The following is a 138,948-nucleotide window of genomic DNA, read 5'->3' on the forward strand; positions in this document are numbered from 1 at the left end:
CACAAATAAGGGCCTTGGATGACAACAGCAGGATCCACGTTGGTCCCTGTGGGAAGAGGCAGCTAAGCTGAGATGTATATTTTTTGACCAGCTGTTCAGCATGCACACATGACACCCCACTGAATTGGAGAACTTGGGGGCGATGCGTTGCAAGGAAACAAATCAGGTATTGCACAACGGTTGAAGACATCCCCACCCGCTTTTGACTTGAGATGCAGTGGTCCGGGTGAGGGACAAGCCGCTAATTTGTACCTAGCTCAAATCTAGGAAATGAGAGCGAGAGAGTGCTGAATTGATTTCTAAAAGGATAGGGTGGTGCTGACTGTCTCTCTGAAAATCTGATGGGGGTGCCGAGAACTATTAGACATCTGTCGGAGTGCTTAATGCTAAATTTTCACCTGTCTTCTACTTGTATATTTCTAAGTAAGCACAACTATTTCAAAATGCCATCAAGCATCCCTCTAATCACATTCCAAAGGAACCCGAACCTCTGAAACTTCTCACTGCTTAGAGACTTTGTATGTTCTTAACAGAATATTTCTAAATAAATTAGCTATTGCAAAATCACTGTAAGTTCCTAGTGGTGGTTGTTTTTTGGGGATGAGGGTTGTTTTTGTTTTGTTTTGTTTTGTTTTTGGCTTTCTATCCAAACAAAGTTCAATCCTTGGGGCTGTTAGAGTAAGGAAAGTAGAAAACACACAATAAATACTATACCTCATTGTCGTGCAGAATGTATCAATATGTCAGTTATTTCAAATAAATTCTTTTTAAATGTAGATTTAGGATACCAGAAATAGCAAAGGAAGATTGTTTGTTTTTTTAAAGATAAATGTTTTACTCAAGTGAAAATAAATCCCTGGCCAAGTTGTGTGCATATGTGTGCACTGCCCCAGAAGCTAACACATTATCCATCTAGAAAACTTGGGGTGGAATTCAGCCAAAAAATGAATTTTAAAAAATTCAAAAAAAATCCCCTGATGCTTTATTTTCTTACTGTACTTCCCAGTTCAGAGAATTGGCTGGCCCAGAAAATATGTTCTAGAGGTTGAAAAGCTAATTAGCCAAGAAACCTTTGAATAAAGCTTAACAATAATATTATAATAATTTATTATTTAAACCCCGCCCATCTGGCTGTGTTTCCCCAGCCACTCTGGGTGGCTTCCAACAAAATATTTAAAATACAATAAAACACCAGACATTTAAAACTTCCCCAAACAGGGCTGCCTTCAGATGTCTTTTAAGAGTCATTTAACATTTTGTGGCAGCAATAAGAACTACAGAAGCAACGACTCTGTTAGAGGGTTTTGTGGGCCCATTTAAAGTGAGCCACAGAAGAGATGGGAAAGGTGATGATGAGACAAAAAACTGACACCACAACAGATATTTGGAATTGAAAATGGCCGCAATTTTATTGATTACAGATCACGGTAAGTTTAGGCGCAGGCATTGGGTGTGTATCCTAAATCAGCCTCCTGCCAGAAGGAAGGTGTTGAACAGGGTCATTGTGGGAATGTTAACGATAGTAGGAGATTGATTAAATATTGTCCTTCGTTCACTCACCCTAGTGAGTCATGTAGCAGATTCCCCTCAATAAAGTAGGAAGCTAGTTTGCAGATTTGTTTGAATCTCTATAGTTAAGCAATCCAATTAGATTATTCCTGGTGTCCCCTTTTATCCCTCTTAAAAGAATAAAGACACAAGAGTCCTTCCTTAAAAGTAACAAGAGGTTTACTGACATTCAGTTCACAGTATGATCCCTTAAGGCAGACTTTAGCTGGTAGTTACAGAACATAGTGTGAGTTAATCCCATGGGGATTGAGCCCATGTGCTGCTGGCTGAGAGCCAGCAGGCAGCAAAATTACATTAAGAGAACAGCATCAAGAGAATAAAATGGCTGCAGGAGAGCAGAATGGCATCAAGAGAAAGATGGCGACATGACTCTGCACTTTTATGGAGTCAGCCAGGGTCATGCCCATCTGCCTGGTCACATGCAGGGGGAGGACGCTTCAGACCAGTGGAACAGGAAGTTATACTGGAGTAACATCCCCCTGCCTGTGTCCACTCTAGGAAAAGAAGAAACATTGTATTTCACTGCTCCAATGGATTACTTCCCACAGTCATGCCTGGGTTAAAGGTCACCTCAAGATGCAGGTCCACAGATGTGACAACCCCCATCCCCAGGTGAACACTGGGAAGATCTGTGGTCTATCTGCTCTGGGCAGATTCTTCTACCCAGACCCCTTTACTGAGGTACCTTGAATATCGTCCTGCTTGTAATGGGAGGAGGGAGATACACCATCTCACCCACCCAGGAATAGACTAAGAGTTCCACCCAAAGCCTTAAACCGCCAAAGTTGTGACTATTGCTATGAGAAAGACAAAACCTCCAACTTCCGGTCTGCCGCACTGGAATGGAGGTGCAGAAACCTCGTACTCCATGGTTTCTGGCATCGCAGAGGGGGGGGGATTCGTGGGGGCACGCGGATCCCCGTAAATACCCCTGGTTGTGCATCCAGGGGGCAAATTTTGCCTGGCAGAGCTCCAGAAGCGATTCCTCAGTTGCCCGGGAAGCCCGCAAGAGCCCCCGAGAGCCAGCTGAGTGGCAGTCGCAGGAGCCATTTTGGGCACCATCATTACCTCCAAGAAAAGAAGCCCCGAGCCTTCAGCCTGCAAGCGGTGGATTCTTCCTGAAAAAGTTATGATCTGGATGAAATAAGTTGAAATTAATTAATTTGGAACAAGAATTTGGTAGTGGGAGGCGGAGATTAAAAAAAGGAAGTCATCGCCCCCAACTGAGTAATCAAATAACACAGTAAGCTTGGAAAACCCAGAAATACCGCAAAAGGACTTTTTCCTGATGCAGAGTAAAGGGAAAAGTAAGCTGTGCATTCATCTCTGCAAAAGACTGAGATTTAGCATGAGAAAAGCCCCCTGCGAGCCTGGAGTCGGGTCAAAGGAAGGATCAGTCAGTCTGCTGAGTGACGTCACAATACAATGGAATGCGTCTGGTTGAGTGTGAGAGACTAAGAGCTGTAAACAGATAAAGAGGATTTGTTTTGCTTCAAGGCTGCTCAGTATTGACTTTGAGGGGGGGAGAAGGAGTAAAAGGAGAGACTCTGACCAAGTGGGACTAGATTTTTGACTTTTCATTTATATTGGACAAAAATAACAACTTCACTGCCTGTCTGCACAAAGATGGAGGAGTCTTTGGCAAAGGACTGGGAGAGAAGGTTCCAGAGAGCAGACAGGAAGACACACAGTGGGATTTAATATTGGCAACCAGGGGCGTAGCCAGGATGAAAATCAGGGGGGCAAGGGGCAGGGCCAAGGGGCGTGGCCAAGGGGAGGGGGAGGGGCCACAGCGGGGCAAGGAAAGCTCCCTTCTCCCTTGCCAGCTTTCCCTCCTCCCGCCCCGGCGATCGCGGAGGGGGAGGAGGGGATCGGAGCAGCCCGATTTCAGGCTGCTCCGACTCCCTCCTCCCCCTCCGCAATCGGCAGGGGCGAGGGGGAGCCAGGATCAGCCCGAAATCGGGCTGCTCCGACTCCCTCCTCCCCCTCCGCGATCGGCAGGGGCGAGGGGGAGCCAGGATCAGCAAAATCGGGCTGCTCCGACTCCCTTCTCCCCCTCCGCGATCGGCAGGGGCGAGGGGGAGCCAGGATCAGCCCGAAATCGGGCTGCTCCGATCCCCTCCTCCCCGTCTGCAATCGCCGGGGCAGGTAGAGGGAAAGCCCCAGAGCCGCGCAAAGCGGTTGCCTGGCTTTCCCTCCACCCGCCCCACAGCCAGCCGGCTAGAAGGGACGTCTCCCTTCTCCCTTGCTGGCTGTGGGGCGGGCGGAGGGAAAGCCAGCCAAACGCTTTGCGCGGCTCTGGGGCTTTCCCTCCGCCCGCCCCACAGCCAGCCAGGGAGAAGGGAGACGGCACTGGGCGGGCAGCGGGGCAGGCTGGCCAGCGGCCCTGCTTCTAGGGGGGGCAATTGCCCCCTCCTGCCCCCCTGCCTACGCCCATGTTGGCAACAATCCTGGAACTTACAAAGGAAGTAAGTATCTCCAAACTTGATGTAAGCCTCTTGAGAGAGGAGACTGTGAAAGTATTTGTTTCTGATTTTAAAACAGAGGAACTAATTGAAATTGAAAAACAAGAGAAGGGAGAAGAAAAAAGATTGGAGGAGCAGGACTGTGTTGGTGTGACGTATGCAAAAAATCCAGAAGAGGAGAAAGACAATATTGAAGGACAATATGCTGAACCAATGGACTTAACTTGTGAGAATAACACTGTTCCACTGGTGGGAGGGGTGGAACAGGGAGGAAAACTAGGAGAAAACACTGTTTCACTGGTGAGAGAGGTGAAAAAGGAAAGGGTGAGAATAAAAAAGCACCCCAAAAAAGAGATCAGAAAAATCAGCAGCCCGGTGGGAGAGGGGATGATGCAAACAGTTGGGGTGCAGAAAGAGGATGATAATGAGCAAAGACATAAAGTGATGGGATTACAGAAGAGGGGGGCAAGAGTTCGGCAAAAGCTGGAATGGGACAGACTAGAGGTGGGTTGAGGGGTTTTGGATTATTTGGTATTGTTTGATATAATATGGTCTGACCTTGGAATGTATTAAGGATTGTATTAAGAACCTGGCTGATACATCTGGAGACATCGACTTCAGGGAAAGGGGGGTGGGAACTTTGTTGTGAGGGTAGAAATAAATGGGTAAAAGATTTGGATGTTAATTTTATATATTTTTGGATAAGGGGAAGAGATTAGTGGTTAAATAATAGTAATTTTGGAGAGAGGATGTTAGTAAAAAAGAAGTTAAAGTATAAAAAGAATGGATAATAGCAATGAAGAAGTTGAAATTTAGAAAAAAGAATGTGAAGTTAGATCTGGAAACTGCAAGAATTATTTTAACAACAAGAACTCTAGAAAGGGAAATGAGGAAGTCTGAAGGGATTAGTTCAGAAGTTTTAGAATGATGTTAATGGTTTTTTTTTCATTTTTCCTTTTTTTCTTTTAACTGTTGTATTTTCTTTTTTATGCTGTTTTTCTTTCTTTTCTGTATTTCTTGTTAAAATCTAATAAAAAATATTTTTAAAAAAAGAGAAAGACAAAACCTCCAAACAGGCCCAATTTGTTTGTGGGCACAATTACCTTACAGCCCCGAATATGGTGGCCAATGATCTCCACAGCCAAGTCTTTAAGACAAGCCACCCACAGAGCCAGAAGGCACAGGGCAGGTGGGTAGGTTGACCTGCTGCTGACTGCACTGGGAGTGTCCAGCTTAAATACCCCATTAGTGGACCAGAGTGAAAACTTGCTCCCTCCAGCCTGCCTCTGAAGCCCTGCCTCTCATGTTGCCCCTCATTGCACAGTTTAAATATTATGTTTTGGCAGCGTATCCTGTCGTCCTCCACAGCAGGCTGGTGCTTGAAGAAACAGCCAGCCATGAAGAAGGAGGGGCCACCTTCCCCACACACACACACGCACACACACAAACCCAAGAAGCCATGCCAGGTCACAACCATCAACCTCCCCAAGAAGGGTGTAAGTAATTTTTCTCCCCTATCCTGTCTCTCATGGTGCTGTCTCTCATGGTTACTGCCTGTGCTGTCATAGGTAGCATGAAACTTCACGTCCCTAGATGATGCTACAGGGCAAGGAACTCCAAGGCCACCTTCTGGAATCCATACACCACCACCCACAACAAAAATGAAACAAAACACAGTGCTCCCAAAGATGATATTTAGCCCCTATGTGGAACTTGCAACTATGACATCGGAACACATGATATTGATTTAGTATAGAATCTTTCCAGGTGTTGTCTTGGTTGTCTTCACTCCTGCCCTGGTTATATTCTTATGGGGTTGAGGTTGCACTAGATGATCTCCTTTGATTTTTAAGAGAGGGATCTGCTAAACCAGTTGAAGCAGTCGGAATGCTGGATGTTACTTTCATAGAAGTACTAGCTGTCCCGGCCACGCATTGCTGTGGCTCATCCCTGTGACTGCCCCCACCCTGTTCTGACCCATGACCTATTCTGCCCCCTCCTCCCCACACCCCCGGCTCATCCCTGTGACTCCCCACACCCTGTCCTGACCCATGACCTATTCTGTTCCCTCCCCCCCGGCTCATCCCTGTGATTACCCCCACTCTGTCCCGACCCATGACCTGTTCTGTCACCACCCCCCGCTCATGCCTGTGACTGGCCACACCCTGTCCCAACCCGTGTCTTATCCCGCCCCCTCCCCCCACCCCCTGGCTCATCCCTGTGATTGGCCCCACCCTGACCCCCTCGCAAACCCCTGCGGCCTGGCCGGTTCCCCCGCATTGGTGTTGTTTTCTGTTAAAGGCCCATATTCAGTTGGTTGGAATGTTCTGTTGTGATGCCACTGATAGTATGCAGCCAATGGCAGCAGGTGAGGTGTATGTTCCTTTGACGTCCACTGGAGGGCACTATTTTTTATTTTATTTTTAGAAAATTTCGTTTTTACCTGCCAAAGGTTTGGCACGTGTGGAATCTAGGGTTATGTTGGCACTCGCATATTGGTTCTGGACGCTGTGTCCAAATTTGAACACAACCGATCAAGCGGTTTCCGAGGAAAAGTGGAAAGTCCCAAACATGGACCCTTTACATTTTTATATATATAGATCTATTTTGTACACAGTTTGCAGGTAGGTAGCAGAGAATGACAAAGGATTGTGTAAATATTGTTCTGAAAAGAGGATGCTGCAGGCAAGGGATTTGTATAAAGAACAATAGACTGACAGCATCAAATCTGGCTGTCCACATGTTAGTATTCTCTCTGCTTAACGTGGTTTGAATCCCACGACGAAAGTTAGAGGCTGAGACATCTCCCCCAGTCTTTGGGCGTCCAAGGATGGTAGCAGTGCTGTGCCACACTGCAATAGACGCATCACAATTCAGTTACAGGTAGGTAGCCGTGTTGGTCTGAGTCGAAGCAAAATAAAAAAATTCCTTCAGTAGCACCTTAAAGACCAACTAAGTTTTTATTTTGGTATGAGCTTTCGTGTGCATGCACACTTCTTCAGATATACTTGAAACAGAAGAGTCAGACCCTTATGTATATGCTCTGAGGACATCATCCCTGACCACTGGTCCTGTTAGCTAGGGATCATGGGAGTTGTAGGCCAAAACATCTGGAGGGCCACAGTTTGGGGATGCCTGATCTTAAAGGTCATCAAGACATTACAGTATGGAAGTGTCATCCTCTTTTGCAGATACAAAACTTTCTGCTGAGAACCGCCTAGAAGAAGTTCTCCTGCACAAGACTGCCCATCCACTGCAGAGTGGTTTGCACAGGAGTATATTGTACAGTATTGTCTGTCTGTGGGTTTGCAGGTGCCCACATGCTCTGAGGACATAGCTTAGGAGAAGTTCTCCTGAACAACAGTGCATAGCTGTCACAAGGAGGGTTGCACGGGAGAACTTTCTGTTGGGTATGCTCTCTAATTCTGTAGTAGTGTATTATACAAACCTCCCAAAACTCATGCATGGCTATGAAGAGGGCATTTGTCTTTCTGCTAACAGATTCTCCTTTTGCCTGCATCAGACATGTTTACTACTGTATTCTTCCCTAACCAATTAGTCATTTTTGTTGTTGATGCTGCTGCTGCTTTTGATCTCATTTCATTCTGATGTAGATTGGCAATTGTAGTTGCAACATAAATACATCAGCCAAGGGAAAGAGTTAACTGGCACCCGCCAAAGTCCTGGCAGGTCTCCAATTTCTCTTCCTTTGTCCGTCCAGCCTTGCCAAAGCCTTACCATGTCTCCAAACTCCTATCTTGTCACTGTCCAAGATAACAACCCCTTTTTCTTCTCACAAAGTAATAATTGACTCAGACCAGCTTATTAATTCCACACCCATTTAACATTATTCTCTTTGTTTTATATTCCATACACACAGTGTGGAGTCTCAGAAATGTGAGTGTCCCAGAAAAGATGCAGAAACCTTTTTTGATTCTGTTTGTATATGGTATAACTAACGCCGTATTTGCTTCTGTACAATTGCTTGCTAAATTAATAGGTTTGCTTTACAGAGAACGCTTGCTAAGGAATTTAATGGGGAGTCTTAGTAGAAATAATGCTGCCATTGATGCTTGTCTCTGTCTTGTCTCCTGCAAAAGAGTCTGTCAGAAGTTTATGGCTCAGTCAGTGTGCTATCTGCTCTGTCTTTGAAGTCTGTTCTCTGCTGCTTTGTTTCCTGTGAAAGCCTGCTGGCGATGGATAGTCTTAATTACTGTTACAGTGGTACCTCGAGTTACAAACACCTCAGGTTACAAACACTTCAGGTTACAAACTCCGCTAACCTGGAAGAGTTACCTCGAGTTGAGAACTTTGCCCCAGGATGGGAATGGAAATAAGCTGTGTCAGCGGCACAGTGGCAGCAAGAGGCCCCATTAGCGAAAGCACGCGTCTAGTTAAGAACAGTTTCAGGTTAAGAACGGACCTCCGGAATGAATTAAGTTCATACCTAGAGGTACCACTGTATCAGCTTTCGTACTTGCTGAAGAATGTAACAGAGGAGGTGCCTATGTTAGGATAGAATAATAGTATTGAAACAGGCGTTATTTCCTGTCTGGTCAGCTTGCTCAAGTTCTCTAGTTAGGCTGGTCCAATTACAGCCAGGAGGCCCCAAAAGGGAGGGTGAAAGAGGGAAGGGGAAAAAGAAGGGGCTTATAAAGAAATAAGAATCATCTCCTCGGTGCGGCACTTCCATTTGTTTTGGATATGTTCTGCCCTCTCTTTTGCTCAGCTGAACAAATGAGTGTTTGTTGGATCTCCTCTGTCTCTGGCTATTATTGATTCTCTGTGCCAAAGACGGCTGAGATTCGAATAGCAGAGCCAACAACGGTTTCTTTTTTTTTATTTGTAAACCATATCTATAATCTAGTTTGCTCCCACTCTGCTTGCTGCTTTAAAATATTAATTTGGCTTCTAGGGGGTTTGCTGAGTCAGTTATGCAAATGTTGTTGTTTAGTCGTGTCCGACTCTTCGTGACCCCATGGACCAGAGCACGCCAGGCACTCCTGTCTTCCACTGCCTCCCGCAGTTTGGTCAAACTCATGTTTGTAGCTTCAAGAACACTGTCCCACCATCTCATCCTCTGTCCTCCCCTTCTTCTAGTGCCCTCAATCTTTCCCAACATCAGGGTCTTTTCCAGGGAGTCTTCTCTTCTCATGAGGTGGCCAAAGTATTGGAGCCTCAGCTTCACGATCTGTCCTTCCAATGAGCACTCAGGGCTGATTTCCTTCAGAATGGATAGGTTTGATCTTCTTGCAGTCCATGGGACTCTCAAGAGTCTCCTCCAGCACCATAATTCAAAAGCATCAATTCTTCGGCGATCAGTCTTCTTTATGGTCCAGCAGCTCTCACTTCCATACATCACTACTGGGGAAACCATAGCTTTAACTATACGGACCTTTGTCGGCAAGGTGATGTCTCTGCTTTTTATGATGCTGTCTAGGTTTGTCATTGCTTTTCTCCCAAGAAACAGGCGTCTTTTAATTTCGTTACTGCTGTCACCATCTGCAGTGATCAAGGAGCCCAAGAAATAAAATCTCTCACTGCCTCCATTTCTTCCCCTTCTATTAGTTATGCAAATAAAAATATATAAAGAATCCATTTTTAGGCTTGCTCTCCCCACACACACACACACATACCGTCTTTTGCACTGAACGAAGTCTTCTTTCTAATTCACATCTTAACAACCTTGCAGCTGTTTCAATTCAGCAGTTTGTAAGCTTGTCCCGACTCTTCGAGCATGCATCTATACAGGGCCGGCTCTAGGTAGACCCCCGGTGGCGCAGGGCACCACTGCGCCGGCCCGCCAGGAGGGTGCCGCGAGCTGCGCCCGCCCGCTGGCCGGCCGGTCCGCCAGTTCGACGCACAGCTGCGCCCACGGCAGCCGCGCTGTGCCTGCCCGCCCCGCCCGCCGCGCAGCAGCGCCTGTAGCAGCCACGCAGCCGCGCCTGTGGCAGCCGCACCTGTGGCAGCTGCACGGCGCTGCGCCACCCACCTGCCCACCGCGCTGGGAAACGGGGCGGGGGGCGCTGGAGGGATCCGTCGCTCCGCGGTGCCAGGGGCGCTTGAGACGTCTATACATTAATCCTAACTAAACTTTTAATGAGCGGAATAACCTCTGCTTCCTAATGGGGGCGTAGGAGGGTTACGACCAGGCAAAGTGCTTTTGAACTGAGCGCCTCCCTGCCTCCCGCATTCCATATCGGAGCAAAAGCTAGGTACCGAGATGATCTGTAAGTGAAGCCCGTTCCCCCCTGGCCCTGGGGGCAACTTGCAAGGATAATTACCCTCAATCATCCTTGTTTTTTCCTTCGCCAACGATCTCCCATTGTAATGGGAGCTGTCTCCATTAAGGCAGCTGGAAGTGGAAGCCGTGTCAGCAGTGAGGTTAATACCTAACTACAAGTACTTCAACCCTCCATGCACTATGGCAAATGGAGAGTTAGCTAGTCGCCAGCCTCTTATAGTGTTTCTAAATTGATAGGAAGGAACACAGATTTAGAGTAGTTGATTTGCAATTCTGCTATCCTGTGGTACATTTTTCGCTGCCACTTAAGTGGTTAAAGGGCTGTTAATGGATTTTGCAAAGATAAGAGGGTGTCATCTGCAAACACACTTTGTGTACCTCATCCTGCACAATGACACCCTCTGTAGAAGTATCTTTGCATAGTTGGATGCCTAGTGGACATCCATGACCAATGCAAACAGCAATGGCGACAGAGGGCAGCCCCACTGAGTGTCCCATAAGAGGATGATAACCTGAGCATCAAATCCAATGATTGCTTAAAGAGGTGCAAGAACTTAGAAAACAATGAATAAAGTCTTTTTAAAAAAAATTCTATTGGCCTGCACAATTAAACACCCTGCTTTATTTTTTTGAGCAATTAGAACCACGTCCCCCACAAACACAATAAATTTATGAAGTGATTTGATAGACATCTCTGTTTTCAGATGGATAAAAAGAATCATACTGGTGAACAAACATTAATCAAGATAAACAAATCCTAAAAGAATCATGTATCACTGTTTGTTAAGCCAGATGCAAAGATGATATTTAGCACCACTATCGAATTTGCAAATATGACATCATAACAGATTATTTGATTTAGTAATAGAATCTTTCCAGATGTGATTTGCATCTGAACAGAATCAACAAATGAAAATAGCTCACTCCCCTCCCTGCAAGTTTCTCTATTCTGGAAAGAAGGCAGGAGTATTCTATTCCCCACTGGTCATATAAAGGGCAGCATCAACATCAGCCGGTGCTAATATTACCCATTACACTGGAAGAAACACTTCTATTTCATGCTCAGAAAGATGCCTGCCTTATTTGAATTGTTCGGCTTCGTTCTTCTGGTGATTGAGACCCTCACAGGAATGGTGGGAAATGGATTCATTGCTATTGTTAACAGCATTGACTGGTTTAGAAGCCGAAAACTATCCCCAGCTGACATGATCCTGAGTTTGCTTGGCGTGTTCAGATTTGCATCTCATGCCGTTTTGATACAGATTGCAATCATAAACATCTTTTTCTGGGACACTTTTCAGATAACGAACATATATGTTGCATCCAGTGCCTCGTGGCTATTTCTTAATACGGCTAGCCTTTGGTTTGCCACTTGGCTCAGTGTTTTGTACTGTGTAAAAATCGCTAACTTCTCCCACTCTCTCTTCCTCCAAATGAAGCGGAGATTCCCTGGGCTGGTTCCTTGGCTGCTTCTGGGGACAGTGGTCTTCTCTGCAATCACCACCACTGTGGCAATAACAGGCAGTATCATTGTGTCTAAATGTAATCTATTTGAATCACATCTAAACAATAACAATGACTCAGCAATTAACACGACAAATTCCTGTGAGTTTCTTACCCTACTATATATTTTTCCAAATATCCTTCCTTTCATGATATTTTCGTTCTCATCCATTTTATTACTAACTTCTCTGTGGAGGCACAAAAATCTTCTACGAAACAGCGCAAGGGATGTCAGCACAGAAGTTCACCTGAATGCCATCAAAGCTCTGGCTTCTTTCTCCGTTCTCTACGTAGCTAACATTTTTGTGGAAATCTTGTCGATAGTTTTGTTTTGGATGGGCATTAATGACGAAGGGGTGCATTTAATCTTTTTTAATGTGATTGCTGCATATTTCTCTGGCCATGCCATTATCCTGATCTTCATGAGTCCCAAACTGAAACAGGAATCAATCAAGATGCTACATCAACTAAAATGCTGAATGAAGTATTGAATGAATGAATGAATGAATGAATGAATGAATGCACTTTCATGTCAAAACTGAAAAGCAAGTGTTCTACCAATGTAGGTTCCTTCTTAGTTCTGTGCTTTACTTTCAGATATCCATATTAATTTCCTCCACATTATTTACACAACATTGTGAGGTGGGTGGTATATGGTTAATCAGAGTTCTGAAGGTGCTGTTTTTTTCTTAATGGCTGCAGTTCTTTTCTTGAATGCGCAATTCACCTGTATGTTATGTGCCTCAGAGTGAGCAAGCAGCATTGAAATGGGAATGGAAAGAGACAAAGAGATGAAATGAGCTTAAAGTAGGGGGTGCAGCCTTTGTGGGGGGAATCTTCTGCCTGAAGTAGGAGATAATCTTCTGGGGCGCTTTCCAAACCTGTAATTTTAAATGTGGGATCTGCTAACTAGAAGTAACTATTACTAGAAGTAATAACATTACTAGAAGTAATGTTGAAGATCATTTTCATAGATGTATTGTTAGTTACAATGTTTTCAGGTAGGTAGTAGACCAGCGTTTCTCAACCTTTTTTGGGCCAAGGCACACTTGTTCCATGAAAAAAATCACGAGGCACACCACCATTTAAAAAGTTAAAAAAATTAACTCTGTGCCTATATTGACTATATATAAAGTAAAACCACCCTCCAGTCGTTTGCACTGAGCTTTGGGAAAGAGGAGGAGAAATATTGCCATAAAGATGTGTCCTGTAAAAATATCCATTGGAACCCGCGCGACCCCCCGGGAGCAATGGGCCTGCCCCTCCTCAGTCCAGGCCAGGCGCCTCACCTTCTGGAGGGTGCGCACGTGCTCCTCGCCGAAGAGGCCGCTCACTCCCTCATAGACGCTGCTGGCTGCCCTCCGGAGGCTGTTCTGCTTGTCGGCCCGCGGCCTCGCGCCGACCAAGCCCCGGGCGCCGCCAGCAAGAGCAGCGAGAGCGACACAAACAGCAGCAGCAGCACCCGCCGGCCGCCTCTCACGTCCGAGGCCGTGGTGGTGGCTGTTGAGAGCTGCGCTCGCCCCGCGTCGTGATCCGGCCGGCTTCCTTTCCGGCGGGTCAGCGCTTGCTGACAATGCAAATCGCCCTTCTCGTCGCCGCACGTCGCCGCACACCAGCCAGCGTCTCACGGCACACTACGCTGTAGTAGACAATGAATATACAGATATTGTTCCTGAAAACCAGGGACATGGGGGAACAGGCTTCACTCACAGCTCATCTCAGTACCTGTCTCTCGCTCCGGCATGGGTTGTGAAAGACAGGGAGGCGCTGAGTGCAAAAGCACTTCGCCTGCAAATAACCCTCCTACGCCGCCATTAAGAAATAGAGGTTCTCCTGTTAATCAGAGCTTAATTTGGACTAATATATATGATCATTCTAGAAGAGATGAGATCATAAACTGCGGAACTCAACCAGTTGCAAGGTTGTTAAGGTCTGAACTCGAGAGAAGACATCATTCGGTACAAAAGGCGGTGGGGGGAGGGGAGCCTACGGCTTCTTTATATGAATTTTTCTTCTCTACATTTATGTTTCGGCAACCCTCTCTTGAATGCTAATTCAGATTGTATATGTGCAAGTGAGGAGGGATGCAATTGGATTGTAGATATGGGATATAACATTAAATGGAACTGTGTGTGTAAAAAAAAAAAAGGAAAAGGGGAGGAAGCTCTATGTTGCAAGAGGTTTACGATGGAAACTTAGAGCTGACTCTTTCCTATCCTTTATTATTTACGGACTGAACTGAATAATGTTAAAAGGACTTGGAATTCAATTTAGTTTGAAGTACAACTGCTCAGTTATCTCCAGCCGGGCAGAAGGATGAAAGGAATCTGCGAACTTGCCAAGGAACTGATGAGGTTCATTACCGAGACAGTGTGATTTTTGCAACTGTTGTCAAAGTTGCAAAACAACGAAGCACAGGACAGAGCAATGGAGAAATTTCTGAAACAACAATAGGATATTAGCTCCACCCAAGGCATGATGGAGAACAGCAACAACCTGGAGAGGATAGACATAACATTTTACAAGGACAGGAAGAAACATCACGGACAGAATTATCGTCACACACAGGAAGAGAAAGGATATAGTTTTAGTGCTTCACTTGTAGTTTCATAAATCATTTAACGTGTCAACACAAATAGAAGTTATTAATATTGCAGTTGTTGTATATGGGATTATTATTTTGATTGGAATGTAATTGAAATTAAAAATATTTTAGAACGGAGAAATAAAGAAAACCATGGGGGACACCTAAATTATATAATTTGGTATTTGAATGATTGGTATTAGTAATTGTATTATAATTTGGCATTGTTATAATGAGGCTATTATTGGACTGTAATTGAAAACTAATAAAAATATTATTAAAAAATAGAAAGAAAAGAAAAGCAGGTGCTGGAAGCAAGGGAAGCAAGCCAAACAGTTTTGAGCCAGGCTGTGTACACATTACCATTTTCCTCAGCTCTAATTCTAGTGCACTCCCACCACTGGTGTTTGAATCTTTTATAGGAATTTTAAGGTCTTTATATATATATATATATATATATATATATATATATATATATATATATATATAATAAATGTTCATAAATGCTACAAGGCAAACACATACATAAGTACATAAACCACATTTAGGAAATAGTACAGGAGAACACACCTGAAGCCATTTTGACTCTCCCAAATTGACCTCAAATATTTCTCTGCAAGGAGGAAGGAAATGGGGAAAGCTTTCCAATTGTCTTTGGATCACCTCTTTCTGTGATGTATGTATGTTTGGGGGGTGGTATTGAGCTACAGGGTAGGCAATTTCAAAAGTCTATATAAGAGCTTGCACACCAATGTTCTAGGTTCCTCCTCCCTCCTGCGTGTGTGGGGGGGTGAGCACCCTGTTGCAACAGTTTAATAAAGATCAGGCTTACTAGCTGCTTTGCTTTAATATTAGTGGTTTGGTCTCTGTTCGTTACTCCCAACGGGTAAGAGCCTCAAACGCACTCTACACGGTGTTCCATTCCTCTAATTGGACTATATTCAGGGCCGGCGCGCTAATATAGGCAAACTAGGCCGCTGCCTAGGGCGCCGAAATTGAGGGGCGCTGTGCTGGCCAGCCAGCCAGCCTGCCCGCCACCCGCCGCTGCCTGCAGGGCCGTCTCTAGGCTCAGGCTGGGGGGCGCCAGGACACCTGGTGAACAGGGGCACTGTGGGGAGGAGGACGCGGGAGGTGATCCTCCTCTGAGGCCGCTGCTGCTGTGCGTGCCTTCTGGAGGCTGGCCTGGGCGGCGGACGCTGTCTCTGTGCCGCTGCCGGCGCCTCTTCTTTCCTGCTCTCGGCCGCTTCTGGCAGCTTCCTCCCGCTCAGCCCAGAGGCGCCCACAGCTTCTGATTGGCTGCTGGAGCATCCCTAGCTAACAGGACCAGTGGTCAAGGATGATGGGAATTGTAGTCCAGCTGGAGGGCCAAGTTTGGGGGTGCCTGGACTAAGAGTTCTACCCAAAGCCTTAACTGCTAAAGTTGTGACTATTGCTATGAGAGGAAGATAAAAACCTCCACACAGGGCCTATTTGGTTGCAGGCACAATTCCTTTCCGGACCCTAATATGATGACCAATGATCTCCACAGCAATGTCTTTAAGACAAGCCACCCATGGAGCCAGAAGGCACACCCCACATACAAGGTGGCTGGGTGGGTTGACCTGCCACTGACTGCACTGGGGGTGTCCAGCTTAAATGCCCCATTAGTGGACCAGAGTGAAGACTTGCTCCCTCCGGCCTGCCTCTGAAGCCCTGCCTCTCATGTTGCCCCTCATCGGACAGTTTACATATTATGTTTTGCCAGCGTATCCTGTCATCCTCTGCAGCAGGCTGGAGCTTTAAGAAACAGCCAGCCACTCACGAAGAAGGAGAGGCCACCTTCTCCCCCCCCCAACCCAAGAAGTCATGCCAAGTCACAAGCATCAACCTCCCCAACAAGGGCATAAGTGAGAGACAGGATAGGTGAGAAAAATCATAGGTAATATGAAACTTCAAATCCCTAGATGATGCCATAGGGCAGGCATGTCCAACAGGTAGATCGTGATCTACCGGTAGATCACTGGATGTCTGCAGTAGATCACTGGTAGATCATTGGCTCCCCCAAAAGAAGCTGAACAACTGTGGCTCCCGTAAGAAAAGCTCAACATTTTACCTCCTCCCTGAAAAAACTCAACAACTTTGACCTTAATTTCCCCCCCCATTGGTCTTCCTCCTTCCTAAAAAAAAGTTCAACAACTTTGACCTGAACCCCAGTAGATCACTGCCAGTTTTTAACTCTGGGAGTAGATCGCAGTCTCTTGGGAGTTGGCCACCCCTGCCATAGGGCAAGGACCTCCAAGGCCACCTTCTGGAATCCACCCCACCCCCCAATAAAAATGGAACAAAACACAGTGCTCCCAAGATGATATTTATCACCTATGTGGAATTTGCAACTATGACATCGGAACACATAATATTGGTTTAGTAATAGAATCTTTCCAGGTGTGATTTGCATCCAAACAGAATCAACTGGAAAGAGCTCCTCCCTCCCTCCATATACAGGTTTTTTCTGTTCTAGACACAAGGCAGAAGTATTGCGCTCTCCACTGCTCATAGAAAACAGTGTGGTGACAGCAGCCATTGGTGTAATTTTTACACATTACAACAGAGTTGACATTCTCCTTCACGTTCAGAAAGATGCTTACTTTATTTGAATTGTTCGGCTTCGTTCTCCTGGTGATTGAAACCCTCATAGGGATGGTGGGAAATGGATTCATTGCTACCGTTAACTGCAGAGACTGGATTAGAAGCCGAAAACTATCCCGAGCCGACATGATCCTGAGTTGTCTTAGCTTGTTCAGATTGGCATTGCATGCAGTTGTGATGCAGAATACAAGCTATAACCTGTTTCAAGAGGATGCTTTTCTACAGATGCAAATATCCATTCCTTCCTACAGCACATGGACATTTGTCAATATTGCTGAACTTTGGTTTGCCACTTGGCTCAGTGTTTTGTACTGTGTAAAAATTGCTAACTTCTCCCACCCTCTCTTCCTGCAAATGAAGTGGAGATTCCCTGGGCTGGTGCCTTGGCTGCTTCTGGGGACAGTGGTCTTCTCTGCGATCACCACCATTGTGGCATTAACAGGCAGTAGCATTATGTCGAAATGTAATATATTTGCACCAATTCTAAGCAATGGCAGTGACTCAGGAATGAAAACATCCCATTCCTGTAGGTATGTTTTCCTTTTTTTCCTTCTTCCAAATTTATTTCCCTTTGTGATATTTTTCTCCTCTTCCATCCTTTTGCTAACTTCTCTGTGGAGGCACAAAAATCTTCTACGAAACAGTGCAAGGGATGTCAGCACAGAAGCTCACCTGAACGCAATCAAAGCTCTGGCTTCTTTCTGCATTCTCTACATAGCTCATTTGTGTGTTGAGATTTTAGATACATTCATGTTCTGGGGGGACATTAAATGCATTTGGATATACTTAATTGTTTTTAATGTGATAGCTGCATATTCCTCTGGCCATACCGTTATCCTGATCTTCATCAATCCCAAACTGAAACAGGAATCCATGAGGTTGCTACATCGGCTAAAATGCTGAAAGAAGCCACCATCTTAAAGGCTACCAAGATCTTATGGAAGTGCCTTCCTCTTTTGCAAGAACAAAACTTTCTGTCTGAGAACCGCCTAGAAGAAGTTCTCCTGCACAGGACTGCACAACCTCTGCAGAGTGGTTTGCATAGGAGAATATTGCACAATGTTGTCTGTCTGTGAGTTTGCAAGTGCCCACATGCTCTGAGGACACAGCTTAGGAGAAGTTCTCCTGAACAAGAGTGCCCAGCTATCGCATGGAGGGTTCATGGGAGAACTTTCTGCTGGGTATGCCCTCTAAATTGTAGCAGTGTATTATACAAACCTCCAAAAACTCATGCATGGCTATAAAGAAGGCATTTTCTTCCCGCTGACAGATTCTCCTTTTGCCTGCATTCGACATGTTTAATACTGTTCTCTTCCCTAACCATAGAATCATAGAATCGTAGAATCATAGAGTTGGAAGAGACCACAAGGGCCATCCAGTCCAACCCCCTGCCAAGCAGGAAACACCATCAAAGCATTCCTGACATATGCCTGTCAAGCCTCTGCTTAAAGACCTCCAAAGAAGGAGACTCCACCTCACTCCTTGGCAGCAAATTCCACTGGCGAACAGCTCTTACTGTCAGGAAGTTCTTCCTAATGTTTAGGTGGAATTTTCTTTCTTATAGCTTGAATCCATTTCTCCGTGTCTGCTTCTCTGGACCAGCAGAAAGCAACCTTTCACCCTCTTCTATATGACATCCTTTTATATATTTGAACATGGCTATCATATCACCCCTTAACCTTCTCTACTCCAGGCTAAACATACCCAGCTCCCTAAGCCATTCCTCATAAGGCATCATTTCCAGGCCTTTCACCATTTTGGCTGCCCTCCTCTGGGCACGTTCCAGCTTGTCAGTATCCTTCTTGAACTGTGGTGCCCAGAACTGGACACAGTATTCCAGGTGAGGTCTGACCAGAGCGGAATACAGTGGTACTATTACTTCCCTTGATCTAGATGCTATACTCCTATTGATGCAGCCCAGAATTGCATTGGCTTTTTTAGCTGCTGCATCACACTGTTGACTCATGTCAAGTTTGTGGTTTACCAAGACTCCTAAATCCTTTTCACATGTACTGCTCTCAAGCCAGGTGTCACCCATCCTTTATTTGTGCCTTTCAATTTTGTTGCCCAAGTGTAGTACTTTACATTTCTCCTTGTTAAAATTCATCTTGTTTGCTTTGGCCCAGTTGTCTAATCTGTTCAGGTCATTTTGAAGTGTGATCCTGTCCTCTGGGGTATTAGCCACCCCACCCCCCAATTTGGAGTCATCGGCAAACTTACTCATAATGCCTTCACGCCCATCTTCCAAGTCATTGATAAAGATGTTGAATAAGACTGGGCCCAAGACAGAACCCTGTGGCACCCCACTAGTCACTTCTCTCCAGGATGAAGAGGAGCCATTGATGAGCACCCTTTGGGTTCGGTCAGTCAGCCAGTTACAAATCCACTGAATGGTAGCATTGTCTAGCCTGCATTTTACCAGCTTCTTTACAAGAATATCATGGGGCACCTTGTCAAAGGCCTTGCTGAAATCAAGATAGGCTATATCCACAGCATTCCCTTTATCTACCAGGCTTGTAATTCTGTAAAAAAATGAGATCAGATTAGTCTGACATGACTTATTTTTCAGAACCCCATGCTGACTTTTAGTGATCACAGCGTTTCTTTCTAGGTGCTCACAGACTGTTTGCTTAATGATCTGCTCTAGAATCTTTCCTGATACTGATGTCAGGCTGACTGGGTGGTTATTGTTTGATTATTTTTGCTGTTGATTATTTTTGCTGTTGTTGTTAATGACGCTTTTGATCTCATTTCATTCCGACCCATTGCTCCATATTTATTTCTTAATATTGAAGCTGAAGGTGATGTAAACAATCTCTGTACTTTACTTAGTCACAGTCATGTTTAGTTATGCTTCTTTGTTCTCCTTTATTGAATTGTGCAACTTGTTGACTTTTTGCAGCTTTATTCTCAAAACTTAATAAACATGTTTTTAAAAGGAATTTTTCATTTGATTTGATTTGATTTGATACTAAGATCATGGCCACTGGTCCCATCACCTCTTGTCAAACAGAAGGGGAAGAAATGGAGGCAGTGAGAGATTTTACTTTCTTGGGTTCCATGATCACTGCAGATGCTGACAGCAGTCACGAAATTAAAAGACCCCTGCTTCTTGGGAGAAAAGCAATGGCAAACCTAGACAGCATCTTAAAAAGCAGAGACATCACCTTGGCAACAAAGGTCTGTATAGATAAAGCTATGTTTTTCCTAGTTGTGATGTATGGAAGTGAGAGCTGGACCGTGAAGAAGGCTGATCGCCGAAGAATTGATGCTTTTGAATTATGGTGCTGGAGGAGAGAGTCCCATGGACTGCAAAAAGATCAAACCTATCCACTCTTAAGGAAATCAGTCCTGGAAGAAAATCCATTCTTAAGGAAATCAGCACTGGAAGGACAGATCCTGAAGCTGAGGCTCCAATGCTTTGGCCACCTCATGAGAAGAGAAGACTCCCTGGAAAAGACCCTGATGTTGGGAAAGATGGAGGGCACTAGGAGAGGGGGACGACAGAGGACGAGATGGTTGGACAGTGTTCTCGAAGCCACCAACATGAGTTTGACCAAACTGCAGGAGGCAGTGGAAGACAGGAGAGCCTTGCGTGCTCTGGTCCATGGGGTCACGAAGAGTCGGACACGACTAAACGACTAAACAACAACAACAAGAATAACCTAAAGAAATTTGCTGCAGGTATGTTCACAATCTTTGGCATCACATGCCTCAGCAAACAAGCTTTTTCAAACAACAATAAAAGCACCTCATTGAACAGCATGAAATATTCTCAAAGTTGCTTGTAAGTAATGAAAAAATGCAAGGACTGCATTAAATTCCATTGTTAATTTCACTCATTCTCAGCAGGTGGCAGTGTTGCCATTCTGAGCTCTCTTTTTTTAAAAAAAAGTACTGTAAGGTTTTCTGTGACCTCAAGTCTGCTTTCTGATAAAATGTTCCCTTAACGAACATTTTAATTTCATACCCTCCAAATGTTCTGATGTTCCAGGGACAGTCCCGGAATTACATCCCTATCTTCATTGGAAAGACATCCCTATCTTCATTGGAAAAATGCTGGAGGGCATGTAATTTAGCTAGTTATTAGAAAAGAGGTGCAAATAAATAAAAATGTGCCTGCTTATATCTCTAATGCAAGTACAGTGGTACCTTGGAAGTTGAACGGAATCCATTCCAGAAGTCCGTTCAACTTCCAAAACATTCGAAAACCAAGGCACAGCTTTCGATTGGCTGCAGGAAGCTCCTGCAGCCAATTGGAAGCTGCAGAAGACACTTCAGACGTTTGGGTTCCAAAGAACGTTTGCAAACCAGAGCACTCACTTCCGGGTTTGCAGCGTTCGGGAGCCAAAACGTTCGCCTCTCAAGGTGTTTGGGATCCAAGGTACGACTGTATATCCTCCATCCTGTATACCAGGCAGGCAAGCTGTGGCCCTTAAGACACTATTGGACTCCAACTCCCGTTGACCCCAGCTAACATGGCTGCTGGTTGGGGTGATGGGAGCTAGTGTTGTTGCCATCTGTTTGCCTCGAGAGACAACGGAGTGTGCACCCAAGGGTAAAGCCAAACCGCTTCACTAGCAACACAGGGGCAACCTTCCTGGAGCGCAACACTCGGCACATGTTGTTTGGGATGCTCGGTGCACGGCAAGCATTGCTTACGTGATGTCGCGCACATGTGCGACACCAGCTCCCACCCAATTTCCTTTTTAAGTTAGTGTGTGTGAGCAGGCTGCTCTCCTGCACAAATCTCATGCAGTGAATTGAAGCTGCACAGGAGCGTGACAATGCACAGGCATATGTGCAGGGAGCGTTCCTATAGGCCACTGTGCAAGAAGCTGGAAATGGGATTAAATATGAACCTCTCCAGATTGCCTCCAGGTTTTGTTTTGTTTTTCATTAAAAGAAATCTAGGACCTAGACTTGTTCGACGAGCACAATTCAAAGTGCCCGGACACTGAGATCCAGCACCGAGGGCCTTCTGGCGATTTCCTCACTGTGAGAAATGAGGATACAGGGAACCAGGGAGAGGGCCTTCTCGGTGGTGGCGCCCGCCCTGTGGAACACCCTCTCATCAGATGTCAAGGAAATAAACAACTACCTGACTTTTAGGAGACATCTGAAGGCAACCCTGTTTAGGGGAGTTTTTAATGTTAGATGTTTTATTGTGTTTTTAATATTCCGGGAGCCACCCAGAGTGGCTGGGGAAACCCAGCCAGATGGGTAATGTATAAATAAGTAGTAGTAGTAGTAGTAGTTGTTGTTGTTGTTGTTGTTGTTGTTGTTGTTGTTGTTGTTGTTATGCTGCATGGTACTGGGGTCATATGACATCCAATAATTGCCAGCATGACTGAATTTGGGCAAATGAAGGTTATCCTTTGTTGGTATCGATATGAGAAAAGTTGCAACTGCTGAAATTCTCCCTTCATGTCAACTATGGAAGGCAAAGGAACCTCGCTCAAGAGATGATCGACTGGGGCTGTCAGGGGATTGTTGCGGCTACTCTCGAGTAAAGACGCTCCAGTCCGCTCTGTCTTTCAGAGTTTTATTGTGCATATTATTTACAGTGCAGAGATATCGGGAAACATGACTGCCTAGTCCGATTCAGAACCCGGCAATGGCTCCTGTCGCGTCTTGGACCAGCATAAAAGCCTGGGCACCCCAAAGCGCCTCCCTCTAGCCCTGCGTGTGGGCGTGTGCCTCAATTTGGGTGCCGGAAGGGGCTGCATTCCTTCTCCCGCCCTTTGGCTGGAGCTTTGCCAACCTCCGACACCTCGCTGAGCTGTCCTTCCTCCTCTGACCAGCTGGGTCGGTGCCTAGGCCCTGACACGTCTGAGAGCCCTCTCTCCACCCCGCTCCATTCCTCATTCCTTCCTCCTGACCTGCTGCTCGTGCTGGTCAGGATGACTGGGGGAGGGTCCCTGTAAGGAGTCCCCCTGACAGGGGCAAATATCACAAGAGGTTTGTGCGCCCCTTGTACTTTGCACTCATCAAGAGCCCAGCTCATTGCCAGCTCTTTTGAGTTTTGGTCAGGTTTTCAAGCCCTGTTATGATGACCTCTGTTGGGTGAACCATTACAGCACTTTTATAGTTATGACAGCAGCATGCATATCAGGCACTCACAGACAAATATTGCCCTCTGTGTCATTTGCCAAAGGACTGTTTGTGAGCCATTTGGTGGAAATCTGTGCTGCTTCTTTTTTAATGTTTGTGTACGCTTCTCAAATGGTTAGGATCATGAGAAAGAGAGCTGAGAGGGTTGTGTGCTGCTGGGGAGTTCCCGTGCCCTAGATATCTGAAACCCTAAATGGGAACTCTGCAAACAGTAAGTAGGGGAAGAAGCTTCTCACTTCCTGTCCTTCATTCGGGTTTCCGAGCAACCAGGTGGGTTAGCCCTATTGCCAGGCAAAAGATGAGGCTGAGATTCCCAGCTCCTCACTTCCTCTTCCATTGAGAGTTCAAGAGCAAGTTGAACAAGCAGCTTCAATAAGAAGCTGGAGTGAACATGCACCCCAAAAATAAATTAGAAGAGACATATAGAGAATAGAGTATTACTGATGGAACAAAAAATGCTTTTTGAAATTAATAATATAAATATACAGATTGAGCAATGCCCTCAAATTTGTTATTGCTAACAAACTGGGGAGGTCAAAATGGCAGGGAAGGGATAAAGTTTGGTAGGCCATTCTGCTGATTGAATTAAGTGAAATCAGACTGACAGGGGTAAGATAGCAGGAAATGGAATTTATGATGGATTGGCAACCTTTTAGGGAACGTTGGGAGACTAGATATTAACATTATAGCTAAATTATTGCTTTGCCAGAATGTAATATTAATTGCTTGTCATCATAAGCTAATCCATTTGATTAAATGGATTAAATGGATTAGATATTTATATTATCCATATGATTTATTCTAATCGTTTTCTCATGCGATTGCCATTAACAGTACATTGCGTTTTTTATATGTCTGTGTTGGTATTTTTCCTTTAAATAAAAAAAAAGATTAAGCAATGGCTGTGTCACCTTCTTTCCAAGAACACTGTTGGAAAAATACAATGTGAGTTTTGTGTTTTAAGAGCTTGAACATGAGCCCATAGTCTTGCAAAATCCTGCGCACAACTTCTGAGCAATGATTCTTGGCTCTGGCTTCGCTCTTGAAAAACCATGAGCTCAGTGGTCCAGGGTCCCTTGCATGCATCCAAAGTAGGTGGTGTCTCAGCACGGGGCCTACAAAGGCCTGCCTAGGAATGCTGCAACTGTGAAGTGTGTGGTCATGTGCCGTTGCCTTTTCAAGTAGGGAAGTCTGAACCATAGCTGCCAAGTTTTTCCTTTTCTCGCGAGGAAGCCTATTCAGCATAAGGGAAAATCCCTGTAAAAAAGGGATAACTTGGCAGCTATGGTCTGAACTCAAGTCTCACAAAACGCAGAGTTAATATGTTTCTCACCAGGCTCTCTCTCCCCCGCCCCATGCACAGATTGACACTGTTATTTCAGGTGGTACAAAATCTTACAGAAGTATACTTTTTAAAAAGTTATTAAGTATTTTGTCTCTATGCCACTCTTCCTCTCAAAGGACATTATGTTATTCTGCCCCATTCATTTCAGTGCAAGGAAACTCGATACAAAAGCCATCTCTGCAACATGTCTTTGTTGCAATAATACTACATTAAAGGTAAAGGTAAAGGGACCCCTGACCATTAGGTTCAGTCGTGACCGACTCTGGGGTTGCGGCGCTCATCTCGCATTATTGGCCGAGGGAGCCGGCATATAGCTTCCAGCTCATGTGGCCAGCATGACAAAGCCGCTTCTGGCGAACCAGAGCAGCACACGGAAACACCGTTTACCTTCCCGCTGTATTTATCTATTTATTTATCTATCTATTTATCTACTTGCATTGCATGTCACGGTGTGTGACATCATGTGACGTTGCTTCATCTGGAGAAGGCTAAGCCCTCTGTGGGAGCCTGCCACTGAAGCTGCAATGCGCCAGGCCGCCTCAACATTGAGGGGGCTTGGCCCGTTTCCAACAAAGATTGAGGGGGCTGGAGACACGTCAGCCCCCTATAGTTGGTGCACCTGGGAATGAGGCATGATGTCTGCCCCAAAACGTTTGCAGTTTCAAACTGTATTGAAAATAGGATTGCATCAAGAGCACAAGTTATTGCCTCTCTGAACATATACACACTTCCTCTTCCTCTTCTTCTGTTTTCCCCTGAGGGAAAACTGCTCTTTAGAGCTCTATCAGAGGAAATGGCTATTCAGGTTTTCTCCACTCTGATGTTTGCTCCAATTTAGCAAACTAAAGAGCAGGCTTTTCCTGCAAAAGGAGCGGGGCAAGTAGAAAACCACTCGGAGCCATGCTTAACTAGCGCAGGTAAAGCGGAGAACCACTCAGACCAGTGCTTGCTAGGCACAGAACATGCAGAAGTGTGGACAAGGCCTTATAATGTATCCACAATGAAAAGGATGTCCGGAGAGGCCTTTACTGAGAACAGCAGGCCAGGAGCTGTTGCAGCTTCTAATGGACCCTGTTCGTGCCCCCTAACATAAGAGAAAACTAGTTACAGGTAGGTAGCCATGTTGGTCTGACGTAGTCGAAACAAAATAAAAATAAAATCCTTCTCTAAGGTGCTACTGGAAGGAATTTTTTAATAAGAGAAAACGATAACCATGTGATGTTGGAGAGCAGCTGGTGTTTCACACAGCAGATTCCAAACAGGAGCAAAACTCCTGGAGAAGTTAAAGCACTGAATTTCAGGAACAGAACCCTGGAAGGCCCATGAGGTTCCTTAGCTTGCTACAGTGCCAGTTCTCAGGGACTGGCCCAGAACTGATATCCTGCCCCAGGCATAGAAATGACCAGTTGCCACAGAGAGCAACAAAAGCACTGGATCTGCTCCCTATGGACCTTCTTTGTGATGTTGTTGCTGCTCAAATATTGGGTCAGTCAAGGGCAATCAGAAAGTCCTGTTGTCCTTTTGTTTGCCAAGAAAACTGATTCCACCGGGGCAGGACTTTCTCATGGAGCACTGAGCTGGCAACATCTGCCTACTGGAAGCTGCTTCCTGGTCCCTGACTGTGTGACTGGGACTGAATAATTCATCAATCACAGACCCACACCCAGAGACTGCGGCCAGCAAAATCAGGCATGTGCTAAGGTAAGGCCTAGAATGATTTAGGGGCCCAACAAGCCAACAGCATATTCAGCGTCCCCTGCAAGAACCAGCCTCTACAGAAGAGGACATGATGATGGCTGTAAGCAGTGGCCTTTTCTGCCAGTGTCAACCTTGGCTTGCATTGATGCCTCTTGTTACAGTATATGCTCCAGACTTATCATCGTGCATCAACAGCTGTCATGGACTGGTTGGACGCAGAGGAATGGTGGGAGGATCCAGCTGGGAAACCCCTAGTGGACAAAGGCTCAGTGTCCAAGGACAGGTGGTGGGACAATGATGAGTGGTCAGAGGGAAAAGACTGGGAAGAGTTAACGGGGCTTAGTGAGCTGTGAGAGTTGGTGGCAGAGACAAGTCCAGAATCAGAGGCAGAAGCTGAATTAGGAGAGGAGGGAGGCCAAGAGGCAGAGATGAGTCATGCTGGTGAAGAGCCAAGGGTGCCTGTGCCCCCCCTCCCCCGCTGTGACAAGCTCCCCTCCCACCTGACATCCCAGAACCAGGAGGAGCATGAAACGGGAGGAGCAAAGTCAGGCATGCAGGCGCAGTCTCCGATTGCCTGGGAAGCAAGAGACATAGATGGCTGTGGGGAGGTAGGGACCTTTAGTCTTGGCAACTGATCCATGGGGGCAAGACGTATCGGGGATGAGTTGCTGTGCTCGTTAGACCTGCCACTCATGAGACCTGCCACTCCACCAAGTCAGTGCAGATCCTGTTCTTTCTAATAAAGAGTTAAGTCCGACATGCACGGTGTGATTTACTGCTGGCTAGCTCCTGTCAATAGCCAAGTAGTACAGCTAGGTAATTTTGGGGAGCGTCCGGCAGGGAAGAGTAGCAGTGCTTATCAGCTTCCTAGCACTGGTTTCACTGTGCCTTACCAGGAAGAAGAGGAGGAAGGACAAGGCTGGAGTTTGTCATAGTGCAGGTTTTCAGGCAGAGCCAGTTCAGCACTTCCGGCAATGCATTCACACCATGTCAACCTCCCCACCGCCTTGCACTCCCCCCTCTCCTTCCCTATGAGACACAGTGACGTGGGTGCCGGGAGGCCTAGTAAATATCATTCTCCATTCTTGACCCATACCTTTAAAAGAAGCCTTGCAGCAGTTTCCTCATCTTCACAGTGCTTCAGAAAAAAGGCACTTCTCAGCAAGTTGACAACTCATGGATGCTCTCCTCCTTTTTTACATTTTAAAATTTTGTTTAAAGGACACCTCCAAGTGCATCTAATTTAGTTTTTTATATGAAATCGTTAGTGTGAGGCAGCAGTAACACGGTTTGAAGGCACATGAGGTGACATGGGGCTACCACCCTGCTAAAGCTAAGCAGTTTTGATTCTGTTCCATGTCTGGGTGGGTGGCTGCTGGGAACCACATCAACACAGCCTTGCATTCCATGGTGGAAGAAAATAATCAAACAAATAAATTGCTGTACAGGAGTTTGTTTAAGTGTGCCTGAAATTGTAGCTCTGTGAGGGGAAACTCGACTTCCCAGGATTCTTTGAGGGAAGTCATGTGTTTTACATATGTGCTGTGGATCTGCCCATACCCTTTTAAAAGAATTGAAAAACGGCTTCCAGGGAGAGGGAAGGGAAGTCTATTATGTCGCCGCAGACTCCGGCCCATCAATGCACAGTGCATAAACACAGTGGTGTAGCATGGGTTGCCAGTGCCTGGGGCAGAGCAACTGTTGCACCTTCCTAGTGAACTGGGCAGCAGGGATGGGAACCTGAGGGTGGGTGCAGAGCTTGCATGGAGGGATGGGCAATTTGGCCCAACCTCATTGGCCAGCCCAGGGTAAGGCACACACAGATGTCCCTTTGCTAGCCACACAAAGAAGGAGGCACCACCCTGGCCCCAAAGGACTGAGCCAGGTGTGGCTTGCCTCCCTGCAGCTCCAGAAGGTGGTATGAGCTCAGCCACACTGAGGGAGCCCGTCGTGGGGGCACCTGGTTGTACCTCTCAGAATTTTGTGCCCGGGACCCCCATATGCTACACCACTGCATAAATACAGAGAATCAGTTTTTTTCACAAACTCAGTCCGTGTGTGTGTGTGTGTGTGTGTGTGTGTGTGTGTGTGTGTGTGTGTGAGAGAGAGAGAGAGAGAGAGAGAGAGAGAGAGAGAGAGAGAGAGAGAGAGAGAGAACACTGTGGTAAGATCACTTCCAGCAAACAACCAGCAGTGATTTATGTCTTAATCCATAGAATACATCTATAGGGACTCTCTTGCTGGATCAGACCATGTAGCCCACCATCCATTTCTGATACCAACAGTGGTCAGTCAAAGTTCCCTGGAAAGTTACACACAGATCATCAAGACAACAAGTCCCCTTCTCCACCCTGTTTGCTAGCTTCCAGTCAATTTCCGGCAGCACATTTAGACAAGGGTGCCCAGAGACCCTTGAGGCAAACATTAAAATAGTGCCCCATCTCCTCTCCTCCAAGGGGCAGTGCCAGGCTCCTTGCCCATCCCGCCCAGCTTGACCTACTTGTTGCGTGCTGCTTACACCTGCCTGCTAAACAAACTTGTTCATCACAGGTTCAGGCCGAACAGAGGTATTTGCAAAAGTGTTCCTGCAAATATTTGCAGAACTTAGAAAAGGAGTACATGGGAACAGTAGCCCTTGGAGCTTAAGATCAATTCCTAGAGCAAGGGTCACAGATCTTGGCCCAGATGGTGCCACCTGTTCCATTCAAGTTCTGATCTGGATGGAGGGGGAGATATTTCTGGGGACAAGTAGCTCTTTGCCAAAGTCAAGGCAACCCTTGTTGAAACAATAATCAGAATCAGAATCATATATACTCCACCCATCTGGCTGGGTTTCCCATACAAATGCTTGAAAGTTTCAGGAGTAGTTTCATCAGTGTGGCCACTTAGGCAATGTCAAAGAAGAGGAAATGGATCACATCCCCTCCCAAAAAAAGAGAGCACAAATTTGCATTAAAAATGTGTGTCCACTTTATCAAAACACTGTCTTTTCAAGCTTCAAACAGTGACCATACAGCCTTCAAGTCTGCAGTCCGCTTAAAAGCCATGGGTAGGCAAACTAAGGCCCGGGGGCTGGATCCGGCCCAATCGCCTTCTAAATCTGGCCCGCGGATGGCCTGGGAGTCAGTGTGTTTTTACGTGAGTAGACTGTGTGCTTGTATTCAAAATGCATCTCTGGGTTATTTGTGGGGCATAGGAATTCATTCATTTCCCCCAAAAAAATATAGTCCAGCCCCCCAAAAGGTCTGAGGGACAGTGGACCGGCCCCCTGCTGAAAAAGTTTGCTGACCCCTGGAAGCAGTAACATATTGTGGGGGGAGGGGTGCCAGAGGGGCTGTTGACCTGGGCACAAAGTTGGGGTGTGTGTGCACAAATTCAAAAGAAAAATAAACTGCTTTGAGGGGGGGTAACAATCAAGTGGTGTAAATTTTTCATGAAATAAATAGTAATAATAAAATAAACTGCTGCCACTCCTGCCCACCCCCCCCCCAATTTTCCCTCTCCCTGCTCGGAAGACCCTTCCCCACCACCATCACTACCACTGCACAGCCCAGACAGGAACCGAAGGTTAGGGGCCGGAATGCCGGGCACTGGCAACCAACACTACACCACTGTGCTTAAGAACTGTTCTGGGCAACTCTCATTTATCTTTCAACTGGACCACCCTTCAAATAAAGGACTGGCTCTGTAAATCAGGGCACCTACCCTTTCAGGATCTGGCAATACACTCAGATATATGCCCTGTGCCTTCCTTTTTGTGGCTGCCTGTAGTATAAGCAAATTCAGGGCAGCAGTTGTTCCTCAGCTTCTGTTGTGTGTTCGGAACATATAGAGCTCCACATCTGCTTCTCTATAAAAACCCAGAAGCTGAAACTCCACATGTTTTTTCTTCCCAACTAGACCAGGTTACAGTCTGGCTGAAACAAAGGATATAGACACACGAGGAAAAGCTCAGCGGCATAGCGAGGTGTGTTGACTTGAGGAGCAATGACCAAGAAAGAGAGCTTCAATTCTGAAGTTGGAATATTACAGGTGTTGTAGTTTTTTTCCTCAAAGAGCAGCACTCTGTGGTTTTCCGTTCTCCCAGGCCAAGACCTCCTGCTTCCTTATTCTAGTTCTAGTTCTTACCAAAAGCACCCAGCTATCGAGAAACCTGTTCTTACCCACTCTCCTTATTATCTTTGTTCTCCTGGTAGCAGGGTCTTCAAAGCCACCCGGGGACAGATCCCTGATGGCTGTTCCCTATTAATTGTTTGCCATAGGGCAGGGGCATGTGTGTTGGACACGGGACTCTTGGACATTTAACAGGTTTAGCCCATCCTGTTAAGTGTAGCGATTTAATTTACTGAAATTGGGAATGCTTAAATCAGGCTTCCTCAATCTCGGCCCTCCAGATGTTCTTGGCCTACAACTCCCATGAGACCTAGCTAGCAGGACCAGTGGTCAGGCATTATGGGAATTATAATCTCAAAACATCTGGAGGGCTGAGTTTGAGGAAGCCTGGCTTAAATGCATTACTGTGTGTTTAGTTCTGGAATGTTCCCCCGTTAACTCTTGTGTGATTGGTTAACTCTGGTCACATAGAAGGTATCTTATTAGATTCTCCATTTTTTGTTTTGTGTGTGTGACTTGAATGTAATGCCTGCATCTCCATAAACACTGAAGAAGAGAACAGTGTTCGATAACTCTCTCTCTCTAAACGCAATAGACGAGAAGAGTACTAATGTTTCTGTGTGTGTGTATGTGTCAGAAAGAAGTACAAAAGTTTTGTGGTTTTTTTTATTAAGGGTTTTCTTGGTTTACAAAGATATGTGCAATGTCTCTCTTAGCATTTTTACAAATCAGTTTCATTTGTTGAGACATTGGTGAGGAGAGGGGAAGGAAAGTAGATGGAGGGAGGGTGGGGTGGGGTGACAATGTTTCTATTTTGCTTAATAAGTGGGGGGGTTGTCAGCGTTGCTTGTGTAGGTCAGGCATCCCCAAACTGCGGCCCTCCAGATGTTTTGGCCTACAACTCCCATGATCACTAGCTAACAGGACCAGTGGTAAGGGAAGATGGGAATTGTAGTCCAAAACATCTGGACTGGAGGGCCAAAGTTTGGGGATGCCTGTTGTTCACTTGTTTTCCTTTGATGGTGAGAGATGTTGGGGTTGGCCTAGGATATAGTTGTTCCTTTGTGGTTGGCTGTGGTGGTCTTTGTCTTGTGTGTGAGTGGGGTGGGTGAGTGTTTTGAGTCAGGTTAACCATATTGATTTGTATGCTTTTGGTGGATTTTTGTTGTTGTCTTGTTGGGCTGTGTATGTGATAAAGGTGAAGCCATCTTCTTCTATTTGTCCCCGTGTCAGTTTCAACTTATTGGTTAATTTTTCTAGTAGGGCTGTTTCCGATACTGTTTGGTACCATTGGTCCATGCTTACTCCTGACAGGTCTTTCCAGTGTCTGGTTATGGTGCTTCTGGTTGCTGATAGTAAGTGGGTTATGAGTTCTTTGTGATGCAGGTGGGCATTATTGTCCTGGAAGATGTTTAGCAAGGCCAATTCTGGGGTAAATTCTAATGTTTCTTGGGTTATTTTACCTATTTCTCTTATGGTTGTTGTCCAGAATAGTTGGATTTTGGGGCACTCCCACCACATGTGGAAATATGTGCCTGTTGAGGTGCATCCTCTCCAGCATTTTGATGAGGTTCCTGGGCATATTATCACTAGTTGATGTTCTCCCAAAGATAGGGTTGCCATATTTCAAAACCCAGACAAAAAAAATTTGAGCTTTTTTGCCAAAGTTGTTGAATGGGTGTGTTTGTTGAGCTTTCCTTCCCGGACATTTTCCTGATTTCTGCCTGGACATATGGCAACCCTGCCAAAGAAGGAGAAGTCTGCTGAAAGGAGAAAGTAGAAGCATCTCAGAAGGAACTACATGGCCTTGCTGGGTAATGTACAGAAGGCTGAGTGAAAATACAGAAAAAGAGAAAGACACAGTTTGCTTGGATGTTAAAGGAAGAAGCTGCGATCTTCAACTAAGTTAAACTACTTGGATAAGCATGTGGATGTAAATACTTTGCATATTCTTTTCCTCTAGCTGTATGTTCTGCAAGTAAAAGCTTTTGAATACTTTATCAAGTGTTTTAATTTCAAGAAAAGAGTCAGTATTGCCTATGATTTGGCTTCCTAGATGTACAGTATTGGTGAAAATGTTTGAAGATAAGGAGGGGGAAACTGTGGCTCTGCAGATGTGGCTGAACTCCATCAACTTGAGCCAGCACAGCCAATAGTTAGGAATTATGGGAGTTGGAGTCCAGCCACATTTGAAGAACCACGGGTCCTTCGTCTCTGTGATAAAAGCACTTGAGCAATGCTCTTTTTCCTTTTGCTCCATGCCCCTTGATAAAAGAAGGCAGTTCCATGCTCCTTAGTCCTGGGTTTGGGGTTTGCAACACACATAAAATCAGGGGAGGGAGAAATCTGCCCTGAACAAACGTGTGTGTGTTTTTAGAAATATATATATAGTCAATAGAAGTTTGCAGCTAATCTCTGTTCCTGGAAGGGCTTGGGTTAAGACAGTTAAGCTAATGTTTGTCAAGCTCCTTTTACTTAGTTGAAGGTTGAGTTTCCAATTCTACTTGGTCCTTCCCTGTGAGGCGATTCTGACGCAATGAGCCCAGGCAAAAGCTGAGCCTTCAATCCTTCAATATTCTCCACTTGCAAGACCAACTGATTTTCCAAAGGGTAGGCCCACAGAATCAGGCTGCTGCTTCCAGCAGCATTTCTTTTTTAAAAAATCAAATTTTGTGTGTGTGTGAGTGTGTGTGTGAGTGTGTGTGTGTGTTTTATGGCCCTATAGTCTGTATAATATGGGAAAAGACTATTTGGCCATTGCTATAATGCAGAAAGTACGTATGGGCAACTTGTTGATACAACCTATTCCATGCTACTCATTTCAATGCAAAGGACATTCATTTCAATATTAAGGAAATACTATTCAAAGTGGGGGGGGGAGGTAACCAATTATGTATTGTTTATGGATTAAAAACAACAATTGCGAATATCATATGTATTCACTGGATTAATTTCCATTCTGGACACGTCAAATAATTGAACACCGCCAATTTCTGCTCCCATGTCCTTTTCTGTTGGAATTCTCTGACATTCCTAGTCGCAAGACACTTTAAAGGTTAGCATGAGGGATGCCCAAACCATTTTATCAAATATGTATTTCATACAAACTGGTGCAAATGTGGTGGGAAGGGGGCTATTGTTCTGTTCTGTTTTTGTTTTCATTATGTAGTCTGTGTTTTTTATCTTGTATTTTTATGATGTGAACCGCCCTGAGGTCTGCGGATGAAGGGCGGTATACAAATGTAATAAATAAATAAATGCAATGAATAAATAAAGCTGCCCCCCCCAAAAAAAATGTTTCCCAAGTACTGTGGATTGTAGCATGGATATAGGAGCAATGACAATGGTAGCCAGTGACGGATTTACGTATAAGCTAAACAAGCTATAGGTTAGGGCCTCACACTCTTGGGGGACCCCCCAAAAATACACTTCTTCTCAATTGTATTTCACTATTAATATACTCCGTCTTAATTGTACAGTGGTACCTCTGGTTGCGGACGGAATCCGTTCCAGAGCTCTGGCCAGATCCTGAGGTTTCCGCAACCAGAGGTGCCTGTTCTGTGCATGTGCGCAGTGCGATAAATGCCTTTCTGCAGGGCAGGGCCATCTTTACCCAGGGTGTAAGGGGTAAAGTGCACTCGGGTGCTGAATTCTGGGTGGCGCCAAATGCATACCAGTCCCTCTCGATTGGCGGCAGTGAAAAGCAATGGAGCACAAGTCCGCCCACCCACCCCGGTCACACTATTACTCCGTAGCGTCAAACAAAAGCGTTTTTTCCCCACTGCGTCGTCGTTACAGGTGAGCGATTCCCCCCCCCAAAAAAAATGTCAACAACTTTGAGCTCGTCCCCCTAAAAAAAGAGGCGCTGGGCAGATCTTTGCACCCCGGCGGCGCATTGCTAAAGACAGCCCCGCTGCAATGGAACTCATGAGAAGAATTCTGCCCTGTGTCCTTATTTCTTTTACCAATCATCATCATCTAATAAACGAATAATAATAATAATAATTTGTTTATATGCCACCCTTCTGACTGAGTTTCCCCAACCACTCTGGGGGGGCTTCCAGAATATTAACACATCAAACATCTGATTTACAAGGCGCAAAACAGTTTACAACATTTTGGAATAAACTACAGTACAATGCATGCAAAGCAAGAGAACGGATGACACCGAAAGCCATTCAGCAAGCAACAAATCCACAGCTGAGGGATAATTCCTCAATATTTATCAGTAAATAGGAGGCCTTGCGGAACAAAAAAATGTTTTTAGCTGCCTGCAGCAGGAGGGAGGTGTCAAGGCCAACCATCAAAGTTGTGTGTGACAACTCCTTGCAACGGGGAAAGGCCTTGCGCAGGAAGGAGGCAGCAAAGGCATTTTCAGCCAGGAAGTTTGCACACATCTAGGCTAATTTCCAAGCGAAAACTTGTGTTTTCTCCCTGTTTGGTTCCATGAACAGTGCCGTGGGATGTGTCCATACACTGTGCATGTAAAATCCATGGGTTCTGTCTCGTAATTCATAGGTACAACCAGTGCTAGTTTTATTGAAAAGAAAGGCACCGGAACTCACCACAGGCACCTCCCTCGTTCTCTTAGATTGGCTCTGGTGCCCACCTGAGGTGCTGGAACTGAGTTCTGGTGAGTTCCAGGTAAAAAGGCCCTAGGTGAGGATAAAATTGATACTATTACACTAGGTGTAGCAAAATTCCTCCCGGATGCAGTAAAAATCAGAAATCAGTATGTACAGGCTAAAGCTCCTCCGTTGGCTAGCATGGGCGATCTTACACCTTAATCACTGTTGATAGATGCCAAGGTGTGAAGGTAAAGAGAAGTATGAAAGGTAAATGGTTAAAAAGAAGTTGTAAATTGGAAGAAAGAAGGTAATCTTAGATTTGGAAACTGCAATAATTAGTGATTAATAAGGAACTCAAGAAGGGGAAATGAGGAAGTCCAAAATGTTTTCATTAGAAATTGGAAAATATGATTATGTCTTATGTCTTTTTATTTTTATTTTGGGTTTTTTCTTTCTATTTTTCCTTCACTCTTCTATACAAAATGAATAAGAATCATTTAAGAATAAGGTTATGAAATGGGAGACAAGACGTAATTTTATGATGTCTAGCTAAGATTTGGAAATGGTAAGAGTTAATTATTAATAAGGACTGTAAGAAGGGGAAGTGAAGAAGTTTTAAGAAATAAGATGTGATAATATTGTCATTTTTGTTTTTTGTATTTTTGTATTTCTTTTTTAAATTTTTCTTCTTTTCTTTTTCTTTTTTTTTCTCTCTATGTAAAATTCAAAAAAAATTATTCAAAAAAAAAGATATATGCAAGGTGTGACCGGAAAGTTCAGTGAATAGAAACTGGACAGCGAGAAATATTCGAACATCTAATCGCCATCGGAAACCCACAAAATGCTCACAACTGTGCACAGGGATGAAGCCGTAACTCGAAAGACAGTGTACGAGTGGTTTAAGCATTTCCGTGAAGGGCGGCAAAACCATCAAATATGACCCTCGGTCCGGCAGACCATCGACGAGCAGAATGGCAAACGTTGACAGAGTTCACGAGTTATTGATGCGGGATCCATGTTTGTCCGTCGAAATGCTGGCAGAAGAATTGCATATTCCGCATGAAATCGTTACTGAGTTGTCCCACCCTCCATAGTCTCCCGATCTGGCCCCACCAGATTTCTTTCTTTTTCCAAAACTGAAATCTGCACTGAAAGGGCACAGATTTCCCAACATTTCACACATCCAAGATGCTGTGCCGAGGAAACTGAAAGCAGTATGAAAAGAGGACTTATCCAGAAGTTTCCAACAGTTCTACCAACATTGTCAAGGGTGCATTGTGTCAGAGGGGGCCTTCTTTGAAGGACTGTACGGTATGTATGTTTGGATCTTTCTCGCTGTCCACACTTTCCGGTCACACCTTGTACTATGTTGTACTGTGTATTTGGGGTCTATGGACCACAATAAAGCTGTGCGTGGGGAGAGAGAGAGAGAGAGAGAGAGAGAGAGAGAGAGAGAGAGAGAGAGAGAGAGCGAGAGAGAGCATGTATATCTCCTATTTTATTTATACCATCGGCAGCTCAGATGCCTGGCAAATGGGCAAACCCTCTTTGGCAGTGCCAGTAACCCTGGCATAGGCCTGAGGTGTGTGAAAACCATGAGAAACAAAAAGTGGGACAGACAAGGTGCAGGTAAACGAAGGCAAATGTATTGTGAAGCCATGACAAACCACACCATCCCAAAAGGACAGGATGTAAACTGGCACACAGGCATTAACAATGGATAGTAATTTATTTTAAACTGTTTTTACTATTCTACTTTTTATTTGCTTTGGCCTGCCCTGGAAGCTTATGGTGAAGGACGAGCAATAAATCAAATGCTTTTACAATAGACCTGGAGCCTGGAAAAGAGGAACCACTAATCCTGGACACTTCCTGATGATCATCACCTGAAGTCTCTGAGAAGCTGCTGCCAACTCTTTTTCTTTTTTCTTCCTTGCTACCTTAGCTAATTGTTTACCTGCTGGTCCCCTCCCGCCACCATTCCAGGAACACAATGTTCTTTAAGCAGTGTGCAGTTATAGCCTGGAGCAGAAAGTGTCATTCCTCCCCCTCACCTGTTTCAGGTGACAGGGAGATCGTAATCACATCAAGTAAGACTTGAGGCGGAATGCTACGTCCGCCAAGTTTTTTTTTTTACTGGCCTGAGGAAATTGAGCGTGTGAAGCTTTTGATAGCATGGAGCTAAGTGGCGGGGAAAGCCTTCTCTGTGTGTCAGCAGCTGTTAAAAAAGCGCAGGAGCAGAGACGCCCCCCAAAAGGTGGCAACTCTGCCGTTGCCACCAGCAACCCCCCCTCATTCTGGTTGTCTCCACCCTGTGCAATATGATCATCTTCTAAGAAGGGACTCCTCAGCAGAAAGCAAACTCCATAGAAACATGTGCTTTACTCGCTGGAGTGTCCTTTTATGAGCCACAAGTAGCTGTGGAGTCAGTTTCATTTTCATTTAAATGCATGTTCAGCAACTAATTTCTAAAGGTCCGCTTTTTGAACTGAATGGTAGCGGCAGGGGCGCCAACTCCTATGGCAGGGGTCGTCAAACTAAGACCCATGGGCCACAAGCGTCCCACAGGGGTCATTTAACCAGCCCACGAGCCACCCCCGAACCGAGCCACCTGCTTGCTGAGTCCCCACACGCTGCACTAAACCGGCACAGTGTGGTGCAGAGACTCGCTTTCACATCACCAAAAATCGTGTCTGCGCAGACGCTGGAAATCGGGCGGCGGCGAGCACACACACTCACGCCCGATCCGGCCCATGGAGGGATCTCTGCTGGAGTGAACTGACCCAGGCCAGGTAAACCTTGCTGACCCCTGTCCTAGGGACTGAGGCGACTTCAGCCCCCCCCCCTTAAATGTAGTTGATGGAGCTGAGTCCTCCCCCCCCCCAAGCTGTGTGGGTTAACTGTTCCACTTAGCCAGACTTCAGTTTATATGACGTTCTCAAGACAACTGCTTTGGATCAGATTGTTCCACCGAACATCGTTAGGAGCAAAATCCCTGGCCTTTCCTTCCAGCAGTTTCCAGAACGGAATCGGCTTTCAGCTTAGAAGACAGAATTCGGGTCACGACTGGTTCTGTGCCTCATCTTAGTGTCATGAGCTGGCAGGACACCAATGGGGGTGGGGAGGATCCTGACGAGGCCACAATTGGTTCATACCAGGGCAAGATGAAGATGGCAAAGGGGAGGTTGGGGACTTAGGACATACTCCTGGGACATCAGGGAATGTCAAGGGAGTAGCGAACAGTTCACAGAAGCCAGAGGAAGGAGAGCCATCACCAGAACCCGAGGTACCCTGATCTCAGCAGGCACAGTGGGCTCTGAGGCACTGGGAACAGCAGGAAGGCAGGCAAGGGCACACAGCCCAGTTCACTAGTGGACCAGGTGGAGATCATGGGGTTCCTTAGGTCTGGGAGGAGGTTTGTAGTTGCTGAGCTGGATTAGGCTCAGAGCAGGTGAGGATAACATATGTTTTGTCAAGTGGAGGAGGACAGCTGCTCAGCTGGAGCAAACTCAGGTGCATCAGTCTGTGGGATGTAACATCACTATAGCAGTCAAGTACAACATTTCCTGTTTGCCTAGAGTGGACACACAGGGGGGGGGGTTAGTTCAGCCAGGAGGACTTCCTGTTACACCTCTCTGGAGCATCCTCCCCCTGCTTGTGACCAGGTAGATGGACGTGACCCTGGGAGACCCCATAAAAGGGGTTAGTCACGCAGCCATCTTCCCTTTCCCTTCTTCTTGATTCTCCATCTTCCTGGTGTTATTTTGCTGTGTGCTAGCTCTCAGCCAACAGCACATGGGCACAATCCCCAAATGGGAAGAATCCACACTTTTCTCGGTAACTGTAACTACAAGCTAAAGCATGCCTTCAGGATCATACTGTGAACTGAATGTAAGTAAACTTCTTACATTCAGTAAACTGAATGTAAGTAAACCTTTAAAAGAAGACTGTTGTGTCATTATTGTTTTTAAGAGGGAATTAAAGGGGAATTTACCAGGAACGAATCCGATCTGGACAAGCCAGACTGGACTGCTTAACTCAAGAGATTCTAACGAATCTACCAACTAGTTTCCTGTGATATACAGGGAATGTGCTCTGCTGCTAGCTCACTAACGTTGAGAGAGGAAGGATAATATTTTTTATCAAAAGATCCTCTCCTACTATCCACAACATTTCAACACAATCAAGACTGGGAAGGATAAAAGGGAAGCAAGGCTGAGATTCTGCATCTGCTCAACTTTCTTCATTGACAGAATATGACTTGGCTGGTTCAGGAATGCCCCTGGACTGTGACTTTTGGACTGATCCCAGGTGGTCCAACCCTGGTTCTTTGGCGGAGGTGGGAACCTGACCTCACAGACTGACTTCGGACCTTGCTCATTGTATTGGACCCGGACCAGTATTTTACTATTTGGACTGACTTACCGCCAGGTACACTGGGAGTCGGGACATCTAGGTGGCCCTTTTTTGTGGGATTCTGCATCCCTTCCTCCAAGCTATACAGATCCCAAGCACAAGTCTAGGACCTCCTTGGGCTGAACCTGTTTTGAAAACAGATGCTATGGTTAAGCTGAGGTGTGTACATTTGAGAACGCTGTTGTGCTTGCACAGACGACCACTTTACTGAATTGTTGTTTAGGGCGGGGGGGATTGTAGGCGCAGTGAAACTAACCAGGCAATGCACATCTAGTGAACACATCCCCTCCCCCTCTCTGGTGTGTCCAGCAACAGAAACATGCCACTTGAAACACAGTCAGTGGGACCAGCGATGACCTCACTGCATTTTAAGCTGCTAATTATTTGTGGCTAATGCATACATGGTCATCACCTCTATAGCCCTGGGGGATATTGCTTCCTTGTAAGGCAAGATCTTCTTGCTTCTTTTCTAGTTTCACTAAAAACTGAGGTACAGTGGTACCTCGGTTTACAAACACAATTGGTTCCGGAAGTCCGTACTTAACCTGAAGCGTACTTAACCTGAAGCGAACTTTCCCGTTGAAAGTAATGGAAAGTGGATTAATCCGTTCCAGACGGGTCCGCGGAGCACTCAACCTGAAGCGTACTTAACCCGAGGTATGAGTGTAATTGGTTCTGGAAGTCCGTACTTAACCTGAAGCGAACTTTCCCATTGAAAGTAATGGAAAGTGGATTAATCCGTTCCAGACGGGTCCGCGGAGCACTCAACCTGAAGCGTACTTAACCCGAGGTATGAGTGTAATTGGTTCCAGAAGTCCGTACTTAACCTGAAGTGTACTTAACCTGAAGCGTACTTCCAGACGGGTCCACGGAGTACTTAAACAGAAAATACTCAAACCGAGGTGTACTTAAACCGAGGTATGACTGTACGAACAAGAAACATGAGGGGAGCTGAGTTTGCAGCCTGCAGGGGGACAATATATTACCTGGCGGCCATTTTAAATTTGAGAAAGATATTGGGCAGGCACTAATGATGCTTAGTGAATTGGTTGTGGATTCATTGGGTGGATTTTGGGCTGCCAAAATTATAAAGACTGGATGAAGTGAAGCACTACATTTCTGAAGGTGGGCCAATCAGAAGTTGCGCTTTGGTTTCCGAACATTTTGGAAGTCGAGCTGACTTCCAGAACGGATTCCGTTTGACTTCCAAGGTACAACTGTACTAGAATAAAGACCTTCCCCCATGAATGGTACACTCCCTGAGACCCACCCCCAGCTTTATTCAGTGGCATCCAGTTAATAAATCAGATTGGGGGACATTTACTGTGCAACAAATTTGTGTGTGAATTTAAGTATACTATTGTGGCCGGTATACATGAGCAGAGTCCTTGTATACCATCCTCAACCCCAACAACTTATTTCTTCCCCCTTCCCCCATAGTTTTGCATGCTTATGATGAACATGTACACAACAGCCAAATTTTATTAGACTTCTTCAAAAAGCTGACTCTGGGGGGGGGGGTAACAGAGACACTTCTAGGCTGTTGGTATTTTCAGGTGGGATTCAACCACATACAGGCAAATTTCAAGTTGTGCAGCAAATCCGCTTCTCCAAAAGACTGGGCTTTTTGCAATAAGGAAAGTGAGGGTAAGACTTGCTTTGACACAATGGCTGCATACACATTGCACCTTTGAAGCACGTTCAAATGACAGCTTTCTCCTCAAAGAATTCCAGGCACTGTAGTTTTCTTCAGGGTTGCTGCGAGCATATAACTCTATAAATGGTAATCTACAGTGCCCAGAATTCTTTGAGGGGGAAAATGTGCTTCGAATGTGCTTTGAAGGTATAGTGTGTATGCATCTCATCTGACCTCTCCGCAAATAAAACGAATGCTCATGAAACAACCAATGCTGTCTAACCTCCCTGCAAACAAATCAGGATGAATGCACAATAAACCAGTCATCTGGAAGTGCGCCGAATCTCTTCCACTCACTTCAAAGGCCAGTTACACAGTCACAAGCCAGTGCAGCCCAAACACAGGGAAAACTGAGGTATGTTAGACCAGTGAAACCATGAGATGGAAGAAGTGATGCAACAAATGGGCTGCACAAGGAGAAATCAAATTAGAAAGCTAGCCGCTATAATTCAATATAACGTAGAATAAATAACATCCCTCTCTTAATGTAAAGCAAGATGTCCTGCAGTGGAGTCATAGCCTCATCTTTCCCTTCTACTGATATCACCTCCTCCTTTCCACCTTTCTCAGCCTCTATTATGCAGTAAATTGAGACGCCTGCTGCTGCTGCTGCTGCTGCTGCCGCAGTCTAAACTTTTCTTTCATCCCAGCCCCTTCACATGGGCGGGGAGAGGCAGGGAGGGCCAAAGGAGCAGGACAAGTCGCCAGATAGATCTGGAAAGGAACCAGTTTAATCCCAACCATCAGGAACAAGGACCTGCCAGCGAAGCAGGGGCCAGCCTCCTGAGATCAGGCAAGGAGATCTCTCTCTCTCTCCCTCTTCTGTAGCAGAGACAGCAGCTGCTGGGTGGAGCAGCCCTCCAGGGAAAATGCAGGACAGAAGCATCATCACCAAAGGCAACATGCAAGAGGCTGGTCTCCCTGCCACCTCTGATTCTGATTCTAATCAACAGGTAAAGCCTGGGGACTGTGCAGTTGTGGGCAGAGGAGACAAGGGATACAAGTAGATAAGGGGGGGGTAGGACAAAGTCAGCTGTCTCCTACTGGAATTAACCAATTCTACCGTTATTCGAAATCTGTAACTTTAGCAATACATACATTTAGCAGGTGGGGTTTAATTTTTCCCATCACTTTTATCTCCACGGGGGGGGGGGGCTTGAGTTTTGGCATGTTGGGCAGCTCTTTAAAGGCACAGCAGGGTGTTGGGGAGAGAGAGATAACTGCATGTGGATCTCTGTTGGGGGACAGCCCTGTACTTTTATCGCAGGGTGAGAAAACAGGCACTTCCGCAAGCCACTTTATGGCGGGCTCTGTGTTGTTCGCGCAGGCAAGCTTTTCACAGCACCCACACAATACCGTCCACATTAAATTGCCGTCCCATATCTAACCCCACCATCAGTTTAATCCAGATTTGCCATTTCCATGGTCTGGGGGTTTCTGGTTTTTTACTTACGGGTCTTCTGTGTAAGTGAAATGGAGAAATAATATGGGGTGGCATTTTAATGGGGGAGGCATTGTGCGGGCGCAGCATAAAAATTGAATGTATGAGCAGCACCGAGGCCACAATAACCTGCTTGGAGGAAGAGTTCTCCTGAGCCCACTTTTGGAGTTTGGTTTCCTTCGTCTTGTTTCCACTGTGATGCTGAAGCAGCAGACAGACAGCCGCCAAACCCTTGTCTTGCCTCTCTGCCATGAAATGATGGAATGTTAGCACACTAAAGTATATAATGTTTCTCTCAATCTCTCTCACACACAAAACTCGGTGTCACCTTTGTTTGCCCAGGCACTCCTGTTGGGCTTGTTGCCTTGGGTCTTCTCAGTTTTTTTTTTACCAATAATAATAATAATAATAATAATAATAATAATAATAATATGTTTTGCAGCACTCACCTCTCTGTGGTGAAGCTGCCATCCATCCATTCCAACCATTTTGCATGGGGGAAAACACGAGTGGCCTCGATTTGTTGTTGGGGTCTGACTGCCCGGTTACGTGCTTATTAAAACTCTAGCAGCAGGTTCTTCAAGAGAAAAGCAGCATTGGGAGGGGGAGATCTGGAGCAGAGACACTGTCAGAGAATGGTGCTTAAGCCCCATTGCTTTCCTCCTCGCAATTCTCCTCACCGCCGAGCACTTTCGCTCCTGCAGGTAATGGTCTCTTTGCAAAGACCCAATGAAATGTGGTGGCTTCAGCCCTAGCATTACACAGTCACAGCTCTGGCCTGTTCATGTACCTACGGTACCCCTCTCCACACATCATTGTTACAAGCAGTCTTCTCCCAGACGGTCCCTTTTGAACCAAGAAGGGGCGAGTGGCTGAGGGGAGCTGAGCCCTCCCCCCCATCTCTCTGCACTCCATCGTTGCAGACATTTTTATTCCAGCCCGTCTCATTTAATACCAAATGGGGTGAGTGGCCATCGTTGCGGGCACTTTTCTGCCAGCATGTCTCTTTTACAGGAAGTGAGCCCCGCTGGCAGGAAAGGTGTGTGAAGTGCAGAGCACTGCAAGGTAAGGAAGAACTGGGAGGTCAGGGCCCTCCAAGTGTCCCTATTTCCCAGGGACAGTCCAGGATTTACAGAAGCCGTCCTGGTTTCTAATTTGATCCCGGAATGCCCCACTTTTCCTTAGGACGTCCCCATTTTCATGGGAGAAATGTTGGAGGGTATGGAGTCATGTGACCCCCCCCCCTGGGCCAAGGAGATAAGTAACTATACAACCTTTAGAAGACATCTGAAGGCACCCCTGTTTAGGGATATATATATATATTTAGTGTTTAATGTTTTATTATGGTTTTTAGATGTGTTGGAAGCTGCCCAGAGTAGCTGGGGAAACCCAGTCAGATAGGTAGGGTAAAGGTAAAGGACGCCTGACCATTAGGTCCAGCCGTGAGCGACTGGGGTTGCAACGCTCATCTCGTGTTATTGGCCGAGGGAGCCAGCGTACAGCTTCCAGGTCATGTGGCCAGCATGACAAAGCCGCTTCTGGCGAACCAGAGCAGCGCACGGAAACGGCGTTTACCTTCCCGCAGGAGCGGTACCTATTTATCTACGTACTTGCATTTTGACGTGCTTTCGAACTGCTAGGTTGGCAGGAGCTGGGACCGAGCAATGGAAGCTCACCTCGTCACAGGGATTAACCCACAGCGCCACCCTGATAGGCAGGGTATAAACAATAATAGGGACTCAGCTACATTAGTCAAGAAGCAGTGTTTTGAATGTGTTATAAACATGCAACACCAGATGGCGCCAGAGAGCACAGAAAAAATTCTATGTGATTCTCCATAGCGGGTTTTTTTCTTTTGTTATAACAATTTAATTTCTGGTGTGTTTATAGCAGGGGGGAGTTTCCTGTGTGTAGATCCACCCAAGAATATCCCTATTTTCATCGGCTAAATGTTGGAGGGTATGGGCTATGTTCACACCCACTTTTTCATGTTTAAATAGGGCAGACAACACTTTTTTACATTATAGCCACATGACTAAACATCATTTTGCTTAGCCCTTTAGAGGTGTCTTTGACAACCTGCTGCTCTGCAGATGTTCTGTACTATAACCCCTATCAGACCAGCCAGAAGGGCACCAGTTTAGCAAAGGCTATTTCAGAGCATGCTATTTTATTAGATGTCACATATAATAGATATTGTTCTGCAAAATTTGCTGGCTTTCGCATCTTTGTCATTCTGTAGTTTTGATGACCTTTTGATTCCACCTCCACCCCTGTAAGGAAGCTGGAATTACTTACTTTAGGAGCAACTACCTTTCAAAATCACTTCCATTTTTATTTGGGTTCAATTCCCCCATCCCCCGAGTGTTGTCAGCTGCACAGGTGCCATGCCATGCATTTCCAGCATGTCCCCCTCTCCACAGAATCCTGGGAACTCTAGTTTACTGCTCAAAGAGCTGCAATTCCTAGCAGCCTCAACAAAAGAGTCCTTTGGTAGGGGAATGTGCTTTAAATGTATGCATGCAGCCTAATGATTTGGGTAAGGAAACTAAGACATCTTGTTGGGAATAGGCCTGTACATTTGAAGAGCTTCTGTGCTGGGCAGGAATCTGTGAGGAAGAAGCAGAGGGATAGTAAAAAAAAAAATAAAGAACTACCTTGGGCCTTTATAAGTCCCATGGGAGTGCTGTTTATATCCCCCCCCCTTAAATTCTGGCTGGATCATGCTCTCTGTGTTTTACCTACGTAAGCTACGCAACCATTAAGAACAAATTTTGACTATTAATTATATTTCAGAGTTCTATATTCCAGCTTTTCAGATAGAAGCAGTTTACAGGAATGCACCAGCCAAACATCAGCTTTCAAACAATTTGGCCAAGCAGAAGCTAAACTATGAGGTTAGACTAAAGAATTACAAATAAATGAATAAATACATGTCAATGTGAAGAAGGTGATAAAGCCAGCTCAGTTTCTGCTTCGGACCCTTAGGCTTTATTAGGCAACCATAAGCACTTCCTTGAGTAATCTGAAGTGACACTCATTTTATCACGGCACAGGAAAAGATTGTCATATATAATAGAACTTCATTTTTCACTTTGTTATGTATGGGTGCTGTCACGGTGGCCGGAGTGGACTACTTCAGAGTAACGACGCCACGCAGCTCTGCATTTTATTCTTTTATTGGTGCTGCGTATTTACAGTGCTCAAGTCATTGCTATTTACACGGAGTGATGTGGTCAGTCAGTTTCAGAACCTCCTAATGGCTTTTGGCGCGTCTTTCTCCAACACAAAAGCTTTGGCAGACCCATCCTCTTGCCCCTCCTCTTCCTGCGTAATTCTGGAGTTGGGGGGATGGGTCTTCCCCCCTTGCTTGCCCCTTCCTGTCCCACCTGGGACCCTGGCTCCACTACCTTGCCTGAGCCTCGGACACGACTTCCTGCTTCCCCACTGGAATCGGAACTCTCCCTGCTTTCCCCTTTGCTCGGGGACGGGCTTGAACTCAGGAGGGGAGGGACTTCGCGATATCCCCTGTCCCTCACATCCACCCCCTCCCAAGCTCTCCTTCACCCCTCCCCAGGCCCCCCCCATGTGTCGGTGACGACTGGAAGCCTAAGAACTCAGTGCTCTCCGAGCCCGTTGGTGTGAATACCTCCCCCCAGTCCTGCGAGCCCCCCCCTTCCGCCTGGGAGGACGGGAATCCCAAAAAGTCCGTGGCGTCAGAGCTGGTGGGGGTAAAAACGTTCTGCCAATCTGCTCCTTCCTCTGACTGGGTGGATCTCGGTGACACCCATACCTCATCCTCTGGTTCCTCAAACTCCGCTTCCCAGCGCCATGGTGAGCTGCTCTCCCGTGCCTCCTCCTCCTCCCCCTCCCTTTCCATGTGCCAGGGCTTGGGTCTGTGGGGAAAGAGGGCGTGAAATTCTTCCACCAAGAATTCCTCCTGTATCTGAGTGGCTGGGACCCATTCATTCTGGGACGGTGGAGCATCCTCCCATGCCATGAGGTACTCCAGTCCCCCCACCCCCCACCTTGAATCCAGGATGGCCGTGGCCTCATTGAGTTGCTCCCTGCCTTCCCTCTCCCCCCCTCCCTCGGGGGTTTGTTCGCTGTCTCGGAGCCTGCTGCTTTCCCTGTACGGCGACAGCAGCGATCTATGAAACACTGGATGCACCCTCATGTCCTCTGGCAGTGCCAGCCTGTATGCCACCGGGTTGACCTGTTGCGTGACCGTGAAGGGGCCCAGCCTTTTGGGTGACAGCTGTTTGCACCTCCCTCTGGTGGGAAGGCCCTCCGAGGACAACCACACCTTGTCCCCCACCCTGATGACCTCCCCTAGTCGCCTGTGGCGATCTGCCCCCTTTTTGTACGCTTCCTTGGCCCTCTCCAAGTGTTCTCTGAGCTGCTGGTGCACCGTCTCCAGTTCCTCTGCCCAATCCTCAGCCTGTGGGCCCTCCTCCTCCTCCTCCCCCTCCCTCTCTGGGAAAGATCTGAGGTCGCGCCCGTAATTGGCCTTAAAGGGCGACACCCCTGTGGAGACGTGCACTGCATTGTTGTAGGCAAATTCTGCTAGTGGCAGGCGATCCACCCAGTCCGTTTGCCTCTGGCTGACGTAGCATCTCAGGTACTGCTGCAGAATGGCGTTGACCCTCTCCGCTTGTCCGTTGGTCTGCGGGTGTCTAGCCGTCGACAAGCTGACCTCCACCTGCAGGAGGTTCATGAGCCGCCGCCAGAACCTGGAAACAAATTGGCGGCCACGATCCGAAATAACCCTTAAAGGTAATCCATGCAGTCTGAAAACGTGATCAACAAACAGTTTGGCTGTCTCTTCTGCAGAGACTGCCCTGGCACACGGTATAAAGTGGCACATTTTGGACATGAGGTCCACCACCACCAACACTGCGGTCTTACCCCGGGAAGAAGGCAGATCTGTGATGAAGTCCATGGACACCACTTCCCACGGCCTGTGTGGCGTGGCTAAGGGCTCCAGCAACCCTGGTGGCGCTGCTCTGACCACCTTTGCCCGCTGGCAGGTGTCACAGCCCCGTACATAGTCTCGAACATCTTCCCTCACCCCTGGCCACCAGAAGTGTCTCATGACTAGGTGAGTGGTCTTGTCCCTTCCAAAATGCCCCGCCGTTGGGTTGTCGTGCATCTGTTTGAGGACCGTACGTCTGAGCTGGGTGGTGGGCAGGTACAGTGCACCCTTGTAGAAAAGCAGCCCTCTGCGTTCTGCAAAGTCTTTTGCCTGCTCCCTCCCCCCTCTCAGTTCTCTGAAGATGCGGTTGGCAAATTCATCCGCTGCCGTCAGTGCTGTGAGTTCTGCCTCGCTCACCACTGCTGCTCCGCAGGACCATGCCGACGGGGGGAAAATGTGCCTTGGGGCTGGTGGCTCCTCCTCCTCCATGTACTCTGGCTTGCGGGAGAGGGCATCCGCCCTGACGTTCTGCTCTCCCGGGATGTAGTGTATGGAGAAGTTGAAGTTCGAGAAGAACTCTGCCCACCGTATCTGCCGCTGGTTGAGCACCCTGGCAGTTCTCCAGAACTCCAGGTTCTTGTGGTCTGTGCACACCTGGATGGGGTGCTTGGCGCCCACCAGGAAGTGTCTCCAGTGCTGGAACGCCGCGTGGATCGCCAGAAGTTCCCGATCAAAAACTGTGTAGTTCCGCTCTGGCTGGGTCAGCTTCCTGGAGAAGAAGGCACAGGGTCTCCACTCTCTGTTGGCGTCCAGTTGCAACAAAATGGCGCCCACAGCTTTATCAGAGGCATCTGTCTCAATGCGTAGGGGCGCGTCCTGAACCACGTGGAACAGGTTCTGGTCTGAGGCGAACACCCTCTTGAGGCTTTCGAACGCTGCTTGCGCCTCTGGTGTCCACCGGAACTTCTGCTTGCCTCTCAGGCAGTCAGTGATGGGAGCCGTAACTCGAGAGAAGTTCTTGATGAACTTCCTGTAGAAGTTGGCGAAGCCTAGTAGGCGTTGGGCATCTTTGCGCGTCCTGGGGCTGTGCCAGTCCAGGATGGCCTGCACCTTGTCCTTGTCCATCGCTAGCCCCTTGTCTGACAGCTTGTAGCCCAGGAAGTCCACCTCCTTGGTGTGAAACTTGCACTTCTCCAGCTTCACATACAGGTGGTTCTCCTTCAGGCGCTGTAACACCTCCCTGACGTCCTTCACGTGCTGCACTGGGTCGTTGGAATAAATAAGGATGTCATCCAGAAAGACCAAGCATTTCCTGAAGAGGAGGGACCCCAGGACGTGGTGCATGAAGGCCTGGAAGCATGCTGAGCCCCCTTGCAAACCGAAGGGCATCACCAGATATTCAAAAGAGCCCAGAGGCGTGAACATCGTGGTTTTCCATTCATCGCCTTCCCGGATCCTGATCAAGTTGTACGCCCCCCTCAGGTCCAGCTTGGTGAAAATCTTACCCCTGCGTGCCGCTGTCAGGAGATCATCCACTCTGGGCATGGGGAAAGCCACTGGCTCTGTCACCGAATTCAGCCGTCTAAAATCCACCACAAGACGGCGCTGTTGCGTGTCTTTCTTGTCCACCCAGAAGACTGGGCTGCCCCCTGCTGCCTTGCTTTCTCTGATGAACCCCCGCTTGAGGTTCTTGTCGATGAAAGCGCGCAGATCCTCCAGTTCCTGGTCTGACATGGCGTACAGCTTGGCTGGGGGTATAGTTGCCCCTGGCACCAGGTTGATCTGGCAGTCAAAAGGCCTGTGCGGGGGTAGGTGGTCGGACTCCGCTTCGCTGAAGACCTCCTGCAGGTCCCAGTACGGCTTGGGTATCGCCTCACCCCCTTTGACGTGCATGGTGGCCACCGTGGCTATCGGAGGCCCCTCCCCTGGTTGGTGCTGCATGCAATGTTCCAGGCAAAAGTCCGATCCAAAAGTGATGCATCTCTGGTGCCAACTGATGGAGGGGTCGTGGCGCGCCAGCCAGCTCATGCCCAAGACGATGGGGGGGTCTGAGATGGTGGTGACGTTGAATGCCAGTGTCTCTGAGTGCCTCCCCACCGTCATTCTCATGGGGGGGGTTTGATGAGTGATGGCCCCTCCCAGCAGCTCTCTGCCGTCAATGGTTGCCACGTGCAGAGGAAAATCCAGCTGCAGAAGCTGGATCTGGTGCTCTTCTGCAAAGTGTCTCGAGAAGAAGTTCGCTGACGCCCCACTGTCAATTAGGGCGAGGACTGTCAGGGGATAGCCATTTGGAAGCGTGAGCGTCACTTCTAGAACCACTCCTGCTCTGGGAGGGGTGGGCTGGCTCTGCTCCTCTCTGTGCGGGTGGGTGGGCTGGGGCTGTTGTCTGCTGACTGTGCCTGGCTGCCGCCCCTTGTCTCCTGCAGCCAGGCTTTCCCGTTTCCCTGCTGTGGTGCTGCTTCAGTGGGGGAGGGCACAACCGTTCCCGCCTTTCCTTGCCACTCCCTGCGATGTGGGCAGTCTCTGACGAGATGCTGGGGGGAGTTGCAGAGAAAGCAATTCCCACCCCTTCCCTCCTTGCGTCTTGGCGCCGCTGGGGTTTGAAAAGCCCGCGCGCGCGCGCTATCAATCTGCATGGGTTCCTGGTCCTGACTGGCCCCAGGCGTGGCTTGAAAGGGCTGTTGGGGGAGTGGCTTCTCCTGCGACCGTGGGAACCAAGCCCGCTTTGCGCGCGTTGCTTGCTTGTCGCTCCACCGGGATTCCTGTCTCACCCCCACCGCCAGAGCCGCTTTGCTCAGCTGATCCATATTACTGGGCTTTGGACCTCTCGAGAGCTCATCCTTCACCTCCTCATGCAACCCCAAGTAGAACGCCGCTTGCATTGGGGGGGACCCCAGTTCCCACCCCAATCTGTGCACCAGCATGGTGAATTTCGCCCAATACGCGCGAACTGTCATATTTCCTTGGCGTAAATTATGAAGTTCCTCCTTAGTCTGGTCCATATGACTATCGGACGAATACATCGTTTTCAAACCTTCTAGAAATAGTTTGACATTCTTCATGCAAGGATTCCTTGTTGCAATTAACGGTCTTAGCCACTCCCTGGCTGCCCCGGTAAGGTGCTCCACAATAAACGCTACTCTGTGCTCATCATCAGGGAACTCATCGTGGTGCAGCTCAAGAGCATACACAATCTCAGTCTCAAAGCCCTGAAATTCCTTCGGGTCTCCATTGAACTTGCTAACTAGGGTCCCAGCTCTCCTTCCTGGCAGCACTTGGACTTGGGGTGCCCCTCCCGCCTTGTTTTTCTCTGCATCCAGCTTGTTTTGGAGGTCTACCGCCACCGCCCTTAATTGCTGCTCTTTTTCCTGAAGCTCTCTCACCTGTTCCGCAAGTTGTAGCCGGTCGTCCTGGACCTTCTTAGTCTCCTCTTTAGCTGCCTTCAATTCTCCCTGCGCCTGCAGCGACAGCTGCTGCAGTTCTAGCTGGGCTTGCTCAGCGATCTGCCGCCACTTCTCCGCCTCTGACACGCTCATCCCGGCAACTCCAAAGTAGCCCAAAAATGATTAGGAGGTTGCTGTCACGGTGGCCGGAGTGGACTACTTCAGAGTAACGACGCCACGCAGCTCTGCATTTTATTCTTTTATTGGTGCTGCGTATTTACAGTGCTCAAGTCATTGCTATTTACACGGAGTGATGTGGTCAGTCGGTTTCAGAACCTCCTAATGGCTTTTGGCGCGTCTTTCTCCAACACAAAAGCTTTGGCAGACCCATCCTCTTGCCCCTCCTCTTCCTGCGTAATTCTGGAGTTGGGGGGATGGGTCTTCCCCCCTTGCTTGCCCCTTCCTGTCCCACCTGGGACCCTGGCTCCACTACCTTGCCTGAGCCTCGGACACGACTTCCTGCTTCCCCACTGGAATCGGAACTCTCCCTGCTTTCCCCTTTGCTCGGGGACGGGCTTGAACTCAGGAGGGGAGGGACTTCGCGATATCCCCTGTCCCTCACAGGTGCTGTGTTTTTTTCTTGTGGTAGACTTTAAAAAAAAAATCCTTATTGAAATATTAGCCAGTGTGGACATTTTCTGTTTAGTCTGCTGTTGCAAGGATCTGTCAATGAGTCGATTGATTGCACATTACATTATGAGGGAAGAAGAAGCCAAACTAGATGTTACTTGGCAATATGTAGTTCTCATTGTCGTCACACACACCCCGCCCTGCCATGCCAGCTACGGTACTTATGAAATCAAAAACAGCTATGACACATGAAACTATTATTTATTGCATTTATATCCCACCTTCCCCCCCCCAGGAGCTCAAGGCGACGTCCATTATTTTCTCCCCCTCCTCATTTAATCCCCACAACAACCCTGTGAGGTAGGTTAGGTTGAGAGGCAGTGACTAGCCCAAGGTCACCCCCCAAGGAGCTTTGTGGCTGAGCAAGGATTCGAAGTCTGGTCTCCCAGGTCCTGGCTTGACACTCTAACCACTACACCACACTGCGGTAGGAATTACGTCCTGCTCAGCTCAAACAGGAATGTACTCAAAAAGACAGGTCTGTGTCCCCAAGCAGGTGACAGTCTACATTTCAGCAGCGGGTGAGACAAAAAGGGGGGGGTGAGGGAACGGGAGAGGTTCAGCTGGTCAAGGGATGCATATGAGCGGATACAGTTACATTCACTTATGTTTTGTTTTAGTTGGATATGATGACCAAGGGCCTGAGTCAAAGACTTCGTGGAAAAGGTAGGCTTCTTGTCACCAAACATAAGGCACAAGGCACACTTCTGTGTGGTTTTAAGAATGTAAGCAGATCCCTGTTGGATCAGATCAAAGGGCCATCTAATCCCACAGTGCCCAATCAGATGCCTCTGGCAAACTGGCAGTCCAGACATGAGTGCAATAGGAGTCTCCCCATTTGTGTTTCCCAGAAACTGGCAAACAGTTGCTTCTAACATTGGAGATATTTGTTGGTGCAAAAGGCACATCACACCGAAACCAAACAATATTACATTCCTGAGCCTAATCTGTAAAGAGGCTCCGGGAATTGATATCCTGGGCTATGGCTGAGACAGGGGAGATGGAAAGGAATAGGCTTGCAGAGCCAAGATCCTTTCTCAACCTAACAGGGAGCATTCAAGATGTCACATCCTACATTTGAAGCACCTCCAGAGCACCTTTGAAGCCCACAACTTCTACCCCGGAATTCTGGGAACTGCAGCTTCCCCCTCGCATAATCACAATTCCCAGTTTCCTTAACAAGCTACAGTTCCCATGATTCTTTGCGGGAAAGTCATTTATGTTGGATGTGATTTAAATCTGTGGTGTGGATCTGTATTAGTAAGGAGGCTAGGTGAGAACCTAGGAATAAGTGAGCACAGACAGAAATAATGTGTGTAGGGTATCACCAGTGCCGGTGCATCCATTTAGGCGGACTAGGCAGTCACCTAGGGCGCGTAAATGGAGGGGGCGCTGGCCAACCTGCCCCACAAAACCCCCACGCCACTAGCGCCCTCCCACGGCGCGCACACACGCTCCTCCCACTTATGGAGGGGATGCTGTGAGCTCCTCAGCGGCTGCAGAGAGCAAGCAAGTGGTGGTGGCGGCGGCGGCGGCGGCAGCACCCGTAGCTGAAGCCTTCAGCTATGGGCGCTGCTGCTGCCTCCGCCGCTCGCTCGCTGCAGCCGCTGAGGAGCTCACAGCGTCCCCTCCATAGGCGGGAGGACTCTGGGCTCTCCTTATGGCTTGCAGCGTTGTGCGTGGGACATGACGCATGCGGCATGACGCATGTGCCGGGGGGCGCCAGAAGGCGATTTTGCCTAGGGCGCAAAAAGCCCTAGCACCGGCCCTGGGTATCACTGACTACCGTATCACCAAGGCAAGCCTGGCTGCTTGAGTTAGACCCTGAGGCAGTTTAGTGAACCAGCAGTCAACTCAAGGGCTGTGCTCCATATAAATGAAATGTCCTATTTCATATTTGTCAACATCAAAGCTACCAAGAGATAGGGGTGCATTTCTACGTACATTTTATTCAAAGCCTCTCCCATTGGTTTATGTTACCTCTGGGTAAGCAAGCACTAAACGGGCTGCATGGTGGTCTAATTTCAAACATTTAAGTTAAACATTCGCATTCAACGTGTGAATTTACATTTCAATTTCGAAATTTCCCTTTGAGAAGTTGATTGGAGAAGTTGGAAGTGTTTGATTTTGATATTTTTGTATATTTGTGACTGTTCTTTTCAGCTCAAATTGCAACCGTGAAGGCTGAAAACCAGCCTAGAAGCAAGAAGGCCGAACAGCTCAAAATGGAGACAAAGCAAGAGAAGGAGGAGGAGGAGGAGGAGGAGGAGAAAAAAGAAGAGCGTTCTGGTCTCATTGAATTCTTTAGCTCCTATCAGGAGCTTTTCCAGTTCTTTTGTAACAACACAACCATCCATGGGGCCATCCGACTGGTCTGTTCTAAGAAGAACAAGATGAAGACTGCCTTCTGGTCGGTTCTCTTCTTCCTCACCTTTGGCCTCATGTACTGGCAGTTTGGAATTATCTACAGAGAGTACTTCAGCTTTCCTGTCAACCTGAACTTGAACCTCAACTCTGATAGGCTTACCTTCCCTGCTGTCACGCTGTGTACTCTCAATCCCTACAGGTAAGCCTGATGATGTGCAATATTGCCAGTTGGGGCTGACTTGAGCCTTGCGTGGTCTACTTCCCCCGCCCAGTGTTTTAAATTGATAAAGGGTGAGTTAGCACTCAGTATCCACGAACAGTTAAGGCACAACTAACCTGTGTAATGTGATCCTGAGTATCTGGTCTTGCATTGAAATATGTTCCATGCCCGATCAGATCAAGGGGGCGGTTCACCTGCACCAGGCATCCGTTTGTCTCAAGAGGCAACGAAGTGCACCACCGAGAACGAAGGCACACTGCTGGGGAATCACAGCGCCTGCTGCGGCTGCAGAAACTGGCAGTTCGTAACTACTGCCTCCTGTGCTGTTTTTGCTGCATTAGCGGTGCCAAAGTGACCTCGCTGGAGCACAAGCTTGGGTAGCGTGTATGGAGGTCCTGGGCTGCCCAGACAACAAGACCCTGCTCTCAGCCTTGCTGATGTGGGCCAAATGAAAGCAGAACAATATGTTTGGCAGATTTTTCCTCAGGGTTTACTCCCAAAGCCTTTCTCACAAATGAGTATAGCCACAACACAGCAGAGGTTTAGGACCAGACTTTTCCTTCTCCTAGATGGGCTACCTTCCCAGGTTTATGTGCCCCATTTGACCCTCACTTCCCTCTGCAGCTCATGCAGAAACTGCCTTCTTGACCATTGGACCAACTATTGACCTAGTCCATTCATTCCACCAGAGCTTGTCTTTGCATGTAGAGGAAGTCTTCAACTCACTGAGGGTTTGAGACCCATCGGTTGCGCTTGCCTGGTTTAGTCGGTCCGTCGAGGCCATTCCCAGGGTGTGGCCGCTGTCGCTTGTTGACAGCTTCTAGGAGCCACAGGTTAGAGCCGAGTACAGGGTGAGGACCAAAGGTGGACAAAACAACCCCAGAAGGGGCATGGTGTGTCCCTCCCCTAACACCCCATCAACTGACCATCAAGTAGACCGTATTACCTTCTGCCCACCTTTCATGTACTGGATCCCTTGAGGTAAGTGTAGAGAAACGGACCCCTTGAAGCCCATTCTTCCATCTTTTAGGTACAGTGCAATTCAGGAGCAGCTGCAAGAGCTGGATCAAATCACACAGCGGACACTGATAGAGCTCTACAAATATAACATGTCCATGGAGCAGAAGAACTGGCAGGCCCAATCCTTGCGGAAACGCAGCTCCAGGAGCCTGTACCGCCACATCCAACGCCACCCGCTCTATAGACACAAGCGTGAGACCAGCATGGAGGAGAACAATCCCCAAGTGGACAAGAGTGACTGGAAGATTGGTTTCATTCTGGTAAGGATGACTTCCTATTCATTTGGTGCCACCTCTCTGCTTCTTCCTGCTCACCTCCAACCGGTCTGCCATGCATGATTTTCACACACACACACCAATATTGTTTCTAAGTCCAGTATCTGTGCTGTGCTGGACTTCAAAAGCTGGAAAGGAAAGAAAATGATTCATAGATGGTATTTAACTCCAAGTAGACTTGTTAAAATGTATAAATCCAAATCAGATAAGTGCTGGATATGTAATGAGGTGGAGGGTACGTTTTATCATATACGGTGGACTTGTAAAGGGGTATAAAAGAGTATTGGGAAATAATATAGAAGGAATTTTAAAAAATGTTTTAAAAGTACCTTTCCAAAAAAGGGGGGAGGAGCCAGAGTCCTTTTTGTTGGAGATAATTCAGATGGAAATTGCCAAGTGTCAAAAGAGGTTATTTATGTGTGCCACTACTGCGGCCCATGTTTTGCTAGCCCCAAAATGGAAAACGGGCGAGGTCCCAACTAAAGAAGAATGGCAACTTAAATTGATAGAATAAGTGCGGCTTGCAGATTTAACATATACAATATGAGAACAAGAAGAACATAGATTTAAAGAAAACTGGGAAATGTTTACTGAATATATGGGGGGGAAACTGTGTACATTTAATAACACTGGTAGCATTAAGGTAAATTCAACAGTGTAAATAAGTTTTGATAGATGTAAAAATGGAATACCGAATGGTTTAGTTTACGCAAAACATGCAGGGGTGTATGGTATGCAAATTGAGCCACGGAAAGAGAAGAAGGGAAGTCATTGATTTAAAGTTGTTTGAATATTTTGAAATGTAAATTAGAAAAATAATAATTAAAAATTACACACACACACACGCACAAGCTGGAAAGGACAATGACTGAATCTAACTCGGTGTCACTCATCTTCTCAAATGGTGCAGGTTCAGATTATCTGCAAATCCCCAGTTCATCAGAGAAACAAAACAATGCTTTCCATCAATAAAGATAATCTGTTTTTACTTTGGACGAGGGAATAGATGTACCATGGGCGTACCCAGGATCAAAACTAGGGGGGGGGCAAGGGGAGGGGCCAAGGCACGGAAGGGGAGGGGCCACAAAGTGGGCGGGAACAGCGAACTCGCGCTCCGCCGGGCTGTGCCCCTCCCTAGAAGCAGGGCTGGTGGGCAGAGGCGGAGCCCAGCCCAGCGGAGCGCGAGTTCAGCGTTCCCGCCCGCCGCGCCGCGCTCTCTGGTTCCCCGCCGCGCTTGGCCTTGCCAGAGGGCGCGACGGGGAGCTGGAGGGAGGGTGCGGCGCGGCGCGGCGGGAATGGCGAACTCGCGCTCCGCCGGGCTGTGCTCCGCCTCTGCCCACCAGCCCTGCTTCTAGAGTAGGGCAGCTGCCCTAACTTGCCGCATGGTGGGTACGCCCTTGAGATGTACAATTGATGTATCTGCATCACAGCTATCCTGAACAACCATATGTCTTATGACATTATTGCTTGTGTGACAACCAAGATTTGAGCCTCTCTCCTGCTTCCCCAACATTTCATCCTTGTCAGGCATTTGGAACGACCCTCTTCCTCCATGTCCATGTGATCTTCCCATCCCCTTGTTTCTCTTTTAACCAGGGCCCACATTTCATCCTCTATGCCCTGGGGAAGTGGCCTAACGGGGTTGTTAACTTCCTTTTGCAGTGGAATGAAAACAAGACAGACTGCTTCCACCAAATGTACTCCTCAGGTGTGGATGCCGTCCGAGAGTGGTACAGCTTCCATTACATCAACATCCTGGCGAGCATCCCTGATATCAAAGACCTCGACGAGTCCAACTTCACAAGCTTCATCTATTCCTGCCGTTTCAACGAGGAGACATGCAACAAAGCGTGAGTCCCCAAATAACTCCTGCTTTATAAACCCACCTTCCCCACCTCGGTACCTGTTGCTGGCTGGGACTGATGGGAGTTATAGTCCAAAACATCTCGAGGCCAACAGGCTAGGAAAGGCTCTCAGTGATTGACATGGGTCACTCACTGTTCCTGGGTATTTTAATTTTGGCCTAGTTCTGAAAAAATACATGTTTGGTTTTTTAAAAATAAAAATAAAAATTACAGCATCTACATGCCACCTTCCCATCACAGATTCAAAGTGGCTCAAAAATTCAAAAACAACAACAACAAAATAGCTGATGAAGTAGTGGATTTCCATGTTAAAGAATTCACAACATGATCTGTGACCCTCTTTCCAAGAGCAGGGGTGGAAAATTGTCTGAGGGGCATTTTTCTGAAGAGAATTGGCGGGCATTAGCAAAGGGGGGGGGGTTCAGTACCTCTCACATTTAAAGCTGAATCTTTGCACTTTCTGAAACTATACAAGAAGCTAAACACAACCTCCCCGTCGAAGTGCACATTTATTCAAATTTTGCAATGCAGTTCTCTAGGCAAACAATATGTACGTACATTTGTGAAAATAACATATGAAAGAGCATTCAATTACAGTGGAACCTCGGTTTATGAACACCTCGGTTTACGAATTTTCGGTTTACGAACGCCGCGGACCCATCTGGAACGGATTAATTCACTTTCCATTACTTTCAATGGGAAAGTTCGCTTCAGTTTATGAACGCTTCAGTTTATGAACAGACTTCCGGAACCAATTGTGTTCATAAACAGAGGTATCACTGTAATAAAAATGGCTTGCAAAAATGTGTACATTGATCAGAACTGTCTACAAAAATGTGTTTTCATTAGGAGCAGGGCCGGGGCGGGGGAGTGCTAGAGTCCTGTCTAGTCCAGTTGCGTGGGATCAATTCCAATCTGTTACCTCTGAGGATGTTGACAGGCTGCCTTGACCCTTGCCCATCCTGGCTTATAAAAGCTAGCCGGGAACGGTTAGGCGATGGGCTTCGCGGGTTGATGAATGCTTCTCTCTGTGAGGTAGCCTTCCCAGACCCGCTGAAAGAGGCGGTTATTAAACCACTTCTTAAAAAACCATCTTTAGATGCGGCCAATATGGCCAACTATCGCCCAGTCTCAAATCTTCCATTCTTGGGCAAGATGATTGAGCGAGTGGTTGCTGAACAACTCCAGACACGCCTGGAAGAAGCGGACCATTTGGATCCTTTCCAGTCGGGATTCAGGCCTCATCATGGGACTGAAACTGCCTTGGTCACACTGGTTGATGATCTTTGGTGGGCTAGGGACAAAGGTGAGAGTTGTTCTGCTGGATCTCTCAGCGGCTTTTGACACCATCGACCATAACATCCTTCTGGACCGTCTAGAGGGGTTGGGAGCTGGGGGCACTGTCATACAGTGGTTCCGCTCCTTCCTCCTGTTCCGCATTCAGAAAGTGGTGGTGGGGGATGAGTGTTCGGACCCCAGGGGTCTCACTTGTGGGGTGCCTCAGGGTTCTGTCCTCTCCCCCATGCTTTTTAACATCTATATGCAGCCGCTGGGAGAGATCATCAGGGGGTTTGGGCTGGGTGTTCAACAGTATGCGGATGATACCCAGCTCTACCTCTCTTTCAAATCAGAGCCAGTGAAGGCGGTGAAGGTCCTGTGTGAGTGCCTGGAGGCGGTTGGAGGATGGATGGCGGCTAACAGATTGAGGTTGAATCCTGACAAGACAGAAGTACTGTTTGTGGGGGACAGGAGGCGGGCAGGTGTGGAGGACTCCCTGGTCCTGAATAGGGTAACTGTGCCCCTGAAGGACCAGGTGCGCAGCCTGGGAGTCATTCTGGACTCACAGCTGTCCATGGAGGCGCAGGTCAATTCTGTGTCCAGGGCAGCTGTCTAGTAGCTCCATCTGGTACGCAGGCTGAGACCCTACCTGCCTGCAGACTGTGTCGCCAGAGTGGTGCAGAGTGGTTATCTCCCGCTTGGACTACTGCAATGCGCTCTACGTGGGGCTACCTTTGAAGGTGACCCGGAAACTACAACTAATCCAGAATGCGGCAGCTAGACTGGTGACTGGGAGCGGCCACCAAGACCACATAACACCGGTCTTGAAAGATCAACATTGGCTCCCAGTATGTTTCCGAGCACAGTTCAAAGTGTTGGTGCTGACCTTTAAAGCCCTAAATGGCCTCGGTCCAGTATACCTGAAGGAGCGTCTCCACCCCAATCATTCTGCCCGGACACTGAGGTCCAGTGCCGAGGGCCTTCTGGCGGTTCCCTCGTTGCGAGAAGCCAAGTTGCAGGGAACCAGGCAGAGGGCCTTCTCGGTGGTGGCGCCCGCCCTGTGGAACGCCCTCCCATCAGATGTCAAAGAAAAAAACAGCTACCAGATTTTTAGAAGACACCTGAAGGCAGCCCTGTTTAGGGAGGCTTTTAATGTTTAATAGATTATTTTATTTCATTTTTCTGTTGTAAGCCGCCCAGAGTGGCTGGGAAAACCAGCCAGATGGGCGGGATATAAATATTATTATTATTATTATTATTATTATTATTATTATTATTGGAACATTTGAGGGCTTGTTCACACTTCCATGCATGGGTTTGAGAGATTTTTCATTTGCCCCACCGCTTTCCCTAGGAAACCCCGAGGATGACCACTGAGTCATAACAAACAATGATCGGGTTTTCTGCGGATGAACATTTGTTCCAATTAAACAGTAACAGTGTGTTTCCTCAGCGAAAACAGTGGGACAAAAGAAAAACTTTGACTCATGTCTAGAAAGTACAGGACAAGCAGAAGTTTGGACGAGCCCTGAGTGCCCTCCCAACCCTATTTTTCCCAGTATCTCTGTGTATTTGGAAACATGTTTTTGCTGTGAAACCTTCTCGTTCCACTCAAATGTGACATTTGAATGAAAAGCAGTCCCACCTTTGCAAAATCCTGCCTGGCAGCTTGGCAACCCCAGTTAAGGACTATTACAAGTTATGTCCAGGCAGCATACCTGCCAAGTTGCTGTCAGAGAAATAAGGGACCGGGCGGAAATAGCAGACTGGAAGTAGCGCTGCCGCCATTTTGGAACTGGGTGGAGCATGCTCAGAAGTGACTTTTGATGCTGCTTTGCCCAGTTCCAAAATGGCCGCCGTGCCAGAAGTCGCACTGCAGCCATTTTGGAACTGGGCAAAGCAGCATCAAAAGTCGCTTCTGAGCATGCTCCGCCCAGTTCCAAAATGGCCGCCACGCCACAATAAACCGGGAAAAAACAAAAAAGATCAATTTTTTCAGCTAGGAACAGCTGGAAAAACGGGGATTTCCCGGGGAAAACGGGAGACTTGGCAGCTATGCCAGGCAGGGTGCCAACTTGAATAAAATATTGGGGGGTCCAAATGGTCATTTGACTGGATTACCTGGGGAGCCTGGCCAGTCTTTTGTAATGATAAATACTTAGTTCCAGAGCCAGGACAGAGGCTCACACCGTATCTTAAATGTGCCCTTAAGACAGGATTTGTGAGAAAAGAGACAATGGGGAGGTTTCCCACTTTGACCTTGCAGAGAAATATCTGAGGTCAATTTGTTTAGGACTTTTTTTTTCTGTGGGGTTTCAGACATGTGGTTTATATATACAGTTATGAACATTTATCTTTTATACCTAAGACCTTAAAATTCTTATAACACAGCCATGTCAACAAATATCCCCACTCCCTGCCAAGAAGGAGGTTAACGGCACCCAAATGTTGTGGGGAGTTCACTTCTTCCATTGGAAGGTGTCCACATGATTCATTTGACACCCCTTTCCATGTGATGCTGAGGGAGCCCTGCTCTGCCTGTTACCCACCAAGCCAAATACAGCCCGCTGGCCATGTGTATACCCCCCCTCTCTGCTGCCAGATTCTTGGCCACCAGCCCCCTTGCCCCTGTTTTCCCCCCCAGTGCACCACAAGCAGCAAAACAAGGAAGTGTATCAATTTCCCAGTGGGCTGCATTTGGCTTGGTGATAAGGGAGTACATGAATCAGGCCTTCCGTGACCACAGGGGTTAGTTACACTGGTTAGATTCCCATCTCTAGAACAAAAATACCATTTTTCCAGTGCAGCCAAGCCTCAGTTGTTTGGGTCTAGCTGGCAGGCTGACAAACCACCATTAGTTCCAGCAATTGTTTGCAGTACTTTGTCAACTCACCTTACTCTGACCTTCCTTTCTCAACTTGCCCCCCCCCTCCAAACCCACCTGCCGCTGACAGCAGGCTTCTTCACAAGTGCGCTGAATGCCGTTTATTCTTGTTTAAATTTGCAATATGTTTAAGCCTTGCTGGTTTGCTTCTGGGGCCGCAGACACTATTTATGGTGTAGACACAGCTTGTGCGTGGGTCATGCCCACAACTTTCACACATCCGTTGAATTAGAAAGTGCTTGATCTTCTCTGAGAAGGCTGATAAGTGCACCAAAGCTCCCCAGAGAAATTTTCAAACCCTGAAATTTGGGGTCCCCTCCAAACTGGTGCCAAAGTTTTGTAGGATTTTGTAGCACGAACCATGTTTGATTTTTTTGATGTTAACTACGAACCCCCGTTTGGTGTCTCAATTAATCAGTGGGGTGCCCTCTGCAAAACAAGGGGTTCACGCTACAAAACCCTACAAAACGGGGCTAATACCCCGGAGGACAGGATCACACTTCAAAATGACCTTAACAGATTAGACAACTGGGCCAAAGCAAACAAGATGAATTTTAACAAGGAGAAATGAGGGCACCAAGACAATGCCAAGGTGGCATCTCCGTGGTTGGCAGCAGCCGTGCACTGCATGGAACCAGTCCGCCAACCCAACTTGTTCCGTAGTGAAATACGTTGACTGTGCCCAGGCTGCTCAAGTGGTGTGTTAAAATTGCAAGGCCCATTAGAGTTGTTGCCGCTCTAATCATTCACAACTAATTATCTCTACACTGTTCCGCTTGTGTGACTTTTATACTTAACTTTAGATATATGTTAATGGCACAATAATTCGATTTATGTTATTCTCCATGCACTGTCCCTGTGCATTTATATACTAGACTTTACATTGAGCTCTAAATACTAATGTGCCACCGTACTGTTTTACTGGCAAATTAAAGTTATCAACAAAGGCATGTTGGTTTGGCTTCATTGGCATATAGTGGTATGCTTAATACCAACCGCTAGGTAGGTAGGTAGGTAGGTAGGTAGGTAGGTAGTTTGTATGGCATTCTTGGGGGGTATTGGTCCAATCTTGACCCCAGGATTGGACCAATAGTTTTTGTTTTTTTTCCCTATTGGCAGAATGTCAAACCAGCACAAAACCTTCCATCTTAAGACAGGCAAGCTGCAAAACTTGGGACTTCCACCATGACAGAAACTTCTTTTCCTCTCTTCCATTTTTAAAACAGGGGATTGATACCTAGGGCTGAGTTCTCATGCTGGCTTTTTTGCTATTGTGTTTATTTGGCCCCCCAGTGCAGAAATTGTGCTACTGTTGATGTTTGTTCATTTCTAATGGGCCAACGGAGTGGCCTGCCTTTTTCACTTTTGTTGAACTGAATTGTCTTTCTGGACAACTCAGTTGGTTAGAGCGTGGTGCTGATAACGCCAAGGTTGCAGGTTCCATCCCTGTGTGGGACAGCTGCATATTCCTGCATTGCAGGGGGTTGGACTTGATGATCCTCGGGATCCCTTCCAACTCTTCAGTTCTACAATTCTTCCATTGTTGACCTGGACACTTTGTGTTTCTTCTTCTCAGGAACTACACTCATTTCCATCACCCAATTTATGGAAACTGCTACACGTTCAATGACAACAGCAGCACACTCTGGATGTCCTCCCTGCCTGGGATCAATAATGGTGAGCAGGTGCTTGGAAGGTGGTGATGGATGTCGGAAGAGGCAACTTGAGCTATATCCTCATTCCCCTTTCTAAGCTGGCACCACATTCATCTCTTTCCTGAAATAATTGATTTTTCTTCCCATCTCCTGCAGCCACCACTTTCTGCCTTTCTTTTGCCCTGTTTTCTTTCCTTTCTTTCTTTCTTTTGCACTTTTGTGTGCTTCTTTTCTTTCTTTCTTTTTGGATAATACTTTTTATTCGGTTTTACAAGTTAAAGTTTACATTCAAAGTCATAAGTAATAAAAAGGTAAATAGACAAAGATTCACACAAATCTCTGGACTTCCCCCCTCACCCTTCCCTGGGTTCCATCCCTAGTCCTTTTCCGCTGCATATTTTAAGTTACTCCAACTTTTTAAGTGTCCCATTTATTCCTAGTTATTTTTACACTACAAGTGTTATCCAAATTTTGCTTAAGAGTTCAATTGTTTCCAAGGTAAATTATGAATTTCCTCTAGTCTTTGTTGAAATTCTGGTGTTCCTGGCTTCTGATTTTTCCCAGTCGTTTTCGCCATCTCCACATAGTCGATCAGTTTGGTCTACCGTTCCTCTCTTGTGGGAACTTAATAATAATAATAATAATAATAATAATAATAATTTATTTATACCCCGTCCTCCCCAGTCAAGACTCAGGGCAGTTGACATCAATAAAATTATAATAAAACGTAAAAGAAAGAAAAACAATTAATTAAGATTCGAGTTAAAATACAGTTTAAAATTTTAAATGCAGCCTCGTTTTAAAGTAGCCCATAAATCGAAACTATAAGGGGAGAAGACATAGGGGTCAGACAGAGTCCAACCCAAAGGCCAGGCAAAACAGCTCCGTCTTGCAGGCCCTGCGGAAAGATGTCAAATCCCGCAGGGCCCTGGTCTCCTGTGATAGAGCATTACACCAAGTCGGGGCTGGTACTGAAAAGGCCCTGGCCCTAATTGAGACCAACCTAAGCATCTTATGGCTCGGGATCTCCAAAGTGTTATTATTTGTGTTATTATCTTCTTTCCATCTCTCTTTTGCCCTGTTTTCACCTCTGTGCTTGACTGCCGTTGGCCTTCCCTGCCCTCTGTCTCCACAGGTCTCTCTCTAGTTGTCCGCACAGAGCAGAATGACTTTATCCCACTTCTATCCACTGTGACGGGAGCCCGAGTGATGGTGCACGGTCAGAAGGAACCGGCCTTCATGGATGACGGGGGCTTTAATGTGCGCCCCGGCGTTGAAACCTCCATCAGTATGAGAAAGGTGAGGTCAGAAGTAAGATATGAGACCTGGTTTCAGTGTGCAGAATTGTGAGGGAATGAGGGGGAAGCACGTGACTCCTGTCATTGGATTCAGTCACAGGTTACAAAAAGAAAATATAAACAAATGTGGGTTAAAGGTAAAGGTAAGGGGACCCCTGACCATTAGGTCCAGTCGCGGACGACTCTGGGGTTGCAGCGCTCATCTCGCTTTATTGGCCAAGGGAGCCGGCATACAGCTTCCACGTCATGTGGCCAGCATGACTAAGCTGCTTCTGGCAAACCAGAGCAGCACATGGAAACGCCACTTACCTTCCCACCGGAGCAGTACCTATCTACTTGCACTTCGTGCTTTTGAACTGCTAGGTTGGCAGGAGCTGGGACCGAACAATGGGAGCTCACCATACCTGCCAAGTTCCTGCCAGAAAAATAAGGGATCGGACCGGAAGTAGCAGACCGGAAGTAGCGCTGTCGCCATTTTGGAACTGGGCGGAGCATGCTCAGAAGTGACTTTTGATGCTGCTCTGCCCAGTTCCAAAATGGCTGCCGCGCTGGAAGTTGCACGGCAGCCATTTTGGAAATGGGCAGAGCAGCATCAAAAGCCGCTTCTGAGCATGCTCCGCCCAGTTCCAAAATGGCCGCCGCACCAGAATAAACCGGGAAAAACAAAGAAATCCGTTTTTTCAGCTGGGAACAGCTGGAAAAACGGGGGTTTCCTGGGGAATACAGGAGACTTGGCAGCTATGGAGCTCACCCCATTGCGGGGATTCGAACCGCCGACCTTCTGATCAGCAAGCCCTAGGCTCTGTGGTTTAACCCACAGCGCCACCCGCGTCCCAAAGTAAATGTGGGTTACTTTCCCATAAAACTAGAAATAGAGAGAGGAGCTGATTTGGCCAGAGAAACAGCTGCAAATCAAAGAGAAGGAATGCAACTGTGTTGATCTGACATATTGTGAATTAACTGTCAGGAAACAACAAACCGTCTTGGAGGCACCTACAGCGATTGCACAGAAAACGGCAGCGATGTGCCCGTGAAGATCCTCTACCAATCCCGTTATACTGAGCAGGTATCTACATTTGACTCACCCGCTAATCCTTGCCCTGTAATTGGCACCAGGCCAACCCTGTTATGATTACGATCCTTATTTTGATTTGCATTACATGCCTATCCCCGTAGGTTTCCCAGGGTCTTGCTAACGCTGCCCTGGGTGGTGACAATTCTCCTTTTACTTCGCCTAGGTCTGCATTCGTTCCTGTTTTCAGAATAGCATGGTGGACCGGTGTGGTTGTGGCCATTTCTTCTACCCCTTGCCCACCGGAGCAGTTTACTGTGACTACAACAAGCATCCCGCCTGGGGTAAGTGGAGACAAAAGGTGGGGGGGGAGAAACCCACAATCTCACCTGTTTCATATCCAAGGTGCAAGGTGCTCCTGTCCTATGCACGCAGCTCACACAATTACTTTATCGACTGTCCCTCTGTCTCTGGACTAGGTTATTGTTATTACAAACTCCAGGCTGAATTCAAAACAGGCACCCTGGGATGTTTCGCCAAATGCCGGAAACCTTGCAAGTAAGTCAGCTTCAAAACCTGTGCAGTTGCATTCCTGGGCCTGGTCAAATTCCACAGAGCTTGCTGGGCAATAAAAAAAATATTCAGTAAAATGGAGCGGAACAGGATTTTTGTTTTTTGTGGGTTTTTTGTACCCAACTTATCATTCCATGCTGGTTTCCCAAACTCGGGCCTCTCAGCCCCAGGCTTTCTTCAGAAACCCGGTAATGCTGGGTTCTTCCATTGCCTCTTTCCTCCAGCTGATGTCCCGCCTGATGTCAGTGGAGTAGCATAGCGGGGGGGGGGACAGGACAGGGGACACCCGGTGCTGCCGCAATACAGCTGCACACTTCCGTCGCTGGGCTCCCTTGAAAACGGCTTCTCCATACAAACCAGAAAGTGACCCAATGGAACAACTCTTCTTTTCTTATCTCTGTGGCTCCAAACTCCTGGGTGACATGGATGCCACTAGACCACTGAATCTGCATGCATACTCTATCCATTTCCCTCCCTTCCAATGTGGCCCCAGGCACTGGCAACCCACGCTATGCCACTGCCTGATGTGCCACAGGTGGCCTAGCTCGGCGTATGACATAGCTGAGCCATGCAGGCTGGGCCTGGTTCAGAATGGTACCAACAGAAGAGCAGCATTATAAAAAACTTGCACCCTTATGGCATACCCCTCAAGTACCTTGATTTTTCCAGAATTGGGGAAGCCATCACGCTTTCTGACTTTGAATCAGGACATCCCAATTCCAAGGCTTTGTTCCACCAGCAGCAGCAGCCATCACAGTGTTGCCCCAGTAGCGAATTCTGCCTCTCTGCCCCTTGCAACATGGCAGCTGCCTCCGGGCTTGGTGGCGTGCCTTGATGATGTCATTTGCCAGGGTGCTGCAGAGTGCCAGAGGCAGAGAGACAGGCTGGGGTGTGTGGAGAGAGGCATGGGCTTAAAAGAGCTGCAGTGCAGATTGGAGCCAGCAGTGGCAGTTGGTGAGTCTTGAGTGACCAGCAGGATGGGGACAAGGGTAGGGGGAAAGGGGAAGAAGACTGGAGCCCAGCGCTAGGGTCCTACCCGGAAATGTGTGAAGTAATGAAGAGGGGGCACAAGCGCTTCTGAGCATGCATCAAGTATTTCCGCACATGCCCCAACAGCCAGAAACACCTTGCATTCCTCAGATGAAAATGTCCCGATTTTCATCTGAGGAATTTTGGGAGGTTATGTTACAATCCTTGATACCCACGAACATGGGATGCATACCTGCCAAGTTCGGGACGTAAAGATCCGGGATCGGCAGCGCGCGCATGACCGGAAGTTGCGTGACGCAACTTCCGGTGGCGCTTCGCCCTTCTATGGGCACCAGAAAATGGCGGCGCCAGCGCTGGAAGACGCTTCCGCGCATGACCGGAAACACGTAAAAGCGACTTCCGGCGCCGCCATTTTCTGATGCCCATAGAAGGGCAAATCGCCACCGGAAGTCGCGTCACGCAACTTCCGGTCATGCGCGGAAGCATTTTCTGGTGCCCATAGAAGGGCAAAGCGGCACCAGAAAAATGGCCGCCGGGCAGAAGCCGATTTAAGGGACAATACCGGGATTTTTCACTAAACGGGAGACCGCCGGGAAACGGTAAGAAAAAAGGGGTTTTCCCGGCGGAAACGGGATACTTGGCAGCTATGGGGATGTGAATAAGGTCCCCTGGCAATGTGCCTCTAAACTTCTCGTATGCTTTTCTCTTTAGGGTGACAGAATACCAGTTGGCAGCTGGATATTCACGATGGCCTTCTGCTGTCTCTGAGGTAAGCAGATGATTTCCTGCTTCCATGCATACGCGCATGCACACCTAAGAACTGCCATGGGGCAGCTACATGTTTTGCAGAAATGCCATAGCTGCCAAGTCTCCCGTATTCCCCTGGAAACCCCCGTTTTTCTAGCTGTCCCCAGCTGAAAAAACGATTTTTTTTTTGTTTTTTCCTGGTTTATTCTGGCGCGGCGGCCATTTTGGAACTGGGCGGAGCATGCTCAGAAGCGACTTTTGATGCAGCTCTGCCCAGTTCCAAAATGGCTGCAGTGCGACTTCTGGTGCAGCGGCCATTTTGGAACTGGGCAAAGCAGCATCAAACGTTGCTTCTGAGCATGCTCTGCCCAGTTCCAAAATGGCGGCAGCACTACTTCCGGTCTGCTACTTCCGGTCAGGTCCCTTATTTCTCCCACAGGAACTTGGCAGGTATGAGAAATGCATGTACGAAGCGTGCTTTTTTTAAAGAAAAGAAAAGAAGAACCAATTCAGAAGGAACAAAATAAAACAATTCCTTCCAGTAGCACCTTAGAGACCAACTAAGTTTGTCATTGGTATGAGCCAGCCCAACACGGCTACCTACCTATAACATTTCAGAAGGCTTCAGCCTTTCCCTGCAGCAGGGAGTCCAAAAGTATGTTTCTATCAAACTCACTTTTTGAGGATACTGGGGTGGGGGGTTGGCAGCCCCGTGGGGCAGGCTACCAGAAACAGTGGAAACAGAAAATCAGAAAGAGAAGAACTTTAAGGAGGAATGGGGGGAAATTACTACGTATTTAAGAGAACACTGTAAACAACTAAAAACTTTGGCAGGATTTGAGTAACGCTTGTAATGTATTAAAAAACTAAGGTGCAAATGGATGATTAAGAAACATAGAGAAAATAAGTGAAGCAGTTGAAAAAAGTTTGATAGTGGTAACCATGGAAGGGCGGAAGGAAGTCAAAGGATTCAGGGAATCCTAAATGTTGATGTTGATGTTTAATGTTTGAATTTGAATTTAAATTTGCAATGTAAAACTCAATTAAAAGAAAGAGGAAACAGTGTCGGGGAGGGGGAGACTAAGTCGTCGTCGTCCCCCCACTGCTTTGCTATAAATTCCCCACCCCCAGGTGGATTCTTTTCTTGTTGGGGTTCAGTTACATGTATTTGTGTGTTTCTGGGCTGCCTATAATGATTTCGTTTCTATTTTATTTATTTATTTATTTATTTATTTATTTATTTATTTATTTATTTATTTTGCAAATGGTTTCAGGCCTGGGTGTTCCACATGCTGTCACGGCAAAACAAGTACAACATCACATCCAAGAGGTAAGAGCGCCACCTGCAGTCAGAATAGAAAATCAGCACCGGAGATGCAAAGGTCGATGAAAAATGGGGGAGAAACAATGAGGGTCACAGGATGCTAAGCTATATTGAGAGGGGAGAGTGTGGTGAATTCTAGGATCAAGGAAGAAATTGCTTAGGGACAGGGCTTAGACTAGATTGCAGAAATTAAATGTATGCTTTCTGAAACTATGGAGATTAATTGGACGGGGGACCATGTGTTGAGATTCCTGAACAGCAGAGGCGAGCTCCAGGGTCCCTTCGAACTCTACAATTATATGATTCTGATTTCTGGTACAAGAAGCAATTTAGTAATCCATTCCTCTACATAATGTTAGAGACTCAAGGAGGCTTACAGATACAGGTGAAACTCGGAAAATGAGAATATTGTCGAAAAGTGCATTTATTTCAGTAATGCTACTTTTTGTTTGTTTGTTTGTTTGTTTGTTTGTTTGTTTTACAAATGTTTTATTTTGGAAATTCCACAGTAATAAAACAAATAGTTACAATAATACAAAAATAAACAAAAATAAAGATCTCTATTACATTTCATTAATTACATTCCATTTATAATTGAGCCGCCTAACGACAAATAATTACAATTACAACAAATAAAGGCTTGACATATCTTGCTTTGCATGTCATGCATCTATCTCATATATTGGTTTCACCTTTTAAATTGCGTTACTGATATAAATGCACTTTTCGACAATATTCTCATTTTCCGAGTTTCTTTCAATAAGAACAGCTGAAAACACAAACACACACTATTTTAAAAATATACACTCCAACAAGTCCTGTTTATCAGCAACCACAAGTTGCTGACTGCCCTAGACAGACAGTTTGCGGGTTTCAGGAGGTGAAGTAGGAAATTATAGTTTCTGAACAGATGCTCACACTGTTTTTAAACATTTGGCATGTTATGGGGCAGCTTAATTCGAGTTTCTGAGATAAAGTTCAGAGAAATGCTGTGGATGGGGGTTTGTGAATTGGGAAGGAGTGGGCGTTTTGCGAGAGATGTAGGTTATAATCCTATCGCCACTTACCTGGCAATAAGCCCCACTGCACTGAATAGGATGAATACTCATTTATAGGACTGTGCTGCAGGATATTGATTGAGCCAGAACTTTCCCTTTTTTATTGCCAGGAATGGAATTGCCAAAGTGAATATATTTTTTGAGGAGTGGAATTATAAAAGCAACGGGGAGTCTCCTGCTTTCACGGTATGTACGGTATTCCCTTTGTTGTCACATACAGTATTGCCAACTGCTCCCCCTACCACCGTACCACCATTCGTGACACCAAAAAGCCATCATCCTTTAAACGTACAAGCTTGTCCAGGTGGTCAGTTCCTGGAAATAAAAAATATGCCAGTTGTTGTTCATTGCCTGGGACTCTAGCTACCTTCTTCCAAATAAGTGCTTCTGTTTCAGGTACATTGCACTTCCCTAGTTCTTTAAAAAAAAACACCAATGTCATTATTGTTGGTGGGGAAATGTGGCTCTCTGCCCCAAGGAGCAACATGACTGCATTCTGCACCACTTTTTGGAATGTACTATAGTTAGAATGTCATGGGCAAATGCTAGAATAATGCCCATCCCTTGGCATCGATGAATTACTTTATTTGTTTGCCACCTTCCCTACCGTGCTCAAGGCAGCTTACAGCATATGAAAAATTGTGTAACAACAAACATGCCCAAAGTAGTCATAATAAATAAAGCATCAAAAAGAGCACAACCAAACTGAGCAATTTCGACATAAATCCTAAAATCCAATATAAATATACAAACATTTAGAGCAGGCATGTCCAACAGGTAGATCGTGATCTACCGGTAGATCACTGGACGTCTGTGGTATACTGGTAGATCATTGGCTCCCCCCCAAAGAAGCTGAACAACTGTGGCTCCCTTTGAAAAAGCTTAACATTTTACCTCCTCCCTGAAAAAACTCAAAAAATGGGCCTTCCTGCTAAAAAAAAAGCTCAACAACTTTGACCTGAACCCCCAAAAAGGGGGTAGATCACTGCCAGTTTTTAACTGTGAGTAGATCGCAGTCTCTTGGGAGTTGGCCACCACTGATTTAGAGCAACAACCTCCCCTAAACAATACCCCAGCCCAAGGTTCTGTTCAACGGGCTCAGTTTTTTGTAGTTGGAGTCAGTCAGAGCCCCACCCTCTCAGGCCAGGTGGGGAAAGGCCTGCAAGGCAGGGAGCAGGTCTTTCAGGACTCACAGCCAATATGCTGAGCGGCACAACTTCCCTGCCCCCATGCCTGCTAACAGCAGCCCCTGCAAAGATGTCTTCCTAAAGAAGCTTAAGCTAGCTAGTCTCAAGAGAAGTATCCTATTCCCCACATCCACATACCCCATTCCCCACATACCCAGCAAGAAGTCTTGAGATTGGTCACTTTCAGCATCTGAGAGTGTTCAAGCCAAGCACGGGCACAGGAGCTAGAGTAAAAATGCACACACGATCCCCAATCCTTTGTGAACGTTTTGACAGTGAGCGTTCTCTAGAACCTCAGCAAGTACTTGACAGTCGCTGCCGGATTTTGCTGTAGCAGTCAATATTTGACAGCATGTAGTAGATGATGTCAAAATTTCACACCAACATGACCTGCATCATAATTTAGAAAAAAAAATTATATGGACCTCATTCAGTGAATCGAAAGAGGTGACTGTAAAAGTATCACAGCAATTTCGATTTTGAAGCGCAAGTGTCAACATTTGGATCCTATGTAGACATTAAAATTTAAATGTTCTGGAGTACATCTCCAGCTCCCAGGAGGCAAGAGCAACATAGTTAAAGGTAAAGGGACCCCTGACCATTAGGTCCAGTCGCGGACAACTCTGGGGTTGCAGTGCTCATCTCGCTTTATTGGCGGAGGGAGCCGGCGTACAGCTTCCAAGTCAGGTGGCCAGCATGACTAAGCCGCTTCTGGCGAACCAGAGCAGCGCACGGAAACGCCGTTGACCTTCCCACCGGAGCGGTACCTATTTATCTACTTGTACTGCGTGCTTTCGAACTGCTAGGTGGGCAGGAGCTGGGACCGAGCAACGGGAGCTCACCCCGTTGCAGGGATTCGAACCGCCCACCTTCTGATCGGCAAGCCCTAGGCTCTGTTGTCGGGAGCAACATAGACACTCCTCATTGCAGTTACACTGGATATTGTGATCTCTTCTGAAATGGAGTTCACAGAAAAGGTGATCTAGGAGAGTCCCAAGGGAAAAGATGTCAGCCTTTCCAATCTCTATCACTGGCTAAGATGTTTGAGGAGCCAAATTTCTTTCTTGAGCATTGTTTTTTTAAAAAAATAAAATATCCCCTTGTTCTGATCTTCATTCTGCAGGTGGTGACGCTGCTTTCACAGCTGGGAAGCCAGTGGAGTCTCTGGTTTGGGTCCTCTGTCCTCTCGGTGGTAGAGCTGGCTGAGTTGATTCTGGATTTCGTCGCCATCACCTGCATCCTGACTTTCCACCGGCTGTACTTGCACAAATCCTCTGACCTCCACACACCCAACAGCCATGACCCCACCTCCCATGCTGCATCTCCTGCCACCGACGCCCCACAACGCGCCTCGTCGCTCGAGTCTGAAGTTGCTGCGCTACCATCCTACAACAGCTTGGAATCGCTGTCCCTGCACAGAGTTGCCTTCAGGAGAACAGAGTGAGGGGCGCCGGGCCAGAATGGCTTGCACGAGCCCTTCTTCTTGAAGCATTGAGATGGACATGACTGCCGGCAGCTCACTGTACTTTTCATACTTCCATGAGGCAGATTGGACCGAAAGGTCTTCTGGGAGGTTATTGGCAGAAGGAAGTCATAGTACATATATAGGGCCCAAGTGGCTTGGAATGACCTCTCTGGCTGCTTTGCAACTTTGCTGTATGCAGCTACTGTAATCTGTATTTCAGATTGGGGTCCCCAATGTGGCACCCTCAGACACAGAGAGAGAGAGAGTTGCCATCTGCCCATCCCTCCCAATTGTTTTGTTTTGACCATGAGTGACATTGGGCCGGGGAGAAAACAAAACTCAATTATCCACCCACCCCTCCTTTCCCCCAGAATGTCCCTGGGCCCATGCATAAATTGTTGGGGGGTTCCCCCCTTCCCTTTGGTGTATATTTTGTTTTGCTTTTTACTTTGCTTGGTTTTGGGGTGTTTGGATTGGCTCTTGTTGCTGTTTGGTTGTGGAGTGTGTTCTGGCCACTGGGGGGAACTTTTTTTTTTGGTCTGTGTTGTGTTTTTTTGGGGGGGTTGCTGTTGATGGAAAGCATCACCGTGTTTTTTTTTCCTTCTGTGAAATGGGTTGTTCCCAGGCCCCAAAAGGTGGCAGACCCCTGATCTAAAAGAACAAACCCGAAACAGGCGGTGTATCTGCTAGGTCTTTGTATGCACAATGAGCAAGAGTCTGGCAGGAAAGAGAGCATGAAGAACGAGGAACCAACCCCCTTCAGCCCACACAGATTAGCACGGTCTTCAAGGGAAAACTCTCTACCCATTTTGCCTTCATTGCGGCCATTCCCAGCAGATTCCTTTGCATCTGGAGAGATGCAGGAAAGTCAGTTTAGCTGGAGTCTTGCCGCCCTATGCAATGCATACATTTTTTTCTGCCTAAAGACAGGAAATGGGCCTTGCTTCTGCAAGCTTGCTAGACAAAGGCTTGGCGGCATCTTCCTCCATCCCACTAGGAGCCCGGGGAGTCCTTTTATCGTGCAGCAGTGTTGGGATATGTAATATGAACGGAGAACAGAAATGCGGTAGACCCGAGAGCTCCTGCTATTAGAACTGAGGCAGTACTGTGAGGCCCGGCATGGGCGTCAAGGAAAGGACTAAAATGAGAGCCTGTAAAGACCAAGTTCACCATGTTGGAGGCATCCATCTATGTCCCTCAGAGCTGGGATGCCTCATGCAGCACTGACAGACAGGGAGGCAGGCAAAGGTGACAACTGTAGCATCAGGGGGGAAACTGAGAGGGAGAAGGTAAGGAGAAGGTAAGGAAGCTCAGGAGAATCCAAGGAACATCACAGCCCTTCCCAGCCCTGATTAGGCACACGGCACTATTGAATGGTGTTATACCACAGCAGGAACACCACGGAAAAACACCACGCTGGTAAAAAAAAAAGAAGTGTGAATTAAATATTTGAGTGTGAACAATGAAGTGTGCCTCCTCATTAAAGGGAAACAACCTACATTGTGGGATCAAACTTTTTTTGGGGGGGGGGGACTAGCTTCTTTCAGTTTCTCTCATCTCACACAAGGGATTTTGTTCTGCTCCATTCAAAGGTAAATCTTCTAGACCGGGCTTCCTCAACCTCGGCTCTCCAGGTGTTTTTGGCCTACAACTCCCATGATCCCTAGCTAGCAGGACCAGTGGTCAGGGATGATGGGAATTGTAGTCTCAAAACATCTGGAGGGCCGAGGGTGAGGAAGCCTGTTCTAGAACTGTTCACAATGGTCTGCGTTAATTATTTCCCATATCAGCAAGCAGGTGTCCTGCTCTTCCACCAGTGCTCCCTCTGGCGTTGCAAAGTATTTACTGCTTCAAGGTATTTACTGCTTGCTTGCTGTTGTACTGACACAGCACCACAACAGATTGCAGGTAGACAACTTGGGACCCTGGCACACATACATTTGTTGCACACTACCCACCCCCGGAGTTTAAAAGGATGTTTTAGAGCAGGCATAGGCAAACTCTGGCCCTCCAGATGTTTGGGACTACTATTCCCATCATCCCTAGCTAACAGGACCAGTGTTGAGGGATGATGGGAATTGTAGTCCCAAACATCTGCAGCCAATCGGAAGCCACGCCAGATGTTCAGATTCCAAAGAACATTTGCAAACCGGAACACTAATTTCCGGGGTTGCGGCGTCGGGAGCCAAAACGTTTGACTCGCAAGGGGTTCGTCAACCAAGGTAACAACTGCATTGACCAGATTTTTGTACCCTCAAATGTATACATTTGTGTTGCATGCCTGCTATGTAGGACCTTCATGTAAGATTTCCATCTCATCAGCAGCACCAGCACTGATGAAGCCTCTAAGTGTCATTTGACAACTCCTTTCAACCCCTACGCAGGAAGGCCCAATGGCCAAGGATGATGGAAGCTAGATGTCTGCCAGACGTGGTCAACATACTACAAGGGTAGCAATGGCATGAGTTGTGGCATAACATCCCTGGAGTGCTTTTCTCATTTCCTTCTGCAACAGCCCGGATACACGTTTTCTTCTTTGAACAGAAATGGTACAAAAATTAAAGTTACCAATTATGTAGTGCAAATGGAGCTTCTCCCACTACTTCGAGTTACACTTGCACCCATGAAGTGGGTGTGTAAGGAACCCAGGACTCTGGGTTCCTGAGAGCATAAACGTTGTGTTTAGGTCTCCTCTCGTCTTATGGAGGAGATGCAGATTGGCCTCCTACTACATGTCACTTCATTTTTCATAGAGTGAGGGACCACCGCTGATTCTGCCCCCCCCCCCCAATGCAGCATCTAGATAGGTCTGAATAGCAAAGCCCAGACTAGACTCTCAACTGCAGCATCTCAGGCGGTCGTTCTACAAGACTTGACTTCCAGAAAGAGAACCAGACTAGGAAAATGACACGGCAGGTTATTTGGTTTATCTTGACACACTTTATTCTGCTCATATCGATGGTTTCAGTGAATTTAGCTCGTTTATGCAAAGGAAACAGAAGGTGCATTATGCCAGTAAGATAAGGGAAGGCAGGACAAGGAGGAACAAAGCACGGTATGGCTATCTGAGGTCCCAAGTCAGGAGCTGCCCTAGCTTAGGCCATTTCTCACTATAGCCAAGCCTTCCGGCCTCTGCGGGCTGCTCATAAGCCCTTCATGATGGAAGAGTCGACGCCAGCTGTGGGGCCAACCTCTTGACAAATGTGCTCCACCCACGAGTGCAAAAGCATGAGAGAGCGCCACGCAAACACCAGCTAGGTTGCATACGCGGGTTCCTTCTACCAGGGTGCAGGTTTGACCAGAGTCTACTGAGCAAAGGATCTCCACGACCACAGCATGGCTGCTGCAGGCAGACAGGGACGCAGATCCGGCTGTGCTGTAAACTAGTCCTGCAAGATCTCCTGCTCCTGTCTAGGTGCTACATTCCTCGCCTACGATCTACAGCTTAAAGATAGGATACATTTCCAGGGGGTGCTGTGGCCTAGGTTTTAAGTACAGTGGTACCTTGGGTTCTTGCACTTAATCCACTCTGGGAGTCCGTTCGACTCCCGAAGCCGTTCGCAAACCAAGGCACAGCTTCCGATTGGCTGCAGGAGCTTCCTGGACTCAAGAGAAAGCCATGTCGGACGTTCGGCTTCCAGAAAAGGTGCACAAACTGGAACACTTACTTCCGGGTTTGCGGCATTTGGGAGCCAAGCCATTCGAGTACCAAGGTACTACTGTGCCTTCTTCTTCCCTTCCCACTTTAAAAGCAGCAACCCCCTTCTCACTAACACTCAGGGCAGAGGACGCAGACTCGTTTTGGGCGGCAGAGGAGTGTTTGTTGGCGGAGATTAAAGAGTAGATGAGCTGGCGTATCGACACATGCCAGAGGGGGGAAAATATTACGGCTGTGTTCCTTACAAAGACAGAAACCACACGTGCGTGAGAAAGCGGCTGAAGTCCTCTGCATAGAGAAAGTCATCCCTTGCTTTAGGCACAGAGGGCCTAGGGGAGGGGGTAAACTTTTTTGCCCATGCATTAAGAGATGGAGCAAGTGGAGAGGTAAAAAGGGGGCAGGGGCAGAGAGAGAGAGAGAGGCGCAAAACATACAACATCCATGAGAACAGACAAGCAAAAGAAAGCAGCCAGGAGGGCTTTCCTCTTAATACAGACGGCAGCAGATCAAAACCAAGATCTTGTCCAGAAGAGATCAAGAGGGCTCTTTAAACACCTTACTGTGTTTCCTCCCCAAAGCGACAGCAGCATCACAAAACAAAACGGACCCCGGATCCTCTTCAGGTGTGTTGCGCTTCGCCAGCCCAGCTCCGCTGAGACAGGAGAGGTTTGTCCAAACCAGCGGAGAGCTTCGGTGTTCCTGTTCTCCTCTAGGCATCCCCCCGAGGTGGAGGAAGGTGGGGGGAGATCAAGGAGATGGGCTCTGCAAATGAAATGCTGGTGCGTGGCAGTGAGCATGCAAACAGAGTCAGCACCTTCGCAGCATGCTATGGGGAGAGTATTCCTGGGTTAAAACATTGAAGGGTCCAGATCATATTGCTTTGTCCAAGGAGGCCGCAATACAGCTCCCCAGGCCGCTAGTTGACCATCTCTGTCCTAGAGCATTGCAGTCTCCATTTCTCCCTCCGCCCTTCAACACTGTTCTCTTTTCTGGCCAAACTCTGATTGGAGCCATATTGGGATACCCAAACACCTCTCTCTCTCTCTCTCCCCTCTCCCCCACTCTCACTCTCTCTCTGATTGTGCTTCATAGCTATGCCACTTCCTGTGTCTTTGACTGGCGGGCACGGCAGAACCCACTCTAAAGCAGATTTAAAACTTAACACCCATTTGCACTGGGCTTCTCTTCCAAACAGGATCAATACAGCACCTCCATAGCATGTCAGGTGGCAAAATAAGCATGAATTCATACACACGTGCTCACCACTGGGAGCATCATTAAGTGATGGCCAAAAAATAGGAGTGATGAAAGGCATGTATGTGAATCTGCATTCAAGCGGTCCCTGGAAACGCTGGCATTCTGCGTGACCACCTGTGACCCAAGAAGTCTAAAAACTAGGTAAGAATTCAGGCCTGTTGTTGCACAACAGGCCTGCTTTTTAGAAGAAAACCCTTCTGCGACTCCCTAAGAGCAAAGAGGGACATGCTGCTACTGTTGTTCTGCAGCAGGACTTGGTATCCAGCTAAGCAGCAAGTAGTCTGGGACTTGCTGTTTGAATAGCAAGCTCCATCTAAGTGCCGGTGCGTTCCAGCAAACCACATGGCCACAAAACTGCAAGATGCACACCTCTGTCCCTACTTCTGACGATCCTGGGAATGCAAGCCTCCACGGATGGTGCGCTTGCTCCCCGGAGCAGAGGAGACTGGATCAAACCAACATCTTTCCTGCTAGGGTTGGTGAGGCCAAGTGTTGCCCGAGGATTGCAAGGAGATGTCCTGTCTTCATAGGACCAGAATTTCTGCAGACAGAGCAAACACCGTGAGCTTATGCCTCACATTAAGGGAACACTACCCTGGGGTCACAATATCCAAATCTTCTCCCTGGTGCTGGGGGGGGGGCTCGCCCCTCCTCTCTCCTCCTGCCACCTGTAGAGATGTAAGTAATGCTGTCCCAAAGCAAATACACAGCAAGAGAAGCGGACACCTAGAGTAGGCCTCAAACCCGCAAGCATCACTCCACCACCCCACACATTTCCTCCTCTCGTCCCACTGCCACCCTCCAAGGCGAGGTGGCCCTGCTCAGAGGCTGCTGCAGCAGCTGTGAAGGGGGAAATCAACTCAAATCTGGAAACAGTGTGTTAAAGTCTCGTATGGAAGGCAAATAGAACCAAAAGGAAAACTGATGACTAAGCCGGAATGAAGGGAGAAAGGAAAGGAAAGGAAAGGAGGAGGAGGGAGGAGGAACACCTGGGACTGGAAAGGGAGATGGGGAAAGGAGGCTGCAGACTGGGGAGGGAGGGGGGAAAGGGACCACATTCTCAGGTAAAAAAGTAGACTGGGGGACAGGAAGCAACAGAAGGAAGAGAGAGGAGAGAACAAGAGGGCATGTTACACCAAGCCTCCCACACTGAACACAGGCTGAACATCCAAGGAAAGGAAGGCCCACCCTTAATGCCATGCCTCTGCCCTCATCCAGCAGGCAAAACTACCCCGTTATCCTAGAAGGCACCAGGGTCACAGATCTGCTGGGCTTCAGCATCACTCAGAGGAGAGAGGTAAGCAGGTAGAGTTTCACACCCACAGGACGGTGCTGTTTATCCGGTGCTCAGTCACAAGCCCAGTTCCCCCTGGCTCCCCCTTGGTACTTACGTGCAATTGCGATGACCACAATGGCACAGATCACTCCCAGCATGATCATCATCTGGGGAGAAGAGTCACCGTGAGCTCACACATTCTTAACCAACACAGCACCCCGCTGAAGAGAGCTAGGAGCCCAGAACATCTGGGAGAACATCAGGTCAATTAAGGTTGGTCTATTATAGCTGCCAGCAACTCTCTAGTCTCAGGCACAGATTTTACTTTTTTTCCCCAGCCCTGCTACCCAGACATATATTTTCTCTAGAAATTCTAGGGATTGAACCTGAAATCTCAGAGCATTCATTCTACTTCCAATAGATGGGCCCTCCCCCCTCCAGTTCGGGAAACAGCAGCACAATAGGACTGCGATTGTTGTCTCAATCTACCAGTGTAAAATTGCTGTGTGCTCCCCGCTCCCTCCAAAGCTCACCTTACAGTTCTTCCACCAATACTTTCTCTTGAGCGCTGCTGCACTGCTTTCGAATACTTGAGCACCAGCTTGGAGCGCATCTGCTCTTTCATCTAATTCCGATAGCTTCTGGTCTCGCTCCAAGACTTTGTCCACATTCACACGCATAATATCCACCACCTGGAAGAGGGATGGAGGGGGGGGGAGAGAGAGAGAGAGAGAAAAGAAAAGGGACAGCTGAATTCACCTGGAAACGAAGAAAGCATGAAGACCCAATGAGAACAGCTCAGGAGGGCTAAGCAACTTACTTCTTCCACCTGCGCTTGGGTCTGTTGCAGGCGGCGATTGCTGGTCAAATTTGGGGGCGCTCCAGGGGGGCCTCCAGCATTTTCTTCCCCTTCTTGCCCCGTCCCTGGTTGCTGAGCTGGATCAGACCTGCGGAGGCATATAGGGTGCAAGAAGTGGTCACACGTGTCCGGTGCTCCCCCCAAATGAGATGTCCCCAACCTTTGGGGGAATAGGGGCACTTCTGGAGAGCTAAATGTCTGCTGTGGGCACCACAGAAGAAAAACTGCTGGTGCTCAGAACATTCCCATCGCCTCCCAAACAAGCAAAAGATTAACACATCCCTCCCAACAGATAAGACGCAGGCAGAAGAAAGCAGGAAACACCCCACAAAAAGAGGAACGTCCCCCAAACAAAACAATACCCCCAACCCAAGGGGGGAAAAACCATTAAAAATATGGAAACTTGGAGCAGCAATGTGCCTTGGTGGGCACCAAGCATGTGGCTGAGGACATCCAGATAACCACAGGGCCACGTTGGGGCCCTCAGCACAGAGATAAGCAACTCAACTGCAACTAGAAACGACAGCTCCCAATGTTGTATTCCTAGCAGAACAGGAGGCAGCCAAGGGCATTCTAAAGCTGGAAAAGACACCAAAATGATAACCAAAAATGATCAAAGAGTTGGGCTACTTTCCCCATGTAGAAAGAGGACCCAACTGCTTTTCCTTAAGCCAAAAGGAAGACAACTCAGAACATGAGAGGATTACGCACAGTACAGAGAGAAGCTTTTCTCTTCGTCCAACCATGGAACTCAAGGTCACCCAAGAAGAACTTCAAGCAAAGGGTTGTACAAGACGCAGTGAAGACCACAAGCTTAGATGGCTTGGAGCGCATAGGGAACCCGTGGTCCTCCAACAGTTGTAAGACTACAACTCCCATGATGCCTAACTACTGGCTATGCTGATTGGGATGGATCTACATGATTGGCTAATCTATATCTGGAGGGGCACAGGTTCCCCATTTCTGGCTTAGAAGACAGGTCTCCACATCCACATGCCATGACAGCCAAAGTAGACCTCTATGCTCATAGGAAACATCTCTCAAGACTAGCTTGCTAGGGGAAAAACAGAGGCAGGAGTCTTTGCCTCTATACCCTTCTTACAACTTCCCAGATATATGTGGCTGGGTTACCGCTGGCCTGATCTATCTAGTGTGGCTCATCTAACGCTCTTAAACTAGGAAATGCCACAGAGATTGCAACTGAAGCTAAACACGCCAAGTGAGGTAGAATTCCAGAATACAAACAACTGACAGTAAGCAACAATGCTGTGACATCTTAATGCTCCTCAACTGGTTTTTGACCTGCCAGGGACACCTGTCCATGAGGGATAAAATCAGGGTGACACAGCTGGTATCATGAGCTATGAGCCCAGGACGTCACCTCAGCAACAGTCTAGGCCAGGCATCCCCAAACTTCAGCCCTCCAGATGTTTTGGACTACAATTCCCATCATCCCTGACCACTGGTCCTATTAGCTAGGGATCATGGGAGTTGTAGGCCAAAACATATGGAGGGCCGCAGTTTGGGGGTGCCTGGTCTAGGCAGTTGTAGGCAAGCCACTGTCTGCCTAAGCATCCCCAACCTGCAATATGGGAGGACTGGCCTCCCTTACAAGGCTGTTGTAAGGCTTCCTAGGATGTGTATGTGTGAAGTGCTCTGTACTATTGTGACTGCAATTACACCGCCAGAGCAAACATCGCAGCAAACAAGGTCAAACAGCTTCTTCAGCATCCAGGGAAACCTAGCAAGCTCCCAGGTCTGTTAAGGTGTGGGCAAAACACGAAATAACTGCTGTGTCACAAGGCTGGACCATTGTTGTTTTTTGCCACAGGAGAAATTTGCTACCAATATCCTTGGGCTTTTGCTGCCGTAATAATTTGTTCCTGCAGCGAAAGGAGGGGAGAGGTCAGAGGAACTAGCAGTTAAGTCCCAGTTCTGACAGCAAGGCTGGGTTTCTTGCATGGCAACTGTGGGCAAGGAAAGAAGCTACCAGGATATACTGGACCAATGACTAGTCTAGCACAATCTGCCATCAGGTGTTTGAAGCAGCAGCACCACTGGGCAGCCATTGGTTGGCCCACAGATAAAAGGAGACGGATGGAGGCATGCTTTCACTGGAGACGGCAAAGACTTCATAGTTGCAGAAGTCCAAAGGAAAGCAGAGACAAAACTGAGTGTTCCTACTCTAAACCACCCTTCTATCTCAAAACCACAGGTCTCTCTTCTCTCCCATCCCTCCTCAATATCTGCTACTGAGATCTCTAGGGTCAGCTCAATATAATTTTGCTGAGCTCTGAAGGATTCCTCCACACACAAGCTCATGCAAAGGAGGTTTCCGCACTCCCTTCCCCCGCCCCTAGTGGCACATGCCGGGCAGAGCCGCCTCGGTCACACATGACACCCAACGCAAAGGTTTTGGCGTGTTTCTGCTTTACCCCAACCGTAAAACCCGCATTAGCTTGACCACCCTCCTTTCGACCGTTCCCGCATATTTACATTCACACGTGCAGGCACCGTCACGTGCGAAAATGCCCCCCTTATCCGCGAATGTTTTCCCTTCCTCCTAGCGCGCACACACACACACACACACACACACACACACACACACACACACACACACACACCACACAACGGAGCCGCCCTTCGCTTCCCCACGAGCAGCACAATGTTTCAAATGGGCAGCGATGCTGCGGGACAGGAGACAGCGGATAGAGCCGGCCAACTGCAGCAGGCAAAAAATGAAAAAAGCGCTGCTGGCCGGAGAGCCGCGGCCACCTCGGGCGGGATGCTGCGCCATCCGCGCCGGCTGCTCCCGCCCCATCTGACTTCAGCACCGGGCAGCAGGGAACGGACGGCGGGAAGGAGAACGGGGCGGGGGCGGGAGCGGGTGCTGCAATGCGCAACTCGGCAGGTGCCGCAGCCGCGCAGGGGAAGGCGGCAGCGCAGCGCAGGACGGACCGCAGCAGGGCAGGGCAGACTCCATCTTCCCACCCACCGCCCACTACCCAGCCCGGCTACTCACATGGCCGGCTTCAGCTCGGGGAGATCCCTTTCTTCCTGGCCGCTGGACCGAGCGTGCGAAGCGGCGCTAAGCAAGGGTCGACGGCCCACCCGGGGGAACGTCCACGTCAATGAGCCTCTCCCGCAGGCGCTCGGAGAACTGCTGCAGCAGGAGCCGCGCTGCTGCCCCGCGCGCTTTATAGACGGTCGGAGGGGGCAGTCCCTCTCGCCCTGGCCACGCCCTCCATTGTCGCCGGCCAAGCTCGGCGAGCCAATAGGCGCTCACGCCGTACCTTCTCTTGTCCGCCGAAAGAGACACTCCCCCGTCCGGCAGCCAATCAGCGTCCTACTCAATCTGCATACTTAGACGGTGCTCTCCCAGTCGGGCCTTAATCGTTAGACGGGAGCAAGAAATCTCAGCTTCCGTTTCTCTTATGCTTTTCGGGTTTTGTTTTGGCCAGCAGGGCGGAAGCGGGAGAGTTGCATGTCGAGGTCAGTGGAGAGAGCCAGGATTTGACCAGGGGGGAAAGGAAGGAGAACGCTGCTCCATCTGGCCAGCAGTGAGTCTTCCGGGTTTCAGGCGAGAGTTTATTACTGCATTGAGTTGAGCGCTGGATTTGGGCTGGAAGGAAGTAGACTGGATAAACGCGTCTTTTGCTGCAACCTGAAGAATCGTAGAGTTGGAAGGGACCACGAGGGTCATCTAGTCCAGCCCCCTGCTGTGCAGAAGCCTTTTTGCCCAGTGTGGGGCTTGAACCCACATTCCGCTGCCATGCTGAGCACTGAATGGTTGGCAAAGCAGCATATTCAGCAAGTCTTCTGGCTGTTTCTGCTTTTTAGCTTCTCAGACAGATCTGGCAATCCAATCTGATGTGATCCAACAGAACCAGTCATCTCACAGAGTTGGGAGTTCAAAAGGCAACAACTCTCTGCCAGTTACAATTAGGTGGCTCATATGCGTGAATGAATGTCCCCAGTCTTGAAGAAGCCATTGTAGGTCAATTCCCACCCATTAGGATGGCAGTAGTATTAGCACTGACAACAAGTAATTTTTAATACACTGATAAAGATTACTCAACCTACCAAAGAAGCAAATACAACTACAGCACAACATTAGTGAATTATGTGTGCATGTAACCGTAATATACAATATAAAATATTATAATATAGAAATAATAAAATACCGGTATTTATACATACATTACTGCAAATACTTGGCAATTGTTTTTAATTATTTTTATGCAATTTTAAAAGAATAATAAGACAAGTTTAAAATGACTGGAAATTCCACAAAAAATAAAAAAGTCAGTATTTTTGATGTAGTTATTTACCAAGCAAAACTATATTAATTTAACCCAAATATCTTTCAAATTCCCAAGTCATGTTGAAACTTTTTAGCATTCCTTATTTTGGGAATCTGAAAGGTAAAAAATTCAACACGCCCTAGCAGGGCATAGTCAAACTATGGGATTCTCTCCCCAAGGTACGTTAAAAGGTAAAGGACTCCTGGACAGTTAAGTCCAGTTCAATTTAATTTTGAGGTTGCGGCGCTTATCTTACTTTCAGTCTGAAGGAACCGGCATTTGTCCATAAACAGCTTTCTGGGTCATGCGGCCAGCATGACTAAACCGCTTCTGGTGCAATGGAACGGCAAGCCCAAGAGGCTCAGTGATTTAGACCACAGAGCCACCCGCATCACTCCTCCCCGAGGAGGCAGTGATGGTCGCCAACTTGGATGGCTTTAAAAGACAGTTAGACAAATTCATGGAGAAGGCTATCAATGGCTACTAGCCATTATGGCTGTACCAGGGGTGGCTTAGCCATAGCAGCTAGTGGCGTGGGAAACCACGGGCCAAGTTCTGGAAGGAACCAGGGAAGAGGCGGACCCTGGATGCAGCACCTCCCAGCATCAGTTCACCACCCTTGTCCACCTCTGCCATGCTGCGCCACGCCTGGAGCCTCCTCCCTGCCGGAGCAGCCGCCTTCCAGCCCCGCCAGCAGCGCCACCCTCGCCCGCCTCCTCCATGCAGCGCCGCATCTGGAGTCTCCTCCCTGCGAAAGGAGCTGCCCTCCAGCCCCACCGCCCTTGCCCGCCTCAACCGTGCCGCGCCACGGCTGGAGTCTCCTCCCTACCGGAGGAACTTCCCTCCAGCCCCGCCAAACTGCCACCCTCACCTACCTCCGCCATGCTGCGCGGCGTGGCGCCCAGAGCCTCCATTGCGCCGGAGGAGCTGCCCTCCAGCTGCTGCCCGCCCGGAGGGAAACGTGGGGGTGGGGGACGCCGGAGGGATCCGTGCACCATGGCACCAGATAAGCTTAAGACGGCCCTGATCTCCATTGCTACTTATTGGGTGTATATTTCAGCGGTTGAACATACAAGTTTATGGCCATGCTGTAGTGTAGTGCTTATGCGACTGTGAGCTAGGCTCATTGTATTGCGGTTTGGGGGGGAAGAGGTGACAAAACTGATTTCCAATAAGTGTCCCTTTATTTCCATAACAATTCCTAGAGTCTGTACTCTGAATGGTGACACCAGGGACCTAGAAGGTGCAGGGCTTGTCAGTCCAACCCCTGCACAGTCTCATCAGGGCTGACCTTCAGGCAATTGGAGCAATTGGGCCAAATTGGGCCCTGCAGGCTGCTCCTACGGGGGCCCCTGCACCAGGGCAATCTAGATGGGTTTTATTTATAAGATTTTGTAGACTTTGGCTGTGAACTGGAGCCCTAACAAAAAAAAAAATCAAGCTGCATCCCACTGCTTCAAATTGGGCCCCACTGGCTAGCCCAGAATCTAATGAGGGCCAAGTTGCCCTGCCCTCGCATGAAGTCTTGGTTTTCCCATTTTGGGAGAGGGGAGACTGCCCACTGGGGAGCGGGAGGGCTAGCAAGGCCCCCTAAATTTAGATGCCCTAGGCTTCAGCATACTTAGCCTATACATAAATCCGACACTGCTGATGAGGTTCTTCTCCAACACCTAATTCTCCTAATAAACCGAGTCTTGATCGGACTTTTATCCTAATCGCCGGTGTGAAGACTTGCTTTTCCTTCCACATAATTCAGCTGAAAAGCTTCCAGGGCTCATCCTGGACTAAAGGAGGGGAAACTGCATTGCAGGCCAGGAGACGTTCAAAGGTCAGGGATTACTTGATGGAATAGAGACCCACCTTGTCTCAAGACAAAGTCAGTGATGGTGACGATTGGATTCGCCTGGGCAGGCTGCAGACCTGGGCGGGCGGGGTCGTCCTCTTATATACCTGCTGGGATTGACAGGGCATCTGACCCTCAGCTGAATCTCATAGCTCTCCTGTAGCTGCCTCTGATTAGTTATCATTTAACTCTTGGGGGAAATAATTAGCATCACATGTCATGTACATGGTGAGGGTAGCCGATGGGTCTCAAACCCTCAGTGAGTTACGGAGGTCCCCTGCTTGTGAAAACAGGCTTCGGTGGATTGAGCGGACGAGACCAATAGTAGATCCAATGGTCAAGAAAGCAGTTCCTGCATGTGCTGTTGTGGGAAGTGAGGGGCAGATGGGGCTTGTCAATCTGGGAAAGTAGCCCATCTAGAAGGAAAACTGATCCTAAAACTCAGCTTCCTTATGGGATATCTTCGAGAGAAGAAAGGGCTAAGGAGTAAACCCTACACAGATCCTTAGTGGAGTCCTTAAGGCACCTTGTACACCTCCTTCCAGCAAGTCCTGTAGCCAAGCTGGTGCCAAAGGGATTCCTCTGCTTTCCTTTGTTTGGACAATATCAGCAAGTCCCAGGACCTCCATATATGCTGCCCAGGCTTGAGGTGCTAGTTTGACACACTAACCACTACAGTCATACCTTGGAAGTTGAACGGAATCCGTTCCAGAAGTCCATTCAACTTCCAAAACGTTCGGAAACCAAAGCACAGCTTCTGATTGGCTGCAGGAAGCTCCTGCAGCCAATCGGAAGCCATGTTGGACATTCGGGTTCCAAAGAATGTTTAGAAACTGGAACACTCACTTCCAGGTTTGCGGCATTCGGGAGCCAAAGCGTCCAAGGCATTCGGAATCCAAGGTACAACTATACACCGCATTGGCTTCCTAGAGTACTTCTGCTATGGGGCAACTATATAAATTAAGGAGGTAAATAAATATCATGAAAGCAAGATGTCACTTAGAGAAGGATCTGAAATGTTTTCCTTGAAGCTTGAATTTGTTTCATTCTGGATTGTTCTATTTTATGTTCTAATGTGTTGTAAACCGCTTTGAGATTAAAATAATTATTATTGTTGTTGTTGTTGTTGTTGTTATTATTCATGGGGGGGGGGGGAATGGCACCTAAACATTCCATTGTGATGACCGTAACCTTGGTTTAAGGTGCCATTTGACAATCAGCTTATATATCTGAGTTTCTAATAAGGCTCTTCTCTATACCCTCCTCAACTGCTTTGGCATGGATGAAGGATGGAGGGAAATGTGTGTAGCAACCTCTGGTTTTTGCATGGTTGGAATGTAGCCTACATTACCCATCACTAGCTTGTATGCCCCTTCCCAATATCTCTACTAGGATATGTAGCCCTTGGACTGGAAAAAAAGTCACAGCAGTACACTCACAATGGGACATTAATACATTGTACAGGAATATATTGGTAGATGAAGTGGCATACAATGGAAACATAATCAGAATAAGATCATTAGAACAACTTTCCACACCCATAGTTCTCTTTGGAGCCCTAAGAACGTGAGCAAATATTTTGCACCATGTTCTTCAAGACAGATGCTAGCGAACGTTCCCAGTGCGGTTATAACGCCTGTACAAATATCTAATCCTCTTGTTCAGGTTGTGGTAATCGTCCAAGAACATTTGGTCACCCACCATTTTCTTTTTGCGGATGCACCTCTGAAGCTCATTCCCCCGAAAGCCACGTAACCATTTGGGGCCTCTGATCAGGTCCTTGGGGTGGGCCTTAAAGTCCCCTAAAAAGAGCGAAAGAGATACAACAGACATTAAAAAAGAGGTCAGCCTTGGGGCTGTAGGCTGAATAGCCAGACACTGTCCCCCTTCCTCTTTTGCACACACCTCCCAAGGCACCCGTGCTGCCCGGCCCCCTTCTGAGCACAAAAGTAATAATAAAAATGCTGTCAGTGACTGGCAGGAGCTGGAGTCTAACCCAGGGCAGGGGGGGTCAGTGATTTTGGGGAAACTATATCGGCTAGGGGGCAAGAGTCGGAGGCAGGGGGAGCTTCGGAGCTGCAGGATGGATTGAAAGAACAGGAGGAAGAGGCAGGTCAGGTAAGTGAAGGGCCCATGTACTTCTTCACCCTCTCCTGCACCACTGTCTCCCAGAACCAGGAGAGGACTGAAAAGGGAGGAGCAGAGGAGGTTGCCATGCAGGCAGAGTCTTGGGCTATGACAGGGGTAGGTACATAAAGTGGTAGAGGGGGAGTGTTAAGTATTATCCTTGACAATAAAGAGTTAACTATCTGCCGTGTGCATCTTCGGTTGGGAAGCACTCTTAACAAATACCTATTAACAGATAAACATGCATTTCCCTTACTGCTTGTCATCAAATGCCAGCACATACATCTCCCCGAGATTGAGGCTTTCATGTCAGCTCCCTTCGCCCTCCCTCAAGAAACAATGGGTTGAGGGACCCTCCAGAGTAGATTGGGGAACTGTGGAGGGCTGCAGGGTAGGGAGGAGAGGAAGAGAAAGCCTGTGTTTGCTGACATAAAGTTGCATGCTGCCCGATTTATCTGTTCAGTAACTCTGCATCCCCAATATTTACCCAGAATGCCGATATTGTCATAGACCCCAAACAATGCTCGTTTCTCTGTCCATCGATCGACTGGTTCGGGGCGGGGGGGCTCCTTCACACGAATTTGGTTAGGGATTCCTGGAAGAGAAAAAGTGACCAGAAATGTTAGGTCTATCATTGTAAAAACTCCACCTTTGGGAGCTGTTCTTTAGGTACTCACCTTGGAAGCTCTCACATTGCATATGTCCAAAAATACTACTTACTCAGTTAGATTTAGATGTGGGCAACTTGGGATCAATACCCACCCATGCTAATAAAATAATAATAATTTATTATTTATACCCTGCCCATCTGGCTGGGTTTCCCCAACCACTCTGGGCAGCTCTCAATCGAATATTAAAAACACAATACAGCATTAAACATTAAAAAACTTCCATAAACAGGGCTGCCTTCAGATGTCTTTTAAAAGTAGGATAGTTGCTTATTTCTTTGACATCTGATGGGAGGGCGTTCCACAGGGCAGGTGAGGGAACCACCAGAAGGCCCTCAGAGCTGGACCTCAGTGTCCGAGCTGAACGATGGGGGGTGGAGACGCTCCTTCAGATATACAGGGCCAAGGCCGTTTAGGGCTTTAAAGGTCATTCAGGACCAGTGTTATATGGTCCCAGCAGCCACTCCCAGTCACCAGTCTAGCTGCCGCATTCTGGATTAATTGCAGTTTCCAAGTCACCTTCAAAGGTAGCCCCACATAGAGCACATTGCAGTAGTCCAAACAAGAGATACCTAGAGCATGCACCACTCTGGCAAGACAGTCCACGGGCAGATAGGGTCTCAGCCTGTGCACCAGATAGAGCTGGTAGACAGCTACCCTGTACATAGAATTGACCTGCACCTCCATGGACAGCTGTGAGTCCAAAATGACTCCCAGGCTGCACACCTGCTCCTTCAGGGGCACAGCTACACCATTCAGGATGAGGGAGATTTCTGTATTGTCAGAATTCAACCTCAATCTGTAGCCACCATCCATCCTCCAATCGCCTCCAGGCACTCACAGAGGACCTTCACCACCTTCACTTCTGGAACGGATTCCGTTCAACTTCCAAGGTATGGCTGTAGTGCCCCCAACAGTCAGCATAACAGTTACAACCGAGGAGCAGAAACTTCAGAAGGTGTACAATATTGCAGCCAGAGTTCTTGGAGAAGGGCTTCTGCTGATAACCTCATGGGACATATGGAAAAAAAGTGTCCCTTTGGGTACTGAAGCCTGAGGACCCATGTGGCACTTTATAGGAGGGGAAACTGACATCTTCAACTGGGCCCAGAAACAAAGCAGAACATAGTTATGACCCTTAAAGGATTACACATCACCACCACTGTATTAAACAGGGACACCCCACAAGCACGCCTCACAAGAAGGGTTGGATCCACCCCTCTGCAGGAGTGTTCCCCACTGAAGTCAAGTCTACATGTGCCAGGCAGAGATTAAAGCTACCTAGGAATTATTTCTAGGGATTAAGTCACCAGGAAGCAAGCCACATTAAAACTAGCAGGATTTGCTTCTGATCTGAGTGAACAAGCTCACAGAAGTTAGTGTGACTCAAAAGTTGGGTCCCCAGATGAAAATTATGGACTTTGCGGAACTGGCGAAGCTGACATGAAAAATCCAAAACCAGCATGATCAAATATTCCAAAAGGACTGGAGTAAATTCATCTGATATTTGAAAGATTATTGTAAACAAGTAACATCACTAGCAGGGTTATCTGAAGACTTGTAAAGAGAAATTCCCTCCCTTTTTATATTTATTTAAATTAGAGTTATTTTGTAATGAGCATAATTAGAATTGGAAAACGTATAAAATGCAGTGATATAAAGGTTAATTTTGAAAGCCATGAGGCAGGAGGGAAGTCGATAGGCTCTAAGGAGCCAGAGAGGTAAAGTTGATAATAATGATGTGAATGTATATTACCGTATTAAATGGAACAAAAGTTGGGTCCCTAGCTACTGTTGGGACTACAATTCTCATCACCCCTGACTACTAGTCCTGCTAGCTAGGGATGATGGAGGTTGTAGTCCAACAGCAGCCGGGGAACCAAGTTTGAGTAACCCTGATGGCACGATACACGAAGTAGGCTTTGTAAGCATTCAAATAGCTGGGAACTACGGCGGCATGGCTCCGGTGACGTCATCGTCAGGCGACGCCCCCCCCCCCAACCACAGCTACTTCTCCTCCGCGCAGACGGGCTGACTCACCTGTGCTGAATGGCCGGCTCACTTCGGGAGCAAGCAAACTGCGGCCCAACAAGCCCCGCGCGGCTGACAAGAGCAGCGCCGCCGCCATCGAGATCCCGAGTTACTAAACTTCTTCCCTGCTCAGACGACCATAGCGGCCTCAGGAGTCAACTTCCGCCATCTTGGGACCTTCCCAGAATGCATCGCTTCCGCACAGTTTCCGGTCATGGGTTTTCTCTTTTTTTAATGGGAATAGAATGAAATTATCATAGAGCTAGGAAGCGGGGGGGGGGAATGCAAGCCAATCTGGAATACTTTTTTAGGGCTGAAAAAAGGGGGTTAGGAAAGAAACAAAGCACGCTTTAAATAAATTAATTTGGGGGGGGAGTGAGTTGCCTAAAGAAATCAGTGAGAAATGGCTTTGACTTTGACATTGGTTTCCTGGCGGGAGTTGATCACGGTGTGGATTTGCCAAGCGTGCCTTCCTCTTAGCACGCTTCTCCCTTGCGTCCTGAGATCGAGTGTCGTCAAAGCCCATGACACCTTTGGTAAAGGCTGTTCTCCAACTGGAGCGCTCGCAGGCCAGTGTTTCCCAGTTGTCAATGTTTATACATTTTTTAAGATTTGCCTTGAGACAGTCTTTAAACCTCTTTTGTTGACAACCAGCATTGCGCTTTCCATTTTTAAGTTCGGAATAGAGTAGTTGCCTTGGGAGACGATCAGCAGGTATCCGCACAACATGCCCAGTCCAACGAAGCTGATGCTGAAGAATCATTGTCTCGGAAGTATCTGATACTTTCACATCTCTATGCTTTTTGCTGAGCTCTTCCGAGGCTGCTCTAATCGGAATTTTGGGCCGTTGGAGAACCCCGCCCTCTGTACGTGATTGGGGTGGCCGGGCTCAGCGTCGTGATTGGGCGAGCGGGTAGCGTTCGAAGTGGCGGCGCGCATTTCGTCATCTCTCTTCCGTTGTCTCTTATTGGGCGGCGGGTGTGCGCGCGCGCTGCAAAGCTGCGATCAGGCGTTCCTGCTTCCCGCGCTTTTCCCCATTCGCTGAGGACGGGCTGTGTTTCAAGGTCTGCTCTCCGGGTCTCTCCTGCTGAGTGGATTTTCCACGCGCGCTTCCGAAGCGGCCATGGCCGACGCTCCTCCGACTGCGGCCCCCTCCTGGGAGTTCAGCCTGCCCTTGTCGCCCGCCGACTTGCTCCGCGGCGCGGGGCCCTCGCAGTACGTGGTGCAGGAGGTGCTGCCCCCGAAACAGCTCCCGGGGCAGCTGGCAGGTGGGTAGGAGGCGAGCGCTGACGTAGCCGGGGCTCGGGGCAGGCCTACTCTGGAGTAAGACTCCCTCCCGCCTTCATCTGAGCCGGGCTTACTTCCGAGTAACCGTGCAGCCTGAGTAATGACTTTTAGTCAAATACAATAAATGATTGATTGATTGATTAAAGAGAGAGAGAGAATCACAGAATTGTAGACAACCCCGACCAGAGAAAAATGGCAGACCAAGTTGGTGGACAGTGCTGAAATGGCAACCAAGAAGACAATAACTTTTTAAAAAGAATGGGAAAATTTATAATTTATTTACAAGACCATTGTAAACAGGTTAAACATTAGCATGGACAATTTGGAAGGATAAAAAATTGGATAGTATTGATATGCAGTTGTAAGGATTCATGGAAGGGATGGTGGGGGGGAGTCAGAGCATGTGCTCTGCTGATGAGATGTGGCTAATATTGCAGTGGGAGGAGCTAAGGCCAAGAGTGACGCCTAAGGCTATCAAATTAATTCATGGCATAAGTGATATTCAAACCCTGGAGTTTACTGATTCACGCTTCTGTCTTTTAATTGCTACCCCATGCTAGCTATTGCATACCCTCCAACGTTCTCAACAACCTTCAACTTCCCCATTTTTGTCTGCCTCCCCACCCCCATGCAGAGCATTTCCTATCAGAAGTGCCAGTACCACTACCACTAAATCAATAGGACACACCATCCACCGTTCTGTAAAAACACACACCAATAAAGAAATTAGAAAGGGGCAATATTAGACGTGGACACACAAAGCATTTTTTTAATTAAAAAAACAAGACTCCTTGGGCTCCCCTCCCCTTTTATTATTGCCCCTCAAAGCTGGCACATCTCACGGGCCTGGGCCTTGTTGGTGGCAGCCTCTCCTCACCTGCTTTCCAGCAGCCGCTATGAGCTGCCTAGGGGAGGAAACTGTCAGCGGCAGCCATGGAGAGGCAACAGGGCGCTCCCTCGCAGCCACCGCTCTGGACAAGTGTTGGCTCATCATCCTCTCTGATCTCAGTGGCAGCAGCTGGCATCCGTCTGTCTTGGGAGACAGTGGAGGAGTTTGCCTTTGGGGGTGAGGTCAAGCTATTGGAAAGTTGCAGTGTCTGCTGTGGCTGTGGAGACCAATACGGGAAAGACATGCTTTGTGGCAGGTGAAGGCATCCAGTTATTTTGCTGCAGATGCACCATGGTTTTTCTTATCACTGTGCTGCAGCACTAGCGGGGGAAATAGGGACATTCCAGGATCAAATCAAGCTGGGATAGCTTTCGTCATTCCAATACTGTCCCTGGAAAATTGGGACACTTGACAGTTATGCTTTTGTGGCTGATGGCTGTTAATAGATCTACCTTCTGTGAATCCCTTTTTAAAGCTAGCAGAGCTAGAGCTGAACTAGCTCTGCTCCATTGTTTACTTTCAACATTCTTCTGATGCTGAACAGCATTAAGGGTAGTAATTGGAAGTACACTGATTTAAGTCACAGTGAGTCATAGCCTAGCCAGCTATATAAAATTGATCTCTCACATGTGGTCTCTTTCTCTCTGTGTGTGTGTGTATGTGTCTCTCTCTCTCTGCAGCATTTCGGACAGTTTTTCGCACACAAGGAGCTCTTGCTATCCTGCAGCATTTTGATACAGTGTACAGTATCCTACAGTGAGTTTGCATGCTCGGAAACATTATTGCTATTATTAGAAAGTGTTCAGCCTTTTGGGGTTGAGAGTCCCTGGGGCCCTTTTATTAATGGTAATGCAGCTCCTCAGTATACCAAGGAACAAAGTGGGCTGCACAGCATAGGAGAGGGCTGTCAGGAGTGATCATGTCAGTGGCCCTACAAGTCTCGCCATTCCATCATAAGAGTAGTGCCTCAGTAGGATCACCTGCTCTATTCACTGAGGAGGAAACCTAGAGCAGTTAGGAATAAGATACAGTACCTTCAGGCTGCAGGGGTGGGCTATCCTAACTAGTCCCACCACCCTTGCAGGGGAGAATTGTCACTGTAAATCCAAACCTCACCTGTAAGTGGACTGCCTATCACAACAAGGTGATAACAACTCCACCTATTTCCAGACTGCCACCCTCCCCAAAGTGCACAGACTAAGTGGAAGGTGTGCTCTGCTCTGTGCTTTTGACCAATGACCACTTGAGAAAGACCATTGGAGGCTGTGAACTCCCAAGCTGGATCCTAAGTGAAGTCATCTAAAACCCCTTTTCTGGATTTCTCCAGCATCACACCTGAGACAATCTCAGTCAGGGAAGCTGTAAAGCAGTAGTGTGGGTGGTACACCAGTAGCATTCCTAACCTGTCTTTGACCCAACAGCAGATACAGGCCTTGCATTACATAATGTACTTTAAAAGCACCGTATGCCTTAGGAGCTGGGGTCACTGAATGCAGTTCTGAACTGAACCTGGCTCTTGCTTTCCCCTTTTTTGCACTTCACATCTCTGCCTGGCAGCCACTTCCGAACTGTTGATGCTGCTCTTAAAGAAGATGCCCTAGAACTGATGATGAAAGGTGAGTGAGGCCCCTTCGAGGTCATAGAAAGTGTGACTTCTTTTTTGGCAGCTTTATGATGCTATCAAGGCAAATGTGACCTCATTGGCAGGCTGCTCCCTCAGCCTATTCCCCTTATAGAGGTCTGTAATCTTGGTGGTCAGTGCAAAGCTATGTGTGTCCACTGTAAGGGCAGACCTACAGGATATCCCATTCCTTCTGGCTTTCTCTCTGGAGGAGGCATCCATCTCTTGCAAAGTGTTGCAAGGAGTGGTCAGGGGCATGGACACAAGACAAGCCTAGTGTGCCTGGGTTATAGGTTGCTGGGTGCTGCCAGAGTTATGGCTTTTGAGGCAACATGATCACAAGTCTTTGGTAATCTGAAAGCTGCAGTGGGTTTGTATTTAAGGCAACTATGTGCCAAGAGCATGCCTGGTGATCCATCTTCCCACTTCTCTCTACAGTTGTCGCCAGTCACTCTAGTGCCCTGACAGCCATCATGAACAGTGCTGACCTAGCATCTTCACTTCGTGCTCTTCACCATAATGCTCTCAAGATGAACTGCTACCTACTAGCACGGCTGGTGGAAGCTTTTGAAACAGAGTGTGGCAAAAGCAACCTGGTGGGGCTGGATTCCAAGAAGAAGGTAGAAGGCTGAATCTGAAAACTTGCTGGGCTTAAGATGGCCCTTTTTTATCTCTGGACAGTTGCCCCAAAGTCAACTTAAAATCAGTCTTTCAAGTTGTATGATAAAAATAATTGATACATAAAATGTAAGCTGAGAACTTAAAAAGGGACACGGCCTTCCACCGCAAGCTCGTGCATTGATCTTAGGAGTGCAATTTGAACATGTGGAACCTAATTCGTGAAGGGGTGTTGTGTGTGCTCATTCTTCTCTTCCACTCACACCTGAAGTTGATGTCTTGCATTTATGTTAACAGGGTAAGAAGAGCCAGGCTAAAGGCTTTCTCTGGGAGGACGAAAGGCAACACGTCGTGCAGCTGCTCACGCAGTTACTTCAGCTGGACCTTCATCGCCTATGGAACAATTTTGCAGTGGAGGAAGAGTTTATCAGGTGTGAATGTTGGAGGGGTTGAGCAGGAAGCTGTTTCTGGGCAAGGTCTCTGAAAGCATACTTTCTTACATTGCGGAAGAGTGACGGGTCAGTCAGTTTGCGAGGAGGAAGGATTGATTAGGGCAACAAGGCAAACTTGAACTAAGGAAAAATAATTCAGGGATTTTTTTATCACCAGTAATATGTGTGCCTTCAAGGCTTGCAGTGTTGTATCTGATATCCCTCCCATTTCTCTGTTCTCCCCGATATAATCCATATTTGTTCTGATTCCTGTTTTGATTTTCCCTCCAGTTTAGTGACTGGCTGCTGCTACCGCATCCTGGAGAACCCTACCATTGGCCACCAGAGACATCGGCCTACACGAGATGCAGTAATTCATCTGTTAGGTGTAGTTCTACTGCGTTATGGCCATATGCTCAGTAAGTCTACTCTTTTCTTCTAGAGCAGGCATCCCCAAACTTCGGCCCTCCAGATGTTTTGGACTACAATTCCCGTCATCCCTGACCACTGGTCCTGTTAGCTATGGATTATGGGAGTTGTAGGCCAAAACATCTGGAGGGCCGCAGTTTGGGGATGCCTGTTCTAGAGCTACTCCAGTGTCCAACATGATACAGCCCAGCTGCTGTTGCTGGTGCACCATAAACCCCTAACCTAAACTTCCCTACCTATCTTCTTATTGAAAATGAGTCTTCTCTTACCGCAGCTATCTTTGGTAGGTGCCACTCTGAAGGTCGTGCAGATGCTTCAGCACTTTGAACACGTAGCTCCAGTGTTTGTGGAGGCTGTGAGTGTGTGGATCAAGGAATATGGAATGAAGAGCATTGTGGGGGAGCTGCTAAGGTGAGAGAGGCTCTTGTCCTTGCTCCCACCCTGTTCTCGGCAGCTTCAGCCACTGACTCTTGGTTCATTTTTCAGGGAGATTGGACAGACGTGCCCTCAGGAGCTGTCCCGAGACACCTCAGGGGTGAAGGGCTATGCTGCCTTCCTTGTAGAACTGGCTGGACAAGCACCAGCCATAGTGCTGGCCAACATAAGTGTCCTCCTGCATCACCTGGATGGAGAGGTACTCAATATGGGACCATGTGAAATGTTAAGACCACACAACTCTCCTTTTGTTTGGCCTGAGATCTTGAGCATATATGGGAGGACATAGTTTTACTGGCTTATTTAAAGCAAAGAAAGTCACCACCCCCACCTGCCCAGCCAGCATCTTGCATCTGTCAAAGCTCTGTTATTTTGTCTGCATCTCTTTGTTTTGGTTGCACCTCAGTAGGTTCAGAACCAGTAGCTGGCATCTTCTCCTCTGCCGCCCCCGCTCCCTTCATATGCCTGCCTTATAACTATACTGTACTCGGGTTTCAGGCAAAATGAGCACCCGGACCAATCTTGCAATTCAGAACCTGCTTTAGAATGGATCGTCAGCTTTCCTGAGGCTGCAGACAAACCATAGAGAGCTGCACAGAAGAGTTTGGTTCAAATACAAGAATCGGCTCTGTGGTTCTTAATTCATGAAATCCTCTCTTCTGTGGCATCAGCCCTGCTCATGGTTACGTGGTAATGAGTGGTGTTGGTTTCTGAGACTTTCTTTGGAGGAAACCCTTGTTTGGATCAACGTGCAAGTCGGCCACAACCCTGTGCTGCAGCTGGAACACTAGGGGCACACATGTGCCAGCCCAGAAATGTCTTTCGAGCTATACAAAATGGGGTGTGTGTATGGCATCTTAATTCTGTGCCTCTCTAGTTCTGACTCATCAATAATATCCAAGTGTTGCATCAGGATATTCTGGTTTTGGATTGCCTTTCCCTGCAGCTTCTATCAGTCCATGACAAATAGGCTCAGGCTGGCACAGAGCTGCTGTTGTAGTGGGCATCTGGCCTACAAGTGCTGCAGAGATTATGCAATTCAACCTGTTTCATATTGGGAGTTTCCTTGGGACATTTGCCTCCTCGGCCCCTTGTTTGTGAGATTTTGAAAGTGCGAGGAGAAATGCCCTTCTAAACAATATTGTTCTGCAGAGCTATGGGATGCGCAATGCCATTTTGACTGCTATGGCAGAGGTGCTGCTGCAGGTGCTGAATGGAGAGCAGCTGGAAGAAGCTTCCAAAAACACAAGGGATCAATTCCTGGACACCCTGCAGGCGCACACATGTGATGTCAGTAGCTTTGTGCGCAGTCGTGTGCTGCAACTCTTCACCCGAATTGTGCAACAAAAAGTGAGTTGTGAGGGAGGGAGCACTCTTGAGTTGAGCATCCTTTATCAATTCCATACCTTAAAGGGTAGAAGGATAGTTTGCATTGGGAAGTGCCATCTCCCTTGACTTGGTAATTTTAGATTAGAGGGGGCTTTGCTCTAGTTTTCCTGTCCTGCCAAGTTTAAATGGCTTATTTAGGGTTAATTTTTCCTCCCCTCTGCACCTGAGAGTGGGGTTGTGTCTGCTGAGCATCTGCTCCCCCTTCAGTCTTTGGTTCACAGTCTTTGTGTAATCTTTGAGGTATTCCCCTGCTCCATTTTGCCCGTCCTCTGCAGTTGAAGAAAGCAGGAAATGGGCAGCCATGTATGGTAGCCAGACCTCCAGGTCCCCTCCTTATGGATGAGGCTATGAGAAGATCCACACCGTTTGTAAGCACAGGCATCCTTCCCCCCTCCCCCCCACTAAGGCACAATGGGCTTGCACATGACCACACATATGTGCGGTGCCGGGGAGGGGGATAATAATTCAATTGTCCTCCAGCCTGTTGCTGGCCCAAGAGCGTCAGTTCTAGTTGTGGGTATTTATTGATACAGATTTTTGGTCTGGATTGGAGAGAGAGTGGCAGAGAGGGCATTTAAAAGGTGTCCAGAGAGTCTCCCCACTTATGCAAATTTCACCCGGAACGTAACCCCACGTAAGTGGGGAAATGCCTGTACAGGAACACTGAAACAATACAAGATTGGTGGGGGTGGAAAGGTGAGAGATAGGGCAGTGGGCTTTTCCAGGTAGCCCTTCCCAGCCTGGTTTGTAGAAATTCGTCTCTGTCTGGACTTTGTCAGAAAATGCTACAGGTGATGGCTAGAGACAGCTGTAGGCCTTCATGGGAGCAGTGCAAGTAGGAACCAGTCTATATTTCAAGGGCAGTTGTAAACATCATATGCATTTTTAGGGCCAAAAGCAAAATGCAGGTTTCTAGTACCACTTAATCAAGGTAACATGGCATTGGTCCCACTTACTGCTTCTATGGTTGTACCTGTTTATAGCCTCTCATCTCTTTCTTTCTTTCTTTCTTTCTTTCTTTCTTTCTTTCTTTCTTTCTTTCTTTCCTCCCTGCTTGTAGGCTTTGCCCTTAACTCAGTTCCAGTCTGTAGCATGCTTAGCTGTGGGTCGCCTACAGGATAAATCTGTAAATGTGGTTAAGAATGCAATTCAGCTGCTGGCTGCCTTCCTTTCCAACAATCCTTTCTCCTGTAAGGTAAGCTCTTTATCTCACATTTTGCTTGGTACACAAACACCCTCTCCTGCCACTATATACACCCCCTTCCCCAAACTTTGGTTCCTACTCATACACAATTGGATGGAAAAGAAGAGGTAACTCGGTAGATAAATGTTTAACTCAATTAAGCTGCATGAAACATGTGCAAGACAGATCAGAGCGTCAAGTGCTTGTCATTATGCCCCTCCTGAAAACACACACATACACCTTTTCTGGTGGCTTATTCCCCACCCCCAATTTCATAACGTACAGGGGGCCACACACCAGAGGCAGTAACTCTTCATGAGTTAGTTTGCAATGACTCTTCCTCTGAGTTGCTTATGGGAGCTGCCTTTATCTTTTTAAAACTATTATAAGTTACTTATTATTATAAGTTACTTATATTGGCATGGGACGCAGGAGGCACTGTGGGTTAAACCACTGAGCCTAAGGCTTGCCGATCAGAAGGTCGGCGGTTCAAATCCCTGCAACAGGGTGAGCTCCCGTTTCTTGGTCCCTGCTCCTGCCAACCTAGCAGTTCAAAAGCACGTCAAAGTGCAAGTAGATAAATAGGTACCGCTCCGGCAGGAAGGTAAACGGCGTTTCCGTGCACTGCTCTAGTTCACCAGAAGCGGCTTAGTCATGGTGGCCACATGACCTGGAAGCTGTACGCCAGCTTCCTCGGCCGATAAAGCAAGATGAGCGCCGCAACCCCAGAGTCTGTCACGACTGGACCTAATGGTCAGGGGTCCCTTTACCTTTTTATATCTGCATTCGCTCAGGTAACTTGAAGACAATCTAACTTTTGGATCACATTCCCTTAGATCTCACAAGATTTGGATATGAAATTTGGTGATAGTAGGGGAAGAAGGGGTTTGGTGGGAGGAGCATGAAATTAGCTGCGTTAACAAGAATTCTTATGTTCACAGTTGAGCTGCACAGACTTAACTGAGCTGCTTAAGAAAGAGAAGCAGAAACTTCAGGAAATGAAGAGCAAAGGCAGAACCAAAACTGGTAATGTGCTTCCCTGTGCCGCAGCTCGACATTTGAGGTGCCCCTGGCTGGGGAGGTGTGGGAAAAGGCAGAAATGGAAAAGGAAAAGGCATGGAGAATAGAAAGGCAAAGTTTGATGCCAGTGGTGAGAGTGGAACACAGGAGAAAAGGCAGAAACCTCCTGGAGACTTGAACACAATTCAAAATTGTACCTTCAGCTCCAGCAAAGCCTGTATGAGGGGATGTCTTAGAGAACACACCTTAAGACATTTGCAATTGGTACGTAGTTGTGTGTTGTCTCCTTTATTAAGGAGGCTTAAGCCCAGTTCATAAGTCCATGGCTGCTTTGGATTCAGAAATGTTTCCCATTTCAAGCAGTTTTCCATGGCATGGTAAAAACCAGTTAATCAGTTGGGAAAGATCTTCCCCCACTCCTAACCTGGCACTCTTAACCACTATACCACTGGCTCTGTACAGAAGTAACATCTCCATTCATTGGTCCATCCACTTTTGCCTCTAGCCCCGTACATCACTGTCATGTAGCTTTTGAAAGGTTGCCTAGAAGTGAATGCAGCCCTTGGGTTGAAAAGGGTTCCCTCACCACTTGCTCTATAGAATACTAACCTCCCATTCACTGCTGTTCATTTCACCTCGCAGCTGCAGTGATCCCCCCAGAGGAGGAGTGGGAAGCCATGCAGCCAGAGCTTCAAGCGACCTTGAAGAGTTGCCTTTGCTCACGAAAGCAGGAAGAAGAAGAGGTGGGTGAGCTTGAGACGGAGAACCCAGAACGATTATTTGAGAGCATCATCCAGCTGTTAAGGAAATCCAATTATAAGTGAGTAAACCCAGAAAGGATTTGTGTGCTTCTCATTGCAGTATGGTGGGGTTTTTTCTTGGGAGCTACGTGTCCCAAATATTCCCCCGCAAGTAATTATAAGGGGACGCTGCATCTCTCAGATGAGCTGGATGAGTGTGCGAAGGGCAGCTGGATCACATATTTTGCCACACGTGCTTTCAATGCAGGGGTGCCATTCATCTGACACAACAAGGTATGCGCCAGTTCCAGGCAGTGGAGCCCTTCAGCGGACCAAGAACAAAGGGTGATGAGGAAGACTTCATCCTGAGCGTGTTGAGAACACTTTACATAGGTAACCATCCATTTGTCATTGAAATTCTATTCAATATTGATCCAGAGTAGAACCTCAACATATAATTAGCACAGTAACATCTTAAACACATTGCAGGATTCAAAAAATAATAATAGACCAGAGGCAATAAATATTTCATCCAACAGAGCTTTACTGCTACTGACGGCAAATGAGCATAATGGTCACAAATCCAACACTTTTAGGATTGGCACTGTCCATAAGAAATCCAGTTGCAGGTGACTTAACTTACGCTTACAGTAACTATAATAAGACTAAACCTTAATGCTATATACAGAACAGAACAAAACAGACAGAAAAGAGATAGAAAGAGAAAGTGAAGCACAGGCTCCTACTGGCCTTACTTTTATAGTCAGCATGACCTTGACAGAAAGAGATAAGAGAACCAGTTTAAACCAGCTGTACTCAGCTTCTCTGAAGGAATAACCCAAACATCATGAACCTTTTGCTTGTTTCTTTCACACAGAGAAGCTTCCAGAACCGTCTTGAATTAATTAGAATAGGAAAGATCACATCAGACAATACTTTCTGCAAACTGACACTGTTAGTGCTCCACCTCACATTGCTGCTTGGTTGGCTCCAGTATCCCCTCTTTATGAGGACCAAACTAAACAAATGTGGATGCCGCTATTGCATCTAATTGTGTGTCTTTTCTCATATGAAGTGAGTAGTGGAAGGTACCGAAATCAAAAAGGGGTTGTGGATGTGGAAGCTAAACTCGTCCTTCTTCACCATACCTCTCAGCAGTCAGGCACCCAAACATGTTCCCTTGACCCCATCGCACTCCCACTCTTGAATCAGGATGGAAGAAAAGCACCCAAAGCAATAGAGCACAGTGGGAGGGGTGATGGATTCAGTTCTCCCACTCATGTTTAATGAAATTTAGTCTGTCCATCCACTCCCATATTATATACATCATAGTGGCTACAGCTATTGTTAGATTGACACTAGTTCCCTGCCACACTGGACCTTTGTCTGGAAACATGGAGAACACTGTTATCTTTCATCAGACTCTGCATGTGGTGAAAAATTCACCATTGCAATATAGGTCTCTATGCCATTGTATTTAGACCTCTATGATAGTGTGCTGGAGCTGCATGGGTCTTCTTTCTGTGTTTCAGGGTCCCAGGCTGAAGGTGGTGTCCAAGAATCTACAGATGGGGAGGAAGAACAAGCCCAGGAAGTGGAGCAGCCTCCAGAAGAGTTAATAAAGCAGGAGATGCTGGTGCAGTACTTGCAGGATGCCTACAACTTCTCTGCAAAAATCACGGAAGCCTTGAGCTTGGTCTCCAGACTAATGTATGAAAGCTCAGTCTCTGGTAGGTGTAATCTTCTACTCCTTATTTATCTTTTCCTGATAATGCTAGTCTTATATAATGTTGTTTTTTAGTTTGTGGAGCCCAAGGATGTGGACAGAATTTTTGGTGAAGTAATGCCTATCACAGGATAGCTCATCGTTTGCCCTTCTTTGCTTATAAAAGCCCTAGCAGAAGAGGGAACTGGTTGAGTGGGCAAGGGGAATGGTCATTGTCTCCGAGACAGAGCTGTTTCCATCAGGCTCAAAAGAGGCATGGTTAAGATCTTTGTTTAAAAAGCAAAACCCTCCATGAATCGCATCTTGTTGAAGAATTGCCAGACGGTCTCCAGTATTGGGGGGGTGGGGGAGAAGTTTAAGGATGTTATGGCATCTCAACTCCGCCATTTCAGTCATTTGGTTCTGGGACAGAGACAACTCTAGTCACCTTAGGTGATCTACAGCAGGAACTAGGCTAGGGGAGAGCACCCCAATTGGTTCTGAGCCGCTTTCAATACCAGGGTACCCTGGGTCATTGGACTGGGTGGCACTGTTTTGTGGTGGTTCCAGTCTTTCCTGGAAGGGGTTTCAGAAGATGGTTGTGGGTCCTATACAACACCATGGGCTCTATCTTATGGGGTCCTGCAGGATTCTATTCTGTCCCCCATCTTGTTGAACATCTACTGTGACGTGTTCCACAAGGGGCTGCCTTTGAAGACTGCTTAGCTGCTGACTTAGCTACCTATAAACAACTTTGGTCCAATATGTGGAGGAGGGGTGGAGCACTCAATCCCTCCTATGTGTCTAGCATTGAAACCAGGTCTACTGCCATAGGACGAAAGCACCATCCTCTCCTTAGGATAGAGATGTAGCAGGCAGGGTGGAGCTCTCCGTCCTTCTGCCACCCCTCAGGAGGCCAATTACATGCTTTGGCTAGTAACTTTTGCTGTGGCTCATTTACAAGGCTGCCTAACAGAAATGTAACATGAACATTGCAGCATTTAAGACATCTGGGTGTTTTTTTTAAAGATGCAGTAGAAAACCAAGTGCCCTCACCATCCTTTTCTCTTCTTTCCCCCCCCAGTTATGCAGGAAGCTATTGAATTCTTTGTGATAGTCTCTCAGTTTGGTGTCCCTCAGGCTGTTCTTGGAATACGTCGAATGCTTCCACTTGTATGGTCCAAAGAGCCAGGAATCAGAGATGCTGTGTTGGATGCCTACAGGACGCTCTACCTGAATCCTAGTGGAGACTCTGAAAGGTTTGGCTGACACCCTTCCACCTGCCATGACAGAGTAGATCAGGCATCCCCAAACTTCAGCCCTACAGATGTTTTGGACTACAATTCCCATCTTCCTCAACAACTGGTCCTGTTAGCTAGGGATCATGGGAGTTGTCGGCCAAAACATCTGGAGGGCCGCAGTTTGGGGATGCCTGGAGTAGATTGTGCTTTATCTTAACTGGGAGTTTCGGGGAGGCGTGGAGAAGATGCAGTTACAATCAAGCATACTATTTCTGTGTGGCCAGTCCTGAGGTCTGTTTTAAACTGTCAGACTGAAATCCAGTGTACTCCTTGGGGTTCACATAACAAGCAATGCATCTCTCAAACTGCCTTTTCCCTCTAAATGAATACTCTGGTTATGAACTATGTCAAGTTACTACTATTGGTGTAGTCCCCATTCAACTTTTTAATCTAGGTTTGCGATCATGACAGCTGTTAAGTAGAATCTCTAAATCCTTTATCTTTTTCTTTTCTCTTCCTGCCTCTCTTCAATACACAGGGCTCGAGCCCAGCACTTGGTGAAGTCTCTCTCCCTCCTCCTGGTGGATGCGTCACTGGGGACTACTCAGTGTCTCGGAGAAATTGTGAGTGCGCTTTCCCCTGTAACAGACCACCTCTCACAAACCCAATCACACTTGACTTGGAGTATAAGCCTGTTTTGAAAGTTTTTTTTCTTGAGTTCTTTGAGCTCTTGAGGAACTTACTAATATAGGCATATCTGGCAGAACAATTTCAGATTGGTCCAATTTACTGACATTGGGTGGTAATTTGGTTGAAGCAAGTTAAAGAAAAGAGTACTTCCCTGGACACATAATTTGTGGAATTTGCTATGCTGGTGGCCACCTGCTTAGATCTCAGTTCAAAGGGAGGGATAAGACAAATTTGCAGATCAAATTGTACCTCTGTTCAGAGGCTGTGGTCCTCTGAATCCTGCTATTGGGGGGCAAGTATAGTACTAGGAGGAAGGTTGTTGCTTCCGTGCCCTGCTTATGAACAGCTTTGAAGCATCATGCTGGATATTGTTGGGAAGAGAATTATGGACTATTGGTCTGTTGTTATTGGGATCTTGTATATTGTAATGTATTTTTAGTCCTTGTTTAATTATTGTGTTGGGGTGGGAAAGGGAAATTGGTCAACCAGATTGGTCTCTTAACCCACATTCCTGACAGTAGCTTTGAAAAGTTGGAATAGAACTCCTATATACTGTGTGTGTGTGTGTGTGTGTGTGTGTGTGTGTGTGTGTGTGTGTAACTCACCCAAATTTCTGCAGCATAAAAGCACTCTGCTGCTCAAAATTGCAACTTATTTATTCCATCCACTTAATCTGCACAGAATTGACCTCACTCAGGGGTGGGGGGAATAACTTACATGCTTTTTTTAAAAAAATAAACAATTAACAATTGATTGCTTTTTCTCCCCTGATAATCTTTGTGGTTCCCTAGATCTCTGAGTTTGTGCAAAAAGATGAAATAAAACCTGCTGTGGTCCAGCTGCTCTGGGAACAGTTTACAGAGAAATTGCAGTGTTCAGCATTGGAGCGCCATGCTGCCATCATGCTTCTTGGGATGATGGCACGGTGAGTCATTAATTTAGCCTCCTGTGTGCTGGCAAAAAGCTTAGATTAATCCTTTCTAATGCAGTTTCCCCCCAACTACTGTCATTCCAAAGACCTGGAGTTGCATTCAACCAACCAGCTTTACTAACAGAAGCCCGCACAAGGGTTTACTGCATAGCTGCTCTCTCACTGGGTTTACTGCTCTCTCACTGAAATTATTATTATTATTACTATTATTACTATTATTATTACTATTATTATTATACCCCGCCATCTGGCTGGGTTTCCCCAGCCACTCTGGGCAGCTTCCAACAAAACATTAAAATACAGTAATCCATCAAACATTAAAAGCTTCCCTAAACAGGGCTGCCTTCAGGTGTCTTCTAAAAATCTGGTAGTTGTTTTTCTCTTTGACATCTGGTGGGAGGGTGTTCCACAGGGCGGGTGCCACTACCAAGAAGGCCCTCTGCCTGGTTCCCTGAACTTGGCTTCTTGCAGTGAGACAACTGCCAGAAGGCCCTCAGCACTGGACATCAGTGTCCGGGTAGAACAATGGGGGTGGAGACGCTCCTTCAGGGCTTTAAAGGTCAGCACCAACACTTTGAATTGTGCTCAGAAACGTACTGGGAGCCAATGTAGGTCTTTCAAGATTGGTGTTATGTGGTCTCGGCAGCTGCTCCCAGGCACCAGTCTAGCTGCCGCATTCTGGATTAATTGTTTCCGGGTCACCTTCAAAGGTAGCCCCACATAGAGCGCATTGCAGTAGTCCAAACGAGAGATAACTAGAGCATGCACCACTCTGGCGAGACAGTCCGCGGGCAGGTAGAGTCTCAGCCTGCGTACCAGATGGAGCTGATAAACAGCTGCCCTGGATACAGAACTAACCTGTGCCTCCATGGACAGCTGTGAGTCCAAAATGACTCCCAGGCTGCGCACCTTGTCCTTCAGGAGCACAATCACCCCATTCAGGACCAGGGAGTCCTCCACACCTGCCTGTCTCCTGTCCCCCACAAACAGTACAGTGGTACCTCTACTTACGAATAACTCTACGAACAGAGCTCCGTCCGCCATCTTGGATGCGGTTTAGATAGGATTTTTTCTACTTACGAATTTTTAGATAGGGTTGCTTCGACTTACAAATTTTTTCTCCCAATGCTTTCCTATGGGATTCGACTTACAAATTTTTTCAACTTACGAATGTGCGTTCGGAACGCATTAAATTCGTAAGTAGAGGTACCACTATACTTCTGTCTTGTCAGGATTCAACCTCAATCTGTTAGCCGCCATCCATCCTCCAACCACCTCCAGGCACTCACACAGGACCTTCACCGTTTTCACTGGTTCTGATTTGAAAGAGAGGTAGAGCTGGGTATCATCAGCATATTGATGAACACCCAGCCCAAACCCCCTGATGATCTCTCTTTAGTGGAGGACGTTAGCTTGAGATTGGTTACTCTTCCCAGTCATGCCACAGGCAGGGTCATGTCAATTAAGACAGACTGTTAAACTTCTCTGATAGAGAACCCCACCCAATGCTAGTCCTGTCTCTTTCAAAGCAACAGTTTCTCTCCCTCACCGCCCACCCCTATGCTCCTGCTCTTTTCTACCCTCACTCTCTTGGGTTAGGTAGGTGAGGGGAAGCCAAAGTAATCTTGAAATTTGGTTGGTTTGGCTGTATTGCCCTTTTTGCCATAGGTATGTGGTCCTCACCAGCATTCAAAGGTGTTGCATTTTGTGTGGGCCAACAAATTTCACAAGTCAGATATCAGCCACAGTCGTCTTACTGTTGTGGTACCCCAGTGAAATAAATTTATCTTGTCTCCCACTAGCTGAGGCTTAATGCATAACTAAGCATGGGGAATAATCTCTTAGATTGTTTTGCTTCTGTGGTATAGTTGGATTTTAGTGGCTTGAGTCCTTCAGAGTCACCCTCATGTGGTTCTAACGAAATATGTTTTTGCCTTCACCAGAGGGAAGCCTGAGATTGTCGGGAGCAACCTGGATGTTCTGGTAGCAGTGGGGTTGGATGAGAGAGTGCATGAAGATTATCGCCTTGCCCGAGAAGTGTGCAATGCCATCTCCAAAATTGCCAGTAGCCAGAAGGTCAGAATCTGCCTGTGATGGGTATAAAGTTCTGTTCTTGCATTTTCTGCCACAACAGGTGTACCCAACTTCGATAAGTCTGGGTCTTGGAGCTTTATCAGGAATGAATATTGCATTTATTCTTTGTCCCAAACTGTAATAATATTCAGTGTAACTATACAGTGCAACTAAACAGCATGTTTTTGAGTACTCTCCTCCTTCACCTTGCATCTTTTACAACAGCCCTACTGTGCCTAGTGTTCTACCTTTTAATTGGCATTTGGAAGACACTTTCTGCTATGGGGAATTCATGCTCTTTTAATCACTCCACAATATTGCAGTATGTTGTGTAGACTGGTCTGCAACTGGTGGGTTGTGACCTGCTAGTGCAGGCACCCCCAAACTCTGTCCTCCAGATGTTTTGGGACTACAATTCCAATCATCCCTGACCACTGGTCCTGTTAGCTAGGGATGATGGGAGTTGTAGTCCCAAGACATCTGGAGGGCCGAGTTTGGGGGTGCCTGTGCTAGTGGGTTGTGGCTTGATCCAAAATGGACTGCAACAGGACAACTACCACTATGCAAATATAGATGGTAAAAGATTAAGAAATGGGTATGTTTGGGTTAAAAGTGGGCCCTGCATCTGAGAATGTTGAATATACCTGCTCTAGATCAGGTGTGAGGAACCTTTGACCCTCCAGATGTTGCTCACATTATCCCTGGTCATTGGCTATGCTTGCTGTAACTGATGGGATTTGTGGTTCAACAACACCTGGAGGGCGAAAGTTTCCCCATTCCAGTTCCAGATCATTGTCCAAAAGCCAGGCCTCTCCAGTACCCTTTTAAGTGCCACGGCCCAATCTGACCAAGCATGTGTCATTTAACCGTTGTTGTGAATAAAGGACTGAGTTCTGATGCGAAAATCTCAAGCTGCTGTGCTTGGCCAAACTCACGGAGCAGTCGCGAGGGTAGCTTTAAATTAGAACTGTTTATTTTTGCTACATTTAATCAGTTTATTGCCGAAAGGCAAACAGGGCAAGGTTTTGCTGGGAAAAAACATGATGCGTTCTCTTTCTACTTACAGCCTGGCCTTGAGAAAAGGAGTCATTCCTTCCGGCTTCCTCAGTCACATCAGCTCTTTGAACGCTTGCGCGAAGTGATAATTGTGGGTGAGTTACTGAAACTGCAAGACAATGGGTGAGCCTGTATGCAAGCTTGTTGCCTTACCTAATATAAGTAGTCCTTCTGCTCTTCTTCAGGCTTTGCTAGATCAAGTGCATACTGGATCCCTTTCACAGAGACAGCAATTGCCCTCATCTATCAGTTGGCAGAAGGGCCTGATGAAATATGTGCTCAGATCTTGCAGTGCTGCAGCCAGCAGGCCCTGGAGAAGTTGGAGTCTGAAGGGACTGAGGCAGGTGAGTTGGAGGTGGGAAACTCCCCCATTCCTTCTGGTTTACTCTTATGTGGCTGTGAGGAGAAAGGGTGAAATGGAAAAGAGATTACCAAGAACCCAATAGATGGGCAGGTTAGATACAGGGCAAAACAAGGACTCTGGGTAGTAAATGTGCAGCGCTGAAAAATAAGGGCAGACTGCGAATGCACCATGAAACAGTTTTAATTTGCTTCCAGAGCCTGGGCCATCTTCTCCCAACAAGGTTGCTGATGACCTTAGCACTATTGACACCATGGTGTTGACACATCTGATCTCTCTGGCTGGGGATGTGGCGTTGCAGCAGCTTGTACATCTGGAGTTGTCAGTGAGCTCAGAGCTACGCAAGCGCCGAGTCCTTGGGGAAGAACGGGAAGCGAAAGAAAAGGCTGCAAGCAAAACGAAGGTGCAGAATGGCAAGGTGAGGGGGCTGGATCACTGCTGCTTCATTGGCCTCCTGGCACTTTGACACCAAAGCAGGAACTGATCTCTGTTTCTCATCTGGCCATAAAATTCTGCAGGTCCCTCTGCCAAACCTTTCTGAGCTGATCCTTCTGTATAAGTCCCTTGCTAGGTGTGCTTGCTTGTCACTGCTTCATCTGGAAGGTGGAGGAGAAGCAGAGTGTTACTAAGTCCTTAGATATTTATACAAGTTGATCATACCTGGTTTGACACTGTTTTTACAAAGGTAATGCAAAGAGTCCGGGTTGTTCCATGTTATCCCATTAGGACTAGTGGGATCCTTTTCCTGGACATCTTATGCTGCAAACATGCCGCTTGCTAGAATTGCTTGGTATTCAAAATCTTTCAGTTTGTTTGTAAACCCTTGACCTCTGCTCTGCGCTCTGCTATAAAAACCAATGAATCTGATCTGCAAAGTAGATCCCCAATACTTGAGTTAGAGACGGAGCCCCAATTTTCTGGAAGTGCTTCCTCAATTGGAATTGGAGGTGCAGGGAATACTGCCTGACAAGAGTTACCAATCAATCAATACTTTTATCGCGGTCCAAAGACCCATAAACCATAAAACAATTTCAAAACTAGATACAGTTAAAATGACCAGACAGATGGTAGAACCAAGGCAGTCATTTTGTTTCATCTAGGGCATAATGATCTTTGTTTCTTATAACCTCTGAAAGAAACTTTGCCATGGCCAGTGTAATATCATTTGACTTGTCTTCCAAAAGATATTTAATATGGGAGGCTTCAGGTTTTCCCTGCAAATTTGCCAGTAAGGGTTTGATCAGTTGATTCCTTGCTTTATCATTCATTGGTACGAAGCAATAGGATTGCTTCGTACAATCGACATCCTGGGAACATAAGCAAAGCCTATTCTGATAGAGGGTGCAGCTCTCAGTCTGCCATTTAGAACTTCCGAGGGAAATACATTTAGCCTGGCTTTGGTAAATAAAGAGTTATCAGTGTCCTGCCTTTCTTTGCACTTAACTCTCCCCTGCTTTTAAGCTGGGCGGTCTGTGCCGGAGGGGAAGAGAGAAAGTGCTAACTTTTGTCAGCTTCTTTCTCTCTGCTCAGAGTACTGGGAATGATACCACCATGGAGGAGGACCTTGGCTTGGTTGGGGCCTCTGCTGACGACACAGAAGCAGAGCTCATCCGCACCATTACTGAGGCAGAGCTGCTGGATGGTGAGTGTTGCTGTTTGAGTAGGAATTTTTCCTCCTGGCACACATCTCCCATGCCTTAGATGTCTTAAGAAACTGAACTTCAGATCAAAACGTTCCCATAAATCTTGGCTCTGCTGTGAATTCTCAGCCTGTCTGCAATGTGGTATGAGAGTGACCTGCGTTAAAGGATTCATGTGAAGCAAGGGTTGCGGAGGCAGCACCCAGAGATGCACATGCATCCACAAAAGCCTTCCCTAGTATACGTACACACGCAAAAAAAATATATTAAGCTTGAAATAAATATTCTATTGTAGCAAATAGAATAGTCATTTCACTGGGGGCGGGGGGAGTAATCCACCACAACTCTGGTTTGTAAACATGCCCATTGACCCAAAAGGGTTGGTGGCACCTGATGTAAGGATTCCTGGTAATATGTATAGCAGAGCTTTCCAAACTGTGTGTCACAGCATGTTAGTGTGTCGCCTGCAGTGTGTAGGTTTGTCGTGCGAATGCTCTCTGCGCTCCTCGGGGCTAGAAAGGGGTTAGTTGAACCTCCAGTTTTCTAGTAAAACTAAATTACTGTGTCACGAAATGATGCACGCCTAAGAAGTGTGTCACCAACATGAAAAGTTGGGAAAGCTTTGACTTACAGAGCGCTTTGAGTTCCACAAAATGTCAATTTCTGGGAAGAAAAACTGGCAATGTTCAGAACTCTCTAAACAAGCAACAAGAGCACCTATCTCTGTGTGTACGCACAGAGAAACATATAAATGGGTGGAAAAACAGGCAAACAACCCTCCCCAAAAAACTATTTTATAAAAATTAAAATGGGGGGAGGGCAAGGACCCTTGGCAGATGCCAAGGGAGAGAGATCTGAGGGTACTGTACTTCCCGCAGGTGTCCAATGGAGACCCCAGTGCTTTATGGATATGGTGGTAATGGCTCCTTGATGGAATACAATGTAAGCTAGTTGAGCAGGAATATGTAAATTGTGTTAGCAATTGGTATAAAGAGAGGAGATGATTTTCCTGTTCCCTAGAAACTCACGTTCCTAACAAGCCTGCCCACTACAGAAATACTACATGCATGTAGCATGCAGGCTGTAGGCTACTTTCCTTAGTTTGTGAGAAACCATCACACAAATGAAGCCACAGTTGTAGGCTTATATTTTGGACTGATCTGCTGCAACCTCTCTACCGCCTCTTTCTGTATAGGAAAACAGTTGCTTTCAACTTTTATTCCCCTGGTACTCAAGATTTGCAACAACCCCGGACTCTACAGTGATCCAGCACTCTCAGCCGCTGCCACATTGGCTCTTGGGAAATTTTGCATGATCAGGTATTTATCTTTTGTGATCCTCCCCTTCCTGCTCCTCTCGAACCCCTCTTGCATGGTTCTGTATTCCATTCCAAGTTCAACAACTTGGAGCCACCACTCTGACATACTTGACACCGATTCCCTTTCCGTTCACATTCAGTTCAGAGTTTTGTGACTCTCAGTTGCGGCTTTTCTTCACCATGATGGAAAAATCCGCCCTCCCTAGCGTGCGCGCCAACCTCATGATTGCCGCCGGAGACCTGGCCATTCGCTTCCCCAACTTGGTGGAGCCTTGGACACCCCACCTCTATGCTAGGTAAATCTTTGGTAAGGAAGATTGGGAGGGGTGTAGGGCTTTTGAATCTGGGCGATGGAGGGCTGTAATAACACGCAACAGTGCTTGAAGCAGGAGCAGGACTTCTCCAGATGGGGGGAAGCCTGCAGGAGTCCAGTGGAAGCATCAGGTGATAATGGCCTGGCTACTTACTACTGTTGCTGGGGGCGGGGCGCTTTGCTCCTCAGGCTGCGGGACCCTTGTCGGAGTGTGAGGCAGACAGCTGCTTTGGTTATGACTCACCTGATCCTGAAGGACATGGTGAAAGTGAAGGGGCAGGTGAGCGAAATGGCAGCTCTTCTCATCGACCCAGAGGAGGACATAGTGGGACTCGCTCGGAACTTCTTCGCAGAACTCTCTGGCAAGGTGAGGCAAAAGGGCATCGTGCAAAACTTCTGGAGTGCAAAGCATCAATCTTGCTCACTTACTATGCTTTTAAAATGTTATATGAAGTATACTGTAGTTGCCATATAAAAGCTTCAGTTCCTTTTTTAAAAAAATAAAAAAAGCAGCACAGGACAATTCAAAACGGAAATGGGCTTAAGCACTTTGGTTTGGGACATGCCCACTCAGGACAGAGGAAGATGCAAATTGAATTTCACCTCAAAGTTAACCTGTAAATCTGAAACTCCCCTTTATGTGGAAACTTCCTAGTAATCTGGGATTTATGACGGTGACACACTCATTCACTGCTGGCCAATGCCTATATTTCCCAAGGTTTCACCTCCTCCACTAGGACTTATGTAAGCTTGAGGTTCAATTCCTGTTTCATCACAGGAATACAAAATAACGAGGACAGCAGCACACCGTCCCAGCAGAGGAAACAGAAAGGACAGTGCAGATGGGTCCAAATCAAGCTATGATGCTGTTCTTTGTTGGTAGGCACTAGACAATATGGCAGTAACCAGTTGAAGTCTCCAAATATTTTATGTGTGCATCCCTAGAGGTCAAGTCTAGAGGTTCCTACAGCTTGAATGACCATCGCCAAGTCTGACTTTTTTGGAACAGACACAGTTGATATACTAGCCAGAGCTAGTAGAAAGCACTCGGTTCGAATCCCTGCGACTGAGTGAGCTCCCGTTGCTTTGTCCCAGCTCCTGCCAACCTAGCAGTTTGAAAGCACGCCAGTGCAAGTAGATAAATAGGTACCACTGTGGCAGAAAGGTAAACGGCGTTTCCGTGCGCACTGGTTTCCGTCACTGTGTCCCGTTGCACCAGAAGCGGTTTAGTCCTGCTGGCCACATAACCCGGAAAGCTGTCTGTGGACAAACACCAGCTCCCTTGGCCTGAAAGCGAGATGAGCGCCACAACCCCATAGTCACCTTTGACTGGACTTAACCGTCCAGGGGTCGTTTACCTTTTTTACTTTTACTCCTAGTGATCTCTCTGTCTGACAAAGGAGCACACCCCAAGCTGTACAACTAATTTTTTTCAAGGGGAATGCAACCCCAGCCAAAGCCTAATCATCAATCAGGCGACACCATCCAGCAATATCCCCATCGCAACTAGATTGAGTTTCAAACAGTTCTCGGATTCTACTGCCTTCCTCAGATCTGTTGAGAGTGAGAGAGCTGGGTGTTGCCCAGATCTCTGGACAACTGTAGCTTCATATAGATGTTGAAAAGCGTGAGTGATGAGATGGGACCTCATCTGGTCAGAAAGTAAAACATTAATCCCTCAAAACAACCTCAGACCTGGAGCACATCTTTTAACACAGTGCTTTCCCAAACTATCCGAAAGCCAACCCAGAAGGATAGCACGATTGATTACGGAGAGGCCTCAGGGAATGAAGCATAATAATATATCCCTGTCCATCTCCTGCCACAACTCGTCCATTAGCAAAGGGATGCAGAACCCTTTCAGCCAGGGGGTGCATTCCCTTCTGAGGGTTACATGTCAGTGGTAGGCAGGGTAGAGGCAAACATGGATGAGCAGCAAATGTAAACATTACCTTTGTGCTGAAGACTTTCTGCACACACTTATGCACCCCTCTGTCCTCCATCCAGACACACAAGGCATCAGAGTTCAAGGACACATTCCAGCCAGGCAAAGACAAGGGTGTGACACGGAGCCAGTTAGAGCAGCCTGGAGGGCTGCAAATGGCCCTTGGGCCTGAGCTTCCCCACCCCTGCATTAGGACAGCCAGTGCAGTTTCGGCCACAAAACCCAATCAGAAGGCCAGTTGGAAGGGATCCAGGCAACAAAGGTTAGCCAAACTTTGTGAGTCCCTGTTCAGTGGCCACCAGAACTAAATGTTCTTAATCATGAACTGTTAGTACATTTTCCAGTGTGTTGCTTTGATTGTATATTTAAATGTTCCAAAACAGATCAAATTGCTACTTTCTCCACCAAGAAGAACACAAAAAACAAACAAACAATTTTGCTAGTGTTAGACATCCTCCTCCTTTTTTCCCATTCTCAGAAAGTATCCTTCTGTACTTTGTGATAAAAGTGGCACCTGCTTATCCCAAGGAGAGACAGAGCCCTTATGCTCTTTCTAGGCTTGCTTGCAGGTGGCTGTGCTTGCATTCTGTCAAAGATGCTTCTCTCTGTATCCCTAGCTAAAAAACAAAAAGGCAGTCTCTGGGTCAGACTCCTGTCTTGGTTTTAGAGTGTATCTTAACCAAGAATCCCCAAAAGCTCTAGAATCCAGGGGCCCATTTTCAGGGCACAAATAGTCGAATGGAGCAACAGTTCAACAACTTCTGCTCCTTTCCATGCAGGATAACGCTGTGTACAACTTGCTCCCGGACATCATCAGTCGTCTCTCAGATCCAGACTCCGGCATAGAGGAGCAGCCTTTCCGCATCGTTATGAGGTAGCCTTGTTTTGGCTTGTGTTTCCCACCCGCCCCTCCTTTGAGGCACAGAACTTCCTATGTGCTCAGGCTGACAGAAGGGTGCAGCTGTGGTACCAGGCCAAATTTGCTAATGGCTGTCCTAAAATGCTTGCTCGATATAAAATGGAAAACAGAACAGTGTATCAGGTTGGGGAGGGACAGACGTGTCAACTGGCTAGATTGAATCTCCTGGTTCAGACATGCGAGTTTCTGGGAGGCAGATTGATGAAGGCATGTTGCTTCTTTCACACCTTGTGGGTTTCCCAGAGATACTTGGCTGGCCGCCATTTGAATCCTTGGTCTTATCCAGGTAAGCTGTATTAAGGAGTCACTATGGGAGCCAAACTTACCCTTAATGCCTGTCCTGTTTTAAGGCTCCTGCAGGATGCAGCAGCGTTTTGGGATCCCAAGTCTATTCAAGTTTGCAGAGAGGGCTTGGTGAGACTCTTATTCCTTTACTTAGAGGAGGTCCGTCTCTTCTCATCATACGGGTTCCTGTGAGGCTCACTTTTAATTTCAATATTACATGTTAACATTCCCGATTCCCTCCACTGCTAAAGACTGTTTTCAGAGAGTGAAGCTGCCATTCTTGGTAACAATGCTCTTGTATAAATCGACTAGCATTGTAAATTCTGGCGTCGGATGTTTGGATAGGCTTCTCCTTTTTTGGTTCCTTCCTACTCTTTGTAGCTCCTGCTGATAGGGAAGCTGCAATAGGAGAGTCTGTGTGAAACTATGGAACCCTTGGGGGCCAGCAACAACTGCCTCCTTCATTCCTCTTTTTGCTCTCCTCCACAGGCAGCTCTTCTCTTATATCACAAAGGAGAAGCAGACGGAGAGCTTGGTGGAGAAGCTTTGTCAGCGATTCCGGACTGCTCGGTGAGTGAGGAATTGCCAGGGGAATGTGCTATCAGGGAACACACAACTCGGTCCACTAGATCCTGAAATTAGAAGCTGTGGGCTCTGGAATAAGGAACTTGGTGGGTGAGAATTGGATGGAAAGGGTGTGCTTGCTTCACAGAAGTATGATAACGAGTCATGGGGAGCAAAAGCTCCATGTTACTACTGCCTTACCGTAGGAAGTTGCAAATAGACGATGAAGAGCACTTGGCCTGCCTGCGAGACAGTTCAGTGGGCAAGACTGTCTGGGCTCATCTGTTGGCCAGTGGACCAATAGCTATAGAAATCTGTAGTGCTTCTGGGTGTGGAGGGATTGATCCTGCCATACTGTATTATCTCCCTGGCAGGGAGAAAGTCCGTCAGAACTGCACCTTGTCTCTCTGAAGTTGCTGCATAGTGTCCTTGCAGGAATTATTAGTGGCAGGCCAAAAAGGGGGGGGGGGACAGAAGTAGTTATGATTTCCTTATTTGCCATACTTTCAATCTTGCTAGGGTGGAGTGTGTGTGTTATTTTGAAGCTAATGAAGGCAAGCTTTCCTGAGGGTTTTTTTCTGAAATTAAGAAGGGTATTGTTCTAGTTTTAATGGGAGAGCCAGTGACTAGGGCATAGAAATCCTTTATAGTGCTATAAAAGAGGTGTGCCTAAATGGCAGTGTCTGCAGCCTTTTTTTTTCTAGGTTATGTGCTGATTATTTAGAAAGAAGCTCTTTGTCCAGTTTGAATACTTGCCAGAAACTGAGGAGGCAGCTACAGCCAGCCAAGATTTTCTGCAGTGCTTCAACAAAGTGAATTAGCAACCCAAGCATGGCATTAGTAAAATCTTGTGTTCAGTGTGATTTGCTATGCTATTGGATGTTTCCTTTAGTTGTTTCTGTGTTTGAAATCTCTTATTCCGTCTTCCACGAATGGCCCCGAATCCTTGTGCTACCAATTTCCAACTATTCTTGCACAGGCTGTTAGGGAAAATAGTATGAAATGCTCATGCAAATCGGTACTTTGTCCTGTGTCTCTGATTAGCTCTCCGCTTCCTGATTTCTGCATACAACAGGCAGGCCTAGTTCTGGGTGAAGTGGTTTGGGCTGGGCTGCAGGGGCCGACAGGATGTAAAGCACTCCTCAGGACATTCCACAGCAAGGTCCTTTTTCCGGATCTCCTGCTTTGTTCACTATCTTTTGAAAGCTTATCTGCCAAAGCGGCCCTAGCAGCAGGTAAAGAAGCAATGTCAGTGGTGATGGTGCTTTCAATCGGAAGCGGTCCAGCCCAGGCAGAAATTTCCCAGCTCTTATTAGAGCTAGGCATTAGTATCTCCTTAGTGCCATAAACCTTGAACCAGGGTTTGACAGCCTTGCTCACCATGGCAAGGGAAAGGCAAGGCTCAGGTGAGTGAGATGAGCTTTGGCGCTACAAAGGAGAGTGGATGAAACCCAGCCCTCATTTTCAGTCAGGGCTCTGTGCTTCGCAGCAGAAGTGCAGAGCCATTTGCAGGCTTCTCTCCTAGGGCTTGCTGATCAGAAGGTTGGCGGTTCGAATCCCTGTGACAGGGTGAGCTCCCGTTGCTCGGTCCCAGCTCCTGCCCACCTAGCAGTTCGAAAGCACGTCGAAGTGCAAGTAGATAAATAGGTACCGCTACAGCGGGAAGGTAAACGGCATTTCCATGTGCTGCTCTGGTTTGCCAGAAGCTGCTTTGTCATGCTGGCCACATGACCTGGAAGCTATACGCCGGCTCCCTCGGCCAATAATGCGAGATGAGCGCGCAACCCCAGAGTCGGTCACGACTGGACCTAATGGTCAGGGGTTCCTTTACCTCTCAGGGCAAGCCAGGACACTTCCACCTAGAGCAGAATCCCCTGGCCACTGTGGCAAAGACAAGACACCCTCCCTTGTTGCAGCTGGTTTGCAATCCCTGAAGCTGAAGGCGGGTTGCTTTTTTGCCTCTCTCCTGCAGAACAGAGCGTCAGCACCATGATCTGGCGTACTGCCTCACCTTGCTTCCTCTCACAGAACGAGGTCTTCGCAAGATGCAAGACAACTTTGATTGCTTTGCTGACAAGCTTCAGGATGCAGCTGTTTACAACTGCTTCCTGACTGTGCTGAGCCGGCTTCGCAGAATGACCACTAAGCCTGAGATGAAGGTGAGGGCCTTTGTTGTGTTTTGTGGTCGTCCCCCCCATCCCCCTAGGTAGGGCAGGGAAGAGGTTGCCATCTTCCTCCTGAAACAAAGAAAAATCAAGTTTCTTCAACTGCTGGCATCCAGACATGCAATATTTTCCTTATTTTGTGATATGTGTTGATTTCTGCTTTTGCATGTGGTGTCATTTATCAGGCTCTTGCTGAAGAATTCGAGCAGAAGCTCCGCACGTGCCACAACAGGGGCCTGGACTCTCTCACTGAAGATCCTCCTAGGGAGTCAATAGACCACAAAGTCAGAAATACTCCTGCGCCCCGGACGACAAAGAAAGCAGCAGCAAGTATGTCCACAGTTTAAGAGTTTGCACTAACACCTTTCGGCAGCATGAACACTCAGGGTTGCCTACTAAAGCAAAGTGCCAAATCTTCACTAGCTTGATAGGGTGTTGTTGTTTTTAACAACTCTTGGAATATTTTTCTAAACTTTTGAGGGGTTAGGAAGAATTGAACTCAAGGCCACCATGGCGCAACAGGTGCAAAGAGGGTGCCGCAAGAGACACTGGGAAATATACACAATGAATAGGACTTCCGTCCGTCACCCATTGTATTATTTGTCTCCTGCTTTTCCACCGATAAATCATGCTCAAAGCTGCTTACAACAAAGAGAAATGCATTTCAAAATCAAACGCTGCAAAACAGTTTCATAATAATGTAATAAAATAACAATAGCAAATATAACAATATGAAACAACAATTCAAATCTAACAAAATGACATTAACAGCATCCAAAAGCAAAAATAGCAAGGAAGCTTGACAGTTTCACCTCAGTTGTAGACACACCTCTGCCATGATGTTGCTCACACTCACTCTCTCTTGCAGCAGCTTATAAGGCTTGTAAAGGCAAGTGCTGGGGTAGCTTATCACGGTTTATTAAAGAATGCCCGTCCTCATTCCATGATTTTTGTAGACCTGTTGTATGTTGTAGAAAAACATTTGGGTTTTCTTTGAAACGAGGAAAATTTGACCTGCAGCCTTTTTTTTCTTTTAATGAAAGCACAAAAAAAAACTTTCAGCGATCTGGCAGTATAACTTAACTTGCAGATTTCTATTAGCCTCCAGAGCTTGTACCTTCCATCTTAGTTGTGGGGCGGCACACTTGGAGATGGTATGCAAAGCACCTTGCACCGGAATTGTCCCTTGTAGAAGTAGTCTTGGGAAAACTTTAGGAATCAAAATTGTAAAATTGGGAGGGGACCCTGAGGGTCATTAGTCCAACCCCTAAAATGCAGGAATCTCAACTGAAACATCCATGACAGGCTAGGAAAAGGTATGTGTGGTTTAAGTGTCACACTTTTGCTTTATGAATACGGTAACGGTACCCCTGACCGTTAGGTCCAGTCGCGGACGACTCTGGGGTTGTGGCGCTCATCTGGCCGAGGGAGCTGGCGTACAGCTTCTGGGTCATGTGGCCAGCATGACTAAGCTTCTGGTGAACCAGAGCAGTGCACGGAAACGCCGCTTACCTTCCCGCCGGAGCAGTACCTATTTATCGACTTGCACCATGACGTGCTTTCAAACTGCTAGGTTGAAAGTAGTATCTACTTAATCATTTGCATGTTCAGTCTGTGTTCTTGTAGCTTCTTTAAACTCCCACTTCTTACGCAGGCTCCCGACGGCGACCTTTGCATGCAGCCAACAGAGAGGCAGACTCGTCCTTCACCACTCCAGAGCCCCGTGTTTCCAAACCCCGCAGAAAGACTTCAAGACTCAAAGTTTCTGTTGTCTTCTCTAGCGATGAGGAAAACACCCCGGAGGAAGGTGAGATTATGTTCCGTATGTGCCTGAACATTGAGATGGAGGGGTCTCATTTTGGAATGGTCTTTTTTTTTTCCTCCCCATGGAGGCATGAACACATAGAGCCACCTCTTGTGCGTTTCCTTAATTTCCTGTTTGATCCGTTAGCCACCCTGAAAACATTTTTATATTGAAAAGTGGGTTAGAATTTCATTAAATGGTAGATTGTTGCTTGAAGCTTGCTGCAGTTGTCACCCAATGCACAGGCCATTTCCCTCCCAAACCAGCTGGTGCCTTCTTCTCTTTCAGAACTTTCTGCTGAACTGACGGATGCGGAGACGCCGAGCAAAACTACTCCCATTTTACGTGCTTCATCCCGCCGTGCTCGGCGATGAAGACACCCCGCATAGACTCTCCTGGTTAATTTGGGAGTAAAGCTCTCTGGGTTTTGGAAGTATTGCTTCTCCAGGTTTTTGTATATGCTAAAGCAATGCAGAAAGCAAGCTTGGACTTTTGAGTTCTTGCATCTCAACATGGAGATTGCGCAGCTTCTCTGCCCCATGGGTTTTCAACAGAGGTGAAGGTGCTGGTACACACAGGCAAAAAAGATAGCAAAAAGGCAGCTTAGGCCTTGAGAAAATATGTGCCATTCACTCGTAAGAACTGTCCTTGCATTTCAGATGGGTCCCGGGTTTTCAAAATTGGCCCTTGAAAAGCCACTGATGTGTGTGTCCCTTTTTTTAAAATGTAAAATATGTAATCACAATAAATGTAATTAATACAAACATGCTCGTATGCAAAGTTATGTGATCACAGTGCCTATTCCAGCATTGAATAAAGTCTGTTCACTTGTCAACTGAACTGTCCATTGCATACTCATTTGTGTGCATGCGTGTGTTATATCAATCATCTCTGCCAAATTAAAACATTGAGTATCTTGGGATCTCTACATTGTCTAGACCAGGCATCCCCAAACTTCAGCCCTTCAGATGTTTTGGACTACTATTCCCATCTTTCCCGACCACTGGTCCTGTTAGCTAGGGATCATGGGAGTTGTAGGCCAAAACATCTGGAGGGCTGCAGTTTGGGGGTGCCTGGTCTAGACCAGGGATGTCAACCTGGTCCCTACCGCCCCCTAGTGGGTGTTTCAGGATTCTAGGTGGGCGATAGGGGGTTCTACGGCACAAGCTGAATCCTCCTTCCATCGAGCACTGGTGGGCGGTAAGGAAATTTTACCATCAAGGAAGATGCATTAGTGGGCGGTAGGTATAGAAAAGCTGACTACCCCTGGTCAACCATGCAATTAACAAATCTAGACCTACATCCACAACATTAAATTCAACTAACAGAGGATCTAAAGCAAATATGGACCCTGTAAAAGTATTGGATGCAGATCATAGGAGTTGACAGTTCTACCACATGAAAAAAAATTCCTGCTCATAGAGCCTTATAGCTACAGTATTTGAAACCTGGTGACAGAATGCGCTTTATTAAATCAACCCTAGTGTTAAATACCGTTACAGCATCAATTCATACTGGCTCTTGCTTACAGGCATAGAAAATTACTTAACGGAGCAACCATGTATCTAAAGCCTATGACAAAATGGTTTAGAGAGGAGGAAACTGTTGCTAATTATGGGGCAGTTATAGAAAATATGTGAGATAGGGTTGCAAGCTATTGCCAGCAGATGGCAACACAACCTCCAGTATCTCAGCGACAGCATTTGTCAGGAAGCTCCAAGTTAATCTTGAGTCTCATTTTCCAAGCCGTGGTCAGAAGGCGGGGAAGGGTGTCAGAAATGTTTTTAGCCTTTGAACAGCCAAACCATAGCTGCCAAGTTATCCCTTTTTTTAAGGGATTTTCCCTTATGCTGAATAGGCTTCCTCGCGAGAAAAGGGGAAACTTGGCAGCTATGAGCCAAACTGTTCCCTACAGCTACCACCACTACATTTAAGGATGATAGGCCTGGTCAAGGCCTAGGCTGGCTGACATGCTGCAATGATGGATAACCTCATAGAAAGAGCAGCTCCTGCTCAGCCTGATGGTTGCTGCCACAGGCACCTGACCCTTGAACACCATTTATTTATTGTAGCTTTTGTCAGACTTGAACAAATCTCTAAAGTCATAGATGCATGTGTGTGTGGCTCCATCTGCAATGCACTTTTAAAGCAGTATCCTACCACTTTGAACAGCTGAGGCTTCCCACTGCCAGGATCCCACCAGATTTTTTCGTTAGTCAGCAGTGGAAGTTGAGGTGGTGACATGAGCTTTATACTACATTTGCATGTTGAGCTATTGCCTCTTGAATATTTTTCATGTTAAGAGGCAGAAATTGTAAAAGCTTTTCTTAGCATGTGTGACGAAAGTCCTCTACTTTCCGTCTTTATTGTACAACCTACTTCTCAGATTGTGCAAGGCTTTAATGGGGATGTCCTGAGGTAAAGTCCACCTCCCACTATCCCAGTTATTCTCCTTATAAACCCCCCTCACAACGCTTGGGGTTTAAAGATTAAATGAAAGTACTCTTCCAGCCCAAGCTCTGAGGTGGATATGAGACTATTCCTAGTGTACACACCAGTAAGGGGTTCTCCTCTCTTGAGCTTTCCCCATTGCAAAGCTTTCCTCCCTCCCGAGGAAACTCTGTGTCACCCTTGAACCAGTCTCCCTCTTCCTCCTCCTATCGGTGCACTCAAGGGACAACAACCTATCCTTCCTGCCTTAGATAAGGGGTTTTGTCCTTTTAATGAGTATCCCCACCAGAAGAGCAATAGATACCTCTGCTGGAAAGATCACACAGACGATGGTACGGATGGAACTTTAACATTTAATGTCTTATGAACTTAACGGTTGCATTCAAGGTTCATGTGTACAAGCATGTGGTTTCAATGGAACTGTTCTTGTTAAACATATAACTTCAAACCTCACCAATTCCTCACCTAACACTACTCTATAAACCTATTCTACCATCACCCAAGCTCACACTCCCCTGCTTCATCTCCCTCTCTCTCCCCACTGTCATAACCGCTCTTTTCTCCTCATAGAATGTTCGTAACCCCGCCAGGAGGTGCATTAACCCTTCTACATCCAGGCTGTGACCAAATATATCATCCTAGGGTTATTTCGTTACAGCATGCTATAAAATATTGTTGCAACTGACAAGGTGCTGCAAGATTGTGGGGTGCTATGAAACAGGCAGCTCCACTGAGAGAAAATGCTCAAAGATAAAGTGTAGCATATTGCGATCTTCCTATGGCAGAGACACAGCTCTCGCTGCTGTGCCTTATCAATCTCACCTTTCAACTTTATCCACTTGCTGCCATGTCTCTTCCCCACCCACCCCAGCTTCAAGCCCTAAAATATACCACAGGGGTCAACTAGGAGCCATAACTAAACGAGTGAGAGTTTAGTGGTTGGGAAACAGGCATAGCTCAGTAACAGAGGACATGCTTTGTATGCAAAAGGTCCCAGGTCCAACCCTCAGCCTCCCCAGGTGTTGCTAAGAAAGACGTCTTCCTGCAAGGCTGGTGCCAGTCTGACTTGGTGTAAGGCAATTTCCTATGTTCCTAATAAATGGGTGTCTACCCAGCTGGTTACCTCCCACCACAAAGTACTAGGGTGTTCTGGTGATAGTACAAACTTCAGGCAAACGTTTGTGTGCCTGTGTCATTTGTCCTCTGGCCCCTGCAAGCAGAGTCCTTGCTGGCAATTGTTTGCTCATCAAACAGAACACTCGGATTGTGCAAATGCTTCGAGACTCAAAACCAGCTCTCTCCACTTTCCTTCGTAGTAGCCCAGAACATGTTGCCATCAAAGTCTCAATGCTACAATTCTACTATTCTAAATCCACTCTTGCAGCAATGTATTATGTGTACCCCAAGCAGCAAGCGAAATAAGGGGTGTACCTGCATCCCTTGGGTTTGGCATCGCTGGATACGATGATGCATTTTTGCTGTCTTTAGGATATATGGCTTCATTTACACACGTATTCAAGCCATAGCTCTGGATTCAGTACAGAGAGCAAGTAGATAATGTGTCTCTTTCTAGCTCAATTTATTACATTGGCCCCAGGACTTCCTTTTCTTTGTCACTCACAGATGATATCACCTCCAGTCAGGGGAGTAAGGAGAAGGCCTCGCCATTTAGCCCACTTTTCAGAAGCAGCTGCAGCTAGTAGCAGTTTATGTGGCCCACCAACTACATGTACTCTTTAGTCTTGAAGAGGCAAGACTTGGCAGATGACTTCAACCATTTTAGAAGCCTCTCTGCAGAATCCCATCTTCCAGATATAAAAATGCAGGCTTGGAGAGGACCCCAAATATTATACCTAAAGCACCATCCCTAATCCTATGACAGTCTTGTGCCTTCTCAGAGACTCTCCACCTGCTCCTTTTGCTGCCTGCCTGCGGTGTTGGTGGAGATTAAAGGCCACAATCCACACTCAGCCTGGTGCCTCACAGTTTCTGCTGGCTTGCCACATAGTAGCCCATATCCAATAGAGGGAATTACCATCCTAGTGCAGACAGTGGCAACGGGGTCTTCCTGCCTTCCTTGGCATCCTTTTAGTATCAAGTTATAAACCATCCCCCTGGCCTTTCGTTAAAGGTCATAACCTCAGCCAGGGCTAAACTTAGTGCCTTGGTCCTTCAGTAGTACTGGGAACAGCAGCTGGGTGATGAGAATCAGGTTACCTCCTGAGCCAAATGAACTTTCTCCAGCGTCTCTTGAAAATGGCACCTCCCACCATCTCTTCAGCCTTTTTTTGTCCTGTTTTGCAAAGCCACATAGGTCAAGGAACAAGTCAAGAGTTCCATTGCAAAAGCAATTTCAGAGGCATATTTTTTTAAAAAAATAAAAGTTCGATCTTTTGATCTGTGGTTCTGCTCAGAATCCCATGAGAGTGCAACCTTGATTTTTTTAAATGGAGAAATGTGTGTGTGCATGCAAGGATTTGTGCATAGCTGTGTGGCTAGTTAAGAACTTGTGGGCACTAATCACATATGTTAAATCCTGGCGGCGTTGAGTCTGTTTTGGTTCTCCTATCACTAGCTTAGGACTTTGGATTTCCTGGAATTCAGTGCTAGGAAAACAATAATGATGATGCAATTGTTGTCAATCGGATTCATTCATCAGTATGCGGATGATACCCAGCTCTATGTCTCTCTCAAATCAGAACCAGTGAAGGCCGGTGAAAGTCCTGTGTGAGTGCCTGGAGGCAGTTGGAGGATGGATGGTGGCTAACAGATTGAGGTTGAATTCTGACAAGACAGAAGTACTGTTTGTGGGGGACAGGAGGCGAGCAGGTGTGGACAACTCCCTGGTCCTGTATGGGGTAATTGTGCCCCTGAAGGACAAGGTGCGCAGCCTGGGAGTCATTTTGGACTCACAGCTGTCCATGGAAGGTAAAGGTAAAGGGACCCCTGACCATTAGGTCCAGTCGTGACCGACTCTGGGGTTGCGCGCTCATCTCGCATTATTGGCCAAGGGAGCCGGCGTATAGCTTCCAGGTCATGTGGCCAGCATGACAAAGCCGCTTCTGGCAAACCAGAGCAGCACATGGAAACGCTGTTTACCTTCCCGCTGTAGCGGTTCCTATTTATCTACTTGCATTTTGACGTGCTTTCGAACTGCTAGGTTGGCAGGAGCTGGGACCGAGCAACGGGAGCTCACCCCGTCACAGGGATTCGAACCGCCGACCTTCTGATCAGCAAGCCCTAGGCTCAGTGGTTTAACCACAGCGCCACCTGGGTCCCATGGAGGCACAGGTTAATTCTGTATCCAGGGCAGCTGTTTATCAGCTCCATCTGGTACGCAGGCTGAGACCCTACCTGCCCGCAGACTGTCTCGCCAGAGTGGTGCATGCTCTAATTATCTCTCGCTTGGACTGCAATGCGCTCTATGTGGGGCTACCTTTGAAGGTGACCCGGAAAGTGCCACTAATCCAGAATGCGGCAGCTAGACTGGTGACTGGGAGCAGCCGCCGAGACCACATAACACCAGTCTTGAAAACCTACACTGGCTCCCTGTACGTTTCCGAGCACAATTCAAAGTGTTGGTGCTGACCTTTAAAGCCCTAAACGGCCTCGGTCCAATATACCTGAAGGAGCGTCTCCACCTCCATCATTCTGCCCAGACACTGGGCAGGTCCAGCGCCGAGGGCCTTCTGACGGTTCCCTCGCTGTGAGAAGCCAAGTTACAGGGAACCAGGCAGAGGGCCTTCTCGGTAGTGGCACCCACCCTGTGGAACACCCTCCCACCAGATGTCAAAGAGAAAAACAACTACCAGACTTTTAGAGGACATCTGAAGGCAGCCCTGTTTAGGGAAGCTTTTAATGTTTAATAAATTATTGTATTTTAATCCTTCTGTTGGAAGCCGCCCAGAGTGGCTGGGGAAACCCAGTCAGATGGGCGGGGTATAAATATATTATTATTATTATTATTATTATTATTATTATTATTATTATTATTACCATATTATTATTACCATATTATTATTACCATATTATTATTATTATTATTATTATTATTATTATTTAGTCGTTTAGTTGTGTCCGACTCTTCGTGACCCCATGGACCATAGCATGCCAGGCACTCCTGTCTTCCACTGCCTCCCGCAGTTTGGTGGTTGTTGTTGTTATTATTATTATCATCATCATCCATTAAAAGCAGAGTCTTTTTGTCCACCATAATGGCAAAGTCTCACTATTGCTGAGACTCCTGGTTCAGCTATCTGAGTGTTGTCTGCACTGGCTAGAAGTCTCTCTTCAGGGAGTGAGACGGAACATTCCCAACCCCACCTGGGAATCCCAGGGATTGGACCGGAGGCCTTCTGCATGCAGAAGAGATGCTCTACTGCTGTATGTCTTTCCTATACAAACAGTAAGAGTGACATCTCTGCCTCTCAGAGGCCACAAGTCTGGAACACAGAGTTTCAGATCCTGCTAGTGTTCCTTGGCCCCTATCAGCATCAAATATCCTAACCTGCATTCAGTTAAGAGGCCATTTGATACTGTCTGCAGACATTTTACTCTGGTGCTCATGGTGCAAGGATGGCAAGAAGTCCCATTGGAATATATATTTCGCCTAATTGTCTTTTAATTCAGCAGGGCAACCATTTAAAAACTAAAGGTATTATCGGCCAGATCACATGTAGGCTTCTCAGGACTTTGTCAGGTGACAGATTTGAATTCATCTGAATTCATCACAGTGCCCTATGGCAAACTGCAACTCGGCTAAATGTCAACTCTCTCATGTTTTCCACACCATGTCTTTGATGCCAGATGTTTCTGAGCTCCATGCCACTTTGAAGGAGGAGGAAGTTAAATCAGCAGGTGCCAGGTGGGCCCACTGGAAATTAGGCAGTGGTCTCTCCAATAAACCATAGCCTACCTCAGTGGTGGGGAACCCTTTTCAGCCCAACGGTTGCATTCGCTTCCAAGTAACTTTGAGTGAGGGGGCATAAGCTAGTGGGAGTGGGGCCAGAGGCAAAAGTTAGAGAAGCAATAAATGTACATTTTACCTTTGTACCCTAGGCTAGTTTCTGCACACACACACACCCTGTAGCCTCCATCCAGACAAGCAAATGACACCAGAGGTCAAGGCCACATTCTAGCTGGGTAGATGCATTTGGGGTGCAAAGCAAGGCTAGCAAGCTGGGGAAGAGTTTTGAGGGCCAGAGACAGTATGGCCTGAAAGTTCACCTTGGGCCCCTAGTCTACCTTCTGTCCAACTCTGGCCTAAATGGTGCCTTTCCCCTGCAGCATTCTCTTTCCTCTAGATATGGTGCACTTTGCACTTTGCAACTCTCTTGTTGCTTGTTCTCTCGCTGCTGTACTCTTCAGCTAGTAATTTGCTTTTTGGCGAGAGTCCGTGTACATTTTGCACATTTCACTATGGTGGTGGTAGTGGTGCTGTGCCACCACTGGGAAGCTGCTGCTTCAGCCTAGATCCATTGCCTAGGTTTGAGACGTTTCCTTCTCGCCACCTTGCACAGTCTTGCAATAAGTAGGCAGGCGCTGCCAGTTCCACCGCTGTAACCTCACCCCGCTCAGCCTCCAGGCATGCTTGTGCCCAAACACTACCTGCATGTTCCCTCCCTGCGCAGTGCTTCTCGGGCTAACGCCTTCCGGGAGCTGCTAAGGGGGAAATGCTTCTTCTCGAATCTTCCTTCCAGCCCCGCTGCCCCTCTCGCTCCTGTAGCATCCAGCGACGATTGGCCCTTGGCTCCTGTTGGCGTGCGCAACCCCAAACTGCAAAGAGAAGGCGGGATTTCCGCTGTCACGTCCCTCGGGTAGAACCCTGGGGGACACTTCCCCTCGCCTGGCCTTATTAGAGATGCGGCTGTTACGGGGAAGAAGCGGGTCGGCGGGTGTAGCTGGGTCAATGAGCAATCGCAGCGCGGCCACAGCAGAAGAGAGCCAACAAAGAGCCCCAATTGGGGGCGAGGGAAATGGGAGAGCTGCCCTTGTAAAGAGAGGGAGCGTTTTGCAAAAGTTGGCCCATTGTATTTGGAACCGTCGCTTTTCACACACCAAGAAGCGGAGACACGAATCCCCAAACCGACCCCCATGACATGAGGGCTGCGTCTAAGAGTTTGCAGTCTTGTTTAAATTGAAGTTAAGTTCAGGTCTGCTGAAATTAACGGGACTTCCTCCTCGGTAAACGCGGGTAAGACTAGATTGCAACGGCTAGACGTTTCCCAGACATGCATATTTGGGAGCCCAGCTGATGCAATCTAGTCCTCCTCCTACCCAGGCTTGTTCATCGATATGTCTCATTGATTTCAACATAATTCCAATTAACGATGCGGAACCTCTTAGATTATTTAACTGCATTATTATTTAAGGCCAGGGAGCCTAGCTTTTCGAGAGTTAAGAAAGGTGTGTCCTCCATCCTTTTTGTGCAGCCCAATTTGTTCTACTTTCAGGGTTGTTACCATGTTCTGCGTTACTCAGTTTAATTACAGTGTTATGGTGTGTCAACGGTTTGCTGCGTTTTGAAAAGGTTTATGTTAAAACTTCCATTAAACCTTCAATTACAAAAAGGACACCCACTTTTTCCTGACCGCCGAGAAATCACAGTGCTGGCCTTCCTCATATGCATCTGGGGCGTTGATAATGATAATAATTTATTATTTTTACCCCGCCCATCTGTCTGGGTTGAATCCAAAGCGAGAAGAGTCAGCCACTAGGCAGGATAGAACACCATGTTATAAGAGAAAACAACTCTTTCCACAAAAATCAGAGCGGGGTGGGGAGCGGGGGTTGGCCCTCTCTTGTAAAATTAAATCAGGAAAGCTATGTTCGTTGGTTTTAGCCCAGGATAGAAGCGGCCTTGCTGCCGCCGGAGATTTAACGTGCCGGATACAAATGGAGCGCAAAAGGCAAGCGATACATTGCATCGCAATGTCTTCCTCTTTTTACGCAGTTACACGCGGCTTGGTCCCTCCGAACTTAGATGAGCTTTAAGAGTTCTGAAAGATACGGTCACATGATAACACTATTCCAAGCATATTTCCCCTTAACTGATGTCTGTACATTGCTCTCTTTTATTGATTTTATTTCCCATCCTGGAAGGTGGGATGAGATATAAAATCAATAAAAGGTTACAATATGTGCAAGACTGGGAAATAACAAATGTAAGGGAAACATTTCCTAACACACACACACCCGCGGGGGGGGGGGAAGCACGTCTGTTGTTGCTTGGGAAACGAGCTGTTAATTATTCGGGGGGGGGATGGGAGAGGCTGGAAGGAAACCTATTTCTCCCAACCCCCATGCATGCCTGTGTTGGAAGGCTGGGTTTCGCTTTGCGCACTCTTACCGTATTAACTGTGATATAGGCGTTCCTTAATAGCCGCCGAGGTGGGGAGAGGAAGGAATTGGGCAGTACCCGAGGCTTTGCTGAAGGTTCTACTGAGAGTCTTGGCCCAAGTGGCACTTCTCCAGGGATGACTTTGAGTGGCTTCTTAAACGGCATAAGCCTTGTCAGGGGCTGATGCTCTTAACTCAGCCTATGATAAAAATCCACACTCCTCCATTCAGTTCAGACATCTAACTACTGGCCAATGAAATGCAGGTAGTAATTCTAATGTAAAGGTAAAGGGACCCCTGACCATTAGGTCCAGTCGTGACTGACTCTGGGGTTGCGCGCTCATCTCGCATTATTGGCCGAGGGAGCCGGCGTATAGCTTCCAGGTCATGTGGCCAGCATGACAAAGCCGCTTATGGCAAACCAGAGCAGCACATGGAAACGCCGTTTACCTTCCGGCTGTAGCGGTTCCTATTTATCTACTTGCATTTTGATGTGCTTTCGAACTGCTAGGTTGGCAGGAGCTGGGACCAAGCAACGGGAGCTCACCCCGTCACAGGGATTCGAACCGCCGACCTTCTGATCAGCAAGCCCCTAGGCTCAGTGGTTTAGCCCACAGTGCCACCTGGGTCCCTTAATTCTAGTGTAGAGCAACACAATTATGGGGTGTCTGCGAACCAGATCTAGGTCCTCTGCATCTTGCTTACAAAGGCCTTTGGTCCATGTGTCACCTACCTGCAATCTTCATTCCTGTTCTTCCGGGGCGGTGAGGTTAGGTGAGGCAACTGCCTCAGGCTGCAGGATTTACAGGGGCAGCAGATTGATAGTTCCTTCCCCTCTTGTTCCCACTGTGGATCTTCACTCAACCCTTCTTCCCTGGTGGCGAGTCATTTTGTGGTTTGGCTCAGGGGCCAGAATGTCTTGGGCTGGCCCTGTGTCCCTTCCCCCACTGCATCCTCTGCTTCACATCCCCTCCTGAACTTCCTTAAAGGTAAAGGGACCCCTGACCATTAGGTCCAGTCGTGACCGACTCTGGGGTTGTGGCGCTCATCTCGCTTTACTGGCCAAGGGAGCCGGCGTACAGCTTCCAGGTCATGTGGCCAGCATGACTAAGCTGCTTCTGGTGAACCAGAGCAGCGCACAGAAACACCATTTACCTTCCCGCTGGAGTGGTACCTATTTATCCACTTGCACTTTGGCATGCTTTCAAACTGCTAGGTTGGCAGGAGCAGGGACCAAGCAACGGGCGCTCACCCCATTGCGGGGATTCGAACTGCCGACCTTCTGATCGGCAAGCCCTAGGCTCTGTGGTTTAACCCACAGCGCCACCGGCGTCCCTTAGGGCTTCCTTAGGGCTCACCAAATGGGAATTCTTCTCAGGGAACCACATACCCTCCTTCTAGCATCTCTCTGCTAAAACACAGCAAATCCACAATATTTGCAGTCCAGGTCACTCTCCCCCCCCCCCAAATCAGCTCCAATGATGGCTGACCGTCTTGCTTGCATCCTCCCAAGGAGAAATGCTGCCTTGGATTCCCTTTACTGCTGATCTGTGGCAGCAGTGTGGAGGCTGGTAAGCTAGGACACATGCACAAAACATCTTAGGGATGCAAAATAAAACAGTTCTTTAAAAAAACAACCCCAAAAAGGGTTCTTTGGAGTGATGAGGGTGTGTTTTTTGTGTTTGTTTGTTTGTTTTTAAGAACCATTTTGCACGAAAGGACAAGCAGTACTACATATCCTGCAAAAGCAGCTGTGGACCTTATGGCCACTCTGTCTTACAAAGAGGCATTCATCAGCTCTCCAGAACTGCCTTCTGTTTCCAGCAGTGGAGGGCTGGTGGCTTGGAAGGTAGACTGCCTCCAGCATGGAGGTTCCATGCCACCTTTATGGCTAATGTGGGCCCCAAAAAATCAATGGCTGGCATTTAGGTGGCCAGGCAGGTATCTCCAGGAGTCCATGAAAAACAAGGCCTATCCAGCCTCTGAGCTTTGGAAATCGCAGCAAGCTGTCCTGGCAGGTTCAGGGCCTCAGTTCAGCACCCAAAAAACCCTTTTGTTGGAATGGTGCTATTCCAGCACAGGTGCTGTTCACCTAAGTAAGAAAGAAGGGCACATTCCAGACCTGCCGGTTGGGAAAGGGAAGGGAATTTATGCCACCGGGAAGGCTTGACTTGCTGGTGCTTGTTGATCCCTGTTGTAGGGTAGTTTTACTCTGATTGTTCTTGGCTGGAGTCCTTATTTTGTCCAAGGGAGCCCTCAGATTTTCCGTTACCATCCCTTCCTGGACGGGGAAAAAGCGCTTATAATAGTGAACCCACTCCGCGGCCTTCACTTTAGCTAGGTGGAATAATGGGTAAGTAACGAAAATTCTCCCTCGTGCCCACTTTGGAGACCTCGGGGGTGCCTGGTTTTTTTGTGGTATCCCTCCGCCCCAAAACACGTTGATGGTGAGGCGATTTGGCGGGAAGGAGCCAGGGCTATTTCTTCCCTCTGAATAGGGGCAGGAAGCGAGGGCGCGGGGGCTGGGGAGCCTCCACTCGCGCCATTAGGGCCGCACGTAGCCTCCCCTCGGGCGCCCTCGGGCTCTGATTTGGCGCCTGCGCTCGGGGCCGGGCCTCGCTATTACCATACGGGGAGGTATAAAGGGCCGGGCGCCGGGGCCCTTCCTCCTCACCTCCTCACTGCACTGCGGAGCTGAGTTAGGTCAGGGACCCCTCGGGTAAGAAGAGGCAGAGGGGCGCGAGGAGGGAAGGCAGCAGGTGTCGGGATTTCGGGGGAAGGTGGAGGAGGGGGAGACGGTGCTGCTGCTTTGCAAAGTTAATTTGGGGCGGGGAGGAAGGAAGGAAGGGCGGCAGCGGGGCTGGTTGTGGGGCAGCAAAGAGCCCCTCTCCAAAGGGTCTTCCGCGTCTCCTCAGCAAAGGGGGTTCCGGCGCTTGTTTGTGAAGAAGTCCCATAGAACTCAGTTGGGGGGTGGCTTTACTTCTGAGGAGGCGCGCCGTGGGGCGGAAGGGGGTGGTTCGCTCTGGTAACCGGGAGCTTTTCTCCTCTTCGCCCCACCAGCCCTCGGGCTGCGTAGGTAACAAAGTTTCCCGGGCCGACTTCCGTGAGGGGGGAGCCTCCCTGGAAAGGCGGCCGCGGAAGCTCATTCTTCTCGTGGGGCGAAGTTGGGATGGGGGGAGAGGTTGGCGGAAGGAAATGTAACCTGGCAGCGTTTCTTTAGTACAATGATCCCCCACTACACCCCCCAAAAAAAGATTAGAAGCAACTTTCGTTGCCTCTTGTATCCTGAGCTTCGCTTCCCTCTGCTCTGCCGGGTGTGGGGCGGCGTCTCTCTCTCTCCGCCTAAGGGGACATTATCCTGATGGGGGGGGGAAGCAGAGACAAGGACCCCTTTGATCCTGGGGGGTTCCTCTGGCATGAATCGGGGTGGGGTTACTGGAGTGACGGGAGGGAGCCCTCCTTGAGTTTTGGGGCAAGATAAGCAACCTTGTATTTTCTGGATATATATTTTTTTCTCTCCCAGGATCACAATTTCCAGAGACGAAAATGGTGAAAATCGGAGTTAACGGGTGAGTTTTCGGAGGGGGCGGACGTGCGGCGAGGCTGCCTTAGCATGGCAGGGAGGAAGGGGCGTGTAAAGTGGGGAGGAGGAGGAGATCTGGTTGCTGGGAGAAGTACGGGGTGGCTGCCCCCTGGGAGAACTTTTGATAACTTTCCAGCCAATGAGAAAGCGATGGCGCCTGGCTGCCTGTTGCTGTCTCTTGTGGCAGTTCTTGGGGGACCCGGCTTGCATTCCTGTCCTTTGCAAGGACATCTGAAGGTCACTCTGGCTCCTCTGGCTCCACCCAGCAGCTGCTCCTCTCAAAAAAAGGATATTCTTGTGTTCTTGTCAGCCCAGCTGCCCCATTAAAACAGGTGGCACCCAAAAGGGGTTTTGTCCCCATCTTGATCTCTGCGTGTAGCCCAGGGCAGAGAAAGCACATGGGGCAAGCCAGTGGCCAGGATGTGCCTAGGCATGAGAGGAGTGGTGGTGTGACTCACTTCCTTGAGCTTTGCACTGCTGAATCACTTGTGGCAGGAAGCAGCATCAGTGAGACTCCCTGGTCCTCCCCTTCTTTTGCAACTCTGGCCGTTTCCCCCTGCCCTGCAAATCAAAGTGAAACTCTGTGCCTTTTGGTCTGAAGGGCTCACAAATAATGTGACCTTCTGCACTACACCCCATGGAAGCAGAAAATTGTAACCAGATAACATGCAGCTTGGTGCTGGAGGGGGGGGGGAGCTGGCTCTAAAGTTAGTGCTTGACCTTTCTGCAATGGCGGGATGGTGCTCTAAAGGAAGGGGAGAGGTGTCTGGATGCAACATGAGAGAGCGAGCCTAGCCTGTCTAAGCAATACCTTTCCCATCTCAAGGCTGCTAATTAAATACTCCAAAGCAGCGTCCCGAAAGAATTCCCATAGAGCTGAGTGGCAGACTGCATGCTTTGCATTCAGAGAGTTTTGGACTCTGCCTCTGCCTCAGATAAGGGGGAGCTGCTTATTGGTTTGTTCCCACAAGTTGGTTGGGAATAAACCATGTGAGGCAAGTGGAATTCCCCAGAGCAGCTTCATAGGGAGGGTAGGACTTGCATTTCTGCATGGCGGCTTAATATCTTATCTAACACCCTCACAGTGCCATGAGCAGTGAATCTCTGCAAATCAGGCAGTAACTTTTCAAGCACATGAAGTTGCTGAGCAGTGATTTGAGGTTCATGATGAAAGTGGAGAGATCAGAGCCTCCTCCATCCACATTTTTCTTGCCCCTCATTAGCTGCCTGTTCCGAGCATGGTGGCTTGGCCTCTCATGCAAAAGATGTTCTTTGTCTCAAACACAAAGCCTTAGTCACATGACCCCAAAAAAGAGCTCTGGTTGTAGGGCTCTGGAAGGTTTGCAGAGGTGGTGTTGCATGTCCTTAGTTGGTGTCCTTGCTGCAATTGTTCTACTTCCCCTCTCCCTGCATTTCTCTCACTGGTCCTTGACCTCCAGCCACAGGAGAAACTGAGAAAGGCCAGAGCTCACCAGAGCAGATGATTGTTCTGTGTTGGGAGATGCCCCTAACTTAAGGCAATATAATGCAGCTCTCTTGGGCATCAGACACTGGCTTGCTGGTTCAGGGTGCCAGAATAGGATTTGGACAGGTCTAGGCTGTGGGGCACAATCTACTCTGAAGGCTTTGGCAATAAGCCTAATTTGAAACTAACTGGGATTGTGCATTTTTGTGAGGCTTGCACAGAGTATTTAGATAACAGAAAAATGTTGGCTACATTTCTTGTGTGCCTAAGGCAGAACATATTTATAGAATAAGCCTGCTTTTCTCTCAATGGGGTTAGGCTCAGGTCTAAGCCCTCCTCTAGCTTGGTACCCTCCAGCTGATTGCCAAGTTATCATAAGCTGCAGTGTGATGTGCCTGATCACTACTGCTTCTCCCCCTGCCCCAATTACTTGATATTTTGATACTTTCTTAAAGTACTATTCTCTGTTGTTGTTTTTTGCTAGATAGAGAGAATTCTGTTTTTGCTTCCTTGTGACGGTTGCTCTCCTCTTTCTCTAGATTTGGCCGCATTGGCCGTCTGGTCTGCAGGGCTTCATTTAACTCTGGAAAAGTTGAGGTTGTGGCCATCAACGACCCTTTCATTGATCTGAACTACATGGTGAGAATCCAGTTATTCTTTCTATCTAAAGTCAAAAAGCAGGCTATGGCCTTACCTTGTGAACATGTATTTGTGTTACTAAACAGTATTCTTGGTATTTTTCCAGAGATCTGGCAAATGGTAGCAGTTTCTTTCGGGGAAGACAGTCTACAAGCTGGAAGCAGCATTGGGTGGTTAGGGGTAATGGAGAATTGCCTCTTCAGATTTTAGAATAAAGCCCCTCCCCAAGCTGAAGACTACAGAGTATGAGCCAAATTGGCACATAACGCATAATAATCACATTGTCCCTAGTGAGATGCTGAAAGTTGAAACGCAACTTTCAAAGGACCAGATACAGAGAGAGGAGTAAAAGGTTCTGAAGAGAAAATACTGCATGAAGCGGCCCATAAGAGTTTTTGTGCTCTTGTGTGACCACAGCAGTACTTTGCTTTCACCCCATGACCATAACACACAAACAGCAACAGCAACAAACCTGCCTTTCTACTTTTAGTTCACACAGCCCTTTCTCCATGGAGTTGTGTATTTGAGTGTAGCTTGGGATGTGGGGAAATTGCATTGGGGATTGAGAAAGGGGGGAGGGCAGACAGTGTGAGGGATTAATGTGGAACCAGACTACAACAAAACTAATGTTCTGAATGTCTCACTCTCTTAGGTCTACATGTTCAAGTATGACTCCACTCATGGCCGTTTCCATGGTGAAGTGAAGGCCGAAAATGGGAAGCTCGTGATCAATGGACATGCCATCACTGTCTTCCAGGAGTGAGTAAAATATCTCCACTCTTACCTTTCCTTGCTGGCTGGGCAGGATCTGGCTCTATCAGAAACTTGCAGAGTCTAAAACTCTTGCTTCTTTTTCTTCTTCTTTTCTCACCAGGCGTGACCCTGCCAACATAAAGTGGGGCGATGCTGGTGCACAATATGTTGTTGAATCCACTGGTGTTTTCACCACCATTGAGAAGGCCAGCGTAAGTAACTTTTATGCAGATGGGCAGGAGGAGAGGTGTCACAAACTGGTGCAGGAGTTTTCTGTTTTCCACTCCCGTTTCTCGCCCTAGCTGAGCAATGATAAGGATAACATAGTTTGCCTGATCCACATGGCTGTAGGCTTCCTTAGTAGCAAGATTCTTCTTAAATAACGCATCCTCTATCAGTCTTGGAACATTTTGCTACAGTTCTTGCTTCTTTCCCCCTTCCAGGCTCACTTGAAGGGCGGTGCCAAGCGTGTTGTAATCTCCGCCCCATCAGCCGATGCTCCAATGTTTGTGATGGGTGTCAATCATCAGAAGTATGATAACTCTCTGAAAATCGTCAGGTGAATATGCAAGCGAAACTGCGGTACTGTAATAGTAACCGGAGCAGTGTTGCTCGCAGGCCTATTAACATTGGGCCAGGAAATTCCCGTGCCCCCCCCAAAAAAAGAATATGGATGAGGTTAAGAGTTGTGATGCTCCATATAAATGCCCTCATTTCCTTCCAGCAATGCTTCTTGCACCACCAACTGCCTGGCACCCCTGGCCAAGGTCATCAATGACAACTACGGCATTGTGGAAGGCCTTATGGTAAGTTATTGCATGCTCCTAATAATGCGCACTCCCCATTACCAAAGTCCTCCACTGTGGAGGGGGAGGCCTAGCCCCCCCCCCCCAACAGATACCCCAAGCCCTTCCACATATTGTAGGGCTCCAGCTCCCATCAGCCAGCATGGTCAGTGGTAAGGGATGATGGAAGCTGCTGTCCAGCAACAAATTTATCCATCCTTAGTGTAGCCAGATTTGCAGCTCTTCAGAATGTTTCTATCCTTCCCCTTCTGGGTGTACCAGGGGGAAAGTGCATAGTAATATATAATAATAATTTATTATTTATACCCCGCCCATCTGTCTGGGTTTCCCCAGCCACTCTGGGCGGCTTCCAACAGAAAAATAAAACACAGTAATCTATTAAACATTAAAAGCCTCCCTGAACAGGGCTGCCTTCAGATGTCTTCTAAAAATCTGGTAGCTGTTTTTCTCTTTGACATCTGTTGGGAGGGCGTTCCACAGGGCAGGCGCCACCACCGAGAAGGCCCTCTGCCTAGTTCCCTGCAGCTTGGCTTCTCGCAACGAGGGAACTGCCAGAAGGCCCTCTGTGCTGGACCTCAGTGTCCGGGCAGAATGAGTATTCTGTCCAATTACTTGCTAAGATTTTGACTCTTTCCATTATTGCATCATACATTTAAACCCTCTCTGCTTCACTGCAACCATTTCTCCTCACACTGAAATGCTGTTCAAAGCTTAACCACAAATGAAAAGTCGGCTGAGAGGAACTATACAGTTCAGAGCCCTTCCTCTCAGTAGTGTACATAGAGGGGGGGACATCTTGTGCTTGGGGGTGAAAAATTGGTCTCTCTTGCCTCTTCTCTACCCCAGACCACAGTCCATGCCATCACAGCCACACAGAAGACTGTGGATGGTCCCTCTGGGAAACTCTGGCGAGATGGCAGAGGAGCTGCTCAGAACATCATCCCAGCATCCACAGGTGCAGCGAAGGCTGTTGGCAAGGTCATCCCTGAGCTGAATGGGTAAGTCCTCTTGTCTCTGGGTGGCTTCTGAGGGAAGGGTACGAAAGTGAGGAATGCTTTGCACCCTAACCTGAGCAATCTTCTACACCCTCAGAAAACTCACAGGGATGGCTTTCCGCGTCCCAACTCCCAATGTTTCTGTCGTGGACTTAACTTGCCGCTTGGAGAAACCAGTGAGTATTTTGGAACCTGCAGCGCCTTTCCATCTGGCCTTGTGTAGAAATCCATCTTTGTAGCTCTCGGTAATACTTTGTAATGCCTGCCTGTACAGAAACCACAAAAGGGGGTTGCACCTCCTAACAATGCATCATGAGCTGTGGATTTATGTCTAAACGAGCACAGCTAGGGCTGGACTTCTCCTATGAAGTCCAGTCTCCTCTATGACCCCCCCCCCAAAAAAAGTGGCAGGTGATGGTGGCAGAAGCCAAGATCAATCTTGCCCATTGTGGTTGCCACTGGTCACTCTAGTCCTTCCTTATGCTTAAATATATATACTTTGGGATACTCCTAATTTTATGTTTGCTTTTAAAAATATATTATTATTATTATTATTATTATTATTATTATTATTTTCTGCAAGTAAATGTGTTTTGCGCCAGGGCAGCAGAAGTAAACTCCCATTTTATTCCTGCAGCCATGATAGTGAAGTTTTGCGTGTGTGTGTGTGCGCGCACACGGGGGGGGGTTTCTTCTGCTATATAAGGAATGTAGAAATAGTTGCAAAGCACGGACTGGTGGATTGGGGGGGGGGAGAGAAATGTCAATTGTGTCCACATGGCCATCTAGAGCAGAGTCTCCTCATCAAGACCATTTGAATCCAGCATCTAAATTTATATAACTGCACTACTGGACAAGCATGCCAAGTTACCACGCTCCTTCCGCTTTAACTATAGGTAAAGCTTCAGGAATCATGTGTTTCCATCCAGTGCAGATAACAGGATGTTTATTGGGTGATGACATTTTCTGGCTTGCTGAAAGTGAGATAGCACTAAACCTCTTACTGAAAGGAATTGGGAAGCAAGAGACCAGTATGCCCTGGGTGGCGCAATTGCACAAAGCTTCTCCTTTTCCCAGCCTTCTCTGGCCTGTGTCTTAAGTAGTTTCCATAAGCTCCTGCACAGCTCTGGCAGGTAGGGCCATTTTAACATTTCCCATCCTTTTTCACACAGGCCAAGTATGATGACATTAAGAAGGTTGTGAAGGCAGCTGCCGATGGCCCTATGAAGGGTATCCTGGGATACACCGAGGACCAG

At 47.4% G+C, this 138,948-nt stretch overlaps 6 protein-coding genes, 1 long non-coding RNA gene and 1 other non-coding gene across 11 annotated transcripts in view; 6 read left to right on the plus strand and 2 right to left on the minus strand.

Moving 5' to 3' along the window:
- Nucleotides 1–17,167: 17,167 nt before the first annotated feature.
- Nucleotides 17,168–17,893, plus strand: LOC132591271 (taste receptor type 2 member 39-like). Its single transcript, XM_060269107.1, has one exon. It carries the CDS (start codon nt 17,168–17,170, stop codon nt 17,891–17,893), a length of 726 nt encoding a protein of 241 aa, XP_060125090.1.
- A 23,765-nt stretch (nt 17,894–41,658) lies between these two features.
- Nucleotides 41,659–74,054, plus strand: SCNN1A (sodium channel epithelial 1 subunit alpha). 2 transcript variants are annotated; one of them, XM_060269158.1, is made up of 15 exons: nt 41,755–41,893; nt 43,396–43,446; nt 51,990–52,035; nt 53,533–53,935; nt 54,987–55,236; nt 56,914–57,101; nt 62,855–62,955; nt 64,069–64,232; nt 65,199–65,297; nt 65,470–65,587; nt 65,723–65,801; nt 67,518–67,575; nt 68,828–68,883; nt 70,046–70,121; nt 72,246–74,054. In XM_060269158.1, the coding sequence occupies exons 3-15, from the start codon at nt 51,996–51,998 to the stop codon at nt 72,564–72,566; spliced, it is 1,953 nt and encodes a 650-aa protein (XP_060125141.1). In that variant the 5' UTR covers nt 41,755–41,893; nt 43,396–43,446; nt 51,990–51,995; the 3' UTR covers nt 72,567–74,054. The 2 variants fall into 2 exon arrangements, with proteins under 2 accessions (XP_034953096.2, XP_060125141.1); XM_035097205.2 differs by lacking the exon at nt 43,396–43,446 and having other exon boundaries at nt 41,659–41,893.
- Nucleotides 43,453–51,902, plus strand: LOC132591275 (uncharacterized). The gene is made up of 2 exons (XR_009556888.1): nt 43,453–45,489; nt 51,304–51,902. It is a non-coding gene; the product is annotated as an uncharacterized LOC132591275 (long non-coding RNA).
- A 468-nt stretch (nt 74,055–74,522) lies between the features above and the next one.
- On the minus strand, nt 74,523–83,728 carry VAMP1 (vesicle associated membrane protein 1). Of its 3 annotated transcripts, none has more exons than XM_060269159.1 (5): nt 82,660–82,891; nt 79,599–79,725; nt 79,312–79,470; nt 78,894–78,945; nt 74,523–77,071 (listed from the first exon to the last, which is right to left on the minus strand). In XM_060269159.1, coding segments are annotated over exons 1-5 (660 nt in total). In that variant the 5' UTR covers nt 82,662–82,891; the 3' UTR covers nt 74,523–76,751. The 3 variants fall into 3 exon arrangements, with proteins under 3 accessions (XP_060125142.1, XP_034953069.1, XP_034953070.1); XM_035097178.2 differs by having other exon boundaries at nt 76,814–77,007; nt 82,660–83,728; XM_035097179.2 differs by having other exon boundaries at nt 76,931–78,579; nt 82,660–83,726.
- A 3,500-nt stretch (nt 83,729–87,228) lies between these two features.
- On the minus strand, nt 87,229–90,808 carry MRPL51 (mitochondrial ribosomal protein L51). Its single transcript, XM_035141047.2, has 3 exons — nt 90,620–90,808; nt 88,399–88,506; nt 87,229–87,586 (listed from the first exon to the last, which is right to left on the minus strand). Exons 1-3 carry the CDS (start codon nt 90,705–90,707, stop codon nt 87,390–87,392), a joined length of 393 nt encoding a protein of 130 aa, XP_034996938.1. The 5' UTR covers nt 90,708–90,808; the 3' UTR covers nt 87,229–87,389.
- A 261-nt stretch (nt 90,809–91,069) lies between these two features.
- On the plus strand, nt 91,070–120,497 carry NCAPD2 (non-SMC condensin I complex subunit D2). The gene is made up of 31 exons (XM_035141283.2): nt 91,070–91,878; nt 93,467–93,542; nt 94,344–94,402; nt 94,846–95,027; nt 95,323–95,456; nt 95,748–95,875; nt 96,173–96,296; nt 96,372–96,519; nt 97,473–97,670; nt 98,770–98,904; nt 99,834–99,918; nt 100,555–100,732; nt 100,921–101,045; nt 102,185–102,382; nt 103,442–103,616; nt 104,137–104,221; nt 105,080–105,213; nt 107,163–107,295; nt 108,359–108,443; nt 108,534–108,692; nt 108,907–109,127; nt 110,240–110,351; nt 111,545–111,668; nt 111,808–111,963; nt 112,170–112,347; nt 114,705–114,799; nt 115,619–115,699; nt 117,666–117,852; nt 118,044–118,188; nt 119,513–119,665; nt 119,951–120,497. The coding sequence occupies exons 1-31, from the start codon at nt 91,734–91,736 to the stop codon at nt 120,034–120,036; spliced, it is 4,224 nt and encodes a 1,407-aa protein (XP_034997174.2). The 5' UTR covers nt 91,070–91,733; the 3' UTR covers nt 120,037–120,497.
- LOC118075513 (small nucleolar RNA U85) lies at nt 94,453–94,770 on the plus strand. The gene has a single exon (XR_004691391.1). It is a non-coding gene; the product is annotated as a small nucleolar RNA U85 (small nucleolar RNA).
- Nucleotides 120,498–132,023: 11,526 nt separating the features above from the next.
- GAPDH (glyceraldehyde-3-phosphate dehydrogenase) overlaps nt 132,024–138,948 on the plus strand; it is a 7,869-nt gene continuing 944 nt past the window's right edge. The window contains exons 1-10 of the mRNA XM_035140942.2: nt 132,024–132,170; nt 132,975–133,020; nt 135,039–135,138; nt 135,791–135,897; nt 136,013–136,103; nt 136,335–136,450; nt 136,616–136,697; nt 137,544–137,695; nt 137,790–137,868; nt 138,865–138,948. Coding sequence (XP_034996833.1) covers nt 132,998–133,020; nt 135,039–135,138; nt 135,791–135,897; nt 136,013–136,103; nt 136,335–136,450; nt 136,616–136,697; nt 137,544–137,695; nt 137,790–137,868; nt 138,865–138,948 — 834 coding nt within the window. The 5' untranslated portion in view covers nt 132,024–132,170; nt 132,975–132,997. The remainder of the gene's footprint in view (nt 132,171–132,974; nt 133,021–135,038; nt 135,139–135,790; nt 135,898–136,012; nt 136,104–136,334; nt 136,451–136,615; nt 136,698–137,543; nt 137,696–137,789; nt 137,869–138,864) is intronic.

Source organism: Zootoca vivipara, chromosome 16 (genome assembly GCF_963506605.1).
Source record: "Zootoca vivipara chromosome 16, rZooViv1.1, whole genome shotgun sequence".
Taxonomy (NCBI): domain Eukaryota; kingdom Metazoa; phylum Chordata; class Lepidosauria; order Squamata; family Lacertidae; genus Zootoca; species Zootoca vivipara.

Bases quoted from the DNA above. Each gene is read 5' to 3' on its own strand.
- NCAPD2 (XM_035141283.2), top strand. From the start codon at position 91,734: ATGGCCGACGCTCCTCCGACTGCGGCCCCCTCCTGGGAGTTCAGCCTG. The intron at 99,919-100,554 runs GTAATGTGCTTC...TTCACCTCGCAG, and splicing joins CAAAGGCAGAACCAAAACTG to CTGCAGTGATCCCCCCAGAG. The intron at 107,296-108,358 runs GTCAGAATCTGC...TTCTACTTACAG, and splicing joins AAATTGCCAGTAGCCAGAAG to CCTGGCCTTGAGAAAAGGAG.
- SCNN1A (XM_035097205.2), top strand. From the start codon at position 41,810: ATGCAGGACAGAAGCATCATCACCAAAGGCAACATGCAAGAGGCTGGT. The intron at 55,237-56,913 runs GTAAGGATGACT...TTCCTTTTGCAG, and splicing joins GGAAGATTGGTTTCATTCTG to TGGAATGAAAACAAGACAGA. The intron at 57,102-62,854 runs GTGAGTCCCCAA...TCTTCTTCTCAG, and splicing joins GAGGAGACATGCAACAAAGC to GAACTACACTCATTTCCATC.
- LOC132591271 (XM_060269107.1), top strand. From the start codon at position 17,168: ATGCAGAATACAAGCTATAACCTGTTTCAAGAGGATGCTTTTCTACAG.
- VAMP1 (XM_060269159.1), bottom strand. The intron at 78,946-79,311 runs GTGAGCTTTGGA...TCTTCTCCCCAG, and splicing joins ATTGGTGGAAGAACTGTAAG to ATGATGATCATGCTGGGAGT. The intron at 77,072-78,893 runs GTAAGTACCAAG...CTCTCCCCATAG, and splicing joins TGTGGTCATCGCAATTGCAC to CATGCTGCGAAGGTGCTGAC.
- MRPL51 (XM_035141047.2), bottom strand. From the start codon at position 90,707: ATGGCGGCGGCGCTGCTCTTGTCAGCCGCGCGGGGCTTGTTGGGCCGC. The intron at 88,507-90,619 runs GTGAGTCAGCCC...TTTCTCTTCCAG, and splicing joins GAGCCGGCCATTCAGCACAG to GAATCCCTAACCAAATTCGT. The intron at 87,587-88,398 runs GTAAATATTGGG...CGCTCTTTTTAG, and splicing joins TGACAATATCGGCATTCTGG to GGGACTTTAAGGCCCACCCC.